The sequence below is a fragment of the Camelus dromedarius genome, chromosome 14, assembly GCF_036321535.1.
Source record: "Camelus dromedarius isolate mCamDro1 chromosome 14, mCamDro1.pat, whole genome shotgun sequence".
In the NCBI taxonomy this organism is placed as follows: Eukaryota; Metazoa; Chordata; class Mammalia; order Artiodactyla; family Camelidae; genus Camelus; species Camelus dromedarius.
The window spans coordinates 53,970,972-54,101,465 of NC_087449.1; the positions used below are offsets into that span (position 1 = coordinate 53,970,972).

The window sequence follows — 130,494 nt, forward strand, 5'->3', positions numbered from 1 at the left end:
AGACTGACTGTGTCCCACATGTTTCTTATGCTCTTTTCTTGTTTTGTTGGTGCATTCTTTTACTCTCTTTGCTTCCATTTGGATTTTTTTCTGTTGACCTATCTTCTGTCTTCTGCTGTGTGGGCTCGGCTATTAAACCCACACAATGAACTCTTAATTTCAGATTTGTGCTTTTATCTTGTTTTTCAAACAGCTTTATTGAGGTATAATTTACAAACTGTAGAATTCACCCATTTTAGGTAAACAAAACTAAATGATTTTTGTTAAATTTATAAAGTCTAGCAGCCATAAGCACATTCTTTTTTTACCCTTTTCCCCTTTACGAATATATTTTGGATGACATTTAAAGTGAACTTTAATTCAAACACAAAGGAAATAGACATCACTAATGTTGCCAATCAACCTATCAATACACTGATTATCCAAAACTTTTAGCCAGGCAGAATTGCTCCCTTGCAATTTTTAAAGATTGAGATATAATTCATATACCATAAAGTCTACCCTTTTAAAGTATACAATTCATGGTTTATAGTATATTCACAAAGTTGTATGATCATCACTAATAGCTAATTCCAGAACATTTTCATCACTCCAAAAAGTAGCCTGTACTCACTAGCAGTCACTCCTCATTCTCTACCCCCAGCTCTTGGCAAATACTAATCTACTGTCTATCTCTATAGATTTGTCTACACTAGCCATTTCATACAAATGGAATCTTTTAATATGTGGCCTTTTGTCTGGCTTCTTTCACTGAGTGTAATGTTTTCAAGGTTCGTGTTGTAGCTTGTATCAGTACTTTTTTTTATAGCCAAATAGTATTTTTACTCTTTGTTTATCCAGTCACTGGATATTTGAGTTGTTTCCATTGTTGGCTTCTGTGAAGGATGATGCCATGAGCATCTATGACGTAGTTTTCAATTCGCCTGGTTATAAGCCTAGGAATAGAATTGCTGGATCATGTGGTAGCACTATGCTTAACTTCCTGAGGAGCTGCCAAACTGTTTTCCAAAGTGGCTGCACTATTTTACATACCCACCAGCAGTGTATGAGAAATTTGCCTAATTTCTCCACATCATGGCAAACAGAATTGTCCTGATTATAGCTATCACGGAAGGTATTTTTTGTGTTTTTTTAACACTTCCCTAATGACTAGTAGTGTTAAGCTTCTCTGTGTTTATTGGCCACATGTGTATCTTCTTTGGAGAAGTGTCTATTTAAATTCTTGCTCATTTTTTACTTTATAATTTGAGTTGTATGAATTATAATGTTCTGGATACTAGACCCTTATCTACAATCCATCTTTAGAACGGAGCCCTCATGCCTGTTTGCGGTTAATTCCCACCCCCACCACCAGTGACAGGCAACCACTAAGCTGAAGCTGCTTTCTGTGTTTCAGGTAAGCCCTGCCTCTAATGAAATTTTGTCTCCTAAGTATTGTGTGATTGTGGGAGATTTCACTCTGCCTTTTGGAAGCTGTGGGTTTAGCTTCTAGCAGGGCATGTAGAGCTCTGGAACTCAGCAAATGTCTTGTGAGAAAACCAGTCACGTATTTAAGGAGCCTCAGGTTTCCAGTGTGCCCTGTCACCAAAAGCCTTGTGATTTGTTTTACCCAGTTGAAAAAGAAAGAAAAAAAAAAAAAGTATGTTTTACTTGGCATGGACCAAACCCAATCCTCAGTTCCAGGCCCAGAATCAGCAAATGCCCCTAGAGGAGAAAATGGCCAGACCATCACTTCACCTCAGAAAGGCTTCCTCTTCTGAAATTCCAATTCGTTTACCCCTTATTACTCCCACAGTTTTCCGATGTTTAAGATTATTCTGGTGTTTTAAACTAGTTCTTCTCAGTACTCGCAGCAGGAGTGTTATATCGCTGTGACCTACTGTATCCTCCCCAGCAGTCCCTATAAGCTTAAGTCGTTACATCTTGTCAGGCAAGTTACCTTCTTTTCCCGCCCCACTCCAGATATAAGTTGGCTGTTTGGGAGGCATAATTCTTCCATATGAATGTTTTAAATCCATTTATCTGGTTCCCAAAAAAACCCTCTTGGGATTTTACTGGGAAAAATGTACTGTATTTATAAACTACTTAAGACAGAAGTGCAATTCTTATGCTTTTAAGCTCTCCATCCATGAGCACAGTACACCTGTCTATTGAGCAGATTTCTGTTAGGCCCATTGATAGTATTTTGTACTTTTCTCCATAAAGGAATTGCACATTCTTTATTAGATTTGATCCTAAATATTTTACAGTCTATCTTTTAAAGCACTTTTTATTTTTTAGAATAGGTAATATACTTATGGTGCAAATTTCTAAATGCTCAAAGTATACATTGACAACTTCCCATCCATTTTTCTCAGTCACCCAGTTTTCTTCCAGAAGAAACCAATGTTACTAATTTATTCATTTTTAATGTGATTAATATTAGTATACAGTAATTATACTGATTTTTGTTTCAATCGTGTATCTGGTAAGCATCTGAATTTTATTTTCTAATAGTAGGGTATTTTAGATTTCTTTTATATAAACGCATCATCTGCAGAAGAGAAGTAATTTGGTCGATTCTTTCCGATTCCTTATTCCTCTTGCTGATTTCACTGCATTGACTTAAGATGCCTCTAATAAAGCAGCTGTGGAAAGTAGCTGAATAATAGCTGTGAATGAAGGCGACCCTGTCTTATTCCTGACTTCAACAAGAGGACTCATGTGAGATTTCCTGTAAGTTCTTGGCAGGTGTCTTTGTTGGGTTAAAAAAAATTAATCTCTGGTCCTATTTTGCTAAGAATGGGTATCGTGGAAGTTTTTATCAAGTTATTTTATGTACCTATTGAGATGATCACAGGGTTTTCTCCTTTAATCTATTAAATGTGCTGAACTGCCCACTTATGAAAAGACAGTAGTCTCAAATAAAAACACTTTTAACACAAGTTGTTATTTATTTTCATGAAAGGAAGAAAGAACCTTTTATGATAGTGAAAATATACTTTATTTTTTTAATACAATAGCTGCCAGCAATATACTGGTTCCAGAAAGAGAAAAGAAAATACAAGCTTTCTATAATAAGCTTTCATTTGTCTTTTCAAGTAATTCTAAAGAAAATACTCCAATTGTGTTCAACATTATGATTTGGGGGGGGTTGAAGTGTTTTTCCATGACAAAAATATAATTTTGACAGCCCCAACCTTGGTAATTTGAAAAGGATGGAATAAAAAAGAACATACAGTAAATCAATAATGAATGAGTCCCTCTCTTTGAATCAAATGCTGATTATAACCAGTGTAAGAAATTGGTTAATCAATAAACTTGATGAAATGTGTATCAAAATGTTCCTGAAAAAATACATTTCTATTTCTTCTCATTTTTACCTTGTAGATACTTTCTAAGTGGGTATTTTTAATGCACAGCAATAAAAGCTATCTACATGCAACTCTGGAGAGAGTCAAAACTCAACAGAAGTAAATATTCCTAAATTCTAGAGTCAAACAACTTAGTGTAAGAATAAATGTCAGAAACCTCTTCATTGTATACAGATTGCTCAGGGATAAGCTGTATAAGCCAAAGATACCAAGAAATAAAGTCTTACATGAATTTTATCACAGAAGTCAACAATCCTGGTAAAAGAAAATAATAGAATTGTATAGAAAATCTGCATCTACATTTTAAAAAATGGAAGTTATATCAACCAAAATAGTAGAGCACTTTCCAACTGCTGAACACAAAAAATTATCAGAATCCCTTGGAAATTAGTAAGATCTTCCAGTCAGACTCTAATCTCCTTGTTTAAGGGGAACAAGAGGGGTTTAAATGAAGGGGGAAATAACTTAGTAGTTGCAGAAATAGTATCAGATGACTTCTATTATGTTAACCCATACATTACATGAACTGCTATGAAAACGTTCATGTCCCAAATCTCCCAAGGTTTTAAGCTATCCTCTGTCCACAAATGCAAGATACGTTAGAAAGCACATTCTAGGATCATCTTTTTACTAGCTTTTGTCCATTTGCCAATCTCATCCCATTTGACTAAACCTCCCTGATAAAGTAATAAGATCTGCCTTTCTACAGAGAAAAATAATCCTGCCTTCATCAAAATTATAACAGAAGGACAGCCTTCCTCAGACATCCAGAGAGGCAGCCAAGTGTAATCACAAGATAAATTTTAAGAAAAGAAAAATCAATATCCAGAGTAAAAAGACTTCAGAATTGAGTTTCAGAATGTATCTTTCTTCTCTCTGTTTTGAGGAATGCAGCTCTTTCCCCATTAGCCTTCTCCTCTGCACCACTTAAGTCTGCCATTCACTTGTAAGAACAGATACCCACCTCCCTTCTCTTGAATCTTTTTCATACTTTAAGCTATGAGGCAAGATTCAGTATCATCACCTGAATGCCAAGTCACCACTGATTTACAAGTCAGTGGGAAGTGAAGATGGCTGGCCATGTACTGGCGCAGGTGTGACATTTTCACCCACAGAAGCTGCTGTCATAGAATTTTTCAATAGATAACCCAACAGTGCTTGTTCTTTGAACCAGATAAAATCATCCAATATTTAATTACAAAAAGGTGGGCACTCAAACTTTTGATCAGCAGGAAGGAGTTCTAAGAAAAGTAAGACAAAGAAATCTCCCTGAGCCAAATGGATACAATATGGAGCTTTCCCTATCTTTCTATACCAAGCTAATTAGTGATGGGCTTCAAAATGCAGAATGCTTTTAAAAATCAGACTGCTTCCATAAAGTCAGTGCTTAGTAAATGTTAGCATATCAAGAGGAAGAAAATATTGCCATTTTAAAGCAATATACTTAAAATTTCCAAAAACAGCCTATGAGAAATAGCATTTCGTAAACAAGTTAGGTATAAAAAATTACAAAAACATTATTATAGTCACAACCAGTCTTTGGAGTAGTACTTAAAAAGTTGCTGGGTGTTGTTTTGTTTTTTTTTAATGAATAAATACATAGCAAACTTTGTTTTATTTTTACCAAGTTCATCCTCCCTTGTTACAACACAAATAATTCCTGCTTTAGGACTTCAATTTAAGAAACAAAACAAACATGCAGAGTGCTATTCCTCAATGTAGCTGCAGAAAAATTTAATTGAAGGAAGTGCAGTGATTGAGATTAGGCAAAACTGCAGTAAATATGTAGTCACCTTAACAACTATAATTTAGTCCAAAAGAAGTGAACCATCCTCTACCCAAAGTCTTAACAGTCAGTGGAAGTGGAATGGTAATCTGTGTCTTTTTTCTCATTTTTAATGTAGGATGGATAATTCATTCTTTGGATTATCCACATTAAATACACTTTAGAAACAACATTCTACTTGATATTTTCACAAACCCACGCTACATTCCTTAGGTTAATTTTTACATTACTAATCACTGTACTGCTATAGCTAAATCAACTAATTATCAATTTATGTAGTGTTGCTCAAAAGATCTACAAACAGCAAGACCTATGCTTACCTAAAAAAGGAGTTTTTTAAAATAAAGGAAAAAAGCAATAATGTTCCAAATGAATGGCACTGGGCAAAATACATATAACCAACAATATATTTAGACAGAGAGTGTCAGGTGCCCATTGGTTTCTTTATATGGCTAAAATGCTTGAGGAAGATCTTGAAAATATTCCTCTCTCTAAACTTTTAGCTTCTACATAGTGTCAGGTGTTCTAATTGGTATGAAATATAAATGTTTTTAGGCAAAAGTAAAAAATCCATGTACAAAGTAAAATAGCAAAATCTGTAGTGACTTTCTGTGGAAGGCTGTCTCCTCTGGTGGTAGCGTCCTTTAGTACACATCCAGGATAGACCGAATTGAAGCAGTATTTTGATACAGTAGCAACCCCTTCATATACTCTTACTAAATATTATAAACTTCCAAAAAATACATAAATATTCCTTGTACCATGCATTATGCACCAGTTTGGGCCTGACTGATGAGGTCATGGTTACTGTTTTAACAGTTAAACAACGCACCTCAAAAGTTCTGCCATCTACACACAGTGAATGGATACAGTGGTGAGGGCTCTAGAGAGACGGCAAACTACCTTTAAAGTGAAGAGCTTGTGATGGAGTGACTGCAAATAGAGGAGAGGAGGATACCAGGTTGGGGAGGTAGGCGGGGTAAAAGATTTTTAAAATAATACTGCTTAGGAGTATATATGTAAAGATAGCTACTATATCTCATCTATCCTTTGTCCTAGTCTGGAATAACTGCATGTTCATGCAAAGTAAAATTTCTACTGTATAGGAAGAGGAGCAGTCTGTTAGGGAAAGCATGGTCTTAGTCAGGGGAAGATGTCAAGACATCTCTCTCGGAAGTACTGTTTTATTTGGTAAGTCTTTTGGCGACATCACTATATGCTATTTCAACCTCCTTATCACTGGGGCAGGTATTGGTGAACTCATCCCTACTATAAGCATTAGTTAAGTATCTCCAGATGCCCGTCATTCCTTTTGGAATATCAAAGTTGCGATATTTTTTGGCCACCACCTGAAATACAAAGAGATCAAAAGTTAACATTTATATCCCATGTCTTATAAACCAGACATATCTCTGATTTTAGGGCAAATTAATTCTGTGAATCTCTGAGAACTGCTTCTACTTGAAAATAAGTCTGTCACCTTCATACCAACTAGAGTTTTAAATAATAACTGCAAACGACACCAGAGATTCAGAAGCAGTGACTGCAAATGCCTGCCTTGGCCATCCAGAGAAACAGCCGAGTGTAATCACAAGATAAATACTTTAAAACATACACACTAGTTTAGATCCCTGTTTTCCTTGATCTTGATCTTTGTTGCACAACTATCCTATTCAGCAAAGTGTCTCACACAATAAATGCTCAATAAATACTGTCTGCCTTGAACAGAAAAAGCCAGGTAGGTGATCATAGAACAAAGCTTAATCATATATTGTCAGTGTAGCAACCAATTCAAAGTTACATCTTTAAATTTTTATGCAGTCACAGAAAACAAATTCCTATTTTTCATATGCCTCAATTTTAAGACATAATTTTCCATTTAATTAACCCTACGGTGTTTCACCTATTGTCCTGACAGCATTAAGTTACACTATTTGGGGGATTCTAAATAGTGTGTGTCATATGTCAAAAGATCAACAAAGTTCTGCACACAGAGGAAGGGCTGTCTTAGCAAAGAGGTACTAGGTATCAGAGCAACGTGACCCTGCAGGCCTACCTTGACAATGTGCAGTTTGGGCAGCAGGTTGCAATCAGCTAGTGTCATTTCATTGCCATCCAGAAATTTACGTGTGGAAAACTTAATGTCCTCCATACTATTCTCATCAATTTCATCAGGGAGGGGAGAATTCAGATACTCATCCAGTTTCTGCAGTGTCTTCAAGAGACCCCTCTCCAATGCTGAAAGAAAGAGGGAGGTACTTTAAGAAGGAAAACCACCCAAGCCCAAAGTAGAAACATTATTCTTTCAGTCAATAAGTGTTGTCAAATGCTTAATCGACACTAAGCACTGGAGAACAAAATAGACAAGGTTTCTGCTCTCCTGAAGTTTATTTACATGGGGGAGAGAGATAAGATAAAAGAAATTTATGGATAAAATTATAGATAAATATAAAAACAAGCATAAAAATTTCAGATAATGGTATCTGTAAAAATTTGCTAATAACTAAATGCCCCACATACAAACATATCATGGCACAACACAGCTGATGTTTAAATTGTAAAAATGGATGAGAAAAGGCAAACCTATTATTTCAAATCTAGAGAAGAAAATCTTGCCAAGATAGAGATTCTTGCCCTCAATTTTAAGTCCTGCTCCCATAAAAATATTTGGATTTATATCCATGAAATGTGTTGAGAAACTCCAATCCAAACAATCCAAGCAGGGAAGCCTGAAGTTTTTGCTCTGTCTTATAATACACAATAAGCCAAAAACAGCACTATTTTATAATAACATGAAAAGCAGAGGTCAGGTTAGAGGGTTCAACTTACAACACTGAATTGGAGGCCTCTTTAGCAAAATAGATTAAGATGCTGTGCCTGCTATGATTCAGAGAGAAGCAGGACAGAGACACCCCTGTATATCTGGAAAGTCAAGGTTAGTGATTTAGCGAAGGGCAGGTGGGAACATCATTAGAAAGGAATATGGAATAAAAGGCAGATCTTCTTTCATCATGTCTAATCCTTTGTCTTCTCAATTCACCTTACCCTCCCACTCCCAGAACAGACGAGTTCACACTGATGATTACAGTACTTGGCCATAACAGAAAATTAAGTATCATCAGGTGGCACTCCTTGTTAGTTACGAGTTTGAATAAAGTTGGATCCATTAACAGATTAAGGCAAAAATACACATGCTGCAAATTAGGTATTTCACCAGCAACATAAATGCCCTAACCCAATGCCTCTTCTTCCAAACTGCTCCCACCCACTCATCCCTTGGTCCCTTCGAAGTAGTCCAGACGACAGATGGTAGTCTTAGCTAGGTAGGGGGCCACAGGCATAAAAAGAGTTTTAGATGTTCTTAGTAGATAAAAACTTACAGAGCTTGGAAACCAAACTGAATTATGGAAAAAGGAGGATAGAAGTACTCAACAAAATATAAATTGAGACCCTACTACATGCCAAGTTTTGTTCTAAGCATCGTTAAATTCACTCTCAGAGTTTATATTTTGGGGAATGGAGTAGTACAGAGAAGCTGGTGAACAAGATTCCCAGAGTGAATACTGGTACCACTGCTGAGACATGTGCCTTCCTAGAGGAGAAGCGGATTCAGAGGATGTGGAGATGAGCTCAGTACACGCCTGACTTAGAGATGTCTCTAAGACATCTGAGCAGAGATGTCCAGTAGACAGTTGGGTTCTAGTCTGGAACAGAATGGGCTAGGGCAATATATCTGTAAGTCCTGAGAACATAAATGAACACTGAAGCCATGGGAATGAAGGAGAAGCAGAAGGCCTAGGCTAGAACCCTAAGGAACATCGGTGGTAGTTTCGTACAAGGCTGATAATACATTTTCATTGTTATGTAGCATTTTGTTATATGGTTATATAATAAGTATGCATCCATTCTAACGTTAATGAAGTCTGTGCTATTTCTAGTTTGGGGCTTATGGCTAACGTTTTTGTGCAAATCTCTTGGTGCACATCTATTCATATTCCAATCAAAAATGGAGCTGTGGACAAGATATCATCTCAGACCTGTCAGAATGGTCATTATCAAAAAGATAAGAAATAACAAGTGTTGGCAAGGATGTGGAGAAAAGGAAACCCTTGGGTACTTTTGATGGGAATGTAAATTGGTGCAGCCACTATGGGAAACAGTACGGAGGTTCCTCCAAAAATCAAAAATAAAACTAACCAGCAATTTCACTTCTGGGTATTTATCCAATATGCAAACAACCTAAGTGTCCATGGACAAATGAATGGATAAAGAAAATGTGGTGTGTATATATATATATATATCAATGACATACATATAACGGATTATTATTAAGCCACAAAAAAAGAATGAAGTCTTGCCATTTGCAACAACATGGACAGACCTTGAGGGCATGATGCTAAGTAAAATAAATCAAACAGAGAAAGACAAATACCATATGATCTCACTGATATGGAGACCCTTAAAAAAAAAATCATAATTACAGAGAACAGATTTGTGGTTGCCAGAGGCAGTGGTGGGGAGGGGTAGCAAAAAAGTCAAAGGTACAAAATTGCTGTTATAAAATAATGAGGATGTAATGTACAGCATGGTGGCTACAGTTAATAACACTGTATTGCTTATTTGAAAATTTCCAAGAGTAAATCTTAAAAGTTCTTATCACAAGAAAAAGAATTTGTATTTATGTGTGGTGTTTGATGTTAACTAGATTTATCGTGGTGATCATTTCACGTAAGATACAAATATCAAATCATTATGTTGTACATCTACGTGTACAACATGCAATGTAATGTATGTCAATTATACCTCAAAAAATTTTTTCCGGTTTTTTTAAATGGAGTTGTGGGTTACAGGGTATGCATGTGTTCAGCATTAGTAGAAACTGATCAATTTTCCAAGCTCAACACAACAAACAGCAGTGTATGGGCATTTCAGGTACTTCACATCTTCAGCAATGCTTGGTTTGTTAGTCTCTATTTTTAACCATTCTGGAGATTGACAAATTAGGTTTAACATCTTTTCATACTCATTGACTTTGTCCAATATTGGTGTAGCTTTGCCAACTTTCTTTTGGTTAGTATTTACACTATTTTACTTTCAACTTTCCTGGGCCAGTCTGTCTGTGTGTATTTCATATGTAGGTGCATGTGTATGTATTCCTTCTTGAACATAAGCAACATATTTCTAATCCAGTTTGCAAGTTTTGTTTTTTACTTGGAGTATTTGAATCATTTACATTTAATGTAATTACTACAAACTTTGGTTTAGATCTGCCATCATATGTTTGTTTTCTATTTTCACACCTGTTCTGTGTCCTTCTCTTCTTTCTTGCCTTCTTTTGGATTAAGTTCTGAAAATTTTATTATTCATTTCCCCCTCTGTTGGTATATAATACGTTCTTTTGTAGACTCTGCTAACTTGACTTATTAAAGTTTAACTTTTACCACTTCCAGGATAATGCAAGGACCTTAGAACACTCTAACTCCTGCCTTACATGCTACTATTGTTGTATATCAAGTTGACACATATTTTAAATTCCACAAAACATTACTGTTTTATACAGACAGTATTTATTTCATTTTACAATATATTTATACTACTCTTTGCTTTTCCTTCCTTCCTGCATCTCTGAGTGTTTATCTGAAATCATTTCCCTTCTGCCTGAAAAACTACTTTTAGCATTTTGTTTAGTGTGAGTCTGTTGAGATGAATGTTCAGTTTTTGTTTGAAAATGTCCATTTTGACTTCACTATTAAAATCCATAAATAAAAAACCAATATGTTCATCGTTACATTCTGACAGTATTTTTCAGTTTAAAAAACTTGGTGAATACATGTTAAGAGAACTGATTCTCAGAGCAGCCATGAGACATAGGAAGAGTAGATATTATCCTGTTTCATAGATACTGAAATGAAGGAGAAGTTGCCCTTATTCTCAACATCAAAGAAAGGAGATATGACATCTTGGGATGTGACCTGTTATAACTACTAGAAATTATAAGTTGACTGGTGAATTTTAGAGGCTCACAGAAGAGGCAGTAAGGAAAAGCTGACTGGTTACCAAGTACATGGATCACGGCTATAAATATAAATGGCACATCTTGAGGCAAAAGTGAAATATTTGGATGTGCTTGTTTTTGCTTTTGGAGAGTTTTCCACTGCTTACAGAATTCTAATTCACTTCCTTTTAACTCTTTGATGATCTCACAACAGTATCTTCTGAATTCCACTGTTTTTGTTAAGAATCAGTGCTCAGTCTTTTGCTTTTATCTTGAAGAGATTTCTCTCTGCCACTTTTAAGATTCTATCTCTGGTATTCAGCAATCTAACTATGATGTAAACAGGTATAGTTTTCTTTTATTCGTGCTATGTGGGTTTTGTAATCCTTGAATCAACGGCTTGTTATCTCTCATCAGTTTGGAAAATTCTTGGCAAGTATCTCTAACTCCATTTTCTCCTCTCCTTCTAGGATTCCAGTTACACTTTTTTCATTGTGTTCTACATGTCTTACATTCTTTCCTGTGTGGGTTGGTTTTGTTTATTTGTTTGTTTTTTTGTCCTTTTGTCTCTCTGTGCTTCCATTAGATATTTCCTTCAGCCCTATCTTCAAGTTTACTAATTCTTTCTTATCAATGTCTAATCTGTTAAATTCATCTATTGAATTCATGATTTCAGATGTATTTTTAAGTTCTAGAACTTCCATTTGATTTTTGTTTGTTTGTTTAATGGAGGTACTGGGGATTGAACCCAGGACCTCGTGGACGCTAAGCATGCCAAGCATGCCCTCTACCACTTAGCTGTACCCCCCACCATTTGATTCTTGTTTATAATCCAGTTCTTTACTGTTCTTTGTGTTCAGATCTTAATACAGGCACTTCCTATTATTATCAGATTTTTTAAGCAGGTAGATTTTTAAACTCAGGGCTGGTTTACTAAATCATGAACTTCTTCCTTCAAATTCTTATTATTAAATTAATGCATTATTCTTGCTCCCCAACTGTACTATATGTTCTTTGAGAGTAAAGTCTGTATCCTGCACTCTTCTGCATAGCCCCTAAAATTCACTTTATCTAAGTACATATTGGATACTTGGCCAACATCTGGTCCAGACTGAGAAAAGTTTTGAGTTTCTTAAAAGTATGGAGGGAGTTTACAGGGAAATTAGGTGAAAGTGTAGAATAGACACTTTTTAAAGTCAGATAAGTGAAGATACTTGACTGTTATATCTTTGTGGGAAACTGAGAATAAAGTAGGCACTCCATTTTGCTGTAGAACACATAGCCATTCAAAAAATGTAAAGAAAAATTGGTAGTAATTTTTTTACTTAGGTAAATATCGAACAAATTGGCATGTGTTACAACAAGCGAGAGACAACAAGATTAAGATCAAAGAACTACCTCTTTTATTAATAAAAAGTCACGCTAGCCATAGCCAGGAACAAGTGAGTTTATTTCTTAAAGACAATGGTTAAGAAGCAGGGCAATGGAACCCAGTAAAATGAAGCTGAGGAATTAGGGGAGCTCAGTTGCAACTGGGGGAGTAATAGGGAACTGAGCCATTTAAAAATAAAAGATCAAAAATACAAAGGCAATAAATATAACCTTTTATGAATTACATACAAGCTATTAATAATGCATACAGTAAGCTGAAATGTAAAGTTTATAAATTAAAAAGAAAATGCAATATAAGAAATAGCTAGGTTGGTAAGGAGTCCAGGGCATGATGGAAAACTTTTCATGGTTGCACTTAAAAAGGAAAAAGGAGACAGAATCTCAGGGCTGTAAAAGAACAAACTTTTAAAGATTCAATATGCTTCCTGTCAAAAGCAGTGGATACAGAATAAATACATACTAGATATAAGGTCCTGTTCTTTGATCAGATTACAATGAATAGGGTCATGGCCTCTAAGGAAGATAATACTGCCTGAATTCATACACTGAAATAATGTCTCAAATGGCACTTGAGTGGCATGGCAAGTCTGAGCAAGTTTATGATCTCTGACATGCTCTAAATGAATACTATTCCTGAACTAATTCTCAAATGTATCCAATAGATAAATAAAATACTCCCAATTTACAAGGTTTATAACATACAAAGCTTATGATCCTAGATGTAAGGCATAGACTAAAATTAAGAAGCTAGCAAAACATTACAATTACTGCTCTTTCTATAATTTGGGACTTAGCAAAGCACCTGCAGTGAAGTTGAACATTCTATACTCGACTAGAATATTAGTGATTTTTCATTGTTAAGAATGTCAGAATAAAGAATGCTGAATTCGTTTGATAGAAATTTTAGTCTCAGCATAAGGAATGGACAACAAAATAAAGAAAAATCGAGGTAACAAGAGTGTCATTTAATAAACATAATAAAGTTTTGAAGACAAATCATAACAAAAGAATTTGAAATTGGTAAACATAAAGAAACTGTCAAGATTAACCACTAGAAGGCAGTAGCAGGCCATCAGAAAGTAGCTCCTTGTCTTTTTTTTTTTTTTTTAGCTCTTTGTTTTTTTGTAATTAATAACTAGCACTGTAATTTTCTAATACCTCTGCTGTAGTAATGCTGTATCTCTAAGAAAGTACTTCAAAAGCTCTCCAAAAAAATTACTCAGTGCAATACAGGCCATACAATCAATTTTAAGTTAACTATGAAAGTCAAAAGATTAACACACTTTCACACACACACACACAAACACACACACCCCAGGGTCAGAAGCGTGCAGAAATGAATACTTCCACATCAGTGGGACTATAAACTATCATAGTCTTTTGGAGACTAAAACCTTTTGACCTATTTGAAATCTAGCACAAGGACATTCACTGGCAGCATAGTTTGTCATAATAAAAAAAAAAACAATCTAGATGTCTATCAATAGGGGAATAGCTAACTAAAAATCCATATTATGGAATATTAAGCAGAATTTCTAAAAAATGAGGTAGATCTACATTTTGATATGGAAGGATTTCTACCATACAATATGTGAAAAAGACAACCACAGAATGTGTGTATATATACATACAAATACACATTTAAGTAAAATTTGTGCATAGAGAAAAGAAGGATACATAGTAAGTGTTGGGAACAGGTTACATGCTGTGTTAACTAAGGAGGGACACTGAAAGTTTATTAAATTTATTTCTGCACTATTTTAACTTTTTCAGTAAGCATGCATTACTCTACTGTTTGTATAAATTGAAAGAGTAAATGCAAGGCAGAAAGCATTAAACATAACAAGTCCGTTTCGTTGTAGAAAAACAATATAATTTAGAACAAAGAAAACAAAAATTATGAGCACTTACATGGGTAAAATTGTATTTTAAGCTACTGCTAGTTTTAATAAAACAGTAATCTTACTTGAGCAATTTTTAAAGGCGCGGTAACATGTTAGCGGAAAACAGGGAGAGGTAATAAGTATTTAAAGGTGATTAAATATCCAGTGCAGTTTCTTTGCTTCAATGATGAACAACCATCCTCTGATTCCACATACTTTTCCAAAGAGGGATGGAGAGAGGGAAGCAGGTAGGGAGGGGAAATAAACCTTGAATAAAAAGAAACTAATCAGAACCTAAGATTCCTTGCCTCCATTTAAAAATGGGAATTTGGACATTATGAAATATGCCTCAGAGCATATAAATGGCAGACCTCATTACTCCTAAATTCACTGATCTCTTAAGAATATTATAAATATCAACAGACTAATAAATTATCTATCAGTTACATTTGGGAGCTTGACAAATTCTTTAAATTAATGAAATCACACAACTAAAAAAACTTACAAGATCTGGAAGAGGTCATATCTAATCCATCCCTACAAAAGGAATTACCCATTAATTTCTCTTTTAATGCTTCAAAAGAAAAAAAAACTTACTCCTAGTCACCTTGGACATATTACCAAAGAATTATATATTTTAGCTAGCTAGCTAAATCAATCAATCTATCTATCTATCTATCTATCTACCTATCTATCTATTTCCTTTTATTTATTGTATTCTTTAACTCTGCTTTCTTTACTTTGTACCCCAGTCTAAGCACTGGCCCTTCTGTTTCACTTTCAGTAGTCCAATGCTGTAGCGTCTGTATCTAATCCCTTACTTAGAATTAGGTCTTAAAAGGTCTTAAAATTGTCCAAACATATTGGATTTTGTAAAATATTTAATAGCTTGGTAAAACTAATCAACAAGTTGCTTACTCTGCTTGACCACGTAAAAATGACAAATCCATCTCTGTGTTAAGTTGTTTATTGTTTGGGGGAATGAGGAGGTACATCACCAAGGCTTATTTAAGGCATTTAATTGCACTAAAGAAACAGATAAGAGACCTGCAACAAATACACATAGGGAGACCCATTAAGCCCCAAAGTGATTTGGAATTTTGTTTTCTAAAGTCTCATGGCAGTGACAGGCCACTGTGAGGGAAGGTTGCTTGGCAACTGGAGTTCTTATTTACCAAAAGGTAATTTAATATAAAGACTTCTGCATTACTTAAAGTAATGCACTGTATAATCCATTATGTTGTTTGTTCTTATTGGTTACAGCACTTTAAGAACAGTAAGTGTAGGTGGCTACTTAAGACAGTAACAAATTGATAGGAAAAAATAGAATACAAAGTTATACTTAAATGAGTCACTTTCTTCCCTATTCACTCCATCCCTCAAAGCAATTGCTTTTTTTAAAAAAAGCAAACACATTGTATTTCCCTCTCCTCCCCACCAAGGGTCAAAAGAAATTCAACCACCCTCCAGTTTCTAAAAGCCACACAGAGAAATAAAAACATTATGTCTTTAACTAAGAGAGTTCAAAGAACTATGCAGCAAGAGCATCTGGGGATAAAGAGAACAGTCACCTGCATGAAGGAAGTATAGCATAGAAAAGATACTGTCTGCGGATAGGAGGGGCTCCAATGTAACTGATCACTTCGTGTATAAAATGCTTAGACAGAAACATTAGTCAGAAAAAAAGCCAATTACTAAGGAAAATTACTCCCAAACCAAGGCAGCTATTGAAACACATTTATGTAAGGCAGCCCTGGGCCCTAAGGTTCTTCTCTTTTTTCCCTTCACTATATAAAAGCTATTTCATGCAGTGAATATTATTCCAGAAACCACTGAAATTCAATACTAAATTGTAAAATGGTGCAATTTTAAAATTTAATAATAAAAAATAATAGCCTAAATAGCTTGGAAATCTACCCACTGAAATAATATAAGGAAATCAGCAATTGTTTCAATTTTTTAAAAGACGTTTATTCTTGCTTAACCAACACTGGTATTTTTTCCTTTTGGTATTCTTGCTCATTTGGTGCCATAAGCTCTACCCAAAAGAACCCCACCCAAGCTACCAAATAGTCTAAAACTGTGAATGGATTAAAGTGTCTTTAGAAGTTGCCTCTTTGGTTATTATTGTTACTTTTAATTAAACACTAAGACTCTCTTTATATAGTTTCCCCCAGAAAGAAAAATGCTTAATACCTCAAAGAAAAGAAAAAGGAAAAAGACTGAATGGTGTAGTTAAGATAACGTTCATCAAATGAGGTCCTTTTCAAAGAGGCTTCCCTTCACTATTCGTAAGTTTGGTAAATGAAGTAGTAAGATAGTGTCTGTTAATAATTTAAAGAAGGAAGTTGCATCTGTACTACATAAACAATTCTCACCATGAAAATATAACTTGAAACTAAAATCCTACTTTTAGGATGCAGAGAAATTTGCAAGGCTAGTGAATCTAAATGCTCTCTTAGAGCAACTCCAAAAACTATTTTTTAAGGGTAATTAGCACAAAAATCTCCCAGGCTGATTTTAGGTTGCTGGCACAAAACAATAAACAAAAGATTGATTAATAGTTTAAATTAAGTTGTGTCAGTCTATTCCAAACCACCACAACCACCCAATCTATTGTTTGAGGTACTGTTAATTCTTTGCATAGCTCCCTTCATGGTAACTCCTCAGAAGAATATGAGAACAAATTCACTCAATAAACATTTTATCACACACCCCACTATATGCTAAGCACAGTCCCACTAGCTAGAAACAGGAAAAGGCAATTTAAGGACTTACCCTGGCTTATCAAATCTCTGATCAACTCTGAAAGCCAGTTTTTAATACTTACGGGAATGTATGGACTACAAAAGATTCATGTATAATCACTGTCATAATAGGATTTTTTTGGTCTTTTTGTTTTGTTTTGGGGGGGCAGTTTGGGCGGTAAGTGTGGTTCTACAGCATTAATTCAAGCACTTGGTGTTTTTTTGTTGGTGGTGGTGGTGGGTTTTTGTTTGTTTGTTTGTTTGTTTGTTTGTTTTACCTTCATTAGCCTCTGGCCTTGAATTCTTGATATATGCAGAGAATTTGGCAAAGATGTCCATTCCAGCAGTATTTGATTCTGGGTGTTTTGGTGAAAGCTTTAAGTACCTAAATGAAAAATATAATAATGGATTATAGATCCTCCAAAGATACATTAGCATAAACTCTCCTAATCAAACCATTGTGCTAGCAGTTACTAGGTATCTTTTAAGTTATTACCCTAAGAAATGCCATCATCTGTTTTCTATGATATTTTTAAGATGTGTTTTTTCCTTAGGAAATGAAGTTCCGCACCATTTTGCTCACATATTAATATTCTTGGCAACCAAAGGGCACTTGTACTCCACCTCCATTTCATAAATTAGAATGTTGGGGAAATAGTCTACTTGTTCAGAGACTTGTGCCAAGCCAAAGGGTCTCTTAGAAGCAGAATTCTAGGGCAGAGCTGTCCAAGAGAACTTTCTGTGATGATGGAAATATTCTGTATCTGAATTGTCCAACATGGTAGCTGTTGGTGACTTGTGGCTATCTAATTATGAATTTAAATTAATCACAATAAAGACAAAAATTCACTTCCTCAGTTGTACTAGCCACATTTCAACTGTAGAACTTTCTAAAATAGGAATAATATCAACCAGATAGATCTTTGGCGTGCCATGCACTGAGATAGTCCCATACAGCAGCTCTGCAGAACCTGGCAGTAGGGAAAGAGCCCAGGCTGGTCAAGCATCTTGATCACCCACAGCAGGTAAAGGACAGAAAAGCAGAAGGCTGATCACTCACTTCAATCCTATACTCAGGATTTTCCAAAACCTCCCATATACTAAATATTATTAAGGGTGACACTGAGCAACATAAAATAAGATGTCAGGAACTTTGCTAACAAATCCTCTATTGTGTTGTTACAAAGTCTTTTTACTTTTAGAAGAGACATTCATGACATAAAAGCTTTTTAAAAAAAAAACACACGCACAAATGTGTATTTTATATACTTAAATTTCAAACACATATACTTGATGTTTATCTCTCTCTCAAATTAGGAAAATACATGTGAAAAAGCCTACTTTTCCCTTTAGCAGAGCTTGCATCAGCTTCCGGTAGTCGGGACTAGACTCTTAGCACCATTTCACGGAAGATGCCTCAGCTTAAAGGCCCTGCAAAACTTCACCAGAAAATGGACTTAAGGGCAGTAAGACTATGGAAAAAAATCTTACATGGAACTAGTTATTTATATTTATTCATATATTTTAAGATGCTGTCTTACCATTTTTCTGTAAATTAAAAATAAAAGTGAAGTATTTTTAGAAAAAAATTTAGTTCAGTAGCAAGTTGTAGTTTCAAGTTAATTTTTTATATTCTATACTTTATGTTTACCATTTTAAATTCAAGAAAAGATATATCTTCTAAATTAGACAGTACTATATTGCTAAGGAGAATATATTTATTGAACACCTATATGCTCAAGTTATTTTTCTTTTTAATATCCCTCCATGTTTAAGCTTAAAGGGTTCTCTCTTAAATGAAATTAATCACATAATGAGCTTTTTAAAAGTGAATGAGTATAGTAAATAAATTTCATCTGTGTATGTATATTTATATATGTATATATAATATGTAATTTTTTGCTAATTATAGAAAACTTTACCTTCTCTCTCCCTCTCTCTGTCATTTTTTCCTGCCTGAGTTGAAACAGTTAATTCCAGCTTCAACATCCCTGGATTTTCCTTGACTATGAAAACAACCAGGCTCTAGTTTAAATGTTTCCACCCACTTGTAATACAGTAACTTCATTGATTCATTTCAAAGAAAAAACAGTGCAAGGAGGTACAGAAGTGCCACTTCAATACATCTATAACCTCCTCTAGCCAAGTTTCCAAAATTATTCCTCTTTTCCTCAACCAATATTTATCAGTACCTACTTTTTCTAGTGAAGTAAACTTCATAATTCTCAAACTTACTTACAGGAAGGTAGGCTTGAATTACAGATTATTGATATATTTATTTTTCATGCATATATTCACTTATTCTAATTATTAAGTATCAACTATGTGTCAGGAATTATGTTAAGTATGCTTCTGTGATGAACCCACAGAAGCATACTTACTAGACATCTGTATTAATGAACAAGTAAGAATAAAGGACTTGCAATGAGCATAACCTTTATTCATATGGAAATAGCTGCTATCACAATTCTTTAAAAAAACTCTCTAAAGCAGGTTAAACAGGCCCTACTCTTCTCCAAGACAAACCATTAAATTTGTACTTAGTTTAATGCATACAACATTATAGTTACAAAAGACCATTCATCTCAATGTCTCATTTTGCCTAAAAGGAAATTATATTGCAGGGAGGTTACACACTTGGACCCAAAAATCACTGGACTAGTTAAAAGTATCACCAAACTAAAACTCAGATCTCCTGTCCCCAGGTCAGTGTTATTTTGTTTTTGTTTTATTACAGATCAGGTTCTCTCTAAAAGATAAACCAAATGCTAAACTAGTAGGCCCAAAATCAGTTGTCAACTGTTTTCTACATTCCTCCCAAACACTGGATTTTAGTCATTCACTCATTATTATTAATTTTAGCAAACTGCTTGATAAAACAGTACTTTTCAATTATTATGAACATTCATTTTAACATTTAACAAAAGGAAGGCAAATAAGTAATAAAAGACTATGTGTCAACAACAGAATAGACATGAGCATCCAGGACTTTTCAGATCATCGGGGCTTTCAGATCATTCCTTTACTCTGTATTACATCGCAGACTATTAATGGTAGACTAGCTAAGAATATTTCCATCCTTTTAGGAAACACCTTAGACGTTTTCTCCCTTCTCATGCTAATATAAAAATCAAGTGTGATTATACAGTCTATTACCTTATTCTTGTAAATTCAACTTTGTATTTCTCAGTTTAAAAAAAAGGCTTAATAACACTTTATAGAGCACGTCTCCAAAATTATCTAGCTTTTCTTTATCCTTCTATCCTTTATCAGTAAGGTAGCCCAGTATACAGGCTTGCTTCAGTTAAAAAAAAAAAAATCCAAGTTTCGGTTTTTTTGAAAGCTTTTATTTGGACAAAGTAGTTCCTTCATTCAAGCAAGGGGAACTGAAAAAATATATATATAAATACTTCTCCCCAGAGAAAAGATAATGTTTCTTCTTCAAAACCTACAGTTACCTAGGCCAGAAAAAAGTTCCTTGATCTTAGCTTTTCATTACTCCCTAAATTCTAAATAACTCTAGAATAGGTAGTTATCTATATTTATAGATGTCATGATTAAATCAGAGATGCTCACGTAAAAGGCCCTCTGTTCTCAGTATCATCAAACGCCAAAAAGATATTAGAAATGCTAGATTCTAGTCTACCAGCTGTACAACTCTTCTGCCTTTCTCCTTGTCCTATTTGGAAACAGGAAGGCTTACAGAGTGAGGAGGATCAGCAATAGCTAAGGACCTAAAGACCTCCTTATCCTACAGGGAAAAGGCAGATGGTCCCCAACTGCCCTAGAACAATAGAGGAAAGGAAAAGGAATACATGTGGTGGTCCCAGAAACATTTCTTTCTCCCCTTCATCCTACAGAAACAATTCTGCATGACAGAGTATGCTGTTTGGTCAGCATTTCACATTATGGGTTATGGAGCCCACTAAGGGCAAGGCACTCCTAGTCCAAACATGCTGTTCCAATGCATATAAATAAAAACACACCAGAAGTGAAACCACACCTACTTTTTAAAAAGGATTCACTAAATTAAGTTTAACAACCACCTTCAGTCCCACCTGATCATCACAGTAAAACAATCTACCTTTGCTTTCTCTCCTACCCTTCCTCTAAGCTTGAGCTAGCCTTCAAGTCTGTACTCAACTAAAGCACAACCCCAATTAAAGACTCACATTTTACCTCTTTTATAAAAGTCAAACTCAACTAAATGAGAAATAGAAAGAAGAAAATGGAGGAAATACAGGTTTCTGAAGTCATACAGACCTGTCTTTGAAAGTAACCTGTGCCATTTCTGCCACCATTAACTGTAAAACTTTGGACAAGTTATTTGGATTACTCGTCTTCAGTTTTTTTCATAAAGTCTTTGAGAGGATTAGTTGAGATAATCCCCAGTGCATGGCACATAATTAGCACTTGAATGTTAATTAATAACAGCAGAGGCATTAGTAACATCAAAACTACTCCCTCCCAAGTAAAATGTTAAAACTTTAGAAACTCTCTTCAGAATATAAACAGAACGATCTCCAAGTTTTAAATTAAATTATTTAAACTAAAGGAAAAGACCTCCTATGGTTATAGTATCTCTATAAATATGCCTAAATGAAACGAAAGTAAAATTTCTATTTATAAAAAGCAAAGTGAAAATGTTTATTTTCAAGGTCCAATTCAAAAAGCTAAGATGTCTTACAGAGTTCTAGATACCAAAAAGATGGAATATTTTGATATTAGCTCTACTATTTCTCTTAATGTTTATTCTCTCTGAGAAAAATCAAAAGAAAGAATAATGAAAATTATTTTTGTTGTTGTTGCTGCTGCTCTTGTTAAAGAAGACGACAAGAAGAGAATATGAGAAAATGCCCATTTTATTGAAATGGCATATAATGTTATCAGCATATTGATTTCAAAAACATAAATATCCTCAGAAGGATTTACACAATAAACACTTCAGAAAATGCTTTAAAACAACATACAGTTTCCTTCATAGAGAATGAATGTCATTCAAACTGTTTCTCTATAATTTAACGTTGATACAATGATCTACAGTTATGTAAGAGGAAGATCACTTTCATTAATCAGCATCTGAGGGTAAGTCGGCAAATATAGAACTTTCCTCAGAGCTGACAGCCTTTACGAATAAAAAGGGTAAGATATACATAATTTGTACATGAAAAGAATAAAAAGGGATGCAGTAGGTTCTATGACACAATAATCTCTCAAAAGTTATTTCTAACTAAGTTAAATGCATGTTCATAATAGTTCCTTTCTGATGTGTACAAAGCTCCAATTTCAAAGATTCCAGTTTTGATTTCTTGGTATTCTAACTCTATATATGGTCTGGAGGGAAAAATCAAGATACAGTTTTATTAATGTTGGTCTAGAGAAACTTTACTGGGGATAGAAGGAAGGATAGGACTCCTGGAAAGCAGAGATAAAAGAAGTCTGAGGCTCTTCGACAAGAAGGAAGGCAGAGGATAAGTTTTTAGGATACAGGATTATGAAAATGAAATTTTAAGCTTAGAGTAAGATTGCTAAACAGAGGGCAATTCTGTTTACAACAGAAGGTGGGCTAGTTGTAGACAGAGTGTCATTACTCATGTCTCCTAGCAGCCTTCCTGCCTGCCATCTCCAACCCTGCATGCCACGCTCCAGCCACACCTTCAGGTCCCCCAAAGAAACACTATCCAAAATAATTCTTCTGCCTGGAATGCCTGTCATTCCTTCACTCACCTGCTGGATGTCACTTTTTTTTCTTCAACTAAAGTTTAATTCAAGTGTGATCTCTTCTCCAAAGCCTTTCCTGATTCCACTCATTTTCCCACATCATCACTACCTCCTCATCCATATTTGACTGTGTTTCTTGAGAGCAGGAACTGTCTTGTTAGCTATTGTATCCGTAGGGCTTTGTTGCCCAGTAACTGTTTGCAGAATAAATGAATGAATGAATGCTGAGTAACTAATTATTTTAGAACTTTCTGACCCAATAATCCTATTCTTGGGAAATTTACCTGTATATGGTGGGAAAAAAAACAAGTTAACTAGCAAGAACAGGCCTGAGCCAGAAGAAACATTCCAGTTTTCAGGATAGTGAAACTAGAAAAGTCTAAAAGAAACCAATGATGTTTTGAACCTTTGCCAACGTTACATTATGATACAAAACTTCATAGTTGCAATTTGGGTAACTGTCATTACAGTGCATCTACTCCTCAACTGTACCTCACATTACAGGAAAAAGTTCAGTACTTTGAACTCATTAACCATGTGGCCTAATATGCAGGACCTGGGGCTCTAGAACACCTTAAAAGAAATACATAAATAAAAATGAAATCCCAGCAACGCAGTCTAAAAAATTCATTCTCTTTGGTGGTAGCTTTAGAAAGTTACCTTTAAAATGGCCTGAAAGGAAATCTCCCAGCAACCTGTACCACACCCCTGCTTCGACATTCTAGCTGGGTTCAGTTTGAACCTGTCTTCCCCATCTCTTCTTCTCCCCAAACTTCTCTCTCATTTTGGGACCTCCATCCCTCAAATAACCTGGACTCACATGTCCCAAACCTATTTCCACCAAGTACTCTATAGCTTAATCAGATTCCTGTCTTTCTTAGTGTGACTTACTGGCCTAGCCAGCAGCCAGTTCTGACATTTCTGTAGCATCATAATGAATGAAGAGAAGTCCTAGTCATTCCAACCTAATGCTGTGACAATTTAACTCAAGTACAATCAAGAGAAATGTCCCTAAGGACCAGATAAGACAAAGCTTTAAAGAGATGGCAATATTTCCATGCGTATTTTCTACGATACTCACTTGGGAGGGCATAAGACTTCTTCAAGAAATTCTTCAATCTTATTTACATCCGTTTTGACCTCATTGTTGAACGTTATAAATGGTGGGTGGGTCCCTGGAGCCAAGTTCTGCAGGTCTGCAGGCTTCCTGTTAGGCAAAATAGTGGTCAAAATCAGGTCATTTTTTTTACTCTATCTGAGGAGGCAGCAATATTTTAAATTCTCAGAGTGGTTCTAAATTTTAAAGTATATAAAAGTGAATCAGAAATCGTATTTTTTCCACTCAGTATAACAGCTGCAGTGGTACTCTAATAAGAAGCAAAAGCCTCCACAAAGCACAACATTTATGATAAGAAAATTAAGTTTTTGATTTTAACCAAAGACAAAGTCCTTCATTCTCATTCCAAATTTAACTGAGGTACTTATTAGAAATGGTGGTAGAATGAGGGGAAGAAGAGTTGGGAAAGTCAGTCTCTAGTCTCAAGTCTAACCAGCTCATTGGGTAAAGATGAGCAAAATAGCTTCTCTAAGCTTCTAAGCTTTTCCTTTTTTTTTTTTTTTTTTTTTTTGTAAAATATGGGAGAAGAACAGCTGATTCCTACAGTCCTTTTCATAACAGATTCCAAATTCAGATGCTATCTCATTTTGATTTTCCTGTAAGTTCAGACTTAATAATGAAAAAGCTGACCAGATTTGACTGTCTAATATCAAAATTACTTCAACGTATAAAAGATAGCATAAGCAAAAAGTAAGTGGCAACAGAAAATGGACAAAATATTACAGTAAATAAGAAAGACTTCAAATATGTATTAGGTAAGGATTTTTGTCCAAATTCATTTAAAATGTCATCAAAAAATCAAATAGGTATGGTTCAAAATAAATTGATAAGTCATAGATAAAATAAGTGAACACATGGAAAAATGCCCAAAAATTCCAGTCATCAAAGAAATTCAAAACTAAAAAATAAAGACATTTTCCTCCTACTAATTAGGAAAAACTGAAAATACACAGAACACTGATAAAGATGGTGAAATTGGTATGCTACCCTATTAAAAAACACAATGGTTCACCTAAACCCACCAATGAATCCTAGAATCAATAACATAACCAGATACGGTGCATATCTTAATGATAAAATATGAAGTATACATCAAGAATATGTAGTATTCTTACCAAAAAAGTTGAACCTGAATCTAAAATCAAGCCTCCTAGGGCAGCTGTCTCTCAAAGTGTGACTGAGGAGACCCTTTCACCAGACGGCCCGTGAGGGTAAAACCATACGCATAATATTAAGACATCATTTTCCTTTTTCACTCTTATTCTCTCATGCCTGGATAGTGTTTTCCATAGCCTATTCAGTGTGTGATGTCACAGGGTAATGCATACAGAAGCAGATATGAGAATTTATCTTTTATTAAGGCAGACATTAGAGATGTACAAAAACGTAAAAGAATGCCAGTCATCACTAATTCTGTTTTGAAGAATACACTTATTTTTAATTAAAAGAATTTTTGTGATATCAAGTAATGAGTTCATGATGACTCTATTTAAATCAATTAGTAAATATTTTTAAATTTTTCAGCTTTGCTTTTTAATGTAGTAAAATCAATAGTAACTGAAAGCTCCTTGAGGTCCTCAATAATTTAAGAGTATAAAGGAGTCCTGGGACCAAAAAGTTCATTTACAGGAAACATGAGGAGTTACAGGACAAAGTTAAATGATACCTCAAGGAAGCAATCAGCCAAATCCAGAATTTGGGATCTACAGTTCAACTGATTGGATTTCTACCAGTCAATGGCATGAGGATAAAAAGCCACAAATGGAAGCTGGAAGGGATTGTTGTAGATTAAGAAAAAATTAAGAGACACAACAACCAAATATGAATAGAATTTGTTTGGATCCTGAGTTGAACAAACCAGCCAAAGATTTTAGAGATAACTGGAGAAACTGGATTACACACTGGGTACTAGAGGTTATAAAGACATTATGGTTAGGTAAGAAAATTTCCATATTGTTTGGAGATGTACAGTGAAGTAAGCAGGGGTAAAATGACAGATTCCCAGGATTTGCTTTAAAACATTTCAGGAAAGAAGAAGGAGAAGAAGACAACGACAACGACGATGATGACGGCAAAGACAAAGAAGAAAGGGGACAAAGCAAATGGGGGCAAAATCTTGATAAGGAAACTGAAGTTACCAAGTTTATTCTATTTTTGTATGTTTGAAAACCTTCATAATTAAAAAGATGAACTTAAAAAACTTTAAAAAGCAATAATAACTTATTGCTTCAAAGAACTTCTCCCCCTCCTACTACTGCCCTTCCTTCCGTCCCTCCTTACCACAAATGCACATAATTTGAATAAAATAAAGGATATCTTAAAGTGTATCATGAAGGTGAAATACTTTGTCATTAAAATGAATTTTTAAATAGAGTGTACCCTAAAATCTAAATTCAGCCCAGCTTATCAATTTCCCCTGGTCTTACATCCATTCTCTCTCTCTCCCTTTCTTCCCTCCTCCTCCTCCCACTCGCTGCCTCACATACATCCCCTTCTCTCCCTTAATTTAGGTTCAGAGAGTGCCTCATCTTTCTATTACTACATTCCACTCAATACACAAAGACATTAATTATCCAAATAGTCCAAATTTTCTATCCAAGTTTTAGAGCCTACCTCCTTCCCCAAGCAAAGAAAAATAAGACTATCTATTAACTTCTACAATAACCTAAGCTCCAAAAGAGAACTTTTAAAAGTCAAAATCTGATTTGATTTTCAACTCTGATTCTTTTACTGAGCATTCTTTGGTCAGACAAGGTAAAGTTGAACACAAAATGATTGGAATACATGAAACCTGAGTAAGTCTTCCAGATTCACATTTATTTCAATAGTGAGGTATGCCTATAAGGTTCCAGTACATTTTATAAGTACTCAGTTTCAAATCAGAACTAATCCTGTTCTATTTTTAATTTCACTGGTTTCTTTTGGTTATTCCTTTTTACTCAGCATCCTCTCCACCTGTTCTTTGATCACTAAAGGGTCCTCCACGTCCAAGACCGTAGTCATCTTTCATCTTCAAGTCACCCACTCATATTCTCACTCAGACTCACATTTGTTCCCACTTATATTTTTTTCCTCTCAATTCAGGAAGACCTTGTACATAATCAAGAATCTAGAAACCCTAACAGTTTAGGGTTTATACATTTATTTTCAAATCCTTTTAATCAAAGTACCATCAGTTACAATGTGTCAATTTCTGGTGTACAGCACAATGTCCCCACTCATGCATATACATACATATATTCATTTTCATATTTTTTTATTAAAGGTTATTACAAGATATTGAACACAGTTCCCTGTGTGATACAGTAGAAACTTTTTAAAATCTGTTTTTATATAGTGGCTAATATTTGTAAATCTCAAACTCCCAAATTTATCCCTTCCCACCCCTTTTCCCCGATAAGATTGTTTACTATGTCTGCAAGTCTGTTTCTGTTTTGTAGATGAGTTCATAATGTCCTTTTTTTCTTTTTTTAGATTTCACACGTGAGTGATCTCATATGGTATTTTTCTTTCTATTTCTGGCTTACTTCACTTAGAATAACGATCTCTAGATCCATCCATGTTGCTGCAAAGGGCATTGTTTTATTTTTTATGGCTGAGTAGTATTCCATTGTATAAATAAACCACATCTTCTTTATCCAGTCATCTGTCAATGGACATTTAGGCTGTTTCCATGACTTGGCTATTGTAAATAGTGCTGCTATGCACTTTGGGGTGCTGGTGTCTTTTTGAATTAGGGCTCCTTCTGGTTATCTGCCCAGGAGTGGGATTACTGGGTCATATGGTAAGTCTATTCCTAGTCTTTTGAGGAATCTCCATACTGTTTGCCACAATGGCTGCACCAAACTGCATTTCCACCAGCAGTGTAGGAGGGTTCCCTTTTCTCCACACCCTCTCCAGCATTTATCATTTGTTGACTTTTGAATAATGGCCATTCTGACTGGTGTGAGGTGATACTTCATGGTAGCTTTGATTTACATTTCTCTGATAATTAGCAATTTGGAGCCTTTTTTCATGTACCTATTGGCCATTTGTATGCCTTCACTGGAGAATTGCTTGTTTAGGTCTTCTGCCCATTTTTGGATTGGGTTGTTTGGCTTTTTGTTATTAAGTTGTATGAGCTGTTTATATATTCTGGAAATTAAGCCTTTCGCAGTCACATTATTTGCAAATATTTTCTCCCATTCCGTATGTTGTTATTTTATTTTGTTTATGGTTTATTTTGCTGTTAAAAGCTTATAAGTTTAATTAGGTCCCATTTGTTTATTTTTGCTCTGATTTCTATTGCCTGGGTAGACTGACATAGGAGAACACTGCTAAGATTGATGTCAGAGAATGTTTTGCCTATGTTTTCTTCTAGGAGATTTACTGTGTCTTGTCTTATAGTTAAGTCTTTAAGCCACTTTGAGTTTGTTTTTGTGTATAGAGTGAGAGTGTTCTAACTTCACTGATTTACATTCTGCTAGCCAGTTTTCCCAACACTACTTGCTAAAAAGACTGTCTTTTCTCCATTGTATATTCTTGCCTCCTTTGTCAAAGATTAATTGACCATAGGTCTGTGGGTTTATTTCTGGGCTCTCTATTCTGTTCCATTGATCCACATGTCTGTTTTTATGCTAATACCACAGTTCTGTTAAATCCTAACATTTTAAAGTTAAAAAGGTAACACAAAGGTAAGAAAGAACAACAGAATCTCACAGCAAGTAGGGCTAATAAAATTGTAGAAAATACACAAGAAAAAGAGAACACACTACATCTCCCATTAATACTAGTGATGAATAAGAATGTTCTTTAATCTTGTCATATACAAATTATGATCACCTGGAAAAGACTTCTCTTATTCCAAAGTTAAAAAACATATCCAGCAACATTTTTATGATTAACAAACAGTCCATTAATGCCTAAGTATAAGGCATTAATGAATAGGGTAGAGTTAGGTAAAGGAGAAGAAAGAGATCAATGCTTTAAAATAACCCACAGGGGGAGGGTGGCAAAATAAATAGCTATTAATTCTATAATAAATTATGACAGCTTTTAAGTTCTCCAAACAAAAATATTTGTGAGAGCAGGAATAAAGTTAGCATGGCAAAGAAGAAAGAACCAAAGACTGAATAAAAAGAACCTGGTTAAAGTCCCAGATTGAATAGTTCTGCCATTCACCAGATATAAGACTAAGTAAATCACAACCTCTGTGGGTCTGGATTTCCTCATCCGTACTATGAATATAAAACTTGCTTTGCTGGTAAAGACTAAATCAAATAATGGGTGTGAAAGTGAACTAAAATTTATGCAAGCAATGAAATTGACAGTTTTAAACTCTATGATGGTTCAAAACTGGTTATCTAGCATTAACTGGTAATAAGAAATCTGTTAATATAGAGGCGTTTAAGTAAAGTGAAACCAGGCATATGCTTACCAATTTTCCCCTTAATATTAATGACTAGTGAATAGTCCATCTTGTTTCTGCTAAAGGCTTATTTATAGATTTAAAAATTTTTTAAAGGTGATGAAACTATTCTCCAGGATTAACTGTTGAGATGAAGGACAATCATGTTAGGTCCTTACTTCAAACAAAACTAGATTTGAGAAGAAACTTTAATGCTTCTAAACAGATTAGCAGACTACAAATAAACGGAGAAGTTGTAAGCACTGAAGTGACTCACTTAGAAGCTATTATCAAGTCAGCAACCAGATAGAATCAAAGATTCTTCAACTTCAAGTCCTCACCTGGCACTCTAAGGTCTCAGGTGTTTTGATGGCCCCACAAAGGCTCATTTTTACAGATGCTTCACAGAACCTTAATATTTCAGGAACTGCAGTATCAGAGAAATGAAACTGACAGACAAATGACTAAAAATTTCAGGACATCTTTGGCTTATTTCATAAAAGGCTTCAATAAACATTCAATAGTTCGTTTAAACTCATTCAAATATTTATCTTAAGTGATATCTAGAAAAAGCAAAGGGCATAGAATTCATGCTTTGAGCTGAGAGCATGACTGTTCTTCAATGTTTTGTTTTGTTTTGTTTTTACCATCACTTACCAGAGTAGACTTTTTTTTTCATATAGTAGTCTTTTATTTAGACAAAAAAAAATTATTCTGTTATCTCCCATTTTGTTTCTAGATGAAGAAAAGGAAATGAATAAAGAGAAACAAACTAAAACAAGAAACAGAAAGAGTGAAAGAAAGGAATGAAAAGGAGGCGCCTTACAGAGGAGCTAATACTTTAAGCAACTTAAGTAGCTTAACTTCAATTAAAATTTAATTCAGTACAAACAACTGGAGGCCCTCTGGCTGGTGGCTCAGTTCCAGCTGCTTGGTATGAAATGAGTACAGCACAGCCACTGGAGCTGGTTCTTAAAAATGACCTATCTGTAACTAGTTGACTTAGTCTCATTCAGTGGGAGAAAAAAAATACTAAGTATGTAGAACCTGTCCTTTAACTGAATTTCCTTTTAAAGGTGCTGATTTTCAAAGCATAAAATTAATCCACACAAACCAAGAGAATGCTGGAAACTATGTGGCAAATGAGCCAAAAAAAGGTTAACACCACAAATTTTTTGTTTCAGAACACTTTACTCCTATTAATTATTCTTCACTAGGTTTGCTATGTTCTAATACTAAAGTCACTAACTGAATGATTGACACATGGACAACAAAGACACTAAGATCCCAGTTACTAGGCATTTGTCTATGTGTCCCAGTTCAACCAGTTAAAGGATTTTATTTATTTTGATTAAATGCGGTATACTGCTAATCTACCTACTATAATGTAAATTTATGATGCAATCATTTTAAAACAAAATAGCACCTATGAAAATGTTTCAAATACAGCTTCTATAATTCTTAACAGATTTTATTAACAGTGTATAAGCAGTTTATAAATTTATATAGATAATAGGTTTAGGAAAACATTCACTAACAATCCATTTTTCTAATTCAGCTCTTAGTAGCCTCAACAGGATTTTTTACCTTTGAAAACATCTTGAAAAAGAACATAAAGACATGTGACAGCTAAGTTCTCCCTCTCTGCTTTTGTCTCTGTCTCTCTCTGTCACACACACACACACACAGTATGCATGTGATTCAGAATATATTCATGAGACACATATCTTGAATCGCAGGATTGTTCTAACAGGGACTTTATGTAGGTCAGGTCAACTTTACCAACGGGAAGAATGGAGTCCGTACTTTCCTGACTAACCAGTAGCAGGAAATGAATGATTTCTCTAAAAAGTCTATCTGTTCCACTCCATTTAGTCTCTCTGTATGTTTTATTCATGCTGCTGTTTACTGAAGATGTATACATGGAACTCAAAGTGATCTCTCAACTTGCTGAAGACTATTTTCAGAAGCGGGGAGCCACAGAGACATGATAACGAAAGAATCTATTTAGAAATCAGGTTTTGTTCTGAGTTTATGACTCTTTTTAAGCTATATGGAACTATCAGTTATATAGTTCCATTGAAACATTTTAAACTATTACAAAATTATTAAAGTTTAAACTAACATAATAATCTTTCAAAATTTTATGCCATTATTATGGCAATTTACGCATGGGTCTGACTCACACAGTATGTGACAAATGCTATGTTGACATCTGAAGCAGAAGGAAATCATTGGTGATGACACAAAGGATGAGACAGTTTCAATGTTTAAGGTGGGAATGGGAAAATGAAAACATGCCTTTCCCAGACTCTTAAAGTGGTCTTCTCCGATTTCTTTATTTTTCTCAGAGAATACCATAGAGGAGGAATTTCATTCATCACTGGTAATACAGAAGATATCACTGCTTTTACAATAAAAAGATAATTTCTTAAAGTTATCATTTCTACTCTCATTTCTCAAAACCAGAAAAGTTTATCCATAACAACTATGTGACAAAACATGACCACACTGAGCTATATCCAAGTCAGTGTCTGTGTGTCTGTCTGTTTCTCTTTCTCTCTCATATTACTAATTTCATGCTTTCATCTTTCTCTTCCCTCAACCTCTCTCTTCGGCTTATCTATGCTCTAATGATGCTGGTCTCTGATTTAGGAACTTCTGAGCATAATGAAGATTGTGGAAGTCTTCAAGTAAACACCTTGATCACCACCACAAACCTGTCAGCCAGAAAGGCCCTATAAAACAAGCGTAATAAAATAATGAATTCTATTCAAGAACAGGTCTGAAAATGGTTTGATAAAGAGTAGTAAAAAGTACCCCGAACCATGTTTAGCACATAGTGGACACTGAAGAATGTTAGTTTATTTTTCCTTTCTTTCTTCCTGAATTTAAAAGTAAGGTAACTGACCTCCAAGAAAATGAGGCAGCTTGCCTAAGGCTCTGGGGAAATCAAGGACAAGGCTCTCTCCGCACAGAACCGGGTCTCTACCCTTACCACCTTCTACTATGCCCTGGTTGCTCCCAACTTGATGACATGTGGTAACATCTTGAAATGTGCCCTGCATTTTAATATTTTCACTTATATCTACCTGAATCTTTTGTTCAAATGGCAGTTGATATAAACCTAAATTCCTTCTGAAGCCTGAGAACTTTTTTTTTAATCTAAAAGTTCTATAATATAATTGCAGCATAAACAGAAAATTAGGTTTAGAAATTAATCCCACAAAAGCATTAAGGCAGCACTGGCAGGCAAGCAATGGGAGGTTCTTCCAAACCTCACAGCGGCACGTGAATACCACCAGCACGGTCATTAGCACCTACTGAGATTCAGAGAGAACGTGTCACAGCGCCAGAACTAGAAACTGGTTTGTTCTCATGGATGAAATATCACGTAACAATCATTTTTCTCAGAGCACAGAGTGGGTTTCTAAATAGCTCTCCGTTGAATTCTATTGCTCTCCACCAGTTTGTTCTGGGATCAGTACTTTACACCAAGGAATTAGGCAATTATCAGGAAAAGCAGAACAATAAGCACTATAGGCATTTTCTCCCCTACAGCTTTCTAAAAACAGTCATATTTCAAAGTTTTAAAGTTAAGACTATATTATAAAAGGTACTTTTTACTACAGGATGTCTTATTCCTCTTTGAGAACTTTTTAATTTATATTGGTATTTCAGACAGTGTTCGGTCACTCTTTTGGGATACCTTCTCTTTGAAATCTTACTTAAGACTATATATAAGTGTGTAAACTCATAGAAAAGGTCTGGAAGGATGATAAAGACCAAACCAAAATTCAGTTATCCCTGTGAAGGGGAAGCTGATGACCAAGGGTTGGGGATGGAGGAGACTCATTATCACGTACTACTTAATACACTTTGAATTGCCCTTAAGAAGAGTTTTTTTAGATGTACTTTAGCATCCTAAAGAAAGCTAAAGAATATAGACTCCTCCATTAAGTGCTCTCTGCTGACTTCACAAAGTCCTAGGAAATAAACATACACCTTTTTGAGTGATAATATTTTCTAATTAGGAGGCCCTGAATCTTTCATCTTACTTTCCTTATGTCATTTTTTACATGTGGGATACATTACTCTTAAACATATATAAATCCTAAAAAACAAACAAACAAAAAACCATATACAAATCCTCAAAGATCAATGAACTTCCAGGAATAATGCCTTTAAAAGTATGTAAATGAAAAGTGAAACAGATGACTTAGAAAGAGTCATAAATAGTTCATATCCTTTTCTGAACCAGATTTCCACCATTTATGGTGCTATTACTGGTATGTACCACAATCAAGCACTGTATTGAGCTGTTCAAAGAAGGCTTTTTCAAAGCATGGCAGTCAACTCACTTGCTCCAAGCCAAAAATGGGATAGGAGAAATCCGTATTTTAAGACACAGTAAGGGTGTGTGCCTGGCAGCAGGTTTATTTTTAGCAGTTATGTTGGGAAACTCCCTTTGTGAATTCAAGTAGGAAAAAAACAGTAACAGAAGGGCAACTACAGGAATTATTTCATTCTTACAATAGCTTTGTCCAATATCCACTAGATATGTCTTTGAAAGAGCCTCTAGTTTTAATTCTTACAATCTCCAAAGGCTTTCCTCTACATTCATAGATATAACTAAAGGAGTTCCTGGAAGATTTCACGGCTTATTTTTATCAGTTTATTTAATCAATAAATAAATTTTAAGTATGCAAAATCTCAAATAAGTGCAGTAAGCAAAAAATAACTTTAAGAAACTGACAGGGGTCCCAGAGAATGCTAACTGAGAACTGGGAATAGGACTACAACTCTCCGATAATTCTCACTTTGTGATGCCCGAGAGATAACATACATGAAATGAATTCTGCCATCCATCAAGTGATAGCCTATCAATATTTTTCTTGGAAACTGTTCATGACTGATATGCTTAAAAAATTAGCAGCAAACCATGTTGTGGCATTTGTGTCAAGAGGAATACATTTCTGCTGTTGAATCCTAGATTTTCTGTTGGTATAAATGTTCTTAACCACTTGGTTTAAATTTTTTTTTTTTTTTAAGTATGAATGTCCTTTGCCTCAGACTGATTTGCTATGGAAGAACAGAAGTTCCTGAGTGAAAAAGCTTACCACCTGTCAGGGCCCTTAGCCCTCTCCACCTCGGTCTATGGAGAGAAAAAAGTTAGAAACAACTGTTCAACTAGCAAGAACAATCACGGGGCTATAGATAATTGTTCTTATTCTATAATTATATTTAACCAAATATGGTTAAAATCATATTATAGAAAATTCCTATTATTCCCTGAAAGTAGATTAAATCAAAATAGACCATAGTAACATCCAGCTTCCTAAAATCCCATTGTTGACTTTAAAGATACAGATTATACAGGTCACAAGTTTATTAGCACATTTGAGAAGGCATTTGCTTAGAAAGTTCTTCACAGCTCCATTTTTATCCTGGAAAGTCAAAGATTTCACTGCATCCGCAATAAAACTTAGCTCCTGGTGCTGCTCTTGAAATATAAGGTGAACATACAATAAGTTCTTAAAAAGACTGAGTATGCAATGTTAGTATGCAACATACTAACATTGTAAATTATCCATAATACTTAATATGAGTTAAACGTGTACATAAATCAGCTGAACTTTAATACAGTATATTTTGTTTAGTGAACATATGCAAGCAAAGTGAGAGAATCAAACTGAAAACAGTAAAGTACACACTCAGTTTAAGTTGATCATCAACTGCCACCAAGTCTTACCTTTTCAGGTCAACAGTTGTGACACTAAACACAACTCCTTTAAGCCAAAGAATCATGAAGAGCCTCTGGGAAAAGGGACAGTTTCCTATGCTTTCACCATCACTGCCAGCCTGGGAAACAGAAATAAACATTTAAAAACAAGGTCAAAGTGATGATAATACTCAAAACTTATTTCTGAATGTTAATTAAGGATACTAGAAGACAGGAAAAGTTGCATTATGGAAGGAAGGGTGGAAATTCAGGTGTTTATTATTTGACTTGGATTTGCCTCTCTCTTTTCTTAAAAATGCCCAGACTAATATAGCACTGACCAAGAGAACTTTTTGCAATGATAGAAATTATATTACACTGTCCAACATGGTAGTCACTTGTGATATATGAGTACATTAAATATGGCTAGTTTGACAGAATTGAATTTTTAATTTTACTTACTTTTAATTAATTCAAATTTAAATAGCCACATATGGCTAATGGCTACCAAATTGGACAGCATAGGTCTAATCAATCCTTACGGGGTACATATATTCTTGCCTTGGGGCAAAGACAAAGTCTATCATAGGTTTTATGAAATGTAAGTCATTTCTTTTTCTATAAGACAGTATTCTTTATAAGGCAACATAAAAAGGAAAACTTGTGCCTGTCTCTGAGGAATAAAGTAATCACCAACATCCCTTGCATTTAAAAATGATTCATTATAAAAATCCCATATCCTGTGTTTACACATTGTTCAGAGCAGCAAAATAACAAAAGATATCTTTATAATAAATCATTTGTAATCCTACTTAATGAATGGAGCCGTTGGCTTCCCTGAGTTCAATGATGAAGTAGAATTTTCCTAAAAAATCAGAGTGGGGCAAATCTTTAATTCCATCATATGTGTCCCAAGTTTAAAAAGCAGGGAGGGGGGAAGCAGGAAATGAGAAAAAGAGCCAGCACACTGGAAGAGAACATTCTGACACTTATTAGCAGCCAACACAGTCCTCTTCATCATGAAGTTTATGGACAGGGCCAGAAAGTAACTTTAAGCAAGTTATTCAAAGACGCTGGTAAAAGAACTATTTATTATAACTCTCAAAAACTTCAGAAGCCATTTCAGTAAAATATTACATTAGTAGAGTCATTAATTCCTAAAGTAAAGTCATTAACTCCTAAACTAATGAGAAAATGGAGGGGAGTTTCTAAAAAAGCAAAAGCAGTTACCTGACTAAACATAATGTAACCAACAAAATACATGGGCATATAAGATGTCAGGACCCTACTCTAATCAGACAGCATGGGATAGTTACAACTGAGCTTGGTTCAAAAAAAATTTTTTTATTCTTTATCAGTAACAAAACATACACAGAACTGTAGCCAGAGTGAACTATATTAATTTCTAATACTGCAACTTGTATAAAATTTTACTTCCTAAAGAAGTTTCACTTCTTAAACTTTGGTGTGATAAAGATTAACCCCCCCAAAAACATTCAAAATTAAGACTTCTTTCTGGGCCTTACATCCAGTGATTCTGATTCAGAAGAATTCCTGGGGTGTAGCCCAGGAATCCTTACTTTGTTATAGGCACGCAAGGAGACCACTAAGTGAGGCATCTGATGAACACACTGAGAAATTCTGACGTGGAAAAGTTAGGACGATATTTCTTCTTCAGAACACTGGTCAGTTTATAGTACCAAGTCATCCTACTATGTAATATGTATAACAAATTGGTAACCCAAATTTGCTTTTTTGAAGATGCTGACCACCTAACCACGTATGGAACACTGATAACACACAAGTGAGTTTATACAGATAAGAAGTTAACATACGACCTTTCTATATAGCTTGATGATTCATATTTTCACACAAAGCTGCGGCTTTAGATAACTAAATTTGTTTTTTTTTTTTTTTGCACTTTTCCCCTCCCTGCTTTAACATGCTTCACAGCAGAAGTATAAATACAAGAAAAAGTACAACAAATTTGAGCCTTACTGAAAAAGCAGCAAAGTCTGGTAGACAAAGAACAAGTATGACTCAAGGTCTTCATCCTATTCCATTTATTTAATCTATAAAGTTAACTATAATTTCCCAAGCTCCCTGTCATGGCAGTGTTAAAATAAACAAATTGGCAAAGAAGATGGTAAATAGAGATGTTCTATGTAAGCACTTGGAAGCACATTCAACTAAAGGCAAGCTGGAGATAAACAGTGACTAGCTACAGATCAAAGCCCTGCACTGTCATTTCCTACAACGGTCTGCAGAGCTTATCGCAGAGTACAGACTGAAGATCTTGGTATATGGAGTATGGCAGAAGAATCTTCCTCATGAAAACCTGGTTAGATTGCAAATGCCCCTTTGCTTTCACCTCCTTTGTCTATAATTTCCTACCAACTTTCCAATTTATTTCTTTGAGGTATAGCAGAAGCTTGTTACACATCTCACACTCATCAAACTACTTTTCCTTATGCACAAATAAAAGCATGTGTACTCTTTAAGATAAATCTGGAAAACTGCCTTTTTATTAACTGTTCTCCCAAAACTCATGACAATTCAAATAAGAAATACTGCCATGAATATCTTTTCCCAAAGTTATAACAGGACTAGAAAACTCAGAACTACTAGCCAGATGATGTTTTCATAAAGTATAGTCAAGCTGTGGAAAAATTCAGATTTCCAGCAGTCATAAATCAAAAGCATCCTCCTTTAATCCAAATTGTACTAATAAAATTCCATTTCAACAAAGTTAAAGGATCAAAGTTACTCTCTTCAGTATGAACTACACTGAATAAAACCTATTTGTACAACTGACTGAGGAGGGTATTACGGTATAATGAAAAGCATACTGAGAATCAGGGTAACTTATTCTACACCCAGCTTTGTATTAATGGTAAAAAATTAACACATAGGTCTCTAACAATGGCATCCAAAAAAGATTTGCTTTTTAAAAATTGCTTCTAACAGTAATATATACACTATTTTTTAAATGAAAACTGACAACACTACAGAAAGAGTTCCCTTACCCTTGAATCATTCACTACTTATTCTTCCAGATTTTTATTTTCTATGTACACACTACTTTTTTTAAACCTGTGATCATGTTTTACAATGTATCTATTTTTTTCCCAAATTAATGTAATCAACTTTTTAGGGGCTGTAATGCTCCCACCAGGATGGTATCTGAGAGGGCCAAAGAGGGAGCCAGGGCTTTCAACCCTGCCAGCCAGTAATGAGAAACCTTCCTTCTCCTTGGGGGTGGGGAGGTGGGGAATGTCAGAGGAGGAGGTCTAGTACAGAGTAGTCTGGACTTTCACCATCAACCAGCAATAATGAGGTCCCCTCAACTGGGGTGTCAGTGGAGACCACATAAGGAGCTGGAATGCTCACCTCTGCCCACCAGTAATGAGGAGCCTTCCCACCTTGGGTATCAATGGAGGCCAAGAAGGGCACCTGGACTTCTATCTCCACCCAGCTGTTACAAGGTGGTATAGCCACCCTTCTCCCCTCCCACTCTCCTCCAGAGCAGTGTCAGAGAAGTCTTATTTGAGTGTCAGAGAAGTTTAAACATGTTTAAACAAGATCCAGAGTCTCATAACATAATAAGAAAATGTTCAGGTTTCAACTGAAAATCACTTGTCATACCAAGAAGGGTAACAAACTGAATGAAAAAAAAAGCAATCAATAGATGTCAACATCAAAATGACAGAAATTTTAGAATTATCTGACAAACATTTTAAAGCAGCCATGACAAAAATGCTTCAATGAGCAACTATGAACAGTTTGAAACAAAAGAAAAAATAGAAAGCCTCAACAAAGAAATACAAGATGTGAAGAAGGACCAGAAATTTTAAGGACTGAAAAATACAATAACTGAAATAAAAATCTCAGAGGATGGGTTCAACAGGCATGGAGGGGACAGAGGAAAGAAATCAGTGAACTGAAAAATAGAACAATAAAAATTACCCAATCTGAACAACAGAATAAAGGTAGACTGAAAATTTAATACTTCTTACATATTTTCAGATTTAAATGTCATCCAATGGTCATTTTTGAAGGCTTCATTGTATGCAATTGACCCAACAATTTCACACCTAGAAATTCATTCTGTAGAAATACTTAATATAGATATCCAAAGATACAAGTAAGACAGAGGAACAATGAAGCACTGTTTATGACAGCAAAACACCAGAGACCACCCAATGCCCATCAGTAAAGGACTTGTTACATGATCACACACCATCAGAGGGTAGAAGTTGGGACTAACCCATTTGGCCTTTGCTGGCATGGGTGGGGCAGAGTCATAGATTTTTCCTGTGGTGCTTGGAATAGAGCAGCTATTGTGTGGAAGTTTGGTCTTACTTAGGCTGCCCCCTTCCTGGTTCTTCGGATAGAGAGAGCAGACTTTTGTTGGAGTTTTTGTTTGTTTGTTTTTTCACTTTTTCTTTTTTCATTTCTGGGTCTGCAACTGTTGGTATTTCCAGGTTGTTTGCTTCTATAGCTCCAACTCTGAGGATATATGAGGCAAAAAACCAGGAAACTCACCACCACCATCCATCCACTCCATCTTCCCAAAAATGTAAGTTTCTCGGGAGTACTAAACTTAAAAAGCAATATTAAAAATATATAAAAGGTGGCATTATACATAACAATGGAATTTATTTGACAATAAAAAGCAATGAAGTACTGATACATGCTGTATCTTGGATGAACTTTGAAAAATTATGCTAAATGAAAGAGGCCAGTCACAAAAGACCACATTATTATATAGTTCTATTTACACGAACTGTCCAAAATAGGCAAATCCACAGACACAGGAAGTAGATTAGCAGTTGCCTAGGGTTTGGGGGTGGGGGAGGTGGAGAAGGGGAGGAGGGTTGGAGAATGACTGCTAATGGGTACAAGGTTTCTTTCTGGGGTGATAAAAATGCTCTAAAATTAGACTGTGGTAATGGCTGCATAACTTTGTGAATATACCAAAAAAAAAAAAAAAAACACTGAATTGTACGCTTTAAATGGGTGAATTATATAATATATGAATTATATCTCAATAAACCTGTTTTTAAAATATATAGACACAGATTACAAGTATAAATATACACATACTGGACAAAATTTTAATTTGAGATATATAAATAAATGAAATATAAAATTTTATATTACATGTCTGTAATGTTTTCTTAAAACTTAGAAACCCAAATAAATAATCAAAGCAAAAACTTGAACAGTACCACTGACCCAGAAATAACCACCAATTTCAGATAAATAATGAGTCTTAGCATTCATTTAGGTTTTGCTCTTATAAAAGGGGTAGTTTTATTTAACCTGCTATCTAGGGTTCTTCTCATAAGTTCTCTATTCCTCACCCTCCTCTGCCCAGCCCTCCACCCCACCCCCAACGCCGGACTTCTGTTGTAATTCTTGAATTGCCTAATACCAGTATTTGATCAGAAACTGCTGGATTAACTCCTATATTGCAGAAGTGGGGTCAGTGACAGATGCCATAAATATTTTAATGTTTTACTAACTCAAGGTTAAGGAACTGTTCACTTAGAAAACCCAGTTTAATCAGTTTTTAGAATAGTAAGATTTTAAAAACACCCTAGAAAGAGAGCTTAAACTTGGTTCCCCTCTCTGTTTCTTTGTGTTTATGGGTCTGGGGTGAGGGGTGATGATCACTAGGGGAAGAGAAAGAGATGCTGGGCCCTGAGGGTAAGAATGGGCTCCTGATCACTGATTTAATTTCCTTGACACGTTTTCTGGGGAATATATGAGAACAATGTGTTGCCATAAGAATGAAGTCAAAAATTTTTAAGACCTCCCTTACCTTTAGTGTGGATTCTATCTAAATTAGTTGTCTGAATACACAAAATGGCCTCCTTTGATTAAGATTAATTTAAAAGTCACAAAACAATACAATAAATGGGCAAAGTTCACCTGGCTTCTATTATCTATTTCTTCAGAGTCTTTGCTAAACACATGTTGGAACCAAGGTTTAGAATCTAGAGGTTTAATAAGCTGTTATCCTTCTACAGTGTCTACAGAGTATGAAGGTTTAGAATTAACAAGGTTTAGAGAATCAGACATACGTGAATCTGAATCCTGACTACTTATTAGCTGTGTGATCTTCAGTAAATTACTTAACATCTGTGAAACTTGACTTCCTACACCTTAATATTATAAGGATCAAATCAGTTAGGATAAACACAGTTCCTGTCAAATGTTAAGAGTTTAGTAACTGTTACCTGACTTGAAAGACACTTCATGCACAGAACTCAAGGCCTAACAACAGCTTCTTCAGTTAATCTAGCACTTCGTCATCAGAATCCCTAGACTGTATCATTCTTTCAGAAAATAAGAGACTGGACAGAATCTAAGTATCTTCCACACTAAGTTCTTCCAAATGACATATATTATGCCCTAATACTTTAAGAACTATGGTCTATATGAAGTTTAAATAGTCCACTAAATGTAGTAAAGCAAAGATATCTTTTATTTAAGAAGATGTCAAAAATCTCTGGCCATGCAAAGAATGTATCACCGTTTCCTGGTCATAACCATATCATAGGACTAACACTGAATAAAGTCAAAGGATATATAATGGAAGAATTACCACATCCCAAGCTCTGCCTATGTAAATAAAACACAGCCAGCCAATGACAGGACATTGAAAAGACCTCAGTTGCTACCATTTACTTGTTCAGTATTACCAACTCATGAAGTCCACTCTCCAGAGCCTGTGCAACTTAGAGAAGAGCTGATTAGCTTGAAATTACATGAGGATTAGATGAAACTCCAGGGGTAGGCTGTAGAGTTCACGTGAAATATTTACCTTATTGAAGATGAACTCTATACTCTCCCAAAACAAGCTCTACACATGTGTTAATCTAGTTAATCTTTTATCCTCTCACTCAGCAGAGGATGGTGGTTAAGAGCTAGATTCCCAGATGACTCCAGCACTTACTAGCTGTGTGACTTAACCTGTCTGCACCTGTTTTTGCCTTCTGTAAAATGGGGACAATAATGTGACCTGTTTCACTGGATTGTTGGGAAGAACTGAATGAATTAATACATTAAAGGACTTAGGACAGCACAATGCTCTAAAACTAGAGAACGGAAAGGGAATTGTTCACTGTATAACCTTTCATACTTTTGGTATTTGTCCTGTGCACATGAATCTTTCATTTAACAAAAAAAAGCAAGCAATTAAAAATCTTCCCACACCAACATATGAGAATTAAGGAAAACACAAGTTATAGAATGAATGGGGAAAAGCTCCAAAAATGAAAGACATCTACATTGAAGCAAGACTCTCAAAATCTTAGGATACATAAAAATCCATAAGGAAGTGGGTTTAAAACACAGATTACCAGGTCTTACCTCCAGACACTGATTCAGTAAGTCTGTGGTGGTGTCCAGCAATCTGCAATTTTTAACAAGCACTTCATACAATTCTAATTCTGATGCATTTGGTGGGCGGACTATATTTTGGTAAACACTGACATGGAGGGAAAATATGCCAAAAAAAATTTTTAAAGACTAGAAAGAAGTTTACTTCATGGTTAAACTTTGAATTCCTCATGATGCCCTTTGGACTCTGCTCTTTGTAGGCCAGTAACCTAGTCACCATTTGTTAGGGTCAGATTTGATAAATAACAGCCTCCTCCTACACTTTAAAGGAATGCCATGCTATCTTGACTCAAACTTGGCAAAAGCCAAGTTACTCAAATCAAACTAGCCTAAAGCCCCTTAAAACCTAGACACTCAAAATCAAGAACATTCTTATTCCACACAAACTAAGAAGCAGAAGTAAGTGCCTTTTCGTGCAAAACAGCACAATATTAATGTCGCTAACAGCTTATCTTAAGACTAAATATAATGTCAAAAACAATTATGGTGACCCAGAGTCCTTTATAGATCAAGTCCTTTTTGCTGTGGGATGGTTACATCTGGTTTAGAAGAACAGTTACATATTTTAATTAGTACATTATACTACTAAATGATTCGACCTGTCAGGAGAAAAAAAGAAAAGATTCTGCTGTGATTTAGGGATGAGGACCAATATCTGACTTGCAAAATTGGCTGGATTTTCAACTTAGAAGCTATATAACCATGAGTAAATCACTTAAACTTTTTGGGATATACCTTGTGTAACATTACTGTTATCAACTTCTGTAAATCAGTCTCCACCATAACCCCAGTCTCCCCCTTCCAGAATAGAGTTACAAAGAAAGGTTATCAGTACAGAAAAAAAGCTTAAGTCAAATCTGTCTGATTAATCATTTTTCTCAAAAAATTTAGTTAGGTCTCTAATCACCTTGGGATAGAGCTAACAAACCACAGAAGCCACTATAGCATAATCTGACAGTTGCCTGCTCAAGATCCATTCTCCCACTTTTTTGCTGATAGAACTTATAATTTTGATCAGGAATCCATTCCTCCCTCCCCCAAGTGACATGGGAGATGATAACCCAATCCCCATTCTAGGGGTAAATCCTGACTGATTCTAAGCCAATCATGGTAATTCCAATCTTCTGGTCAACGACTGACTTAGTGTAATCATGTGACCCAGTTCTAGTCAACAAGATAGTCCCTGAGAAAAGTTTCTCACTCTTAAGACAAAGACACCAGAAGAGGAAACCCTTAGATGTGAAACCTGTGGCCGCTGTGGCCAACTTTACAGTAGCCCAAGGCTGCAACCAACACCAAAAAGGACAGAGCCAAGAGAATCACAAAGGGAGCCAGTTCTCCTACCAGACTTCTTTCATTAGATACATTGCCTGAGTGGTTAAAGACACTTTGGGGTGAAGTTTTCTGTTATTAACAGTCGTAAGTATCCAAATCAATATGGCCATTTGCCCCCAATTCAGACTAGCAGGAAGAATGAAAATATTTTGAGTGTGGCAAGGAATGAAAAAACAAAATTCTCAATGTAAGTTAAAGGAGACATAATAGCCATTCCAGGGCTCTGCCTTATTTACAATTAATCTATTTTCCATAGGCTGCCATTTAGACTTTGCTCAGGAATTTCTGTAGTCTGTGTAGCATTTGACACTGAAGTTCAAGCTGTGGGCTCTCTTTCCTCATTCACAGAACATCTCATACACTTCCTTGCCTATATTTATTTATTCAACATTCAATACATATTTACTGAGAAGCTACTATCTCCCAAGTGCTGAGACTTGGCACTGGAGAAACAATTGTGAATGAGAAAGATAAGACCTGACCTCATGAAACTTTAATTTTTGTGGAAGAAACAGATAATACATTTATCAAGTTAAAAAGTGTAAACTGCAATAAGTGCCTAAAGGGAAACAAAGCACTACGAGAGAGGACAAGGAGCATCTACTTTAGATAAGATGGTAATAAAAGATCTCTGAGACCTAAAGAATGAGAAGTCAGCCTTGCAGGGCCTGGATGACTAGATTGCTGTGAATACAAGAGAAAGTGGTATTGGCAAGGGCCAGATCATGAAAGACTTTCTAAACCAAATTAAGGAGTTTACACTTCCAAACGGAACAATTTATTCCTTTGTTTAACAAGTGTTTACCAAGTAGCTACTGTGTAGAAAGAAATCATTTAACACAATGGTTAACAGCAAGGACTCTGAAAGCAGAGTGCCTGGTTTGATATGTGAGTTCTACTTAACTACCTGCATGTTGTTGGGCACTTACTTAACCTCCTGGGACTCAGTTTCCTTGTACATAAAATGGGAATAATACCTACTTCATAGGGTTATAATGAGATTAAATGAGTTAATATATGAAAGTCTTAAAATATTGCCCAGCGTGTAGTAAGTGCTTGGTAACAAAGCATGTGCCAAATAGAGAACACATTCCTGACTTCATGGAGCCTGTGTGTGTGTGTGTGTGTGTGTGTGTGTGTGTGTGTGTGTGTTGGAATTGGGGAGGCAGGGGGAGAAGTCAGAGAAGGGGGTAATGGGATATCACTGAAGGGTTTTGGTGTATATGAGGGTATAATAGGGCAAAATCCAATCTCCAATTTAAGACAAAGAATAACACTTGCTACCACATGGAAAACAGGTTGGGGGCATGGAACTGATGAAGAATGGAAACTGAGAATTACTACAGTAGTCCCAGTGGAATGTGGCTTGGATTAGGTGGAGGCAATGAAGATGGAAAGAAATGCATGGATTAAGTTGAATTGGTGAGGCTACAATCCTAAAGACTTGTGGATGGTTTGCATGTGGGAAGTGAGGAAAGAAAAAAATGAAAAAATACCTCTTAGATTTATGGTTTGAGCAAATGAGTAGAGGAAAGCCTCAAGATGGACGTGAGGGTGTGCCTGCATATACTTCACTGAAGGACAGAAAGAGAAATCCCTTCAAGATATAACCACAGAGATATAATCCTGGCTTGAAAATGTTCCTCCAGTGTTGAAGTGTACAAACCAAAATTGACATTGTTTATATCTCAGGACAAATGTGCGAAAAGGTAGAAAGAGGGTTATTAACTATTACTCTGTACTGTTTTGTTTTTCTTCTTTTTTTTCAGGTTTAAGAAAATATTAAAAAGAAAATGTTCCAAATGTTTATACATGATAATCTTATTCCTGTCCCTAATCATTGCCAAAATATTAAGCTATTTAAATATAACAGAATTTCTCTTGAATTCTTCATATTGCTTGAAAAAAAAATGCTGAATGCGAAGTAGTCACTCAAACACTACTACCTGAAACAACGTAGGGAATTAATGACAGCTGAGAAAGATTCTACTGAGTACTATTTTTGTTCTGTTACATATTTGAAGCATATGCTGAAAATGAAAACACAGGCTCTAATCCATACTAAAGCCAAATCTGAAATGTCTCAGCCAGCACCATTTGTTACAACTAAGTGTCAGATATACAATAACCAGACTTTCCAGCTAAGCACAATGGAACAAGCTCTGCTAGAATGTTTACATTCATTCATCAAAAGCCTAAAATAGGAAGAACAAAACTATCATCTCTTCAGAATGAATTACAACCAATATAACTAAAAATACTGAATGACAAGAAAGAAAGAAAAAAAAGATAGCCAAAGGTATAACCCTTTTTCCTGTCTGGATCAATATTGAATCTACTCCCTATAAGGATCAACTACAATAAATGAAAATGTTGCCAAAATTGCATGCAAACAAGTTAACAGCTACTGTTTAATTTAGTAGCTGATTTCTCACTCAACGTGCACTATATGAAAGTGCCACACATATATATATATATGTATGTATGTATATATATATATATATAAAAATCCTCACAATAACTATATGAAGTTAGGTATTGTTTTCCTCATGAGGCAGGAGGGAAGTGGGCAGGGCACAGCCATTCAAGGAATGATGCAGCAATTCACACCAAAATGGTGGAAGATTCAACTCTCAGTAGGCCTTGAGGCGCAATATGGCGGGGGATTTGACTTCTAGCAGACTTTGAGCTTCATTATACGCTCACTGTAATATATTAGCATGGTAAATAACATTCCCCCAGGCGCCATGAGTTTCAAGGCTGATCATAAAAGGTCAAAGAGTGGGCAGTGACCCAATTCCTGGGAATCCCAGCCCCTTTCCCAGGATAGTTGGAATGGTCCTTCTAGTTGTTAGCATATGAAGCTACCAAGCCCATAAAAACTGGCAGCACCGGGCCTCGTGGCCTCCTCTCTTGCTCCCACATCTGCAGAGACAGCCCCCACTCTGTCTATGGAGTGTGCATCTACTTTTACTTTAACCAACCCCAACACCTCATGGCCTTTCTCTCACCTTCTGAAACAGCCTACACTCTGTAGTATGTATCTGTCTAAATAAATCTACCTTTACTCAACTGTGGCTCACTCTTGAATTCTTTCCTGTGCAAAGCCAAGGACCCACACTTGGTGGGGCATGTCCCAGGGACTTAGCCGAGACCTAGGACACGGCCCTCCTCTGGCCCCACATTCGTTTTCCCTGTATCACTCGTATTTCAGATAAGGAAACTGAGATTTAGAGAAACTAAAGTAATTTGCCATATATCTACAACTGAAGAATGGCAGAACTGAAGTTTGAACTCTATTAACTTATTAACCACTTTTATAGTTTCTTACACCAAGATAAGAAGGAAATGCTGGAATCTCACCTGCTTAGTCTCATGATTTGTATGGTACAACCACCATCTCACTCATATACACATTACTATCAAGTAAGATAAACTACCTGAACTACAACCATCACAATGCAATCCACAAATGTTTAAAATTTAAAATTTTCCAGCAGCCATATTTTAAGGAAAAGAAGTGAAATTAATTTAAATATTTTATTCAATAATCTAATAATATTATCATTTCAACATGTAATCAACATGAAAAGTTACTACATTCTTTTCTTTGTACTAAATCTTTGAAATCTGGTATAGATTTTATACTTAAGAGTACATCTCAATTCAAATAAGCATTCAATAGCTACATATGGCTAGTACCTATCATGCTGGACACCACATGGCTAGAGAAAAAACCTCTGAACAACCAACAGTAATGTATATCAATAAGACCATGTACTAAAAGGTCATGTATCTGACTCATCAACTCAACACTCAAGCTCTCAGAAACTATTTATTCTTATTTCAAAAATATTTTAACAAGTTTGTTTATCTGGCTTACCAAACCACAAAAGATTACAATAGAAAATTAAAGGAAATGAGCTGCATTAATAGAGCTAAGTTGGCAAAGGAAGAAATAGAAAACACACACACAAACACATACACCCATTCACTGGAGTGCACGTGCACACACACACACGATTCAAAAAGATAACAGCTGAGGCCATTTAGCAGAAAGGCAAAAATAGTCCTACATACCTCAATAGTTCCCAAGTCCATTGCTACATTACTAAATTTGTATTCAGAATGTGGACATTGACAGTTAAATTCAGCATTTTAAAAAGTCAAGATAGCATTAATATATTTTAGAAATATTTTCATTTAAAACCAATTAGGGAACTCTCTGTACTACTTTGCAATTTTTCTATAAATCTAAAACTATTCCAAAATTATAAAGTTAATTTTGAAAAGTCAATTTGAAGCTTTTAGCACGGCCAAGTAATTTACAAAAGAGCAACCCTTTGCACCCGTAACAATGATAACATCTAGACAAAAACAAGACTACACAGGAGAATTAACAAAAGCAAGGAGAGAAGTTGACACTTGGAAAGGAAATACACTGGACAAGTTCCCCCAATTTTTATCTTTTAACCTTGTGCCATGCTGGGCAGCTAAAGTTCCACTGGACAATTCACAGTCCTGCTGGCTTGAAGAACCAAAGGACAGAGTTCAAAGCAACAATTACCACCAGAAAATGTTACGGAATACCACAAAAACAGAGAGAACAAGACAGGGGGAGCCCTAAAATCTGCATAAAACTCTATCTAGATCCCTGATCCCTGGCGTAAACATGTGTAGGGCAGACTCCAAGGAGGCCAGCTAAAATAACTGAATTGAAATTTGAGTTGTCACCCACCACAGGAGAGACAGTTTTTCAGTTTTAGTTCAGCTGAGTAAAAACAAAAGAAAGAAAAAAAAAAAAGAAAGAAACAAATAAACAAAATCAATACTCTTCAGAAGAACGTAACAAAATCCAAAGTTTCTACAACTTGTTATTTGCAGTATCCAGAATACAATTTAAAATCATTCTCCATAGGAAGAAACAGGAACACATTATCCAATCTCAAAAGAAAAATAAGGAGACACAACCTAAACTGACCCAGATGCTGCAATTCACAGACAAGGATTTTTTAAAGCAGTTACTATAACCATGCTCAAGGACATAAAGAAAAATATCTTCTGATAAAGGAAGGTAGGAAATCTTAGTAATGTAAGAGAGAGACCACAATTCTAGAAATAAAAAAATATAACAGCTGAAAATTTTTAAAATCACAAGATGGGCTTTCTTTCTACTGAATAGAGAAAAGAGTCTATGAATGTAAAGACAGATGCAAGAAATTACTCAATCAGAAGAATTTTTTTTTTAAAGTGGAAAAAAAATCAACAGAGCCTTAAAAGCCAATGAGAAAATATAAAATATCTACTTTTTAAAAAATTTTTAATTTGTTTTTAATTTTTTGTGGGGGAAGGTAATTAGGTTTACCTATTTATTCTTAGAGGAGGTGTTGGGGATTGAACCCAGGACTTTGTGTATGTTAAGCATGCACTCTACCACTTGAGTTATACCCTCCCCCTTAAAAGGTTTACATTTTTAACTAGAGTCTCAGAAGGAGAGGAGAGAATAAGGCAAAAAAATTTCAAATGACAACAGCTTTTCCCAAATTAAGACAAATTTATAAATTCAATTTTCATTTACATCAAGCAGTAGTAATATAAAGAAAGACACACCTAGGTATATCATAATTAAAATGCTAAAAAGAAAAGAAAAAAAGAAACTCTTAAAAGTAACTAGAAAAAAAAACACACAGTATACACAGGAACAATGATTTGAATGGCTGCTAAATTCTCATCAGAAATAATGGAGGCCAGAAAACATGGAACAACATTTCAAAGTACTAAAATAACAACAACAAAAATAGCAAAAATTATCCCCAAAATCTTACATCCAGCAAAAAAATCTTTAAAGAATGGAAGTGAAATAAAGACATTTTTAGATAAAACTATGTAGAATTTGAATGTTTGACACTTAAATGAATTAATTTCAGGAACACGGAAAACTAATTAGTATTTACTATTAAGGTATAACTGATTCTTAAAAAGAAACATATGTCCTTTACAATTAGTTTTTCCTCACTTTGGTCACACACAAAAAAATGTATCTCAAACTTTTTCATTGGTTAAGCCTCATTCTTTTAACATCTTCTAACCAAAGATAAATCCACTATCTACCACAGTGTTCCCCTGCTTATCAGTTGAAGACAAACATGTCAGAGGGGTGAGTGAAATTCTTGCGCAAGTCAAAATCAAGCAGTCCACTTCCCCTGAGGGCAATTTAAAAATACACATGCTGTAGTATAAACTAAATTCAGAAAGAGGCCTCAGAGAGAAAAAAAATACTTCAGGAAATACTTCTCTCCAATTTGTGCTTGTGGCAACTATCTAAGTTTAGTAGGTAAGAGGTATTTCTTTTCATCAACAAGTTCCCAGACCAAGCAATTTTAACTAGAAATTCCATCAAGAGTAGCAGAGTCAAAAATTTCTCCCTTTGTAAGGAATCTAAATTCTCCAGAAAGTTTTTTCTTAAGGGAAAATAAAGAATCCAGAGGATAAAAGAGATATGAGAGGGACTTTAAAAACAATTACATGACATGGTTGTGCATAGGGAACTGGCTATAAAGATACACATTACAGTTGTTTTTTCTTAAGTTTTTTTTTTTTTTGCAGATTTTTTAAAATTGAAGTATAGTTGAGTTACAATATTATGTGGGTTCAGGTATACAGCAAAGTGATTCAGTTAAATGTATTTTTCAGATTGTTTCCCATTATAGATTATTATAAATATTTAATATAGTTCCCTGTGCTATATAGTAAATCCTTGTTGCTTATCTATTTTATGTATAGTCGTTTGTATCTGTTAATCCCAATTTACCCCTCTCTCCCTTTCCCCTTTGGTAAATATAAACTTGTTTTCTATGTCTGTGAATCCGTTTCTGCTTTGTACGTAGATTCATTTGTAGTATTTTTTAGATTCTACATATAAGTGATATCATATATAACATTGGTCTCTGTACATATTATCATATAATATTCTCTGATTTATTCACTTAGCATGATATTTTCTAGGTCCATCCTTGTTGCTGCACATGGCAATATTTCATTCCTTTTTGTGACTGAGTAATACTGCATTGCATATACACACATCACATGTTCTTAAACCAGTCATCTGTTGAGGGGCACTTGGGCTGTTTCCATGTCTTGGCTATTATAAAAAGTGCTCCTAGGAATATAGGGGTGCATGTATCTTTTCAAATTAAGAGTTTTCAACATTTCCAGATATATGCCCAGGAGTAGGATTGCTGGATCATATAGTAGCTCAGTTTTTAGTTTTTTAAGGAACCTCCATACTGTTTTCCATAGTGGCTGCATCAATTTACATTCCCACCAACAGTATAATAGGGTTCCCTTTTCTCAGCTCCTCTCCAGCACTTATTTGTAGACTTTTGATGACAGCCATTCTGACTAATGTGAGGTGATACCTCATCGTGGTTTTAATTTGCATTTCTGTAATATTTAGCGATGCTGAACATCTTTTCATGTGCCCATTACAATATTGTTTAATAGCTACGTTATGAACCTCTAAATGGCTAAGAACAGAGGATGAATAATGATGACAATGAGCAATGTAAAACTGCAGACATAAAAGTACTACAGAATATTTTAAATAAAATATTAGCACTCAAACATATGAATGAATGAACCCTTCTCTGAAAGTTAATTTTGGATTATCTATGTTCAAATTTCTCATTAAAATATATTACAAAATGAGTTTCTTTTAAAATTATATACTTAACAACATATTGCAGCTGTGGAAAGCTAATGTTCAGAATTCCTATCTCCTTGGCTGGCCTACTATAAATTTCAAATATCTAAACAGCACAAGATAGCAAGTTTATTACTGAAATTATTTACTTACCATTTCAATGCACAGGTGCCTTAAATACGACAAAGGTACATTCTAACTTAGAATAATTCTATATCTATTTTATTTTAGACACAACAAAATATTCCCTTTATTTTTCAGGTATTTCAGTGGAAAATATAATATACTCTTTCTGGTCAAAGAATTTACTCTTGAAATATTTTTCATTTCTCTGGCAAACTGCCCCAATTATCACTGAGAATTTTTATTGGCTCCATTTATATTTGTTTTCTAATAAACTGCTTCTAATTATGAAAATTTGACTATCTGAATCTGACTTTGAAATCTCGGGTCTCAATTTTCTGTCCGGGCCTAAGCACCCAAGACTAAGGCTACTTTGGGTACATAAAATAAATCTTGACTAGATTAGACAGCACTTCTAAGAAACACACTCACTTTACAGATGAGAACAACAACGTGAACCTGATCTTCCAGTTATATAATTTGAAGATTTTAAACCTCTAAACCAATCTGTTATTAAGTTTAGATGCATGGCTATCTATCTAGTGAGTACCTTAGTCATAAAACTAAAATTACAAGTCTCAAGTTCAATAAATGAACACTATTTTTATTTGTGGTATTCTACTATGAGGTAATATAGAACAAAACACCAGAAACAGATTTAGTACTCTTACATGCTTCTATCCCCAGACTATGCATACCAATTTGCCCCCAAACATTAATAGACATCTACTGAATTAATGAGTTATCTCCTATATACCAAGATCTGTGTTAGGACTGAGATAGAAAAGATGAAAAATACAGCCCCTGAACCGTGATCTCCGGAAATTCACATTCTAGCCCAAAACAACAAAATGATGAAAAATGATTCAGATGAGTGGCAGGATATTCAAATGCACAAAGTGCTCTGGACACATAGTAGGAAGAATTAACTTTGCTGAGGGAACAACAAGGTCAGAGATGGATTTAGAGGACATTTGAATTGAACTTTGGAGGGCATTTGGTTTCATGGACCAAAACCCTTGAAATATGTTAAGATAAACCTTTTACAGAGTTAGTTGTAACCTAAAATATTTCTAATAAAGATATTCCATAAAGGTGTATCATTCATCTCTTCAGCAGCATAGTACATTGCTAAACACCTGAATGTTTTGGCTCTGTAAAGGGGCACAAGAGCTGAAAACAGTTATTGTGAGTAAGAATGTTTTTGGGGGGCTTTCAAAAGTTCTTATTTGAGAATGACCTGTGCTTAGGCCAGAAACAGGAGATTTATTCCTCCATTCTGTTCCACTACAATATCTACAATAATCAACCAACCAGAAGAATCCAATTACCACTTGGCAACACTGGCATCTGACTTAATGGTTAAATGCCAAATAAACCAAAAAAATACTAATTAAAACAAATGTTTCTTTTTTTATTTTATTTTTTTAGGAGGGCAGATAATTAGGTTTGTTTATTTTTAATGAAGGTACTGGGGATTGAACCCAGGACATCATGCATGCTAGGCACGCACTCCATCACTGAGCCCTTCCCCCAAAACAAGACCACAAGAGTCTAGCCTCTCAGTAAAAATGTGTGAAAAAGACTTAAGGGTAAACCAACTTTAAAAAAAAAAATGACAGGAAAACTACAACAGGATCAAGAAACTGAAGAAATGAACATATTTATTACATCCCATCAAAAAGAGGCATAATCAACTATCCCTTATCCACAAAGCAGAATTTTCTTTTATTTGGGTGTTTGTTTAAAGAAAGATTCTTTATTAAAAAAAATCTTAAGGAATGGAACGCAGACCATAGGATTAATCTGTTTGGTAGCCTTTTAAGTGAGCCAAAGTTTAAAAAAAAAAAAAAAGACTAAACCAAAAAACCGAGATCTAAAAGCACTGGCTGATCTCATTAGCTCAGCTTAAGAAACTTTATAGATGTGACTTCACTCCTGGATTACACGTCTATATTTAGTTTATACCTAATATGGATAAAGTCCTGAACTAACAGCCATTTCCTCTCTCCACAAAAAGAAACTTCCTTGCTTTTTTTATATCAACAATGCAAAGATCAGTGTAGGCTCTCTGAAGGAAGAGGTTTAAAAGGGGGAAAAAAAAAAAACAGAGAAAAACATTAACAATTTAGTATGTGATTTTTGTTAAACTTGAGATTGCTTTGACATTTCCAAATTAGAAACAATCCTAAAATCAAATATGTGATGTTCAAGTCAAGCTCCTTAACAAGTTTATACATAAACCCTTAAAGTACTTTTAAAAATACTAATTAACCAGGCCCCCAAAATGCAAAGAGGTGAGGTCATGGAAAATTTACAGTTTCCTTTCAAATTTAACCAAGAGAACTGGAAGCACCAAACTCATCTAGGTTCACTGGTTGTCAGTGTGTTTCAGAAATATCCCTAACATTCTCAGAATTCTTTCTTTTTATTTTTCAGTGTGACTGGAAACAAATAGTGAAAACAAAACTCTGTTAAGTAAAAATTCAAGTTTCAAATAGAGAAAAAGAATATAAACAAATAAAAGAGCTCTTACTGGTTAAGAGTCAGTCTCACTGAATCACAAAGACCCTGGTACAAATCCCAGTACTGCTACTTACCAGCCTGCGACCAAACACAAGAAATGATCTAAACTTCATGTGTGAAAGAGCATTGATGGTACCTATTCCAGAGTTTATATGAAGATTAAATTACCAAACATAAGTAAAAGGCTTGGTACACTATGCAGGAACCATAGTAAGCACTCAAGATAATTGTATCAATTCTCTTATGACTCTTATTCTGACTTTAACAGGAAAACAAAAACCTACTGTTCATTTTCATGTATCAGTGGACTCTATCTCATATAGGAATAAATTATGTAGTTTCAAGGAGCTTATAACATTATAAAATGAAGGATTTTAAAGTCACTTTATGATCCTTACTTTATCTCTCAATTACAGCCTTATCAAAATTTACCATAAAAATCAAGGAATAGTGAAATGTAGTAGCACAGGGTGCTAAGCGAAATATATATATGCCAAGATGCACAACTCAGAAGTACTTCTAAAGAACCACTAGATCCTATGTTTTAGATTATCCCTCTTTACTTCTTTTGTCCTCTCACTAAAAGAATAAAAGAAAAAGAAGAGGAAGAAGAAATGCAAAACAAGAAAAACACCAAAAGCAAGAAAAACACACTTACTAATTAATAATGGACTCTCAGCTTAAGCTACAAGTCCAGAAAGAGCTGCTGAGGCAGATGTTCTAAAATGGCAGAGTCCAATCTGACTGTCCTTTAGTTACATAATAGTTAAGTGTCAACAGCATCACGGTTCACTGAAGTTAATTCAGAATAGCTCAGGTCTAATCTTGGACTTTTTTTGTACCAACCTGCTCTTCTGATAAAGAATGGAAAGTTCCCCACCTATTTGTAACGGCAGCCTGGCAGATGCTTTTCTTAGTAATGTTCTGAGCGTTGAAATCATATATTCTGAACATATAAACTAACCATGAGCCAATGCTGAGTCTTAACTCAGCATTCCCAAAGGCTCATGGAATAATAAGAAGCAAACAATGCTTACTGTGTCAGACACTAAGTGCTTTTCTTATATTAACTCTTTTAATCTTCACAAAAACCCAAGAGGTAGATACAGTTACCCCAATGGAGATATCAAGGCAGAAAGGTAGAACTAGGATTAATAGTCTACGTGGCTCCAGACCTCATGCTCTTAACCACTGCACCACCACAGCATAACACAAAGACCCAGTCCTCCAAATGACACCTCAGTTGACTACCTGAAATATTAATTCTAATTAATTCTAATTCTCTTCCCCACTCAACTCTGAAATAGTCTGTTCCAGCGACTCCATAGGGAGTACAAACGATACTTCAAGCCAACAATCATCCCCTGGCTCTGACTTTGGATCTCGAATCTCAAATATTACAAAGGATAGAAAAAAACCTCTACAAGCATCACTGAGGCAACACTATCATCTAAGAGCACAGGGGTCCCTGCTGAGTCATCAGGACAATGACTGTGACTCTTCATCCCAGTGGCTGTCAAACCACATACTCAGGGCCAGAACGCAGTTGCGGACTCTCCCTTCGGTCTTTTTTATTTTGCAAGGAAAAAAAGTGATTTTGAGACACTAAATTAAAACTACAAATATGAACTGAGTCCAGTGATTTACATCACACTCTAGCCTATTTCTCTGGCTTCTCTATATGAAGATCTCTGTGAATTTAATAGGCATCTCCTGTTTCCCAATCACGTGATCTTTTATTTCTTCTTTTCCCCCTCAGGCTCCTCTGGAATCAGTCCTGTTCAAGGCAAGGGGAAAAAAAGCTTCTGTATATTTCTTCAACAAATATTTTCTTAGAGAACGATCAAATGAGTTAATACATGTACTGCAGTGCCTGGCACATACAAAGTACCCCATAAATATTTATATTAGTCCAATTAAGTATGAAATATTTTTCTATATTTCTATCTCATACATTTGGAAAATGCAACAGAAAAATAAGGCAGTGAGATCAAGCATCTATTCTAAACATACACAAAACAGACCTTTGCACTGAAAAAGGCCTTCCAGTCAGTAAATTATGACTCTCATGGGAAATAGTTCCCTCTAAGATGATGGTATCCATCAAGTATTCTTTCCTACATTATAGTCCTTACAACTAATACTTAAAAAAAAAAAAAAAAGCCTTCCTTTGATATGTATCTCCTTCTAGCTACCAATCCATCTCTTCTACCCCGTCGTTTCTCGTTAGGGTTGGCTTTACATATTGACTCCACTCTCCTATTTCTAAATTCACTCTTTTTTTAAAAAATATATATTTTATATATATATATATATATTTTTTTTTTTTTTTTTGGTTTGGTTTCTAGTTTGGGGGGGGAGGTAACTAGGCTTATTTATTCACTCAGTTATTTTAAGAAGGCTAAGCAGGCATTCTACTACTGAGCTCTACCCTCCCCTTCTATTCACTCTTCCATCCATTCTATTATGGCTTCCCCAGCACCACTCCACCAAATCGGTTACTACTAAGCTTACCAACGACTTCCAGGCTGAAAATCATCTTACTTGACACAACTGGTCACTTCCTCTTTAAAAACTTCTCCAGCTTCTTTGGTAACTTGCTCTCACAGTTTTCCTCTTCCCAATACTGCTCTACTGCAACTCCTCCTTGCTCTGCTTTTCCAGATTCTCTATTATGCAACCCCTTAGTGTTATGAGTTTCTCAAACTTGACTCTGAGCATTTTCTTTACTCCTCACTCATCCACAGAATGATCTCACACACTTTAAATACCACATAAACAAAGTATCTGTACAGACACACACACACAAAACAAGTCCCAAATATCCCTACCCTGCCTAGATTTCTTTCTGAGCATTAAGTCTATACATCCAACTTTCTAGTAGACGTCTCCACTTGACATCTCAGTTATCTCAAACTCAGCCAAGTTGAAAACTGAACATTGTCTGTTTCGCCTCCATCTCAGTAAAAGGCACCTGTATCCACCAGTCATTCTAATAAGATACCCAAGTCATTTCTCACGCTTCTCTGTCACAGAAATCCTTCAATATCTTCCCATGGACCTCACTTCCAAAATTTGTCTCAAATCCATTCTCTTCTCTCCATCACCATCTTAATCCAAGCCATCACCATCATCTTTCTCCATCACAACAGCGTACAGGTAGTGCTTCTTATTTCCACTCTTGCCTCTCTTCGATTGGTTTTCCACAGAATGGCCAGACTCATCGTAAAATGCAAATCAAATCATGACACTCCCTTTGAGAACTGCCTTTTTACTAAGGATAAAGCTCACATGACACACAAGGACCTCTATGATATGGCCTATCTATTCTTCACTCTACACATCACCCTTGTTCTCTCTGTTCCAGCCGCGCTCTCAATTTATGAATACTTCCAGCCTTTACATATGCCATTTCCTCCAGCCTGGAATGTCCTTCATCTCATTCTTCTCCTAATTACTATTCATCCTACAAGTCATTTTCTCAGAGAAGCCCCTAATGAGATTGCATCTAAATTGGGTTTCCTGACATTCTTTCTCAAGTCCCCCTGGCTCTTGTTCTTGTCCTTAATGTAATTATATGTTGTCTATACTTGTGTATTTCTTTAACACAAGCCTCTCTCACTAGACAATAGATTCCACGAGGTCTTAAAATATTCAAATTTAAAATGTCAAAAACTGAACTCCTGCTCTTTTCATCAGAACTAAGCCCTTTTCACAGACTTCCCCACCTCAGTTAATGGCACCTTCATCATTCTAGTTGTTTAGAAGAAAAATCTCAGAATCATCTTTGACTTCTCTTTCTCTCATAATCCACATTCAATTCATCAGGAAATCCTGTGATCCCTATCTTAGAAATATAACCAGAATTACACTACTTCTCACCTTAGTCCAAGCCACCATCATTTCTTGTCTGAATTACTAAAAAGCCTCCTATTTAGTCTCCCTACTTCTGCCCTTGCCTCCCTATATGTTATTTTCTGCAAGGCTACAGATTTAACAGAATGTCCTGTTAAATCAAAAATAGCACCCAATTATGTATAATCAAACTGTAACAATTGTACCTAATAAAACTGAAAAATGAAAAAAAAAAGCACCCAATTATTCTCTTTACTCCTTATCCTATTTCATTTTTCTTCATAGCACTTGTCACTAGTAGACATACGTTTATCGTTTGCCTCCCCCAACTGAATATGAACACCATACTGTTATCTGATGTATCCAAGTCCCTAGAACAGTGTCTCAATATTTGTTAAATGACTGGATGAAAAAACAAATGTTATTCTGGCAGGCAGAAATTGGAGGTTGGGGGAGAGGCTAGAGAAGCCAACGACATTCCAAATGAAAAAAACACAAGCAAATATCTTCCATGGAGGCAGAGAAGTACAGAGTATGTTGAAGACCAATCCAGTTAGAATATGAAGTATATTTGCAGCTGCAGTGGAGGCTAAGACTGAAAGCACAAGTTGGGACCATGAACTGAAAGACTATGAATGCTAGATCATGGAGTCTGTATCTAACTCAATAAGCAACTAGAGAAAGTAAGCTCCATTTAAGATTTATGGCAAGAAGTATCAGTTTTATTTTAGACAAAATTATAGAATATAACACACAACTAATTATTGAGGGAAAGGATAGAAGTTTCTTCATGATAATATACCATGCCTGGTAGATTCAGTAATATTAACTACCTTTCATTTGTTAGAATACAACATAAACACTTCACTCTTAAGTCAGTTATCGCATTTAGGCTGCCACATAAATCATTTCTTAAGGTCTTAATTCAACTAGATCTTAAAAAACACGTGAGACAAAAATTCACTGTATTATAGGAAAAAGTCATTATCAACCATGGCTCATTTACTGAGTCTCTGTCCATTAAGCTGTTCTGTGAGCTCCTCTAAGACAAGGGAACCTGTTCTTATTTCTTTATCTCTCTAGTACTTACTGCAAGGAAAGTATTCAATGTTTGCTTCTATTATACTGTGCTCGACTGTTCCTAGACAAAGATTACATCATATATCCTTCAACTATAAAATGGGTATACTTCATCTACTAAATATTGAAGGGGGAAATTAATATTAAAAAATAATTTTACTTTTCATAACAGGTTTCTCCTAAAGAGCACAAAAGGAGGGTCTACCTTTAAACCATTTAATCAATGTCTATACTATAAGCAATTCTGTATGTTGGCAGATTTCACAACATAAAAGCTTGCCTTCTTCCACCAAAGATCAGACTGGGTTAATGTCCTTTTAGTGCCATTGGGAAGATAAATCCAGATATAATATGAGTTTCTCTGATAAAACCTAAATAAATTTTCTTTAAATCAATTCATTTAATTCAATACATGTTACATATTAGATTGGGCTTCATTTTTCATTCTTCCAAGTATTTTGCAAACATGAAGAATATTAAAACATTATACATAAACTCTCATCAATAATTCATGAAGTTTATGAATAAGACTAGGAATAGGACATATAAAAAATAGCAACAGCAGCCATTTCAAGGAGGGGATATAAGTAATTTTTATTTTATTGTGATTTTCTAAGTTTTCTAAGTTGTCTATAGTAAACAAGTGTTGCTTTTATAATTGGGAAAAAAATATTTTTAAAGCATAATACATACAAATGAATATACTGAGAAGCAGAAAGAAAATGACATTACTTTTCAAATTTAGGACCAATATTTAAACTAAAATAGACTAAGGTTAGATACTACTTACGCTAAGTCATTTTTTAAAGTATATTTGCAATCAAAGGTCCTGCCGACAATTACAAAGTGTAAGTAAAGTCTATGTTATTGATGGCTAGCAAAAGTTTTTACTTGATTTAATGAAGAATCAACAAGCCCTCAATATATTTAAGCCAAAATTTTAGATTCCTGTATTAGCTAAAATATTCTGTAACCTAGAAGATCAAATAATATAAAACTTCACACTCTTCATAAGTTTATGTCTTTGCAAATTTTTCAGTTAAGTCTTCAGCATAGGAATATTCGAGGCCAAAATTTCACTTAAGTCTAACCACCTTCTTTTTCTCTCAATTAGTCTCTATAGTCCCATCTCACAGCTACCACTTCTTCATTCTATGAAGCACAACAGCCTCATTTGGTTGTCTTTAGCTTTTAATGAACTTTTCACTCTAGGAATCTACCACCTGATCCCCACCTCCTCACTAAAGCAGCTGGTTGGTTGTACATTTGGATAGCTCAGCTGGTAGAGCAGGAAACTACAGAGGTAATAAAGCAACTGGTTGTTAGCTGTGGAAAACATGCATAGAACTTACACATTTTTAAGTTCTTAATTACCTCTTCTTTCATCTAATTATTTGTTTTCGTATTCTCCAATGTTTGTTCAGATTCTGTTTTTTTTTCTCTCACACATACAGATAAATAGCTATGCTGCATGGTGGTAAAATTCAATACTTAAATTATTACAGATGACTGACATTTTTACAATTCTATCATAATGAAAACTTAGTCCTTTTCATAAAAATGAATTATTTCACATGTAAAGTTGGAAGTAATAATTTTATTACCAAAAGAAGAAAAAAGGTTGTTATACTTCTTGCTTAGACTCACACTGTATTTCAGCTTTAAGTAAAACAAACAAAAAAATCTATAGAACAAAATATATGCTCTGAGGTCAATACCTGGCCTTGGTTTTAATATTGTTGCTTCTTCAAAATGTTTAAAATATAAAATACTCCCAGTTCATCTTTGGCACACATTAAGTTGTTACTTTCACAAATTGAGACTAATACAGTCTCCTGGTTTTATATTTTAAATAAAGGAAAACAACAGAAACCAAATAAGGCTAATTGATATTCCTTATACCATTTCTTGGTACTGAGCACTGAGAGATAGTCAAGTCTCCAAAACGACAAAAGGATTAAAACTTCCAAGAGAATTCACTAACTGATGCCCTGAATTAAATTTAGATTTCTGTTAAATCATACTTGGACAGTTTATAATCATGACCTTAATGTTATTTTCCCTCAGAAAATCCCTTTCCATTTTCTGCAAGAACCTCTACAATGGTCAAATGCATCCTAACTGACACTCCTCCTTGAGCAAAATCTTAACTCATGTCTTAATCACACTTCCTATTTTGGCTAACAAATTTCCCTTTTATGGACTCCATTCAGGAGACATTAGAACACTGAGACTCCACAGCACCAATGAAACAGGAAGTGGGAAAGTCTTGCTCACCATCCCTTTACTGGCTTCTAGGCATCTCTGTAAGCATCCTTCCAAACCAACTGTGACTTTTAGTGACAGCCAAGTCCTCCACATTGCCTCTTTCCTATTATTCATACTGTTAGGCTTTTCATGTGTTCAATCCCCTTGTCTTAGACTCCTCCTGTCTCTTTCTCATTTTGTGTCCCTTCTTCTCAGAATTTTACATTCAAAATTATCACCTTGGTCTTTGCCAGGAGCAGCACTGTTAAGTTTTCAGGAACAGCTCAAACAAAACATAACAAGAATAGATTGCTCATTAACTTCACATTTTTACATTCATTTGCATCTCCTGAATTTTCCCCTTTGGAAACCTCAGATGAATGTCAAAGCAATTACATCCAAGGTAGCAATGTCTTGATCTGGAGTTAGTTTTTGTTCAATTAGTAGAACAAAGTTCTCAGCATCATTTCCTGTAGAAAACGTATTTCATTTGTCTGTGTTTAAAAGAAAAGAAAGAAGAAAGTTGAAGCCTGCCAGCCGTTCAAACAAAACACGAAGAACTTCCACTTTATACTGGCAAAACAGCTGAGAGTTTGCCCATCTGTACAATCCATTTGCACCTTCCCAAATTCCTCTGGGAAGCTATTGAATAGACAGCAATCCAAAAAACAAGGAAGTGTTGGGAGACCAAACAAGACTAAAAGTTAGGTTTTAAAAGTCTCATTCTCATCTTTTAAATAACTTGTCTCACTGTCACTACGGGTTGGAATTATTGCTGGGCTCCTTCTTCCAAAAGTATCAATCTATCTACTGTTTCCTGCATAATGAGTTTACAAATGATGTCAAAACTTACATTCCCATTCTTGGCTATTCCCAATCTACTTATTCCACCCACTTTTTCAAGATCAAGCTAAAGCTTACTTCCATCTTTCCCCATATCTCCTGGCCAAACTTAATGTGAACCACACTTGACTCCTTAAATACCTACCATCTTGTATTGTTTTCTTTCCAGTAAAGTTTCTAAACCTAAAGATAGAAAATTTTTAATAATTTCTTATATCTCCCATAGTACCTAACTTTATCAGGCACTTAGTTCATGCCAATAAATGCTTTAAGTCACAAGAAATCAGATGGAAGTGACTTTAATGATCATCTAGCCCAAACCTTTCTTCTATACCTTACTTATAAGAATTATTCTTGACAATCAGAATGCCACCATTTATTTTTTTAGAACAATGGTTCCTAACCCTTGGGTTAGGAATCCCCAGGGGGGGAAAAAAACTCATATAGATTTTTAACATAATTCTTCATGAAGGATTTACAGGATCCCCTGAATCCTATTAATGAAGTCCACATTTAAGAATATACTATCATCAACAATAAAAATAGGTGCCTGTGTGCCAAGCACTATTCCTAATGCTTCACTTAGGGTGGTATATGGCTAGATCACATTTGCCAGCACTCCTTGCAATTAAATGAAACAAGATGATTAAGTTCCCCCCAGCAGAATATGAAAGGAAGTGACAGGTAGAACTTCTGGGCAGTGGCCCTTAAGAGAGATAATCCTCCTCCATACTCTTCATCTCCCATTGCTGCAACCAGGACTTCTTAGCCACCAGCGTTGCCAACTCAGAGGAGGACAATACTCTGGGGCATGACGGAAAAACAAGGTAGAAAGAGCCTTGGTCCGTAAATGACTCTAAGGAGTAAAGTCACCAACATCGAGAACACCCTCCCTGGATTGCTAGTTGAGAAAGGAAATAAACTTCCATCTTGTTTGAACCATTGTTTGGGGCAGATTATTTACTACAGAAGCTTAGACTTCCCTAATTAATACACACAGATCACCAGTTAATCCCCTCAGCAATGCTATAAAATTGTTACAATTATTATCCTGATATTAGAGCTCAAGAAACTGAGGTACTCTGCAGCAACATGGATGCTCCTGGAGAATGCCATTCTAAGTGAAGTAAGCCAGAAAGAGAAAGAAAAATACCATATGAGATCGCTCATATGTGGAATCTAAAAAACAAAAACAAAAACAAACAAACAAACAAAAACAAAGCGTAAATAAAGGACAGAAATAGACTCACAGAGAATACAGACTTGTGGTTACCAGGGGGGTGGAGGGTGGGAAGGGATAGACTGGGATTTCAAAATTTTAGAATAGACTACACTGTATAGCACAGGGAAATATACACAAAATGTTATGATAACTCACAGAGAAAAAAATGTGACAATGAGTGTGTATATGTCCATGAATAACTGAAAAATTGTGCTGAACACTGGAATTTGACACAACATTGTAAAATGATTATAAATCAATAAAAAATGTTAAAAAAAAAAAAAAAAGAAACTGAGGTACTGAGAACTTAAGAAACGTGCCTGACACACAACTAGAAGCCAGATTCAAGCCAAGAAGCCTGGCTCCAGGGTCCATGCACATTAGAAACTCTGCCAAATATCTCAAAAGAAACAGTTATTCTTATGTGTTAAATCACTCTGTATCAGATTAACTTTTTATACCATTCCAACTCCAGCAGTTTAATGACAACTGCCAACAGTGAGCGTCCCAATTCAAAATGGCACAACAACTTTAAATTCCAGCCAATAAAACTAAACTCAGCAAAGGAACTCCTCCTAAACCAAGATCAGAAATACCATCACATCATACCAAAGATTCTAGTGGAGGGTGGGGAGGCAGTATCATCAGTAAGAGTTAGGCTTATACAAGCAAAAGAAAAGTCCAAAAATTCAGTCTCTTCTCAACTTCTCTCATTTTGTCACTCAACACTTAATATTTACTTTTACCCAATACAGAAATCTTGATTTCCAAAGAAGAAATATTTGTGGAAAATATGATAGATATATATGAAAAGACTAGAAGTACCAAATAATGGAGAGGAAAAAAAGACTGATAAAACCACATGGAGTTTTGGAGGCAGGAGGCTAGGCAAAGTTGAACAAATGAAGGACCAAGGTTTGAGACTCAAGACCATCAGGATCTAAATAAGTAGCTCCCAGTTCCAAAGCATGGCAGACACATATAATGACACTAAAATGCTCAGAAAGAAGGAACCAATCTCATTTCAACTATTTGGTACCCTCTTATGTTCCAGACACTCAGAACAATATACAGATCTTACCCTCAAGGAACTTCCTGCCTATCTAGTAGGGGAGATGCACGTACAAATACGTACATATAAAATGACACACAACTAGCATTTACTTACTGTGTAGTAGACACTGTTCTAAGCTTATTACACACCACATGTATTAACTAACTTAATCCCATGAGGTTGGCCTAGTAAAATCCCATCTATGCAGATGAGGCACAGAAAGGTTTAAGTAATATGTCTTGGGACACACAATCAGTAAGTGGACAAATTGGATTAGAAACCCAGGCAGCAGATAAGAGACCTTATAACCTTGTTAAAAGGTTTGAACTTTACCCTATTTAATGGTGGTCCCCAAGTTGGGCAGGTGTATCAAAATATATACCACCTACCAGGCCCCTCAGGGTGGGGGAATAGGGCACCCTCACTCTTGACGGTGACTGCCTTTGTAAGCCTCTTTTACTATTGGGAGGGTGCCCTATTCAGTAGATGTTGAGGTAAACAAAAATGGAGAACTGCTACTATACAGGTGATGAGGAGTCTCTGGGCTCATGGGCAGATGACTCCAAAAACAATACTCGCAAGGAAGGAAAAGCAGCTATGAGCTATGAGTCCAGTCACACTCGTTGGGAAGGTCCTAGTCTATTTCTCTTATATTTCATGCTACCTAAACAGGTAGCACATTTACATTCATGTCCTTTAAGTGTAGGTAATAGTTTTCTGCTACAAATTCAGTTACCTCTTGGCAGAATAATTAACAGTATTTAATACACCACACTGGACAACCACAGCCTCTGCCCCTTCACTGCTTTCAAAATAATTATATTTACAAGGGTATTTTTCCCCATTTGCATTTCCCACACATAGTTTTTGGAAATCAAGAATACTCTTTACTTGGGGGGAGGGTATAGCTCAAGTGGTAGAGCACATGCTTAGCATGCACGAGGTCATCGGTTCAATCTCCAGTACCTCGTCCAAACAAACCTAACAACCTCCCCCTCATAAAACAAACAAAAAGGAATACTCTTTACCACAATTTACTTGGCCCCCTTATTCCCCTTTGAAACAGCCATCCTGATTTATAACACTATAAAGTTTTGCCTATGCTGAACCACAGGGCAGCAGAAAAGATTTCATCTCTTACTTCACAAAGAAGGAAAACAAGTCTGAGAGAAAGAAAAGAACTTGCCCAGGGTAAACGAGCCAGTGAGTACAGAACTGTGACTTGAACCAGGTTCTCTGTCACCAAGCCTAGTGACAAAGGCTTACAACTAGTGGCAAACAGGATGCCTTTAGGTGGTTCACAAACATTTTTTAATAGTTATGCACGTAAGAAATATAGTCACCATACCTCATCCACAGTTTCACGGCTATTATTGCTTAGGGTGATGTGTTTATTATTTTTTTTAAATGGGTTGAATTTAGTAAATAATAATAATACCAATCCAAGGGGGGGAAGGTATAGCTTAGTGGTAGAGTGCGTGCCTAGCATGTGTGAGGTCCTGGGCTCAATCCCCAGTACCACCACTAAAAAAATAAATAAGTAAACCTAATCACCTCCCCCCACTCCTGAGAAACAAACAAAAAAAATTAAACAATAAATAAAACTAGTAAAGTGAAATTAAAATTTAAAAAATATATTAAGATACCAATCCAACACATGTATAGAAAACAGAGAAGGGGTATGCAAGTGACTCAAGTTTGGGAAACAATGAACCACACCCCTCTCCTTCTAACTGAAGAGTTAAATTAATAGCAGGGCATTAAGCATTGATCTGTTCCTCTCTAATTCATGCACTTCATTTCTTTTTCTTATCTTATTGTATTGGCTAGACCTCCAGTACAATGCTGAAGAGAAACCATTCCTCTGGTATCCGTATCTGACTCAATTTAATGATACTTCTAAAGTTTCACCATTAAGTAACATTTCTTAAGTTTTTAGCAGATACACTATTTTTGAATTTATGAAAATTCCTTCCTGTTCCTGGCTCCAGTGAAATTATTTGAACAACTGACCTCTGACCCACCCTTCTCCCTTCTTCATGCTACCTTCCATGCCTCTTCCTTTCTCTTATTTCAGGTTCCTTCCTACATTCTCTGCATCTCAAAGTCCTCTATCTGTCACTCGAAGTAATTGAGATTGAAGATATTCTGGAGGTTCTATACCTGTCTGCTGTTTCAGTTCCCTGAACCAAAATGTTTCTAAAACTGATAACTGAAAGAAAAGCCTAAAACATTGTTTCCAACACTTGCAGATCATTTATTTCTTATTTTCATGTCTCAGACACACTCTTCAATGTCTTCTGTTCTTTGAAAACTCAGGAAAAAAAGAACAAAATTGTTCTGGAATTCTGTTCTTTCCAATTCAGAGCCTAGTTCTGAATAAGCCTGCTTAAGTAAATGACTAAGAAAGGAAATCTCAAGGATTTTAAGGAAGTTTTGAGGAAGCCAGCTGGATCCAGGTGTTCATAACTTCTACTCTCTCCTTTGCTCACATGAAAATTTTTAAATAAAAAAGATAAGGGTTAGGGATAGTACTTGTCAGCAAACATGGCAGTTCCAAGATATAAAAACTGAAGAGACCAGAAAGGAAAATCAACCCTTTTAAAGCCACGCAAGTTAGGAATTCTTTTCCCTCGTCAGTTTTTCTTTCAAAACAAAGGGCACACACACTCTTCCCACAGGCAGCAGCACGAAGGGGAGCAGCCAAAATGTTGCATCATACAGAACACTCCGCGCTTGAGAAACAAGAAAACCAGATGGTGGTAAAGTATCTAAGACAGGAAAATCCAAGGTGGGAATCTCGGTCTTTTCTGGAGGCCCTGGAAGTTCTGCTCTTTTTATAAATACTTATCTGATGGAACCGAACATTAAAGTTACAGTTTCCTAACAGCCGGGAGTGAAATGCTCTTTCCGAGACCGTTCAAAGAAGTTGTTCATCAACTGAAGACTGGCTCGAGGCTTCGCCTCCCGGGCCGGGGGTGGGCTCGGAGAGCGGAGGAGTGGGGTACGGTGGGGTCGGGGTTCGGGCGCCCGGGCGGTGGTGGTGGGAGGCGGGTGACAGGACTCACCCCCGCCCTGGTCCTGGCGGCTCGTGGCCTCCGGGGCCTGGGCGGGGTGGGCAGCCGGTCCCACCCAGACGCGGGACGACCGTATGGCGTCCGCGGAGCCCGCGCGGCTAGAGGCGGTGCCCTCGCCCCGCATTGCTGGCTTTCTGGGGTCCTGGTCCCACCCCGACCCCCTCGACCGGCCTCGGTGGCGGGAAGGCGCGGGTGGGCCCAGGACAATGGGCCGGGGGCGCGGGAGCTGCGCTTCCCTCCCTCCCGGGTGCGGGGCGCCGCGCGGGGGCGCTGCGGGGGCGCCGGGGCTGACGAGCGCCCAGGGACGCCGCCCCCTGCGGCCCGACGGGCGCCCGGGGCTCCGCGGGGCCCGACGGCGGCGAGCGCTCACCTTGACGAAAAGCTCGATGATGGGCTCTTTGTCCTCCTCCTTCAACCCGTTCAGCGGCATTGACAGCGCCATGGCCAGCTCGGCGGGGCTCCGCGGACGGCGGCAGCGGCAGCAGCTGCTCCTGCTCTGGGGTTGTTCTGGCTGCGGACTCCCGCCTCGCTGCGCCTCCCAGGACGGTCCCGGAGACTAACTCGCCTCAGCCTGACACCTCAGAATCTGCTCCTCAGCACCGCCCCACGCCCCGCGCGCGACTCCGAGGCGGCAGCAGCCCGAACCGCTTCAAGTCGCGGGGCGGGGCTCTAGGGGCGGGGCTTCGTATTGGGGCGGGACCAAGGCCCGGCGTCTCCGGACTCTCCAGAGGAAAGGGCGTGGCCTCGGGCGGGTGAGGTGGAAGGACCGCTCCGGCGCCCGGAGGCAGCTAAGGTGGCTTGACCTAGGCTCGGGGCGTGGCCTTTGTTGGGACCCGACGAAGCCCAGGCTCCAGCAGGCGATGGGCGGGACCCCCCAGCCACGCCTCCCGTGGGGGCAGGAGGAAGGGAAACTCCCCCGGGGGCCAGCGCCTGACACCGCCTCCCGCCGAAGCGCGGGCGCGTCCTCCCAGCTGCCGCTGGCGCCAGGCCAGGTGACCTCAGCCTTAGGCCGGCCGGGGGAGGCAAGAAGGCGCCTCCTGCCCTCTCCCCAGCTGCAGCCCCGAGGACTCATCGCCCTTTCCCGCAGCGGTCGCCTCCCCATTTCCCTCTTGTTAGACGGAGCTCTCTTTTCCCTTTTCGGAAAGTTTTCATCCCCTTAGAAACACCTTTTTTTCCCTCTCGTCTGACTTCGTTTTTCCCTTTGACTCTTCCCGGCAGTTCTGTCTTGGGAGCCAGCGTATTAACAAATATTTGTGAAAGCCTAGTGTGCTCCAGGCAGCCAGTGATAAACAGCACGGACGGGATCCCTCTCCTCCAAGAGCCTGCAGTCTTGAACTGCAGCCCCTGTGCCTGAGGGCTAAGAAGGATTCCCAAGCCGTTGTGCATGCGGTTCCCCTTTCCTGGAGTGATTTCTTTCCCCGTTCATCTGGTAAACTTGAGTGTGCGTCAGAACCACCTGCTACACCCAGACATGCTTTACCCAATTCTCTGATTCTCCTCCTGTCAGGTAGGGAGAAATTCACATTTTAACAAGCACCAGGACATTTTTGCTGTACGTGGTCCTCAAACTGAAAATCTGTGCTGGGTTTTAAGCCCCTGAGGACAGAGGCTGGGATACTTTGCGCGAAGCAGGAGGTAAGCACGTGGTCTGGATTTGCCCCTGTTGGATGCCTGGGGCAAATATCACCCCCTGGCAACAGTTACTTGTTCCCTCTTCTGACTTTTGGTAGTACATGACTCAGCTACTCCTCACTTCCCAGGTTAAGGTGAATGCTGAGTCCGGAGAGGGCCAGACATGGATTCGTCTCTCCACATCCTCAGTACATAGCACATTACAGAATGTTCGGACAAATTGAATGTATGCATGAAAATACAGTGAAACCAGCAGCTTCTTCCTCTCCCAGCCATAGCAAGTTGCTCAAATATTCTTGGAAGGACTCTGTTTTTAAAAAAAAAAAAAAAAAAAAAAAAGCATGCCCCAGAGGCTAGGAGCACATGCTCTGGAGTCAGAGTAAGTCCTGAAACTCCAAGATCCTGAAACCCTTAAGCCTCAGTTTCATTTTCGAGATGGAGGTGGGGCTGTTACTGGTCCTAGCCTTACCACTCATCCTGCTCAGTGATGGCTTTTATCATTGCATTGGGCCTTGTGCTGTGCCTTCCACCCCTGGAGGCTAGGATGGCATCATATTCAGCTCTTCCCAAGACCAGCTTGTTTGGTGAAGAGAAGTAAACTCCAAGAGGCTGTCCCCCAGGTAGGGACTTGAACCAAAACCAAACTGAAGTGTCTGGCTGGACTCTGAACTAAACCTAGTGTTAGTTTTTCACAGAATTGGGAAATGGAACCAAAGTTCCCTTCCAGCCTTTCGCTGCCTGAAAAGGAAACAAAATAGTGATCCAACTTAAAACAGATCCAAGTCTAAAATGATCAAATGGAACCTCAAAGATGGCCCCAAACTGGCCCTGAGGCAAAAGACTATTTCAAGGCAGTCTTGTTTTCAGAGGTTTACAAATTCAGTTTAAATCAGTGAATATTACCTGTGGTGAGTGACTGTTGACAGTTCTATCCTGGCCTCACAGCACAAGAATTTAGACATGACCAATGCCTGGAAGGATGAGCAGACCAGGGTGTTTTAGGTCTTATTGACTCAAATCTTAACTGAGAGGAAACCAGAGACATTCTCGTCCACAGAGCCTTGAGGTGGTGGTGATCGCCAAGGCTCAGATCCAGAGTCTGTGCTTAGAAACCTGATCACAGTTACTCATATCTACGTTTCCCAGTTTCCACCCCCCATGCGGCTCCCATGGTTGGGCAGAGCCAGTCTAGGGAGGGAGAGAGAGAGAGAAAAGCAGGATGTTTATGTGAGGAAGGGTCCATAGCTTATGGCATCCAAGTCTCATGTTCCAGCTTTGAAATGCTTGCATATTTTGCATTCTATATTCATGTTTGTTTTCATAACACACACACACAAATCTTGAAGACTGATGGAGATATGTTCTTCCTCCTCCACCCCCACCCTCTTCTGACCTCATCTCTTACTTCTCTCCCCTTTGCTCTCCACCCTAGCCACACCTGCCTCCTTGCTATTCCTTGAATGTGCCAAATGCACGCTTGCCTCAGGGTCTTTGCACTTGCTCGTCTCTGTCTGTGGAATATTCTTCCCCTAGAATTCCTGCAGTTCCCATTCCCTTGCCTCCTTCAGGTTTTCACTCAAATCCCACCTTCTCCGAGAATTCTCCCCCAATACCTTCCTTACTCAACATTGCAAGCAGTTGGAGCCCATTCTATCCACTTTTTTTTTCACTCTGTTACACTTACCACCCTCTGACATCTATTTTATTTCTTTATTTGCATATTGTCTGTCTCCCCAAACTGGAACGCAAACTCCATGAGGACAGAGATTTTTGCTTGATTTTGTTTATGGCTAATGCTCCCAGCTCATAGAACAGCTCATGGTACACAGTAAAAACTCACAGAATGGGTGAATGCGCTGTGTTTAAGCTATGGTTTCCTGTACCCATGACATCCCCTTTGGAGGGTCTTGCTCGCCCTGTCTGAGAAGTCAGGTGTTTTGTGTTTGTTTATGATTGCCACTTCACAAGAAATCAAGTTTTGCAAAGGACAAAATGGCACCTCCAGAAAGCCTCCCCTGATGATGCACTTCTGTCCTCTCACTCATAATTCTGTGCTGCTGCTGGCTGACTGCCTCAGCCCTGCTTTCTGCAACTTAGGCAGGAGAATGAAGTTCTCTGTACGTGGACGCTGGGCCAGACTCCCTGAGTTCCAGTTCTGCCACTGTCATTTACTAGCTCAGAATAACTTATTTAACCTCACTATGTTACCCTTTCTCCTCTGTAAAATGGCCCTAAAAATAGTACCTAAAAATAGTTATGATCGTTAATAAGTAATAGGATCATTGATAAGTAAATCCACGTTAAATGCTTGGAATGGTGCCTGGCACGTGGTGGGTGCTCTACAAAGACTAGCTGTTGGCATGAACCCATTTGTCCATAATCTCAACCATTGAGCTCCCACGCTACATGCCAGACACCTAGCTGGGTGTTTCTATATCCAATCACATTTACTTCTTGTGGTGTTTCAGATGAATAGTTTTCAATGTCCCGTTTAACAAGGAAACTGGGAATGGAGGAGATAAACACAAGTCATTTAACTGGGAAGGTGGCGGAGCTGAGCTTCAAATCCACAACTGTCTCTCCACTACACTGTACACTAAGTGGGTGTGGGAAAAGGTAAGCTCCTACCCATCCTTCCAGACCCAACTCAAATATCCCCCTACTCAAAGGAGCTTCCTTGTGTCAATGCTTCGTTGGCCTGGAGTCTGCCTCACCCATCAGAGAGGTCAGGTGGTTTTGCGGTTACCAATCTGAGCTTCCTAGCCAACTGCCTGATTTCGAATCCCAGTTGGGCAAGTTTGTTAACTCAAGCAAGTTTCCTCATTACTACAGTCAACTATAATAGAACCTAACTCATGAAGTCACTATAAGGATTAGATGAGATCATCCACGTAAAGCATTTAAGAAGTATTTAATAAATGTTAGCTGTTATTGCTATTTATAACAATGTCTTCTTCCTTGGTATACCGTGAGATTCTTGGAGCCCGAGGAACCCTGTCATATCCGTCTTTATTTGAGTAAATTGTTTAATTTCCCGGCTGTGATCCTCTCTAGACCTCAATTTCCTCTTATAAAATGATGATAATTACAATACCTACCTCATGGGGTTGTTATGGAGATTAGGCAGGTAAATAAATGTAAAGCATTTAGTGCACTGCCTGGCATATATTAAGTGCTCAATAAACATTACAGGCATACCTTGGAGATATTGTGGGTTCACTTCCATACCACCGAAATAAAGCAAATACCTCAATAAAGCAAGTCACACAAATTTTTTGTTTTCCCAGTGCATATGAAAGTTATGTTTCCACTATACTGTAGTCTATTAAGTGTGCAATAACATTATGCCTGAAAAAACAATGTACATACCTTAATTTTAAAATAATGCTATTGGTGCACAAGACCTGGGTTTCAAATACTGGTTCTTTATTAGCTAAGTGACAATAAGCAATACAGCAAGTTAGTCTCTAAGCCTCAGTTTCTTCATCTATAAGACAGAGATGATGATAATAATGCTAATTTCACAGGGTAATTGTAATGATTAGATGAGATAATACATGTAAAGTACTTAGCAGAGTACTTGGCACATTATGGATATGAGGTATATTTTTTTAAAATAAAAATAATGCTGTTGGGGAAATGGTGCCAACAGACTTGCTCAACACAGGGTTGCCAAAAACCTTCAATCAGTAAAAAATTCAATATCTGCAAAGCACAATAAAGTGAAGTACAATAAATCAGATATGAATGTAGTTACTATTTGTGCTCTTCTATGCCTAACTCGGTGCCTGGAACATAAGATAATAATAATCTTGATAAGATTGAGTGAAAGAATAAATAAAACAAATTCCAAACATTGCCTTTTAGCTTCTCATCTCCTAAGTTTCGTATCATTGTTTCTTTCAGTGTGCCTATAATGGGTGCTTAATTCATTTTTATTGATGTCAGTCCACCCAGTTATGAAAAATCCCAACGCAGCTTTGAGCATCTAATCTAGCCCCATGATAAGAATTAGGTCCTAGAAAATCCTGCTAAGTGTGACTTAGCCATAATTTTGGCTAAAGTGTAACCTGCGTGCTGTGTCCACAGAAGCACCAACTTTCCAGCCTCGCTGTAGCTATGGGCTCCCCTGGAGGAAGCAAAGTCACTTAACAAACACAGGAGCTGGAGACACATTTCAGCTTTTCTGGGCTCTAGGAAGACTTCCCATGAGTGGGTCTGAGGACTGAGGTGTTCTTCATGGCCACAAGCTCCAGTAGATGGGCCTTCATTGAAAGGAGGACAATCCAAGTACCATTTGTAACAAGGATACAGCAGAGAAACTGAGGCTCAGAGAAATCAAGCGGTTTGCCTAGGGTCACACAGCTGGTAAGTGGCAGAGCCAATAATCAAACCCTGATCTCTTTGTCCTTGTTGTCCAGGCTCTGGCCAGCCATCTGTTCATAATGCCGGCCTCAAAGAGTTCTTATGAGCATTAAAAAAAGATGGTATGTAAATTTTGGGCACCGTATAGGCATCCAAAAATTGTCAGCTTCTGCACAAACCCCTCTCCAACTCCTTTTCTCTTTGTTTCACCGTCATTGTAAGATTAAAAGCTTTTGCATAACAGGCCTTGGTTTAGTTCACATTCCAACTCTGCCACTCACTAGCTTAGACAAATCATTTCACCTTACCAAACCTCAGTTTCTTCTGTCAAATATGGGAATAATGTCTATAACAGAGGCTTATGTTGAGTCAGAGAGAAAAGGGGAAGTTTACACAGATGTGAGAGGTCATCATTCACATCAAAAAAAGTTTATTAACTCAGCATGCATGAGTACAGGATCTCCTGGGCTGATTGTCTTCAGCATTAGTTCCCAAGAAAAATAACCAGAAAACAGTTACCAACAATAAGCGATCTAATGAAAGTGATGATAAAAAGTTAATTTTTTTTTTTTAGAAAGCAGTGCCTTTGTATATTCAAAGCCCCACCAGCTGAAACTGTAATCGAAGAAAATGTCTCATTTATTAAAAGCATCCCGAAATATAAAAATATCTGGGAAATAGGAAAATATTTCAATAATATGTGAAATTCCATTTGAAAAAAGTATCAATGCTTTTGAGAAACATGTATGTGAGACAATATACATATTCACAAAAAAACTTTGAAAATGCTTGGATAAATGGAGAAACATATCTTGAATAGAGAGATTTAAAATCATCGTGATATTAGGTATTCCTATATTAACTTAAAATGTAGTGTGATCCTTGACTATCATCTTTGTATGCCTGTATGTCACATGCACATATCTGTAATCATCTTTTCATAACTATATGTCACAGATGCATTTTTCTCTGGAAGGATACACAAAAAATTGGACACAAGTGTTTACCTCCAGAGAGGAAAACTGGGTCACTGAGGACAGAGGTATACATTTGTTTACTAGATACTGTCTTTTTCATAAGTAAAAAATTTTTTTCCTTTGTGTATGTATTACCCATCCAAAACTTGGCTTAAAAAGAGGGAAAAAAACAGTTGAAAGAGCATTCTGAGTGCAATTAAGCCTAAACTTGTGGACAGTCACCTGTCCAGTTCTGCAGTAGGGAGCTATGTGACCGGGGGCAGGGCTCACCCTCCCCACCTTCTTGGTTTTCTGCCCCATCATACAGCTGGGTGGGAGCAGAACTAAGAACCCATGTCTCCTCGCTTTGCATCTGCCTCCTTCCCACCGCATCCAGCTGCTTGAGGACGGTGACCGGCCTCTGTGCCTGGTGCATGTGCATGACCACACACACACACACACACACACACACACACTCACACACAGAGTAGTGAAACCATTTGGGTGAAAAGCAGATCTGCTCCCCTGGGAGCAGAAACCCTACCCTCAGCCCCCTTCTGCCCTGCTCGCTTGGAGACTGTCTCATCTTGGGAAAGTTACAGGTTTCATTTTGTCACTTGGAAGCTGCTGCAGCCAGGAAGGGAACCCGAGTTGACTTGGAGCCAGAGCCTTAATTGGATTGGATGGATCCCTGTGGTGGCCATTAGCCTCTTGCCGCAGCTTGGCCGAGGGGAAAGAATGCCTCCCCCACCCCAGTCCCCACTCACGTACACCTAGCCCAGATCCTCAATGGCCTACCACCCAAGTAAGGTACCCAGTTATGTTTCCAATTATTCCTATTCTTCCTTCCATGAACAGCTTTTCACTGTGTCCAGACACTAGCATATAATGTGAGTATTGTGAGTAGTCTCATTCGGTCTCTTTATTTACTCATGCCACAAATGTTTATTGAGGGCCTCCTGTGTGCCAGGCACTCTTCCAGGCCCAGGACAGACTTCTTGGCTTTCACCAAGATTACATTCTATCTCGGAAGACAGATAATTAACCAATATCCAGGCCAATATGCCTATGTCAGGAGGTAAGAAGAGTTATGAAGAAGAATAAAGCAGAAGGAAGGGATGGAGAGAGATGTTGTGGGTAGGCAGTAGGAATGACCTCTTTGATAAGATGACATTTAAGTAAATATCTGAAGGCAGTGAGGGCTGTATCTGGACAAACAGTCCTCTAGGCTGGGAGAACAGCCAGTGCAAAGGCACGGAGGCAAGAATTTCCCAGGTGTGCTGAGGAACACTAAATAGATAAGAAACAAAAGGTCTGGCAGTTTGGTGACTTGTTTGCTGAGACCTCCTGCCAATTCAGTGGCTCTTGTTCACTTCTTTGCCTAATGCACACTGAAGAGTAGCAGAGGGCTTAGAAAAACTTTTTTAAGCTGAATAACAAAAATCATCCCATGATGATAAATAACCTATCCCCAAAAGAAAAAGATGATATCCATGCTATACTACCTATAAAGGCAAGAGAATTTTATATATTAATAATAATAATATTATATTAATATACAGAAAATATATTTTATAATATATGCTTATATATGTATATAAAACCACTAATCATTAAAAGAAAGAACTAATGTTCATTGGCCAAATACTGTGCTTGTAACATTGTACATTGAGCTTCCATATTGAAGGGAACTAAGGCTCAGGGAAGATACGTGACTTAAGGTCACACAGCCAGGGTTTAAACTTAGGTCCAGTTGTATGCTTGCCACCCTCTCTAGATCATAAGCATTGTGAGGGCAGGTCCATGTCTATCTTCTTTACCTTTATATGACCAGCACAGGGCACAGGGCCTGGCCCAAAGCTGATGCTCAAAAAATGTTGACTAAACAATCGAAGGTCTCTATCTTCAAAGCCAGTTCTAATTCTAATACAGCACTTTGCTTCCCTATAAAATATGATCCACCCAATCACTGGAATATTCTGCATCTGTTAAAAATTATTCAAATAAAACATAGTTCATCTGTATAATGGAATAATACACAGTCACTTAAAATGATGTTGAAGGTTGCTGAGAATGGAGCTGCTGATAGGGGTAGGAACAAGTGGAGTTAGCCACCAGGATGATGGCATTCTGTGCATGGTGGCCCCAGTTCAGTGCCACTCACCACTCCCTTGGCCCACATCCCCACTCCTAGCTCCACTCCAGCTCCAACTTCCTAGCCAAGCCTGATTTAACAGCCTAGAGGCTCAGAAATAATAATAATAATGACCACCATCATCACTATTATTAGAAGTGCATTGAGCACTTATTATGTGCCTGACTGAACACACTGCATGCAGTCTTAGTCAATACCTACATCCAAGTCAAGTATTATTGCATGCCATTTTGCAGAGAAGGAAACTGAGGCTTAGAGAAATTCAATCACTTGCCCAACTCAAATAGCCGATAAGTAAGAGGCAGAGCTGGGATTTGAACCCAAGTCTATTCTGATTCCAGACAGTGCACTGTATGTCACTGCCCTCTCCCGTCGCCCTGTGGGCCGTGCCCTGTGTTCAGCAGTCTTCCCCTAGATGCCTGCTCTGCCCTTTGCCCCTTGACCTAAGACGATGGATATGACTTCAACCTAGAGAATGAGCTCTCACCATCAGAGCTGGTGGCCCTGACTCAGAGGAAATGCCTGTTTCCTACTCCCTAAAGGTGCAGGGACAGCCAGCTGTTGCCCCAGGAGAATGCCAGGGGTGGGCCATCCACCTCCCGGCTGCTTCCCTCAGACATCAGACCAAAAGCTGACAATCCTTTCCAGCCATAAAGTTTGATTTGAATAGAACATTTCTTCTCCATCCTTGGGCATTCACAGTTCATTTATTTGGTACTCTGAAGCCTGAACAATCAGTTCTTTAGATCACAGCTAGGTAGAAGAGGGGGCGTTAAACTATTTGAAATTCAAGCAGGCAACTGTATTTTTTCAAAGCTGAGAAGTGTCCTTCATGCTTCAAAAGAATAAACAAGTCCCCAGCTCTGAGCTGTGCCGAGTTTCAGCTGCCAGAGGAGATCCACAGGCAGGAAAAGGGAAGAGCACAGCTCCGTGTTTCACCAGCCACATCCCATGTCCCACCGTCCACCTCCCTCCCTCGCTCGTTGGTGGCTTGGTGATACTTGGAGGCATAGGCGTGGTGAGTTGGTTGGTTGGTTTCCCATATAAAACAGTTGCTAATGTCAAATAGAGCTATCCTTCCTATTGCGATGTCTGTATTTTGACCAGGACTGCCAATCTTTGTGTGGACACTGTGGACACACAGGAGACAGTCCCTAACAGAAGGACAACAGCCTTTCCTGAGCTGACCCCAGACATGGCCAAGGTCCTGAAGGTTGAGCTCAACACTTATTTTCTTTTCTCATCTGGTTTGCCTCATTACCTGGTTTTCAGGTAAGTCTCTAAAAGGAGTCCTTTCTTCCCTTGTACCTGCCCAAACCCTTCCACTGTTGGAGCCACTCTGCCAAGGCAGGGACTAGAGTCCCTGGATTCAGCCAGCGGGGCTTCCAAGTCAGGTAAGCATGTCCAAGCCCCACATGGTCCTGATATAGTGTGGTAAGAGAGGCCGCAGCCCAGTTCCACGGGGGAGGATGGCAGAGATAAAGAAGGTGAAAGGGGACTGGGCACCTCTTCCTGCTGATCAGAAATAAACACTACAAGATCAGCAGGAACAGGATATTTACATGACCCTTAATGTGCCCCAACAGATTGCTTTTTCCTGGCCAGTGGGAAAATTGTGACTTACATAGTGGAGAAACCAGACCACCTCTTAACAGGGTGATCAAAATGAACATCCAGGCAGATAGACGTCAGGGGCTTCTGGCAGTGATACCCTGAGAAGCACACAGTGTCACTCATAATATTCCAGCTGAGAATGCATAACTCCAATTCAGTCAGGAGGAGCCATCAGACACACCTAGATCGAGCACCAGAATATAAAATAAGTGCTCTGTATTCTTCAAAATTTCATTGCCACGAAGGCAAAGAAAGGCAGGGTGCTGTTTCAGATTAGAGGAGAGTAAAAAGATAGGACAGCCAAATACGGCACAGGACCTCGGCCTGGAGCTTGTACTAGAGGAAAAAGAAGACTATGAAGACCGTTACCATGTCAATTGACAGACTTGCAATATGATCAGTAATTAAAGTATCATATCAGACTGAATATATGTATGTATATGCATGGCTGGGATATTGTGCTGTACGCCAGAAATTGACACACTGTAATTGACTGTACTTCAATAAAAAAAATAAAAAATAATAAAAATAAATAAAGTATCATATCGATGTTAAATTTCCTGAAATTTCATTTCATAATTGTGGTTATGTAAGGGAATATCCTTGGTTCTTTGGAAATACTGAAGTGTTAAGGGGTACACTTAAGGAGTGTGATATCTTCAATCCATTCTCAAATGGTTCAGAAATCATAATATGTATCCTAGAATTATATGTGTATATCCATATCTCTATCTATCTATCTATCTATCCATCTATCTATCTATGGAGAGAGAAAATAAACTTGGCAAAATACAAAAAAAAAATTGTGATTCTAGGTGAAAAATATTTAATAGCTTTTGTATTATCCTTGCAGCTTCTCTGTTAATTTGAAATTATTTTTTAAAACATCATGGGGTTCCAGAGGGAGGAAAAGCTGAATCTCTGACATCCAGGGACTTTTCTTCTCCTTCCTCTTAGAGTGACTGAAGTGGCAAAACTCATTCTATGACTTCTCTCTTTTGAAGGACTTTTTTGTGGGTTGGTTCATTTCCCTTTTGGCAATGGCCAGGAAGACACTTGAGCCCTCTTATTTTTATTTATTTATTAATTTATTTTTGAGTAGACTGCTAGGGATTGAACCCAGGACTTCGTGCATGCTAGGCATACACTCTACCATTGAGCTACACCCTCATTATCACTGGGGCCACCCCCAAGCCTGGCTGTAAGGGCTGGGCCAGCCAGGAAACAGGGCGGCACTGGCTCACCCCCTGGCCTTTCCAGGGATTCTGAGCCTCTGGGACCCTCATTGGAGAGTGAGGAGGAAGACAGGCTGTTATGCCCTTTCCGAAAAGCCTCGCATGATTCCTCCCTCTTCAGTCTGGTCCAGCACCCCACCCCCCATTGTCTGGAATGGGCCAGGAATCAGCAGAACCGGAACCAGGAACCACCTTTTTAATTTCCTGCCTGTCAGAGGCACTCAGAAGATATTGTCAAGTGCTCCCCACTGAATTTGTGACATAAATGACTGCTGTCTTTTCTGAAGAGGCAATGTGTGTAGTGGTTAAGGATCCCAACGCTCAATTCAGACTGCCTAGACCTGACACTGCTGGCAAGTGACTTGCTGGTCACTTCACCTGCAGCAAGCCTTTTTGCCTCCATGAGCCTCAGTTTTCCTCCTCTGTCAAATGGGGACAACATGCGACCTCATAGGCTCCTTGAAACTACTGAATGGGATAGGTACCTCATGTAAAGAGTCGGCCAGTGCTAAACACTCAATAAATGTTCATTGTTAGTATTATTATAAACCACAGGTCCTGCCCTCCCAGAGTTTGACAGTTGGCCAAGAAAAGCATGAATTTGAGAAGCAATATCAGAGAAGCCTGATAACTACTGGGTTAGGGGAAGCAGACATAATTTCTATCTGCTATGAAAGCACAGAGTAGGGGCATCTCTCAGGATAGGGTGGAGGACAGTCAAGGAAGTTTTTTCCAGAGGCAACAGCATTTAACACCAATATAAACTGAGCAGCTGCTCTGTGCCAGACACTGTTCCAGTCCCTGTGAACACCACAAAATAGAGTCTCTGTTCTCATAGAACTTCCATTCCAGTGGGGAGGCAGACTCTCTCACAAACTGACAAATAAATGCATAATATGTCAGGTGGTGATGTGCTACGATGAAAAAAATGAAATAGGTTAAGGGGACAGAAAGTTTACCCATCTATGAAGTGGGTACACTACAGAAACCTAACTCAAACTCTAGTGACAAGGATTAAGTGAATATTGCATAGAAAGTTTTTAGTAGCCCAATGTCTGATAAGAAGTGTTAGATACTGTACAGCTTTGCAGATACTCAAGAATTGTTTATTGATCTGCATGGATTATTTCATTTATCTAACAAGAATTTTTTGAGAATGTTTTAATATGTCCCAGGCCCTGAGTGAACATCAGGACATCACCCAGCCACAGTGTTCAAGCAGCATCTTACAGTCTAGTGGGGGAGACAGATAAGCAGGCTATCCCAAATATCATGTGATAAGAACCAAGAGTTAGCCAGTGTTCACAATGTACCAGGCACTATTTTCAGCATTTTATCTGCATTAAGTCATATAATCTTTACAACAACTCTGAGCTCAGCACTGTTTCACAAATGAAGAAACTGAGGGTCAGAGAGATTAAGTACTTAGCTCAGAACTACCCAGTCAGTGTAAAAGTGGCATAGCTAGAATTCTGCACTAGGGAATCCCAGTGTGTTATGGAAGCCCAGAGAGGGCCCCTGACAGGATGGATCAAGGAGGGCTTCCTGGAGGAGGTCCCACCTAAGATGAGTTTGCATGTTCAGTAGATATTAGCTGGACAGATGGACCGCTCAGGTGAAGGGAAGAGCTTGTGCCTGGGCCTGAGGTGAGAGAAGATAGGCCCTTTTGGCACCTGGCCATCAGCCCGATATCGGAGAGCAGAGAGGATGAAGCTGAACAGAAGGACAGGGCCTGTTGAGGGGGGCCTTGTACCACCCTAGGAAATGTGGCCTTTCTCTCAGGTGTGGAGGTGCAGTGAGGAGCCCTCCAGGTTGAGAAGGGGAAGAAACCTCATTAATGCAAACACTTTGTAGAGAAGGAATACAAAGTGGGGCAGGCAGTGGGGCATCTTCCCAGTTCTGCTTCCTGAGCTGCCTGGCACCCACTTCTGTGGAATCAGCCATTTGGCTGGGAGACAAGGCAAGTCTGCCTTCCAGTCGGACCCAAGGTCTCTCCAAAAGGGATGTCTCTTGAAAAGCCATAACAGTGAAGGGGAGGGGGGGTCCCAGAGATGGATCCCAAGAATGGCAACCATGGGACCCAGTGGGAATTTGGGACTTGGATCTGGTTCTTCTTGACTTGAAAAAAAAAAAAAAACCACAAAACTTTGTTGAGAGGTTATGCAAGCATATGGTAAGATAAATAAATCATAATTCAAGCAGTCCCAGGGAGCCTGCAGCATGAAGGCAAGCCCTCCTTCCTCAGTCTCTCATCTCCCCTCCCCCAGGCTTCATACAGCATTTTCCTGGGTTGCCTTCCAAAGACAGTCTATGCACATGTGCATAGACTTATGTAGATACACTCCATTGAGGAATTTTAATAATGAATTTTAATGTTCTTTGGGGGCAGTGGGTGGGGGGAGTCCATTAAAAAGTAAAATATGTTCGTTGTATTGAAGATTGGGAGGGGGGAAAAAGCATAAAAAAACAGAACAAAGCACTAAGCTGCAAAGGCAATCACTGCTAACATTTCCAACCCAGGATATAAGAAAAACAAATAACCTCTGAATGACATAGTAAAAAGCTGCTTTGTATTCTTTGCCAGGTTCCATCTGCCTCCTCCTAATGGCATGATATTTGAAATAACGAAAATTATTCCTATTTCAAAAGAGAGAATGGAAACGTGCAGAACTCAGGTCCTAGGAAGGAATATCTCCCACCTCCAGGTTCCCTTTCATATCCGTTCCCCCACCTTCTCTCAGGTCTCAGGAGAGGGCCAACTCCTTGCCCACCAGAGATTAAACTCAGCTTCCCAAGCCTTTGTCTGCCAGATGCAGGTCCCCCTGCTGCGGCCGCCACCAGATGCAGTGACTAATGGAATGACATACTGGCCTGATGGAACCTCCCCCACCCCCTACCCAGCTGCTGCTCTCCCCCTGCTGGGATGGGGACCCGGTGAGGGAGCTACAGGGCAGGTTGAAAGCACAGGCTCTGGGGTCAGACTGCCTGGATTTGTAGCCCAGGTCAGCCCTTGCCAGCTGTGTGACCTTAGGCAAATTACTTAATGGCTCAGTGTCTCACTTTCCCCATCTGTAGAATAGGGTAGCAACAATACTTCCCCATAGAGCTGTCATGAGGATTAAATGCCCAGGAAGTATGGAGACACAGTAAGCTCTCAGCAATGTTAGCTGTTATTCTGGTCCTCTCTGCCTGGAGGTGAGGTGGGGAGGAGCGAGTTCTGTGCTCTGAGGGCCCTGTCTCACATTCCCTCATCCTGCCCGCAGGCTACTCTGCCCACAAGCCCCAGCTTCCCCAAGGCCCACAGATCTTCCCTCACTGCTGTCCCCTCTGACCCTCTTCCTAGGCTTTCCCAACTGAGGAAATTTTTCCCATATTTCAGGATTCAGAGGCAAAGCCTCCAGGGATCCTCCCAGAAACGCACCTCCGCCCTCAGTCCAAATAAACCTCTCCCTCTGCTGGGTCTGGCACCACCGGACACTGGATGAACATGCTGTATTGAAATTATTTGTGTAACCCAGGGGTCTCTCAGGTCCTCCAGCTAACAAGAGTCACTGGTCCTTCAAAGTTGCATCCACAAGCCCCTTATGCCTTCCCAACAGAGTTCTCTCCTAGCCAGTCCCCCTATTCTGGGAAACCTTGCCCCAATTTCAGTTTCAAGAGGTGGAGCCAGAGGCCAATCCAATCAGCTCCTGGCATTGTCTTGGTACTGTTATTGGTCCAGGGATGACCACATGACACAGCGTGCCCAATCAGACTGAAAGGAAGGCTTTAACTGTCTGGTTTTGGGACACTGCCTCTTTGCTGGGGAGGAGTGAGGATGCGTGATGCCCCAGGTGTTGCTGGCAGCCACCTTGACACCAAGAGTGTAGCTACCCTTGGATTGAAGCCAGTGTGCAGAGCAGGAGACAGAAAGCTTCTAGCTCCTTATGTCATCACTGAACCACTGAATCAATCAGTCCTGAGGCCATGAAAGCCCAGGGAGTTTCTGTTGGTGAAATAATAAATTCCCTTAATGTTTAAGCCAATTGAGTCAGGTGTTCGCATTTTCACTGATCATAACACAAGAGCTCACATTTAATTTACTGAGCACTTACTTTGTGCCAGGCTCTGTTCTGAGAGCTTCACGTGCATAAATCCATTAAACACTCACAACTACCTTAATAGGTAGATGTGATCTGTGTCATAGTTAATAGTGCATTTTCTGGAGTGAGACCTGGGTTTTCAAATCTCTGCTACTTATTGTATAAACTTAATCATCTGCTTAACCTTCTTTTGCCTCATTTTTCTCATCTGAAAATGTAACCTATTTCATAGGATTGCAGTAAGGATTTAAGTAGGATAGTCCACATAAGATATACATATATCAGTGCCTAGCACATAGTAGGTGCTGAAAAAAATTAGTCTTTATGTTATTATTCTCACTTTATAGACAAAATCAAGGCTCAGAGAGTCTGGGACAGGCCCTAAGGCTGCACATGCAGGTAAGTGTGTCAAACCTGCATAATCTAGCCCCGAAGTCTGCAGTCTTAACCACATGGCTCGAAGCCCCGGTACTGGCCTGGTGAGAAGCCCAGATGTGCAGGTTACTTGCAGCCTGTCTCACCAGCCTTATGGGGCCCTGTCTACTGACTGCTCAGTCTCCAGACACCTTTAGTGTCCCGTGTGTGCTTTCCACACCCCCAGTCCCACTCCTGGAACACCACCCCATCCTTCCCACCCTCACAATTTACAACTGCCGCAAGTTTGGGATGTGGCAGGTGGTCAGGGAAGTTTGGTGGTGACAGTGAATGGAGCCACCACAAAGCAAATGAAGTTTGAATATTAAATAATATCCTTCTTCTTAAAAGTTCAGCAAACGTTTCCACCCAGGAACTTCCAGACTCTAGACTTCTTTTGCTTCTTTCTTCCAGCTGCACTTCCCTGCTCTCATCCCCTCTTTCTCTTTTCAAGTCTCAAGTCTCCCCTTATCTCCCGACCCAAGGCCTCCCTCCACTCTCCAGGCCTACAGGCTGTGGCCAGTGACAGGGCGGTGCCTTTCATGCCCAAGGTGGCCATTACCGTTTTTGGCCGTGCAAAGACTCTCATCTACCTGGAGAAGTGCCGTAGGCAGGTTTTAATCGAACACATGTTTCCTCCCCCAGTAGTCTGGGGGCATCTTGAGGCTCTGGGTTGAAGGGATGCAGGCCTTCGACTCCAGGGCCCAGCCTCATTCCAGTGAGGGTCCGAGAAAGCAAGGATGAATTTAATGCCCTCCTTGCCCTTCCCTGTTGGCTGCTCGCCCCACCTCCCAGTGAGTCAGCACTGAAGCCAGGCCTCTCAGCCTTTCCTGTTCTCTCCTTGAGCTCGGAAGAACAGCCAGATGCGGGCTGCACAGGGCCGTTTCTGGACTTGGCAGAGTGGCAGGTGTTGGCAAGCTGTCCCCCAGAGCCTGAGACCATTGCTCAGTTCCCCACACCCCACGGCCAGCCCCCGCCTCTCACCCTAAGGATGGGGGAAGCCTATCCCAGGGGACGCCTAATGGACACCATGCACTTCAGCTCCTGAACAGAGGGGACAGGGGACAGAGGGGTCAGAGAAGGTCAGAAGCCAAACCTGGGCCAGAGGGCCTGGGTATGAATCCCAGGCACATCACTCCAACTCTCGCGTCAAACACCTCATCTGTAGAAAACACTGCCTCCAAGACTGCAAAGAGTGAACACATGTATCTGAAAAGAAAGACCCCGGAAGCGCGCCTGGCATGCAAAAAGCACCAAGTCAGTGTTTGTTTCCTGAAAAACATAAATTCAGTAAACATTTAGTGAGGGCCTGCCGAGTGACAGGTCCAGGCAGGTGCCGGGGACACAGCAGTGAGCAGAGCAAGAACAAGAAGCACACAGCTGCTCCCTGGAAGAAAGGACATCTGGCCTCACCCCCAGAGGGACTGATTCAGTAGGGTGGGTCGGTGCCCAGGAACCTATCGGTAAATCGCTCGGATAGTCAAGTCTCAACTTCACCGAATAGATGGGGAAACTGAGGCTTGGGGAGGGGCAGGTCGTTGCCCAAGGTCTTACAGCTGGAGAATAACACCAACAAGCGCTGAAACTTGTGGCACATCTTTAATGTGTCAGACACGCCAGACACATAGTTGTTTTATTATGGTTTTGCCATTGTCCCCAATTCACAAGTGAGGATCTGAGCACAGAGAGGTTGAGTAACTTGCTCAAGGTTACACTGCTAGGAAATGGGAGAGCCAAGACTGTGTCCCAGACAGCCTGGCCAAGCAAACAGCAGAATGAGACCAATAATCAACAGTCTTTTACTGAGTACCCACAACACATCCTGTAAAACACATCATCTTCTTTCATCCTCACACCACCAGATCAAGTAGGTAACATTACTGTTCCCTTTTCACAGATGAAGAAACTGAGGCCCGAGGAGATTATGTGATATGCCTAAGTTCTCACATCTAGGGAGTGGCAGAGCTGGGGTTTCTAGAAACTAGGCCATCTGGCCACCCCAGTCCTCTGAATTCCCAGCAGCTTTCTCTGGCCTGGCTGGAGCCCGTGCTGTCCCCCTCCATCCCTTCTGGGCCTGGAGGAATGCGTGCGGAGAATGCAGAAGCCATTGAACCACAGTCTGGACAAATGAGCATTATGAGCAGAGTCCTTCTGCCAAGCAGAGAGAGCCCTAAAATACAGCCAGAGCCAAGTGGACGCTGTCCTAGACCAGCCACAGCCACACTCCCCTCCCTCCAGCCTGACCCTGAGGTCCAGGATTCTCTGGGAAGACTGGACTCTACCAGGCTCAGAACACACCGTGGTCACAGCAGTGCTCAGCTCTGCTGGATCCTCCACACATATTATGTGAAGGTTGAACTTCACAACACTCTTAGGAAGAAGGTTCTAGTATTGTCCCGATTTTCCGAGGGGCAGGACAGCCCCTCTGGAGACAGGCTGTGTGAGTCCCAACCCCAGCTCTGCCACTTCCTAGTCATGGTGGTTTAGGCAACACTGACCCACCCTGGGCCTCTGTTTCCCATCACTAATAGTAGTACCGACACCTCACAGGGTGGACAAAAGAACCAGAGGTGCTAGGACATGTGAAGCACTTAGAACAATGCCCAGCACGTAATAAGCACTGTGTGTTTGCCATTTTAAGGGAACTGAGGCTCAAAGAAGTTCTGTGACTTGCCCTGTCTTACATGAGTGCCAAGGGGAAGAGCCAGGACTTGAACTCAAGTCTGTTCAGCTTCAAAGCAGCCCTCTCATCGCACATGGCAGCATTAGCACAGAGGTGGGACTGGGCCAATGGCTGCCTAATAGTAGTGGCAGAGTTAGGGCCCCATCCCCACTGTGCCAATACCCAGCCAGGGCCTGCCTGTCTGATGGCAACTCAGATCATTCTGCAAGCATTTTCTGAGCACCTACTATGTGCCAGGCCAGGTACTGGGCCCTGAGAAAAGAAAGAGAAATCACAGTTCTTGCCCTCAAGAAGCTCAACAATCTAATAGAGGAGATGCAAGTACAGACAAATCACCAAGATCCAGCCGAGTAACTGGCATTTGAACTGGACCTTCAAGAGCTGAGCAAGTACAAAAGGGGAAGAGTGAGTTCACCTCAGACAGAAAGCCCAGCAGGAGTCACAGGGTACGAGGGAGGGCCCCTGGATTGGTTAGATCTCTGGGTTGTAAGACACAGAACGCACAATCCCAAGAGGCTTAAATGAAAAGGAAATTTGACACCCTGACAAAAAATTCATTTTATCTGCTTCAGGTAGAGCTGGATCTAGGGGGTTCAAATTATACCACAAAGACTTAGTCTCCATCTTTCTGCTTCTCCCTCTTTTGACTTCACTCTGAAGCAGTCCTTTTCCAAATGGAGGCAGCTTGAGACTGACATCCTCCCAATTCCAAGCCCAGTGGAAGGAAAGATTAATTTCCCCAAATGTTTAAACACAGCTTCTGGGACTGAATCTCCCTGGACTGGTTTGGGTCAAATGACTGTGCCTGAACCAATCACTGTATGGGGTGGGGTGAATTACTCTGAATGGTCAGGTTGAGGTTACATGTCTTTCCCTAGGCATGAGCCCCACCCAAACCACATGGACTGACTGTGAGGGAGGGATGGCTTCCCAAGAATAAAGAGATTTAGAGATAATAAGGAAAAGGAATGGATGCTGAGTGGACAAAGATGACAGTCTGGACCTTAAGGTCATGGTCCTTTGGGCAGTGGGGAGACAGTGAGGGCTTTAACTTGGGAACTGAGCAGCTCAGATTAGATTTGGATGCCAGGAGTAGAGAATAGGGAACTAATAGGGACACAGATATTTGTAGGAAGATGCAGTCCCTTTGAGAGATCCTGGAGGCCTGGGGCAGAAGGAGGGGGAGATGCAAAAGATGCCTGGCTGGGATGCCAGTTGTTACTGGAAGGGCTGTTTCAAGGACCAAGACCACGTCACCCTTTTGCTATGGGCCTGCAGATGCCAGCCAGAGCGTGGGCTGAGGGCCCAGCCTCCCTTTCCCCCGAAACCCATGACTAACTCTTTCCCTCCATCTGCTCCCACACTTACCGGTCCCCCCACCCCCGGGCCCTAGGGAACCTGATCTCTGTGGCCCTGGTTGCAGAGTGGTCACCTCAACATCAGGCGGTGGTGGTGGCAGAGGCTGAGCTCTTTCCCCTCTCCCAGCCTTAGCCACCCCTTCTTTAGTCTCTGACCTCCTACTCCATGCCTCGGGGGCCTGGGACATCACCCCTCGGGCTCCAGGCAGGCCAGCTCCTCTCCCTGGTGAAAGGGGCCATTGTGAGATCGGCCTGGGAGCTGGCAGGCGCTGGGCTGGCACACGTGGCTCTCCCTGAGGCCCTGGGTCCAGCCATTCCTGTCTCTGGCTGCTTGGGCCTGCCCAGAGAGGAGGGAGGAGGTGTGAGGCAGCTCCAGGCGTGAGACGTGGGCTGCTAGGTGGTCTGCTGGGCCTGCTACAGCTGGGTCCTGAGGATATGCTGCCGTCTGATTTCCACCTGCCTCAGGGCTGAGGGAGGAGGCTGGCGGGCAGAGCACACTGCTGAAACCTTCAGAAACTTGGAGCAGGATGGACTTGCCAGTTGGACCCTGGCAGATCTGGGACCTTCACCAAACTGTAAGGCATGGTGCACTAGAAAATTCCAGAACCCAGTTCCCCAGAAGCTCAGGCAAACCTGTGGGGCACCGAGGCCATCGAGGAAAGTTTATGAGGTTTGAGGGTGGGTGGTGAGGAAGGGAGGAGCCTAGGACTTGCCGTTTCCCCACAGACTTCCAGAGAACTTCCAGGCAGAGCCTGTGATCACGATGTCACAATACTTAGTTACTATTTATTGAGCGCTTACTAAGTGTTGGGCATAGTGCCAAAGACTTAACATACATTGTCTCATTTAGTCCTGATAACAACCATATAAGGTCAGTATTATCTCCCTGTGGGATGTTGTGTACAGTTGCCCAGGTTATTCACTGCACAGGAGGACCCAGCCAAAGGAGGTGTGTGAAGGCTAAAATCCACCCAGTGTTTTACTCACCTGCAGGTCTGTATTTTGAAAAGATTCTTTTCTCCATATATTGCAGCAAGGGAAGGTAGGTTCTGAGGAGATTAAATGATTTGTTCAAGACTTCATAACTAGTAAGTGACAGATCCAGGATTTATGCTTAGGCTGGTCTGACTCCCAAACCTCTCCAGTGACCATGGTGCTGTCTGTGTTTGGTCCCAGTCACTTGCACGCCTCTCTACCTTCCCCTTTCCTCAGGACCCAGCTGCTCAGAGGCAGCAGTATGGTGGGAGGCAGGACACCTGGGCTGGGAGGCAGGAGACCTGGGTTGCAGTCCTGGCTCTACCTCTTGTTCACATTTCCTCTCCATACCTCACGCTTCTCATCTGTAATGTGGGTATGTCAATTAGAGCTCTGTAGAAGCAAGCAACAGAAAGTAACTGTGGCTTACTTAAACAATAACAAAAGGAATGCCCTGGAAGGATCTGGGACTGCCCATAGAATGGGGGAGGAGCTTGGAAAGGCCTTAGAAAGGCCAGAAACCAAGGCCACTCCAGGGATCCAGCAGCAGGGACCAATGGACAGTACCTTTGAGCTTGTTTCCTAAATAATAAACCAGGCCCTGTTATGGGAAGAAGGGGGCCTGGTCATGGCAGCCCAGAGCAACTCACGAGCACGTCAGAGAGGAGGATGGCCTGCTTGTAGGCATGTCCTGAATCAGGTGAGTTCTGGTGGGGAAGCTCTTTGCAGGCTGTAAATTAGTAGGAGACACACAGGAGCATCGCGGTTCCCTCCCTCCCATCGGGATGAGGGAGTAGTGTCAGCTTCTGGTCCTGGCTTTGCTGCTGACTGGGTGTGTGCCCCTGGGCAAGTCACTTTTCCTCCTGGATCAGAGTTTCTTTATCTATAGAAAGAAGGTGATCATCTTGCAGGGCAGCTTTTAGCTCACTAAGGTGTTAGTAACCCACCCCAGAGGGATTTTAGATATTAAAAGAAATTCCTGGGGGCAATAGCTCAACTTGAAGGAATGAATCATGAATGGTGGAATTTCAGGCATCCGTGAAGATGATATTGGGTGGGGTTTGGTGGGGTCCCACCAAGTGGAAAAACACACACTTCCCCCAAGGGACCAGGCAGGGAGAGGGGCAGCGTGAGCACAGAGCCCTGACTTCATGCCTCCAGAGCTTCTGCCTCAAGAGGACAGAGATTAGTCACAGTTGAAACTTCATTTACTGGAGGGCTTCTAGGCAGAGGAAGCACAGCTACCTGACAGGAGACAGGGGGCCTCCAGACCAGACATCAAGTGCCTTTGTTGAAGGGACACACAGATTTGTGGCAGCAGACTGACGCACCATGTGAAAAGGACATCATTTCTCTCTGGGCCTCAGTTTCCACCTCTGCCAAATGGGGATAAGGCCTGCCAACCTCATGGGCATGGGGGCTTTCTGAGGATTAAAAAGGACAACACACATGGAAGAAAACCTGAGGAAGCGTCGGGCCCAGGTGCTGGATAAGGACTAGAATGGGAGACTCCTGGGGCCAGGCCTGCATCTGCCTTGTTTGCTGCTGCATGCTCAGTGCAGCATGGGCCCCAGCACATACTAGGTGCTCAAAAATGACCTGTTCTATATTAACGGCTAACATGTCATATGTACTTATGTCCAACCACTGTTCTGAGGTTTTCCAGGTACACATTCTTTTAATCTTTATAATAAGATGGGTACTGTTATTATCATTCCCATTTAGAGATAAGGAAGCTGATGTCCAGAGAGATTAAGTCCCCTGCCACGCCCATACAGGTAGTGAGGGGTCATGTTGGGCTTTGAACCCAGATAGTCAGGCTCTAGGGTCTGTTTCCTTAAGCATACCTGTCTGAATGGGTTACTAAATGAGTGAATGAAGGAATAAATGAATGTGGATATTTATGAGTGAGGTTTGGGGTTCAGATTCCTCCAATATTTGCTTTGGGAACATGAGCGGAAGCTTCTAGCAAAAATTCCTCTTTTTTTTTTTATCAGCCTATCAGCATGTTCTGGTAGGCTGATGTACAGAAAACAGTTGGCAAAGGCAACTGTATGTCCAAAACTGGTCTCGTCACCTTCCTCCAAACCTGCTCATCCTCTCCCTCTCCTCTTAGTTTCGGCTCCTGCTGCCACGGAGGACAGGAAAGCTGCCCGAGATGGAAACTTCTGAGGCATCATCGACACCTTTCCTTCTCTCACCTGGCCAGTCACTGAGCCAGCTCCTCAAGGTCACAGCAGAAACTGTATCTCACACCCAGTTTATCCAGATGTCACCCTTGTCATTCTCCAAGTATAACAGCTTGCTGAGGGCCCCCTGTGCTTCAAGACTTCACAAGAGATTTGCTCTCTTATCCCATCCCACTGTGATGGGATTCATGGCTTGTCTCCTGTTCCACGTAAACTATTGCTACAAAATTAATCAACCAAGAAACTTAGTAGCTTAAAGCAGTAGCATTTTACTGCTATTTCCCAGGGATCTATGGGTTGACTGGGCTCATCTCAGCTGAGTTCTCTCTCAGGGTTTTTCATGTGATTGCGATCAGATGGTGAATGGAGTTGGAATGATCTAGAGGCTTCTTCACTCACATGTCTGGCAGTTGACGCTAGTTGTCAGCTGGGATGTTAGCTGGGACTGTTGGCCAGGACACTTACATGTGGCCTCTCAGTGTGCCCTGAGCACAGCATGGCAGCTGGATTCCAAGAATAAGCACGTGTTCCTCAAAATAGGAAATGGAACCTACCAGTCTCTTAAGATTTGGGTCACTTCCACTGCATTCTATTGGTCAAGCAGTCACAAAATCCAGATTCAAGGGGAGGGCACATAAAACCCCGCATTTCAATGGGAGGAGTATAAAGCACTTGGGGGCTGTGTGTTAGAACCACCACACCTCCCAATCCTTCGGGGGACTCTCAGAAAGGGGGTCTATTTCTCCTAGTCAGCCTCTCCAACTCCTCCTTCTGCTGAATTCTTGATCTCCTCCAGCTCTCAACTCCCTTGGAGGCCCTTTCCACTCCACTGGCAGCCCAAAGGCTGAACATAGCACCCCCCCATTCGCCCTTTTAAAAACTTTCCCCAAGGTCATGTGTCAAGATACTGTAGACACCTACATCACGGGTGATGGGCTAGAGGAGCTGCACTGCAACGCATCTGTGTACAGATGACTTTAAACATCAGAGCTCTCTGTACTCAAGTGTCCTTCAGCCATCATGGCCCCTGGTCCTCCCTCCTGCCTTGGCTCCATCATCCCACCAGATTGCCAGACCCTCTCTCACCTTCAACCCACTCTCATCTCCTCTTTCATCTCCCCCTCCCAAGTCCCCTTCCTTTATTACCCTGAACAAGGAGGTTCTCTGCCCCTTTCCTTCCCAGGGCATCCCAGCTGCATTGAGGGGCCCCTCTTCCCACAATGACAATGTCTTTTCAGCCAAGAGAACTGCTGGAAACAGGTGGTTCCCTCCCCTAAGAGGAATTCAGTTGCCAGAACATTTCCCCTTCTCCACTCTTGGGGTTGGAGGGACCCTGAGATATCCTCTAGCTCAAAGTCTTCCAGACCATGTTCCTGGGAGCAGTTTTACTTCTTATGCAGGTCATAGATGTCCTGTAGAGAGAGTGCGATCAAATGTTTTTGGGAAATATACTGCGTTAAAGCGAAGCAGACCTCCCCTGACAGCAGCCCCATCAGACACCATCCTGCCGTCAAGGGAAGACTCTGATCGCGCCTGTGCAACACTGTGCCACTAACCACACGTGTCTACTGAGCACTGGAAACGGGGCTGGTGAGAAAGTGAATTTTAAATCCTCGCTCATTTAAATTAATTTAATTCAGATAATGACATGTGGTTGATTATTTGATTTAAGTAATCGATCTAGTCACACAGTCACCGTACTGGAGAACACACCCCCAGAGCCTTTCATATCGAACAAGTTTATTTTCCCAACATGTCTGGCCAGAGATTCAATCTCTTTTTGTGTATGGTGTGCTGTTGACCCTGCTTTGTAGTTTGGGAAATTCTCTTCCAGTCCAATCCCTCAGATGGGGAAATTGATCCCAGAGAGGGGAAAGGACTTTCCCAGGGTCACATAGCAAGTCAGATGCCCCGCTGAGGCTTGAACTCAGGCCTCTTCTCTCTCCTGGTCCAGTTCTGCCTCTCAGGTCTTTTGACCGCTTTAACTAAGGGCTGACACCAAGAGGAAGGACTGACACTGAGTTTGTTTGGGGTCCAGTTCTGTGGCAGGAGCTCACCCACACATGACTCCTTTCATCCTCTCAGTAACCCGGTGAGATGGGCATTCATAGCTCCAGGACACACACAGGAAAACTGAAGCTCAAAGAGGGGAAGAGACTTGCACAGAGCAATACATATAGCCATTGCTTGAAATGAGCAGAGCTGTGTCCAAAACATGCAAAAGGCAGGAAAAAGGTGGGGAAAACTCCAGGAAGAAGAAGAATAAGCCTCTGTAAACAATGAACAAAGAACTAGGGTGAGGGTTGGAGCATAGGGAACTGGTCTGGGCCCACAGGAAAGTCAGGATAAGAGGAGAAAACACTTGCAAAAGCCAAAGCTAAACAATGACCCCAGCCATCACTGTCCAGGGATGGGCGGGCCTCTGATCCTCGGACAGCCACCCTATTGGTTGGCTAGCAACCAGCAGTGGGCCTGGCATGAATGCTGTGGCCAACAGGGCTCTCCAACTTGCCCTGACAAGTTGGTGAGTGAGAGAACCAATCAGATCCCTCATATATGGGGTTTGGCTTTACAAGGTGTAAAAATTGTTTATAGCAGCCAAAGAAGCAGAATGACGGAACAGGTGGTTGCCTTAATGTAAACTTGTGTAAATGCTGCAGCCACAGACGTGAGCAGGTGAGCAATGGCTAGTTCAAAAGAAGGGATGACTTAAGATCCCTTAGTCAATAATGAGTAATAAGAGACAATGGATGACTTTGTGCTGTATGGGTAGTGAGAGCACCGTCATGGGAGATATTCAAGACTTCTTGTCTGAGGGATGGGGGCGGCGAAGGGATTAGATCAGCTGACTGGACTGGGGAGGCATCACTTCATCCCCTCCACATTGCTCTTTGAGAAGGCACCATGCCCCCATCCTCAGGGTCTGCTCCCATGACCCTAGGCCATGGCAGGGGGCCCCTGGACCGGGGCGGCTCCCCACGCAGCTGGCCAATCAGGTTCACACTCTTAGAATATGAAATTGGAACCTAGACACTGGCCTTTGTTGGGTATTTGAACTAAGAGGACCTGTAAAGCTGGGGCTGAGGCAGCCAGGAGTCCTGAGAAAGCTAGAGATCAGAGAAGGGGAGAGAAAAGCGGGCGTACAGGCGAGATGATTAGAGGCGGTGGGGGTAATGTCATTTTTTATTTTCTGGATTTGTTCCTGGTCCCTTGGAGCCGCAGCTGCTTCTCCTGCCTTTGCTCTTACACAAGGATCCTGCCAGTAAACCTCCCAGCCTCCCACTCCCCATTTATGCTTAAGTAGGTTGAAGGGGTTCTGTCCTTGTAACTAAAGTGAGGGATGTGTGTGTGTCTGGGTGTTGGGGAAAACGTAGTAACTATTGTGTCTGTGAGAGCCTGTGTGCCTTGTGAGGGTGTATTTTTGATTGTGGACAAGCCACTTTTCCCTGACTCTGGGTGGTCGGTGGACTTCCCACGTGTGACATCAGCGTTTCTCTTCTGACAGCCAGCTTCTTGTTGCAGTGCTAAGTGCCTCGAAGAAACCGCATTCATTCAAGGAATCAGTCATTCATTCTACAGATGTTCGTTGAAGGCCTACTATGTGCCAAGCATTGTTCTAGGCACTAGGGAATAAGGCAGTGAATAAAACAGATAAAAACAAACTAATCTTTTATGCAAGATTGGCCTCAGATTTCCCATCTGGAAAGTGGAGCTTTGGACCAAAAGCCCCTTGAGGTTCCCCTGGACTGCAAGCATCCGTGGTTTGCTGTACTATCTTGGGAGCATTTGCTACCCATAAAACCTGAATCTGTACCTCAGGCTCCTGCAGGGGCCCGGGGGAGAGACCTGGAACCTGAGAGGCAGGCGAGGTGGGTTGGAGGTGGCTCCTGGGCTTGTGTTGCAGGCTGGGCTGGGCTTGGCCTGCCAGCTGGCCTGGCTCCAGCCCCGTTTCTGGCCACTGGGCTTCCCCAGCAGCTGGCCTTCACCTGTCACTGCTTAACAATCCCTATTTGGCCTGGGGGCTGCCCCACCCACCCTCTGACTCACCCAGCTGGCCTCCCCCATGCCTCACCTTTGACATTTGTGTGTAGTGGGATCCTGGAATTTCAGGCAGGATTCAAATACCAGGGCCACCACTTTCTGCCTATGTGATCTCAGGCAAGCTTCTTATTCTCTCTGTGCCTCTGTGCCCGCCTCTGTAAAGTGGGTAAAATAATTACACCTGACTTCGTAGGGTGGGGTAATAGATGGCTGGCACATAAAGCATTCGTGGAGCAGTGGGACCTGCTGAAGGAAGGTCCTGGTTTCCACAACAGGCGCCTCAATTTTCTCCTCTGTAGAATGAGGATAATAAAGATGCTGGAAGGAAAACAAGCAAAGGGAATCACCTCTGTGTTTTAGGGCTCAGCTCCGCCGCTGACCCGCCAGATGACCTTGAACAAGAATCTTCTCCTCTGAGGCAGATCCCTTCTTCCTCATGAACCAGACCCTTCTCTCAGCACCCGGCCTCCAGGAGGGCCTCTCCTGGGAGGTGGCTCCTGAGGGGTCTGAGCCACACAGGCTGCAGGGTGAGGGCTCTGTTCCTGAACCCAGTGATTGGTTTAGGCAATTCTGGCCAATGAGAAGTGTGTGGGGGGGGTCCTGCTGGGAGCCTCGGGGAGGGTCTCCTCCCTCTTCAAAGGGGTGTCAAGGGAAGAGAGGTCTCCCTCTTTGCCTTCAGATGCCATTGTTGGCTTCTGGCCCCTGAAGCCATTGCCGCCATCTTGGGGGCTGTAAGGGAGGGATGAGCCAAGATGTGGAGGATGGAGCCCACGATGAGGGAAAGAGTCTGGGTCCTGGAGGCCTGTGGGGACCCTGGATAACAAGCTGGGACTTGCCAAACCTAGAACATTGGGGGTTTTGTCAAGTAAATATATTTATGGTTGAAGCCACTTTCAACTGGCTTCTCTGTTATTGAAGCTGACAGGAATCTAACTGATAGATTCTCCTCAGCTTCAGTTTTCTCATCTATAAAACGGAGATGCTCATTCCTGTTGCAGGAAAATGAGACATGAGAAGATGATCACATCCCGGGTCTCAGGCGAGTCCCTGGGACGCGCTCTCCATGTGAGGGGTCTTGGCTTTGCACAGGAAAGAATTCAAGAGCGAGCCATGGTAAAGTGAAAACAGATTTACTCAGCTGCACACTCCTTAGACAGAGCGCAGGCCATCTCAGAAGACAAGCAAGGTGGCCCCGGGAGATGCGATTCTCTCGGAAAGTGAGAGCAGCCCTAGGAGGCACACATCTCAGAAGCAGAAGGTGGTCTGTGTCAGAAGGGAGCATGGCCCCTGGGCGTGGGGTCATCTGGGAAAGTGAGAGAAGCCCCAGGGGGCCAAGGCGTTTCACCTTTATGGGCTCGGTAATTTCATATGCTCAGGGGTGGGAGGATGATTCCAATTATTTTGGGGAAGGGGCAGGGATTTCCAGGAATTGGGTCCCCTTGCCCACATTTTGGCCTTTTATGGTCAGCCTGGGAACTGTCATGACGCCTGTGGTTGTGTCATTTCGAATGCTTACATTACAGTGAGACTGCAGTGAGGCTCACGGTGTACTGGAAGTCAAGTCTTCTGCCATCTTGGGCCTAGTTTGTTCTAACCAGCTTATGTCATGTCCTCAACAGTTATATCATTCTGTAATGGTTGTGCCCTGCTCATGTCCCTGCTGTCTCCCTCCTACCTCGCAGATTTACCGTGAACGTTATAGGTGAGAATATGTGTGGAAAGTCCAGTGGCCTCTATGTGACAAAGGGCTCCCTCTGGTCTTTCTCTGCCTGGCCCGGGACAAAGGGCCCCTCAGGAACGTGGCTGACTCACTTCCTGCTGCTGCTCTGGCCCCAGCTCCCTGCCATGCGTCCCAGGCTTCACTGGGTGTCCCAGTGGGCCCAGCGCACAGACAGCCAGTGCCAGTATCAACCCCAGCCACACAGTGAGTTGAAGTGAGCCAAGGAACCAGGGCTTATTCTCCTTGCAGGCGAGTAGTGGCCACGGGCTTGGGCTCAGAGTCACAGCTCTGCCACAGCCTGGGTGTGTGTCATCATGCAGCTCTGTTCATGCCTCTGTGCCTCACTGCAAACTGGGAATAACAATGGCACCTGCTTCCCAGACATGAGTAAATGAGCAAATGTGGTCAGGTGCTTGGCACCAGCAGGAACTCAAAAATGGCAGCTCCCTTAGTCCTTGACTCCCCAGTTTGGTCCATGACAGCCCTCCGGTCCTTCAAAACCTGTGACCTTGGGGATCATCTTGTCTAGCTTTTTTTTTTTTTTTAATAGTGCAACTTCTTCAGATTAAATCTTATGTGAAAGAATGTATATCATGGGAATGTTCATTTGTAATAGATGCAAACAACCCAAATGCCCATCAACAAGTCAATGGATAATGGGAGGAGGGTATAGCTCAGTAGTAGAGTGTGTGCTTAGCATGCACAAGGTCCTGGGTTCAATCCCCAGTGCCTCCATTAAAAATAAATAAATAAATAAATAAATATAATTACCCCCCTCCAAAAAACCTTTTTTTTAATTAAAAAAAGTTGATGGATAAACGAATTGTGGTGCGTCTATACAACAGAATACCCCTCAGCATTAAAAGGGGACAAATTACTGAAACTTGTGCCAACATAGGTGAATCTCAAAATAATTATTCTGAGTGAAAGAAGCCAGACCAAAAAAAAAAAAAAAAAAAAAAGGAGTACATACTGTGTGGTTCCATTTATATAAAGTTGTAGATAATGCCAACCAGTTTGTGGTGACAAAAAGCAGATTAGTTGTTCCTGGATAATGAGGGGACCTGAAAGGGAGCACGAGGAAACTTCTGATGGTGAGGGGTGCGCTCGCTCACTTGACTGCAGATGGGTTCACAAGCGCATATATATATATATAAGTCAAAACTTAGCAAACTGTACACTTTAAATATGCCAGTTTATTGTGCTCCAGTTTTGCCTCAGTAAAGCCTTAAAAACAAAACAGAACAATCTCACATGGGAGCCCAACGTGTAAAAGTTAACAGTGAAGGACAGAGCAGCTCTGGGAGGTGGGGGTAAGGGTCGGGGTCCCAGCTCGCGCCCTTGGCCTCTTCCCGCCACCAGGGACCCACCACTGCTCTCCACCTGGAGCTACAAATCCACTTGGTCTCCGCTGAGCACGTTTTGGAGAACCGCAGATGCTTCTGGGGGAGGGGAAGGGCCCTGTGTAAAGTCATAGAGGTGGGGTGGAGTGGAGCTAGGGGCAGAAGGCGGCATTCCTCCCCGTGTGGCCAGAACCCTTTCCAACAGGCACTGGGGGTTCATCAAGGGCCCCAAGGACAGCCCAGCAGTAAACGGGTCTGAGGTTCACTGTGCTCAGCCCTCCACTGGGCTCCGAGGGGAGCACAGAAGTAAGCGGGCCCCAGGCTCTCATCCTTTAGGACCTCTCAGTCTAGCCGGGAGCAAGAAAGACCTGGAATTCAGCAAGAATCAGAGAGACAAAAATTATAAAGATGGCTTGAGCGTGGAACCACTGGGCTGTTACCCACAAGCCACGAGGGCCGGGTGTGTGGAGGAAGCTGCTTCCCCAGCAGCCCAGGGGGAGGAGTGAGCAGCACGTTGAGACAGTGCAGCGCTTAACCTCAGGAGGAGACAAGCCCCAGAACTGCAGTGCGCTGGTACCTTTAGCTGGTGTTCCTATTTTGCAGAGGAGACACTGAGGCCCGGAGAAGGGAGAAGACTAAACCAGAACCAGAACCTGGGAGTCCTGCCTCCAAATCCCAGGTGCCTCCAAAGCTGCCCCTCAGGAGGCCTGGGTGGTTGGTCATCACTGCTGGAGTCTGCTGTTCCTCTTTGTAGGACAGGCTCTGGGTAGACTGGGCCTTGGGCCACGTCCTGGACAGTGAGACTAGGGCAGGGCAAGGCTGGAGGCTGGGAGGAGAGTATTCCAGCCAACCCATGCGGGGCTCTCTCTGGCTGCCGCTGGGTCAGGCGATGACAGGCTTCCTCCCCACTGAGCCCTCTGGAATGCTTGGAACTCACTGGTGACAGTCCAGAGTTTCTCTTCCCCAGGACAGTCCTGGGGTGGAGGGAAGTTCTAGATAAGAACTCAGGGCTTTGGTCTTTCCTCTTGCCCTGCCCCTTCCTTTCCAGGGACCTCTTGTACGCCAAGAATGGAAGCAACCACTCTGGGACACTTGGCCCACCCGGTCTGCCTGCCGACTTCCTGCCCCAGCTCCTGCTCTGGGGTTAAGAAAAACAACACTGTTCCATTTAGACAGCTCTTTGCAGCACATAAGGGACACTCGCTTACCTGCCCCCACTACAGATGTTTTTCCCTAGGCCTCACAATTCAGGTGAGAATCATTATCCCCATTTTAAGGATAAGGAAATGGAGACTCAGATGAGACATTCGCCCTGGCCACAGAACTAGTAAGTGTTCAGAGTTTGTTCCGGAACCCAAGCCTCTGGATGCCTAGTTTGGCCCCACCCCATTCCCGCCCTGTGTTCCTGTTAATACCAAGAGGGAGTGTTGTGTGATGGAAAACACAGGCAGTTCTGAGACATTCCAGCTGGGTTTGCATCCCAGCTCCATTGCTTAATTTTGCTTCCTTTTCCTTGGACAGTTACTTCACTCCTCTGCGTTTCACTGTCCTTATCTGTATAAGGGGGTAACAATAGTAACTGTTCATCAGGGTCGACGTGAGAATGAAGCAAAACGATCACACATGAAGCGCTTGGCCCCCAGCGAGTGGAAAGGGCTCAGTCAACAGCAGTGGTCATTTTATCACAGGCCCTGGGGCGAGACCTTGTCTGTCCTGCAGGTGTGCCTGGTCCTGTTCCTCACTGGCTTCTGGAAGGATCAAATGAGATGGCAGATGGCGAAGGGCATGGACCTATGCATTGATCTCTGCTAAGATACCAGTGACCACACACGGCCCAGATTGTCTGAGTGAGGCAACTACTTTCATGTCTCCTCTGGAGAGAAGTGAACTAAAAAAATCCTGAAGCATGCTCAGACATGTTAGTCCAATCTTCTACTTCCATAAGGGAGGGCACTGAGGCCCAGAGAGGAGCAGGGACCTGCTCAAGGTCACACAGCAGGGAGGGTGGAGGTGGCCATCTGACTGATTCCTCTGACCCTCTCCTCCTCAAAGGAGGGACTTGGAAATTGTTGCCAATGTTTAAGGGCAGGTTCAGGATGGAAAAGTCATGTCTTCGCAGGAGCAGCCGGTGGAAGAATGAATGTAGTGGGTTATGAACTGACAGAGTGGTGTCACGGCCAACGATTTTCCACGGCCATCTTCACCGGTGGTCATGGAACCGTGGTATATACTTTGTGGTAGGATAAGGACTCTCTCCCGAGCCTGGGTCCAGCTCCCACCACTGCACTTAAGAGGGACACAGACAAGGCAGCTCTGGAGAATGAGAAGAGGAAGACGAAGGCGCTTCCCATGAGGCACTGGGGGTACTAACTGGGGCTCTTTGGTTTGCATGGATCAGAGAACTCAGCTCAAACTGGCTTCAACAAGAGGAGTGAAGCAGCTCACCACATATCTAAACTTTCAGAGATGGGGCCTCAGGTGTGAGCTTGATCCAGCAGCTCAAGTGATAGCACTACAGTGGTGGGTTAAAACTAGCTGGCAAATTCTTTGACACTCCCTTCAGAGAAGCCCAATTACCACACCCCACCCCCCTCCAGGGTGTGGGCTGGGCTTAATGACTCACTTCCCCCGAAGATAGAAAACATTGGCGATGACAGCATGCAACTTCAGAGATTAGGTTCTAGCAGCAAAGTTTGCCCCTCCTCCCCCCAGGGGAAGCTGTCTGCCATGCAGAGTCCCAATGGGTGAAGAACTGAGGCCTCCTCCCAACCATTGTGCAAGTGTGCCATCTAAGAAGCGGATCCTCCAGCTCCAGTCAAGTCTTCAGATGAGTGCAGCCCTAGCCAACACCTCCCTATAAACTCCTGAGAGACCTGAGCCAGAACCACCCATCAAGGCCTCTCCAATCCTCAACTGTGTGAAATGATAAATGTTTACTGTTTTTAAGCTGTTAAGTTTAGGGTGATTTATTACACAATAGTAGCTAATAAAACGACAGACTGGGTTCTATTTCTCCATGAAGTCTCTGGGCTCTGCCTTCCTCTGCATATTTGCTTCCTCCTCAGAAGAAATCCTCTTTTGCCATAAGAGCTGCTGCACTTCTAGCTCTCACGTCCCCTCAACACACTCTCCAGGAAACAGTATCCTTCACAGTACTTCTGCAGAAGGAAAAATTGGCTTCTCCTGCTGAAAGCCTGCTGACTTCTGACAAATCACTGGCTCTGGCTGAGGCAGTGTCTGTTTTTGTGACTGAGGATTTGGAAATGATGCATTGCTCGGTTCTAATCCATCGGAGCCCACCCTGGAGCTGGAGGTGCCACCCCCGACCCCGGTCAATTACATGGGATTTCAGTAGAGCCAAATACAGCTCTGATGGTGTGAGAGATGGGGAACAGATGCTAGGAAGCCACATAATAGCCATGACGGTAGTGGTGGTGGGATGCTCAGGAACAGGAAATTCAGGGATGACAGGGCTTAGAGGTTAAGGTGTGAGCTCTGCAATCAGATAGGATCCAAATCTGGGTTCTATACTCACCAGCTTATGTGACCTTTCTGTGCCTTGGTTCCTTCACCTCTAAAATGGGGTTAGATGCCCAGGACTGAAGGTGGAAAAATGAAATGAGGTGCAGTAAAGGCTCAATAAATGTCTTAATCTTCATTTAAAACAGTCACTGGGCACCTACTGTTGCTTGATTGTCTCTTTCTCAGGCTAGACAGAGAGGTACCCAGAGGAGGCAACTATGGTCATGCCTTTGTTGTGGGCACCCCAGTGCTGGGCACACAGTAGGCACAAAAGGCTGCTGAGCCGAATCATTTGAAAAAGGGAATAAATGTTCTTTGTGGCTCCAAGGGACAGGGCTAAGACCAAAGCCTGTGTGTGGAAGTTTTAGGAATCAGGATTCAATTTGCTCTAAAAGAAAACTTTCAGATAATAGTAGAGCGATTCACAGGTCCAAAAGAAAATGAAAGAAATATTCATAGAAGACTTAACTATATTCCAGGCACAGGGACTAAGGCTGTTTCAGATCCTGTTTAACCCTCACAAACTTAGGAGATATATACTATAATCTACCCATTTCACAGGTGAGCAAACTGATGCAGAGGACAACTGAGTTTGTCCATTTACTTAACTCATTTTGCCAGATGAGTCTTTCCTGTGTTAGGCCCCGTGGGTTTGCCCATAAACAGACACAGGTTTGAGTCAGCTGAATAAGGAGCAAAGCCGGGACATTAGAACCCAGCTGGGTTTATCTTCAGAGCCTGAGTGCATGACTATTACATAGATTCCTTCCAGAACAGGATCTTCATAAAGTAGTGAGTTTCCTATCACCAAAGGCATGCAAGTGAGAACTGGAGATAGCTAGGGGCTGGCTCTGAAGGAATTCCAACTTGGGATGGATGGGGTGGGGCCAGTGAGCTGCAAGGGCCTTGTGGCTGTTCCTCAGGCTCTGGAAACCTCCCAGAGCCTCTGACCACTCGGTCGGGCCTCTCCTTGCCAGGAAAAAAGATAGGGATGGAGGGAAAGGGAAAGAGAAAGAAAAAGGGTTAGCGGGAGGGGCAGACTGACTTCCAGGGCGTCAGCTTCCTCTGCAGGCAGCCAGGGCCAGGGCGCCACCTAGTGGAATAAAGTGAGAAGCGGCTGAAACAGGAGGGAGTGAGACAAAATGGAGCTGAGAGCGTCGTGTCTTCCTTCTTCAACGTTCCAGACCCTTCTGTGCATAACATTGCACATAACGTAAGATATATATACATTATAATATGGAGTGTTAAGACTTTCTTCCCCCACATTTTGACCTCTCTTGAATCATTGTGTACAATGAACGGGATGATAGTTTAACAGACGGTGGGTTGTGTAACCTCCAATTGCCAGCATCCAAGATTTGATGAAATGTGGTCCTAACTCCTATTGATGAAGCGCTCACAATGCGCCAGGCACGAGCTAAGCCCTTTACATGCATCATCTTATTGAATCCATGCCCATTTTACAGAAGAGGAAACTGGCTGGAGGTGGGCCATGATGGAGGAGGAGGATGTGGAGCTCACCTCCTCCCACACAAACTCATCAAAAATACGTCTGTATGTGCAAAAATTTTCACAGAAACACAATTGGAAACAGGCTGAGGGAGCTGAAGTCACTTGCCTAGCCTCACAGTATGTCTGTGACAGCTGAGATGCTGCTGCAGAACATTGTTCCTGACCACTGCTACCCTGCACAGCTCCCCTCCTTTTATGCCCCCAGTCATACGGTTTTAATCACTCTTTGATTGCCCCTCTGCTCCCACCCCCTCCCCTGCCATATACCATGAGCTCCACTGGAGCAGGGACTGACTTTTGTTCATCTCATTTAATCCTCCTCAAAACCCTATGAGGTGGGTGCCATTATTACCATTTTACCTCTAGAGCCGAGAGTTTAATAGAAGCATCTAACTTTTTTTTTAATGACTAGATAATATATAAAAAGAAGAACTGTGTTTTGATGTTGGCATGGGGTAATTCACTCTTTTATCTAGTTTCCAAATTTCCTGGTTGTAGAAAACATTAAAAATGTATTCTGCAATTTTAGTTCATGATATGCCCAATGGAAAAAAAGAGTATTAAACATTATATACATGGTTTGATCCTGATTGTAGCTACATAAGTATTTATACATATATGGCGGGGGGACCTGGTTTGTTCCATTAGAGGAGGGGAGCTCAGTGTGTGTTGGGTGGAGTTAGGTAGAGTACTTGACAGGAAGGTAGGTGTCTTTGGTTGTATCTGTATGATGCGATTGCCAATTTTTTTTCCAAATTCTCTAAAAGTGAGTGTGTATTTTCTTTTATAATTTGAAACCATTGTCTTAAACACATTTATGAGTCCAAAAAGGACTTGGACATTAGGAGACAAGAAAGGATATCCCAGGTAGAGAACAGCAAGAGAAAAGCACAGGAACGGAAGTGGGAAATCGCAGGGTACCAGCCCTGGGGGCTGTTCAGCACATCTTGGCTGGCTGGGTGGGTCCTGCTGGTCGGGGCGGGCTTCTCCCTCGGGGCAGGGCCCAAGACTCATCAGGCTTACCACGCTTCTCTACTCTTGTTGGCTATGTAAACCGAAGCCTCCATGCTTAAAATGCTAGAAGGGTCCCTACCCAGTCATGTGCTAGGGAGGTTCTTGAAAGAACATGTGTGGGACTCTGGGGTTCACAAAGGCCATTCTTGCACATCCTTTCCTATTTAGGGCTTTTCCCTCCACATCTCCAGTTCACTGAAAGCTACTACCCCTGCTTCAGATGCACCTGGCTACTCTCAGTCTGTTCCCTTTCACTACAACAGAACTGAAGCTGGGTGCCTTCAACAGCCCCCATGCCCCCTCGCCAAGGTAGTGATGAGGCAGGAAGGCACCTGGGGAGCCGTGGCTTCACCTCGGGGCAGTCAGCTCCCCTCTTTAGACTTTACATGTCGACGACAAAGCCTAGGCTGGATGGGAGGTTTTCACATGGGTTTTGGTTGTGGATCCTTTTATCAAACAGGATCCAACAGGGAAGCCCAGAGCTTTAAAAAAAAAAAAAAAAGGCAGAACAAAGTCCTTGCGAAGCTCATCCATATCATCTCTCAGTCCCTCAACAAAGATACATACTCTAGTAGGCCCCGTCCTACAGAAAGTCTGAATCATAACTATTCCCACTTAGGGCTCTGCAGGGTAGTTTAAAAACTGGTGGACCAGATGGTCTATAAGGTAGTAGCTTTTCGTTGTGTTGACTATCAATCACATAGAGTACATTTTACATTGCAGCCCAGTACACAAACACACATGCCCACACAAGCACACACACACACACTCACACACTTCATGAAATAATACTTAACCTACTCTATGCGATTTGCATAGAAATTTACTCATTCATTTTTTTCTTTTAATGCTGGTTGTGACCCATTCAATTTTATAATTCACTACTGAGTCTCAATCAGTAGTCTGTAAAACACTTCCTAAGGTAGTTTACAACTGCCCTGTCTAGTGAGAGGTACCCGTGGCCCACTCCTGGGAATCAGCACATCAGCTCCTCCTCCCGTGCTACACCTGAACTAAGAGGGCATGTTGGCAAAAACTCCTTATGATGTGAAAGCCAACCAACTTACTACACACTGACAGATGTGGAAGGTTTTTTGCAAAGAGCTTTGGAAAAAAACCTGTATTTCAGATCTTATCCTTTCCTTTGAAAACAGATTTGCATGAAAGACCAATTAGGAGTACAACAATAATTGAGTTCCTAAGAGCCAAAAGGCAATGTTTGAGCTAAAGTGGGTCTTTCAAATGAAAAATATCACAAATAAGCTTTCAAAAGGTAAGTCTTCAGAAGGGATATGAGCAGAGTTAGGTCCTCAAAATTAATATTAATGCCTTGCAATTTTCAGCTTCTCGACTTGGATTTTTCAGGGTGGTAAGCTGCATCCTTAATTCCAATGCTCTTCTAAGAACCACACATATTTGGCCATTGTTTCTACATTCATCATCTTATGTGATTGTTGTAATACCAGAGAGGTATATTGAGAAAAATAGGGTTATTTATCAGATGGTAGGAGGGACGATATTAACAAGACCTGCATCTACCTTAAGTAAGTCACACTCTCCCTGATACTCCTTACAAAATGGGAACAATTTTTTTTGGCCACAGTGCCCCAGCCCCAACCTCCACAATGGGTATCAAAGTTCTACAGAGCACTTTACAGCACATGAAAGGATGTTCAACATCATTAGCCATCAGGGAAATAAATATCAAACCACAATGAGATGTAAGTTCACACCCATTAGGATGGTTATTATCAAAATGACAGATGACAAGTACTGGCAAGGAGGTGGAGAAATTATAATCCTCCTATACTTCTAGTAAGAATGTTAAAATGGTATAGATGCTTTGGAAAATAGTCCAGCAGTTTCTTAAAAAGTTGAGGTACTGTATGACCCAGCAATCCCACTCCTACGTACATATACCCAAAAGAATGTATGTCCACACAAAAACTTCTATGCAAATGTTTATAGCAGCTTTATTCATAATAGCTGGAAAGTAAAAACAGCTCAAATGTCCAACTGATGAATGGATAAACAAAATGTGGTATATCGATATAAGGGAACACTACTAAGCAATTAAAAAAAAAGTACCATGGATTAACCTTAAACACATTACGTTAAATGACAGAAGCCAGACGCAAAAGGCCACATATTATATGATTCCAATGAAACGTCCAGAATAGACAAATCTATAGAAATAAAGTAGCTGCCAGGAGCTGGGGCCGAGGGGACTGTCAGGAGACTGGGAAATGACTGACGTTTTTTAGGGTGATGAAAAATGTTCTGGAATAGGTAGCGGTGATGTATATACCACTGAACTGCACACTTTAAAATGGTGAATTTTAAAAGATTAAAGAAAATAATTTTTAAAAAGGAAAGAAATAAAATGGTGAATTTAATTTTTTTTAAAAAAGGAAAAATTACATTGAATAGGGCTATGATCGATGAAGGTCTTACTGACATCCAAATGAACATTTGCCATGATTAGTAGAATGAATGCATACTACGTTAGCTAAGAAAGCAGAACTTCTCTTTGTACTATCATTGCTTTGTATGTATTAACACATTTAAATCTTCAAACACAACTCTGAGGTGGATTCTGCCACTTTTTAACTCAGAAGAGGAAATGGCAGCACTCAGAGGTCAAGTAACTTGATAAAGGTTGCACCCTAGAAAGTTCCAGTAGAAATCCTGGTCTACCAGACTCCATGTCTGTCCACTCCAAACTGTTGTCTGCATGTTTCTATCCCCAGTAGGCAAATACTAGAGGGCAGCAATCACCATGTCTTAATTTTCTCTACCTCAAGCTCTAGCAGTGCCGGTCAGTCAAGCTTATTTATTCATCTGTTCATCAAGCATTTCTGCTTCTACAATGTACCAGGCGCTGAGGACATAGTCATGAACAAGACCAAGTTCCTAGGGATCCAAAAAATACATCATTTCAGGTAGTAATAATTGCTATAGATGAAAGGGAGGAGAGGAAGTTAGGGAAGCCTGTCTGAAGAAAACCGAGTAACAGGCCAGACTGGGAGGCGGTGCCTTCTAGGATGAGGGAACAGTGGAAATCAAGACCCTGAGAGAGATCAACTTTGACTGGTTCAAGGAAGAGCAGGGAGGCAGGTGTGGTTTGAGCAGACTGAGGAGTGGAGACGAAGGTATAGATGCTAGTGGGTCTTGTAGGCCACAGGAAATGTGGGTTTTACCAAGGAAGGGCAGTCTGAGGGTTTTGAGCAGTACTATGATCTGACTCAGGCTGCCAGGAACAGAATGGCCTTGTGTGCATGAGTGTTAAGAGGGTGGACAATACTGCCACTGACAGTATCAACTCAATTTTGAGTAAATGAGGGACAGGTACTGAAATGAGACAGGGATAAGATCAAACGACATGTTCAGTTTGGTATGCCTTCTAGGCATCCAAATGAAGTTAACTAGGTAGCTGGATAGGAGTCAATGTCAGGAGAAAGGTTAGACTGCAAAGAACTTGACATTCAACAAAAAGATGATAGTCAAAGTTAAAGGACTAGGGATTAAATGTAGGGAAAGCCACCAAGGACAAAGACAAATTCCATCACTTCCCACTTGAAAGGATCCACCAGAGATAAAAGAAACAGCAAGTGAAGTAGGAGGAACTAGTGTTGCACCTAGAAGGGAAATCAGTGTTGCCTCCCTGAACCTAAGAGAAAGAAGTGTTTTAACAAAGGAGTGACCGATTGAGTCAAATCCTGCCAAGAGGGCTAGTAAAGGATAGAGAACTGATTATTCATTTTTGGTAAAGTGTAGGGTACTGCTACCCTTGACAAGCAGTTCAGTCAAGTGGAGGAATGAAAGCATACTGAATAAACGGTACGTGAACAATGGATTGAATGAATGAATGCATAAATGGCTAGACAGACAGAAGTACCCCCGTGAGATTCATTGGTCTGTTCGCACTGGAAAGCTTAAGTCAGCAGCAACCATCTTCCGCCTAAGTTTTCCTGAAATTGAGATATGTAGGCATTGTCTTTCTCTTTTTGCTTCAACTACCAGAAATTATAATCAAATTAGCTGCTCATGTGTCAACCTGCTAAGTAAGCTTAGATTCACTTGTCAAAAATTCCTTTCCTTCTTTTATTCGAATGCTGTTTTACGATACAATGTTATCAGTTCCCAAGATTCCTCAAATTATATTTTCCTGCTAAATCTTAAATACAACAAAGGCCTGTGGAGAGCCAAACATCACTCACACACACACACCCGATCAAGGGAGGATGCTCTAGTCATTCGTAGCCTAACATCACACACACACACACACACACACACACACACACACACACACACACACACACACACTCATGATCAAGGGAGGATGCTCTAGTCATTTCATAGCCTTCATTCACTTTCTGGAATGTGCCAGGCTCCTTCTGCCTAGGGGTATACACAGATACTGTTTGCTCTGCCTGAAACTCAACTCTTCCCCTGTGCCTGGCTGACTTGTCCTGTCCATTATATAGTTCCAATCTCACCTCACTTTCCCTTCATAGCACTTATCACATTATTAACATAAAGATGGCAAGACAATCTCATCACCTTGTATTTCCCTTGCCCAACCCTCACGCTGCCAAAGGTGCCAAGGGGTTAAACATATAGGCACTGTAAGATTTCTAAGGTAAGTTTCCTGCATTATTGAGATGGGTAAGTAAAAGTGAGTGGCCAATATTTTTAAATTTAGAAATTTATTCTGTTTAATCCACAAGCTTTATATAGCTTTAGTTTAAAAAAAAAAAAAAAACAAAAAACAAAAACAAAACAGTGAAAACAAGACACTATTTCAAAGTCTGGGCCCTTCCAGCCTTCCAAATACAAGAGCTCTGAAAGCTGTATATACCAATTGGAAGAACAAGACAAAATTATGAATGGAGCCATGACATTTCATTAAACAAAATTTTATATAACTGAAGGATCCTTCCTGGGACTAGTTAATTGCCTTAAACAAAAAAACACAACAGAATAGAATGAAATTCCAGTGTTCCAAATCAACTTGTTACACATCAATATAAACCCACAGTGTCCTGGCAAACAACATGCTTTCATTTTCTGTCTCATCCTAGAGCTCGAATCCTGATTCATTTCAGCAGAGACTCCACAGGCAACAGGAAAGATTGTGGCATTAAAATATTCATTTATACTTTTGTGGTAGTTCAACAGTGGTCTTATTTCTGGGCAAGCTTGCAAACCATACAAGGATGGAAGCATCATAACTTAAACGGGTGCTAAGACTCAAATGAGGAAAAAAAAAAACAAAAGACAGAAATAAAGAAAAGGTAAAAAGAAGAAAAACCTCTGGGAATAGCCAGGGGCATTTAAAGGAACCATATGAATGCCAACAGTATTTAAACCCCCTTTTTTAAAAAGGAGATTTTTTTTTTGGCTTAAAATAGTTCACGCTAAATGAATTTATGTCAGCTGTCAATGAAAGAATGTCACTAATACACTGTGGACACCTTTTGCAATGTAAATCCATGCCCTTTTTTTACATGGTGAACTTCAACCTAGCAATTATTACAACAAATGTTATAGTCTAAAGCTCAAACACATTTTAGCAATTTTGAAATTGAATTGCGTACAAACCAAATAAAATTTACATCATAACAAACATTTCCACCTAGGACTGTGGGGACACTTGAGCCTTCCGCATTGATCTCAGGGCCTTCTCACGCAGATGCTTTTCTAAGTCATCAAGGTTATCTTCAGCCTCACTTTCAGTCTCCTGAAAAAACCAGAAAGGTCATGTCATTAAGTCTTAAAAGACACTGGTGGAAGATGCCGAGCACACAGGAGAATCAAACTGTCATGATGGCCGCATAATTCTAATGAATACACTAAAACCATAAAATCATATACTTCAAATGGGTGAATTATATGGTATGTTGAATTACATCTCAAAGTTCTCTTAAAAAAAATACATTAAGCTTTTTAAATGACGTTCATATTCTTATCTTTAGCCTTAGCAAACCCCTGCTCTTGGTAGGTGGTCATGGAGAAGCAGATCAGAAGGGAGTTATCAGCTGAGAATCCAATTATTAAAAGAAAAAACTATTTAGCTACTTCTCAAAAGCAAACAGCTTAGCTATCTGCACATGCTGTAAGCCAGCGTCCATAAATACCTTCTTGGGCTCTGGCTCTGCCTCCGGCTCCTCCTGTGCCGACACAGTGGTAGGAGCAGTGGCGGCCGCGGGGGCCATGGCGGCTGCAGCCACCGCAGCCACAGCTTTCTCCTTCTTGTGTTTTTTGTGCTTCTTGTGCTTCTTATCCTTTTTGTGTTTCTTGTCCTTCTTTTTCTTCTTTTTCTTTCCACCTCCTTCTGGGTCTGAATTCTAGAAATTCAGGAAAACAAAAGCAATAAAATCAACCTGACTAAAATCCTATCCAGCTAAACATTTTATTTCCTCAAGGGAATAACCAAATGGACCAATCTTAGGATTTCCCACAGATTTGGGGAGGAAAAGAGCCCAATCACCACCAAGACAACTATTCCTAAACACAGGAACCATCACTGATAGCAAAGATTTCAAGAGCTAAATGGACCTTGAAGGTCAATGATTATTTGGAATTTCCTCAACTGGGGAGAAGGTATAGCTCAGTGGTAGAGTGCATGCCTAGCATGCATGAGGCCCTGGGTTCAATCCTCAGTACCTCCATTAAAAAAATAAATAAATCTAATTACCTCCCCTCCCCCCACCAAAATAAATTAAAACAAAACAAGAAAAAAAAAACTAACTTCACATTAAACCAAGGTTTCTCAACCACAAGTCAGGTATCCAAGACTGGCGTGAGTCAGGGTCTACCTCCAGACACAAACACAAGCAGCATGCACAGCAGAAAGAAAAGTCTCTGAGCTCACCTATGCCTGAGCTGAATTCTAGTCTCCAAACCTATTCAACTATCTGACCTCAGACAAATTGCTTGACTTGCTCTGAGGCCTTTTAATCAACCCAAAATGGGTATAATAATCCCCAAAGCTGTTATGAAAATTAAATGGGAATATCTGTAAATCACCCACAATACCAGCCTAACATGCAGGCTTTTTAATAGTCAATATTCTAAATACAAGCTTGTGTGAATGTCGTGTCTGTAGAATGCAGGTGGTTTGTTCTTCACTGTATAAATTCAATTCATGGAAAGTGTAGGCATCACTATAACCCAATCTTGTCTTTGATTTTTAAATTTCACATTTCTAAGCAATTGGTTAAAACTTCTCAATCCATACAGTTAGTCTGCACAATTCAATCCTATTAAGATGGATATCTAATCACTAATTTCAAACATTATAGGAACCTACCATGATTAATGTCTCACAGAAGGGGGGAAAACAGTTTAAACTTGACAATGTAAAAACAAGAGTTTTATTCTTATTTATGTAGCTAGCCAAAGACAGGACTATATGGGCCAATAAAGCACTTTCCATTCCATCTAATATTTCACAAGTTGCAAGGTTCACTTTTTATTTTAGAAATTATGTATATCCACTATAGGAAAAAGAGCATTAAAATGTAAAGAAGAAAAATTAAGATCACTCATCATTCTCCTTCTGACATATAACCACTGTCAACATTTTGATCTCTTCCTTGTGATGTATCTTTCCTTTATAAAAATGGAATCATATTAATAGACATGATCTAAGATTGAAACTTTAATTGATTGTGCGATCACAACTATCCCAAAACCTGTCAAACACTAGAGAAAACAGGAAAAATGCTTTAAGCTATTTTTCCCCTTAGGTAATAGGATCAAGGGTAATTTTTAATTTTTGTAGATTTTCTATACAGTCCAATCTTCACTACCAAGATGATAGAATTTAATAGTGTTAGACATATCACAAATTAGTAGATATCTAGAATATTAAACACAGACTATGATGAAACCACCATCACTTAACTTGTACCTCCTTTTGAAGTCCATCTGAACCACAGAAAATAATGCTCCACTTCCAAGTGACCCACACCCAATTATAAAGGATGTCCAAACCAGGGCAGACGTACCCTTGCCGGCGATGGGCTTGGTGTTGGGCTTTTAGCCTTTTTGACCGGTACCGCTGGTGACCAGTTGGTAGAGGGTGACTGAGACTGGAGAGGGGATGGAGGTGCTGGGGCTTTTTTAGCTGCTGGCTCAGGAGATCCTGAGACAGATCGGGAAGATGAGACCCTCCTTACTGATTGAGGGCTTGGTGAGGCAGCTCTAGAAACAGAAGAAAAAAATAAAACATTTAATATCCGAAAATCTCATATTTCTTATGAGAAAACAACCAAATACCACTATACAACCAGATCACACACTTTAAACAGTCTCCTGGAGAGTAGTTCAAGCCCCAGAATCCTCTATCCGTTCTGCTAATGATTCTTCCTGTATGAAATTAATAATGCTTGCTCCTTATATTTAAGACTGCCTTTATCAGTCTTACATAGACATGCAAGAAATAGTCTATGTATATATACTTCATAACTAGGTTTGGGAGCACATCCCTTGGTTCTTACAGGTATTAATAAACCTGATACTCATAAGAGCCAAGTAAACTTCTATGATACTTAGCTTATGCTATGAACTACCCTGGAAACAGAAAAATATCTATGAATAGTAACTAGAATTGCCTTAAAAATTTGTATTTTACAGCTATTTTCTGTGATTTTGGCGGCGGAGGAGGGGGAAGCTTCCAAACATAAAGAGCTATGCGAGTTAGTGTTCCTAACCGAAAAGCATAAAGTATTTTTACTTTTTTGTCTTTTTGGGTTCCGGAGTCCTGGAGACTCTCCTAATGGGCCTAGAACTTGGAGATGGGGACTTCCTTCTTTGGGGTGATGACGATGCTCCTCTTCGGACAGGTGGAGGACTTGAGGAGGTCTGAGGCGCTCGAGGCCGTGGTGAGGGCGAATGGCGTTTGTTTGGTTGTGGCGACCGGGCCTCCCGGGTAGACCGGCTCGGGGAAGACCCCTTCCTATGCTTTGAAGACAATGAAGGTGAACGTCTCTTGGTGACTGGGGAGCTCCTTTGTTTGGGAGGTGGTGAGTGGGAAACCCGACGCTTTGGTGGTGGAGATGGTGATGCCCTTCGTTTAGGAGGAGGAGGAGGGGGTGAAGCCGTTCTTCTCTTTGGAGGCGGAGAAGGAGAGTATCTCCTCTGTATTGGAGGAGAGTATCTTCTTGGGGAAGGTGAGCGCCGACGAGGGGGAGGTGAAGGAGTCCTAGGAAAAATACATCAGTAAGCTGAAAAGTCTAAGAGACTAAAAACAATAGAATGCAAAGAAACCTACACACTTATGGCACCAGACAAAGAGAATATCTCTAAATGGAAATGCTATGCCTTTATCCTCATTGAAAGTAAAAAATCACTTAGTAAATTCCTGTTTCTCCTAGAATGAATACAAATAGAACATTCTGGTTAATGGAGAAACTTACACTTTTCAGACTAAATTCAAGTCTGCCAAGACACTTAGTACATACAATCCACAAAGAGTCAATTTAATGCTTTTTGAGAAGAGAATCTTGCACTGCTCTAAAGAAACTATGACTCTCCATTACCACCATGTAGTAACTAGATAACTGCATTAGCAAGACTCTACTGACCGTATTCAAACTTGAACTCAGGAAGTCTGTGCTTTAAAGAGCTCTATGTGGTACCCTCTCTAAACTGCTGTTTGGACTCACAGGTACTAGCTTTAAAAGGTATCTCTAACCTTCTGCCACCAAGAGACTTGCATTTTGTCAAAAGACGTTTTCAGTGGAAGTCTACTGGCAGGCAGAATGCACCCCTGTGAAAGTCCAACCTGGCCTTCCTCTTAATGCTTAATTCCTATGTAACTTGCCTCTCAGGAATTAAACCTGAGTATCACATTCAGTTCCAAATGCTTAAATTTTCTCCTGAAATATTCAGACTTTGAGTTCAAAATATTTTCATGCCTAAAATTAGCTTTGCAATAGGCCATACACTCGGCAACACTGTAGAGTGCAGTTCCATTTTGCTCTTGGCCAATTATTTAATAACTCTGAACAGCCATTTCCTCCCCTGAAAAATGTGAATACCATCTACCAAGCAAGATCATCCTGAGGATGAGATGAAGCATATAAAGCTCTTAACCCTTTACCTGGCAGATAAGAGGCATTCAGCAGCGCTAATAGCCACTTGGTAATGTGTTTGAGCAATGCTCTTCAAAATTTTTTCCCCTTTCATTTTGAAATCATTGAGATTTACAGAAGAGCTATAAAAATAGTGGAGACTTGCCACTTAGTATCTCATTAACAGAAAATTCATTAAAACTATCAAATTAACCTTAGTGCTACCTTGGTGTTAACTATAATACTAATAACCACCCCGGTTTTCCACTAATGTCCTTTTTCTGTTTCAGGTTCCAAAACCCAGCATCCTGTGTTGCATTTAGTTGTGCATCCTTAGTTTCTGCCAGTGTATAACTGTTCCTCAGTCTCTCTCATGATTAACATTTTACGAAGAGTACTGGCAAGTTACTTTGTAGAATGACTTAATTATCCACAGGTTACCAACTGTGGATCAAAAATATCTGAAGAGGAAAAAAATTCAGAAAGTTCCAAAAAGTAAAACTTGAATTTGCCACACACTAATAACTATAAAGCATATACACTGTATTTAAAGCTATTTTACAAAGTATTCACATTGTATGAGGTATCATATAAAGAACCTAGAAACTGGGGAGAGGGGGGGTCTGTAACCAAAATCCCTTGGATAGAAGGGTGACTGTATTTCCTAATAATTAGACTGAGGTTCTATATAACTGGGGAGGATACTATAGAGATATCCAGGAATTACATGATGCCAATATGTATTACTGGGAATGTTGACTTTGATTCCTTGTTAAGAATACCCCATTGTAAAGTTAGTAATTTCCCCTCTGTAATCACTCGTGATTTTGCCTTTTAACTTATTTAACATTTTTTTGATATGTGGTTCACATACCATAAAATTCATCCATTTGCAGTGTACATTTCAAACATTTTAGTTTACAGTTGACCTTTGAACACAGGTTTGAACTGCGTGGGTCCACTTCTACGTGGATTTTTTTTTATACATAGTGTAATAGTACACAATCCACTGTTGGTTGAATCCACAGATATGGAGGGTCAACTGTAAAGTTATACTTGGGTTTACACTGCCCAGAGGGTCCATACCCCTACCCGCCCCTACATTGTTCAAGGGTCAACTGTATTCACAACTGCGCAACCATCATCATTCCCCATTCCCATCCCACCCTGGCACATCTAATCTAACTTTCTACCTCTATAGATGTGGGTGCTCTGGACTCTTCGTATAAGTGGAATTGTACAGTATGTGGATGGCATTTTGTGAACAGTGGAGCAATGCCACTGGAATAAGATATTTCAATCACAAAGACTCAAAGCTGCTCTCACCAGCTCCCAATAATTAGCACACATGAGAAGGTACCTTCGTCGCGGTGGTGGTGTGGGCGACCTGCGGCGTCGAGGAGGAGGAGCAGGAGAAGGAGAACGCCGCCTTCTGGCGGGTGGCGGGGAGGGGCTTCTCCTCCGTCTACCACTAAACCAAAGAAGAATTACAGTTGATTCCAATTCAGCAGCATTTATAATTAAGTGGCTGAAATGATTTAGTTTCAATCATTGTTAACTCAAAGCGCAGCAACTGTTACCCTATATCTCAATGCAACGTTTTTCAAACTACAGTGTATTTAAGACCCTGATGAGGACCAAGATTTGGGGGGGGGGGAGAAGAGAAAAAGAAAAGAAAAAGAATGTTTCCTTGTGGTGGTAAGGGTAAATTTTGTGATATTTTTGTTTCTAAATATGCTGTCTAGGTCATGACATAAAACATTCTTAACATGATGCAGGGTGAAAAAAAGTTTGAAAACACTGCCTTAGAGTGTTGCTTAACTGGAATGCACATCAGACACAGCTGGGGAGCTCATGTGACCTTTGTTTACCAGGTCTGGGCTACAGTTTAGCCAGTATATATTAAAAAGGTTCTCCAGGTAATTTTGATTGCTTGTTAGGAACAACTGCTTTAAAGCCAGAAAAATTCAAAGTTCTAATGTAGAAATTTAAAATTTTAATAGTCACCAGTGATTTAAGACCCCAAATCTGGGTGTCACTGCTCAAAGTTCTTGACTTTTTTTGGGGGGGGAGGAGGGGAATATATCCTTATAGTTTAAGAGTTGCATAGTACTAACTAAAAACACTATCCAAGGACAAAGGACCAAACCTGTGTGAGCACTAAAGCCATCACTGGGAGCAATGTGGTTAAAATATAGATAAGAATCACAGAACTTAATTCTGAGCTCTGTTACACACTTAACCAACATGAAAAGCACACCTGGAAAAATACAATTCTATCAATTGGACTAACATAGTAGTCTCCTAGTGGATAAAGTAAATTCAAGCCAGTTTGCCACCTACTGGCTAAGTCTGTGTATACAAGTAGTCAAATAATGTACAACTGACTCTTAAAACAATGTGGGGGCCTAGGGGCATTGAACTTGTGCAGCTGAAAATCTGTATATAACTTTACATTTGACCCTCTGTATCTGGACTCCACATTTCCAGATTCAACTAAACAAGGATCGTGTAGTATGTATTTAATGAAAGAAAAATAAGAAATCTGTGTGTAAGTGGACATGCACAGTTCAAATACATATTGTTCAAGGGTCAACTGTAATTAGTTCTGAATTTCTTGCCCAGTACAGGATTGATGCTTCCTGTGAATCTGGAAATATATTCTAAAGTTTACTAGTCTTGGTTCCTCATTAAAATCAAGGAGAATTTTATTAACAGAACAATGAAAATTGTGAAACTCAGTATGAAATTTAATTTTCAATTTAAATATGCTTATTATGCCTTGTGGGGACCAGGACTTCACTTTGAACAGATTTAAAATATAAACCACAAGAGGCAATATATCAAGACAGATAATTTGACACACATTGTAAAATGACTATAACTCAATAAAAAAAAGTTTAAAAAAAAAAGACAGATAAGCTTCAGACAAAATGTAGACATCAAGCTATTAATTAAAAAAAATAAAAGGAAAAGCCACCTTACTAGCAGGGTTAATCTGACAATTATGGGACCTAGAGAAACAGTATGGACTACAGCATTGTTTCAACAGGCAATGAAGATTTCAAATGAGTAAAGACATTTGGGTTTTGACTCAAAAAGAAGAAAAACAAAGGTTTACACTTACAAACTTTGAGGATGTGATACAAAGAACACCCAATGTATTTTCAGTAAGTATAACAGCATAAGAGGCTATTATTATGTGGCTTCTCTAAAAATACTCTCATTAAAAAAATGGACTCAAATCTATTATGATATACACTAATGACATTTATTCTGTGTCTCAGTTTCATTTGTAAATGACTTATCATAAGTAACTAAAAGGCCCCTTTCAGTGATGACCTTCAATGTCCTGTGCTTCCATATGAGAAAATAACCAAACAGAATAAATAAAACCATAACCTAACTAGCATAACTTACAGAACTACAAGAAAATTTTGATAATCACTTAAAACTGGAATCTCTATTATCTGAAGGCTACAGTTTCTTACTTGAGCTGATAAGGCACACATTTCAGAGGTTAAAAAAAAAAAGGAAAAGAGAAAACAGAAAGGAAAAGAAAAGAAAAAAAAAAGAAGCAAGCTAGACATTTTATAGTTACTCTGAATACAAATGCCAACCCAAGCCTTTAACTGTGTGTAGAAACTGCTGAGTAGAGAAGTCTCCCCCACCCAAGTTGTGAGAACCAGTTTCAGTAAGCCTCAGAAAATGAAGGAGCCCTCAGTCCTCAAGTATGTAGGAACAGACAAGTCTTAGCAGAATGAGGAGCTTGCTATCTCTGCAGTGACCTCTTCAGAGCAACCTCACTTCGTTAGCCATGCTGGTAACAAAGACAAGAAGTTACAGATACAACTACCTTTTTATACTAAGTATGACAAACAACCTTTTATCTATTAAGGAAGAAGTGTTCCATACCCAAAGACAAGTATTTAGAAGCACAGTAGATGTTGTGTTTTTCAATCTTTAAACATTATATATGAAATATTCAAAGCCAGGCTGTATTGCTTCTTAAAAATACAGTAAATAATGAAATGTGATTCCAAGCAATTCTTTCTCCAACTCTTAATTCCTAGATACCTGATGGCAACCTCTAAAGTCACTAACCATAATGGGGGGGAGCTTTATCACTAAGATTTTGTAAAGCGATTTTTTAGTTGCTGTACTAATAGTTTTACAGAAGCCAGGGATAATTATAGTCGGGAACAGAATACCTTTGCATTTAAATTTTTAAAAGGTTTTTTATTTCTTTTTGTCAAGTTAGTTACTTCCACAGCACAAACACACTGTTTTTCTCCATCACATAAAGGTCGCTGACCGGTTCCAAAGAACCTTTCCAAGAAAACACTCTCATTAGTGAGACTACCTAAAACAACACAGATTTAAAAACTGAGCTATAAGGAGGACAATGTGAAAGTTTCAGGAAGGATAAATGCTTAGAAACTTGGTGGCAGCTAAGACCCCAAAAAGCAGAGGACTAGCAAAAAACAGTATAATGTTATGGTGAAATGGTTGGTATAATGTCAATGGCACAGATCTAAGATCTGGCTTTGTCACTTTGTAACCCTAAGAAACTCACTTCACTACCTCTGGGCCTTCTCATTTATGATATGCCTGAAATTAGAGATTTCTATGTACCATCTCACTCTAAAATGTTATGGCTTTATGGTTACAAGGATACTGCTGATCAAAAAGGATTCATAAGATATGCAAAATACCTTTCTACTATAGGAAACACTGAACAGAGTCAAAGCCCTAGAGTCATTTGAAATCTTTAAAAAGTCTCTCCCAAGTTCTTCTTGCTTTCCCTAAAGCCACCACAAAGTCCCTCCCCACTAAATCTAAGGAACCATTATTAAACTATCTCTTGGAAAATATCCAGATACCGTAACTACACAAAATCTAAATTCAAAGGATGCTCTAAAATGAACACTGTGTACACTTTCATCATTAATTCAATGTGTAAAGAAATACAATCAAACCAAAACAACTGAGGAACTTCACAGCCATACCCACTGTATACCCAGAAATGGGATAAGGTTACCTAAACAGTAAATTAAGTCACTAAAACTTTTGACATGTAACCCTAATTTAAAAATAGTGGCTAACCAACCTTTTATTCATTGGCGATTGCCATCGCTTTCCCATCTGCATCCTGAGAGCAGTGGAGAAAAACAAATGTCAAGAATTCCATTCATCAAATTAATTACTTTAATGGAGTTAAGTATCACTAATGGAGATTTTTTTTTTAGATGTTCAAAGATGGTCAGGAGTGAATGCTATGATTTAACTGGTCTATTCTAGTCATGCACCCATATGACAAGCTGGTACAAAAAAAAGTTCACATTAAATAGTGAAGAAAGAAAACCAAATACCCCAAAATCTGACCATCTCCTACAGTGAGTCCCTGAAATGAAGGAGTTAACCAAATTCTAAAGTAAGCTCACAGCCCATTCCTTACGTTACGAAGTTCTATCACAACCACAGAACACCAATAAAGACATTACCGAGGGGAAGTCTCTTTCTGGCGTTTTCGAGGTGATGGAGAGGCACTCCGGGAAGGGGAATGTCTCCGCCGCCTGCCTACCTCACCATTCTTCACATGGGACCTTTTGGGTCGCTCATCTTCTGAGGAAGAGGAGGAGCCAGAATCTATAATTACACAGTAAACAAAAACTTACATTAGGTCTGTGCTTAAAAGAGTCTGTGCTCTGAATCTTGGAAGATGGAGTGTCCATATTAGCAAATCAAGTCCACTAATGTAAGCAAGCACATATACAAGTCATCAGCTCTGAACAAAGGCAATATCAATATATGTCCAATGACTTGAAAGCCAAGTATACATAAATATACATTATATAATTAAGCTATACAAATCATCTGCACTGCACAATCCATCAAGTCATAAGTGTCCCTTAAGAATCTAGTGACTTTCAAAACAAAGAAAAATAATCTTGTGACTTTCCAAATAACTAGGTAAAGCTTAAAAAGCATCTCAAGCAATTACTTAATTCTTGTTACTCTACGCACCTTTTAAGGCTACTGAAACTCTTATTAGGGTCTGAATAATTTACTTCCATATTTGTATCATTTATCAAACAAAATGTACATGACATTTCCTATAGTCCTGGAAGCAACCCAAGACTGCAAAGAGAAAAACTTCAATTGTTTGCACACAGTCTCCTTAACTTAAAATATTAAGTCCCAAGTATAAAAAAAAATCTAAAACTTTTATGCATTTTCAAACATTTCCACAATTAATGTCACCTTAAAAAAAAAAAAAAGAGTTGAAAAAGCTGCATAGCTTTTAATAGACTTAATGCCACTGTGGGATGCTTTGGTTTCCATTTTATAAATGAAAAGCAAAGGCAGTGCCTAGATTCAGTCACAAGTACCAACTGAGCTAATAAAATCGGAACACTTGGTTTAAAAATCAGTTTCTGTGCACATAATTTTTAATTCAGAAATTAAATTTAATTCCACTTCTATTAGTTTACAGATATACTTGCATAAGTACACATACACACAAAGTAGAAACAACCTACAATATCCAAATAGGCGAGTGGCTCAACAGATTATAGTACAGTGTTACAATAAAAAGTGCTGCAGTAGTAAACAAATGAGGCAGATCCTGAAGAACTAGCAGGTTGTATTAGTTAGAAAGACAGGCAATATAATCTGCAGCTTGAGCCTCTATGGATTTTGTTTTGTTTTTTAAACCACAGATACTTATATACACACAGAAAATTTCTGAATAAAACCTCTGGGGAGTAAGATGTGGGGCAGTGGAGAAACATACTTTTCCAATTTTTACTCCTGTTTTGTCTTACTGTTGTACTTTAAAGATCGATTACTTCTATAGCAATTTAAAAGGAAAATTAAGTTTTAAGAAAGTACTTAAAAGCAAAACCCCCAAACTAACACTTCCCTTCCTCTAACATATTTCTACGAAGGAACAAAAATAATTCTAAGTACACTCACTGATATTTATACCTTAAGTATTTTTATTAGGATATGCAGATAGGAAAAATGTAACCAGTGTCCATACCAGAGGAAGACTGCTGGTTCTGTCGTCTGTACTGGCGTCTCTGCTGCACAGAATCTGCCGCAGCCATTTTGCCACCTTTATCTTCTTCTGAAAGATGGATGCATTTAGAAAGTGCTTCTTTAGTTACGCGTACAGAAAATGTAACATACTTGAATTGGGAGATGGCCTCCTAAACCTGTCTGGTTAGGTAAAGCAATACAGCTACTATGGTTTTTTTGGTTTCTGTTTTTGTTTTAAATAAAGGAGCTTAAAATGCCAATTTAAATGCTAATTCAGACTATCTTCACCAAATGTAATAAAAATAAACTTATTTAGCCATCTGCGACAGTTCAGGCTGGTGCCAAGCACTTTGTAAGCACAATTTCATTTAATCACCAAAGACCTAAAGGATGGTACTGTTATCTGCATTTCAGGGATGAAAAAAGAAAAAAATAAGGCTCAGAAAAATTAATTAAAACAAAGACCAGTTAAGGATTGGAGCTGCAGATTCTAACAGGTTGGTCTGACTTCAAAGTCCTAGCCATATTCTATAATTAATCTTTAACCAGAAGGGAATGACCAAATGTGCAGCAAATCTAATTCAGCTTAAAAAAACAAAACAACAAATAAAAAACACACAAAAAACTTACCTGATTCAGATAACTCTACTTTTCTAGGCTTGGGTGCTGGTGAAGGGGACTCTCTTTTCTCAGTACCTTTATGTTTTGTCACTAAAACGAGTAAGAGGGAAAAAAAAAAAAAACATTTACGTATATAAAAGAAAGCTACACAACATATATTCTTTTTTTATTTTCCCAGCACCAAAGAACTCATTTTTATTCAATGTGTTACTAAAGACCTTTAGTCAAAAAGACCAAAGCCCATGTCATCATCAGACCCCCCTTGGATTCTTCTTTCTTTGCTTCCACTTTCTTCTCCTCAGCTGGGGCAGCAGTGGCAGAGGGGACAGGTCCACCAGCCCCTGCGATGCAGATGAGGCTCCTGATGTTGACACTGGCCAGAGCCTTTGCAAACAAGCCTGGCCAGCAAAGTTCAACAAGATATATTCTTAATAGTACAAAAAGAAGTGACACTATTCTCATAAATAACTTATCGACAATTAAAAAGTTCCTTGTTATATAAGACCTTGTTGTCATTTCCTCTTCGAAGTGGAAGCAAGGATTTGTAAATGTTTGGTGAACAGCCTCAGGAAGTTCTATAACGATTTTTTAATTTTCAAATCTTGAGATTCTCCTGAGAAACAACAGTTAAGAGAAATCGGGAGCTGCTGTTTCTGTGTAGAACAATCTTTACGCTATGTGTAACACCCAGCTCATTAAAGTAAACCTCTGCGTGCTCCCCTACAACCTAAAACACACACAACTCAATTACAGAGACTTCATCAACATAAGAGCTTTTAAGCACCCACTAGAGGTAGGTTTAGAAAATATAGATGATAAATGATTAAGACATAAAATCTGATGAAACTTTCACAACTTTTCTAATATCTGGTTGAGAAAAGGAACAAATTAGTCACCCAAGAGATTAAAGCCTCTTTATGTAGAGCATAACCTTCCCAATACATAAGGGACTTAAAACTACCTGTGAAAAAGTAGACGTTCACAATGGCAAAAATATCAAATATTTAGGCTGGAGGATTCTCTCCAAAGCTTTATTAAAAAAAAAAAGAAAAGAAACCCCAACCAAAGTCACATAGATAATTTAAGTGAACTAGGATTTGAATCCAAGACTCTATTTCTATGGCATAGGATTTAATTTCTAACAATTACTGCCTATTTACACTATTCATCCATTTCTTCAATTAAAATCAAAAGTATATACAGATATAATCATTAATCTTACCCTAGATTAACCTGAAACATCATTTGATAACATCCCTCTAATAACTAAACTTGAAGACAAGTTATGTTCTTACGATATGATCCCCTCAGGATCCTTACACTTGTTTTAATTAAAGCAATGACCATGGAATGTTTAGCCTAGAATTTAGATACATTTCCTTTGACACACACTTGTGTCCAGAATTCTGTAAAGGCTTATTTTAAATGGCAGTAATTTAGCAATCTAATCATCTCTGCTGAAGTAATCCAACAGATAAATTTACCAGTATACTTTAAAAATTAACAGCATTTTATTAATAATTCTACATAATAAGCCTTTAGGACAAATTACTGGATTGAGTAAAGAATCCAGTGGTCTTAATTAGTTATCATGAAATATAGCAGCAAGATTGAGTTTAAAACTTGTATTTTAACAAATTCAAAGAAATGAAATAGAAATTCCTTTGAATTTTTAAAGATTTGAAGCTGTTTTTTGGGTCGATATTCTCATTTTTAAGTGTCTAATGTTCAATTCTTGAAGATACTATAGACATCCAGTTATCTATAAACCCACACGTCCAAGAACCACCTTAGAGAACTGGGAGAGTGTTTGGAAGAATGTATTTCCAAACACTCGAGAATGTGTTTGGAAGCTGGTTGTTTGGATGTTAGAATGCATTTTCCCTTAAACATTAAAAATATGGTTATATTTGCTATATAGTTGGCAAATGCCTACTTAGTAAATAATACAACTGAACTATAACATTACATCCCCACTCTTCCACAGAAACACCTATTTGGAGTTTTCTCCAGATTTAATCTCTCAACAATGCCTTTGCTAAAATAGTCTTTAATTGTTGTTTATATAACCATATGATTAGGTAAGTATCATTATAAACCAACTCTGGTTTAATAGATTGAATCACAGCACCAGTAACATAAATGTTTCCTCAATGTTTGCATGTCTACATACGATTTTAAACAGTTTTTTTTAAAAAAGATTTTTATGTCAATGTTTTATTTTTAGTATTCAAAGGGCAGAATCATTCCAGCATGAAGAAATCTCCCAAGTCAACTGGAAAACCAGAATTTTAAAATTTACCTCAATAGCCCTATTAATCATTAATCTTGCAGACTTGCTTAAAAGATCACTTGTAAAGATAAGTCACTTTATGACTAGAATTAGTAAAATAATCATTGTCTATAGAGCACAATTTATACAACTACATTGATCTAAACTCAAAATTATTACCATCACCATAGGTATAGATCCTCTGTAAACACACTTCATTAAATATTCCACTGATCTCAAAGCATTCTTTACGTACTAAGATAATGCCAATTCAACTATGACATGCCATCGATTATAAAACGCTTCCTGAAGATCCTTTCAAGATGAGAACATTTACTGTACTCCTAATAATTTACCTCTAAATTCTCTGAAATACTTTTCCTGTCTCCCTCCCACTCCATATGCCCACTATCAACAGCAGTATCTTAAAGCCCTAACTGGTGACAACATGAAATACAAAAGTAAAATTTATCACATTTCAATGGTATCACTGCTCTTATTAGCAATAGAGACTACAAAAAAGGAATTTCTGAAACCATACTACCAGATACAGAAGCTAAAGGATTTTACCCTGCTTTCTATCACCCTCCTCTAGCAATCAAGACAGGCATTTGGGGGCAGGAAAGCTGGGCTAAGCCTACATTTTTCAACTGGGAATGAGAACCCAAATTCTAGTCTTGGCTGGTTGACCTTGACCAAATCACTTAACCTGAGAACCTGTTTCTTGATGACAATCTGAAGTCTTTCCAAGCTCTGAAATTTCATCACAGAGGCTGGGATCATTTTACTATAAAAAGCTATTTCCAAGTAGTTAGAATCAATACTCAGCTTCAGTGAATAAAAGGTAGCCTCTCAGTACACTGCCCACAGTCTATCTCTTCGGTTGGGTTTTGTTTGAACACGGAAGATCTGTCCCATAATTCACAGGAATGTAACTAATCTTTTGTCTTTCACTGTGACTTCTCTCCTATGTACATATCCACTATGACTTGTTTCCAAAAAGGCAGCAGCCCAGTCCCCTTGAAAATATATCAAAAACAAGAGGCTGGCACCTGTGGAGACTCTTACAAAGGTAACAAGTAATACTTAATAATCAACCTATTAAACAAGGATTCAGTTTTGTGCAGTACTTTTATTACCCTTTGGCAATATGATGTAAATAGAAAAACCATAATTTGCTATGTTTTTGCAATGTAACAGGTGGGAACATTCATAATATTTTTTTTTTACTAGAGAACTTTCTGACTCCAGACAAAGAAAAGAAATACTTAGAAGTGCATAAACTTCACAGTAAAGAAAAAATTGGTCAGGACAAGAGGCATCAGATTTGGACAAAGTGACTATTAACTATTTTGAACAAAAATATGAGACACGGTATTACGAAAATAAGCAATCCTAAGTCACCCCCTCCCATACTTAAGCCTGAATCTGAAGATCTAAAAAGGTTTCTCTGTATTTATCCAGCTGCCTAAGTCTGCAGGGCCAATGCAACAAAAATGGCCACATAAAATTTAATGTTATCAGCAAATTAATCCGTTAAAATTCAGAAAACCTATACATTACTCTTTACAAATTACCATTATCCCCACTCTTCCTTTCACTCTGATAGCTTGTCTATACCTCACAGTAATAGAGTTCATTCAAAAAAGCAAAATTTGCCTTTCTGATATTACCACATTGCAGGATTCTGGGGAAAGAGGTGGGGGTGGGGTGAACATAAAGAAAGAAGCAGGGTGCTGATTAGAAATACTGCTCTGTCGGGGGAGGGTATAGTTTAGTGGTAGTGTGTCTGTTTAGTATGTACAAGGTCCTGGGTTCAATTCCCAGTACCTCCTATAAACAAACAAACAAATCTAATTACTCCCCTTTAAAGAAAAAAAATACTGCTCTCAACTTCATAAAAACATATAGTCAAGATTTTGCCCATCCCCATTTTCTTCATTTATAACCTGAAAATTTTAATACGATCAGAGCAACCCCAGAATATAACCCACATATTGCTCCTTAAATCCCAATTACTGTTAATAGTCCTTTTAAGATCTCCCCCTCCCCTACTACTTACCCATCATCAGGCTGTGTTTATCATTCCAACCCTAAGCACTGGAGGCCCAATTCAAATGCATACCATAGTTTTTCTCCATGGGTATTTAATGCTAAAGAAATAAACCCCATGGATCGCAACCTTCACTCAAACTAACTAAACATTCTACTTGCCTGGCAAGATCACAGATCATAAATTCCTCAGAAATCAATCTGCAGAATAAAACAAGGACAACACTCAGAAGAACTCTGCCTAGAGCCTAAATTGAAAAAACAAATCACCCTTTAGGAGGACACTATGTCCCTCCCTAGGGAGTACAATGTGGCCAAGAAAGAATTAAAACAGAATATGAAGTCCTTAAATAAGATATCAAACAAAAAAAAATCTTCAGGGTTAAAAAAAAAAAAGTTAACTGGTCTCATAGTAACAAAATGATCCCTTACCATGACAACAGACCTTGTTAAATTACCCCAACTAAAACAGCCCACGGTGTACATTTCTCCACCCACTCAATGCCAGAGGGCACTGCTAAAAACAAAACACTTTTACATGTAAACTCCATTTCAACAAACCGTGAAGGTAAAGCAGGAAAGAAAAGGTGAACCTCTAAGCGTATTTACCAAAAACCCCATGGCATACAAGTATTATCCAGTTACTTCACACTTTGAAGAACAGGGAATTGCAACAACTGACAAGGTATTTTGTAGCCAAATGAAAAAAGAAGGAATATACAGTTTTTATGAATTTGATTTTTACCTTTACCTGAAGTTCTCCCTGGAGAAACAGAAACACGACTTTTCCTTGTACGGTTAGACTGCTGGGGTGTTGGGGAATGACGAGTTTTTGGCGGTGGAGTTGCTGGAGGTGATGGCCTATGCCTTCGCCTCGGAGGACTTGCTGAAGGAGATAACCTACGAGTTTTTCGAGGGGGGCTGGATGTCCTCTTTGGAGGCTTCTTTGGCGGTGACCGGGAACGAGATGAAGATGAAGACGAGCTACTCCCAGACAAGGATGCTGATGAACGTCGCCTTCTGTGAAATAAAGTATTCATACTCATTAACTGCATACTTACAGATAATGACCTTACAGGCATGTACAGTTTATACAAAAATACAGCTATTTTTATCCAACTTTTGAGTTTATGTAGCTAAGCATATAAGTGATCTTTTTTTAAATAAAAAATGGGAAACAAAACCAAAACCTAGAACAGGAAACAGCTAGCTCTGAGACCAACTATAAATAACTTATTCTGATAACTGCTTCTGTTTGTCTTTCCAGTTATAAAATAAGTTGAGTGCTGTAATACAATACTAAACCAGTTTCTTCCTTCCTCAGGAATGAGTGTTTTGGAGTTTGCATACAAAATTTGACCAGCGAAGTATTCTCCATTTAGTAACACAACGTCAAGCAACCTCTGGGCTGCATTTAAAAAAAAGATGTGCAAGATTAGGAATTCATTTAGCTACATAAACTTAGAAGCAGGGGCCTCTCGAATTCTGCGGCAAAATTTTTGTGGTAAGTTCTGTTGCAATTATGTGTACCTGCAGAATTCACCTTTGGCGGAAGAATTCCTGAGAACCTGAAAAAAAGAAACCCTACCTTAAGTGTGAGATAAAAACTGGCTGAAAGGGAATCTTACACAATCTGCAAATTATTTTGACTGCTAAATGGCTCAGCAAGCAATTAAAACATGCTGTTTGCAAAACTCCAATATAAGAAATAGCTGTTTCCATTAATATCGTACTAGAAAGCACCAGTATTACTTCTTTCCTAAGGAGAAAAGATCAGTTTTGGAAAAACTGTGATGCCTAAACAGACATTTACATCTTTAGTCACTTATCGGTAGTACCATTATTTCTACAATTTTTAGTACTTCTTATAAAAAAATGATTCAATATATCCTGACAACCCCTCCCCAAAGAAAAGTATTACTTTCAAAAAAAAAAAAAAAGGGACTCTGAAAAACCTCAGAATGCAGTAACAACAACAAAAATTATGGAACTTATTTTTCCCCTTTTATTTCTAAGTTGACTCAGTGCCCTGAAAAAAACCTTACAGACTCAAATACAAAATATTCTGTCCTTAATGTAATCTGAAGAGCAATCATCAGTTCCTTCCAAACACAGGTGAAATGCGTCATCAAGAAGGTACAAAACTCTACTACCGATGAACCATGCTTCTACTTTGGGGAGATGTAGCAACAATCTTTTTAAGTGATTGGATGATCCAAACATTTTACCTTATACTAATTTAAAAGTAATTTTAAAAAAGAACACCTTTATGCCTAGTCTCTTCAAATATAGACACCAAACTGCTAATAATGGTTATATCTATGGAGTGGGATTGTGGGTAATTTTCAATTCACATTGTTTGAATTGTTTATAGTAAGTACTCATTAGTTCTTTAATATGAAAAAATATTCTAAAAGGTATGATGCAAATAGATTACTTCATTACTGGTAAAGCAGTTTACTGACTCTCAGTCATCTATATTCAAAAGCTAGGTGGTAACTGAAAGCCAAGGAGGGAAGGTGGCCAATTCCTTTACTTGACAGGATTTCTTGGTATGGTCCAAAAGGGTAAAGTTAACAAGAATCACCAATAAGATGGTGAATTTCTTATTTTTTATTTTCTAACACTGGAATAGCATTTATTATTGCACAAATAACAGTGTTACACCTCAAATGAGGTGGCTCTTTACATTATCTACCATTACTTGTGAGTTTTTATCCAGGAGGACACTAATTCAAAGATTAGCCTGAAGCAAACACATGGTGCACTTTCATACACCTGACACTTCCAAATTAAAAAAAAAAAAAAAGAAAACCTCTCACCGTCTCACTGGAGATCTACTCCTTCTATGCCTTGGTGGAGGAGGCATTCGTCTTGGCGGAGTTCTTCTTCGAGGAGATGGCCGCCTTCTTGGGCTTGGCCTCCTTCTAGGTGAATACGATCTGAGAACAGAATTAGAAGCTGAATACATCATGAGGAAGGAATGAATTCCTTGACACAGTTTTTTCAACGGCCACATTAAGAAATGGATTTCAAGGGATACAACTTTCTGTTTGTGTAGAGATTTTTATGGTAGAGAGAAAGTGTCCTCAAATTCTCTCTGGAAGTCCAAAGTACATTTGTACTGTTTTCTACTGCTTTTAAGTAATTTACCTAATCCTACCAAGGAAAGTAGCACATAAAATTAGGATCTACGCAGATATTAAAGAAACTACTCACCTTGATCGGGATCTATGACGCCGTCTAGGTCGAGTATGAGAAGGAGAACGAGAACGTGTCCGGGATCTTGACTTGGAACGTGACCGAGATCTTGGCCTGGTCTTCTCCTTTTCCTTTTCCTTTTTGGAATTTTTCTCTGGAGAAGGTTCTTTAGGCTCTGGTACAGGTTCAGGCTTGGGAACTTTCAGGATGTCACTGTGGGAAAAATAAAAAGCTTATTTTGTCTCCTCTTCTACTGAGATTCCTAAGTCATAGTACAATGAAATAATAAAAGTTATTTCTCTCTTTCAAGTTTTCAAAATCCATGAAGACTTCTAAAAAGTACATGTAAACTCCATTTCAACAAACGCCAAGAATATAAAGCAGGAAAAATGTGAGCCTCTAAGTATATTTTGTGTATCAATGAAAAACCAGTGAACAACTAACAATAACAAAATACAATTTTGAAGTGCAAAGCTGTCCACAGTATTGCGGAAAAGAGCAAGTTACAGTATACAAAAAACCTGAAACACGACAACCAGCAGATAGCAGTGGTCACCTTTGGGGCATATACTTACAATTTCCTATACAATTTGATTTTTTTCCCAACAATCTAATTTTATAATTTAAAAAATATCTAAAAGGAAAACAATCAAGTAAGTTTGTTTTTAACTCAGATGTATCGTATTTACGTTTAACAGCCTAAAACCGTGATATTTATAAGTGAATTTTCGTGTACTTGCCTAGTAGAAGTGGCCTCTTGTACTGATGGTTCTTTTACTTTCACTGATGGTTCTGGGAGCTCTGGAGTTTTTTCCTTTTTCTCTGGAGCAGGGGAT

The 130,494-nt window shown here is 39.5% G+C and overlaps 2 protein-coding genes across 16 annotated transcripts in view; both read right to left on the reverse strand.

The window, feature by feature from the left end:
• Positions 1-2,959: 2,959 nt before the first annotated feature.
• Positions 2,960-68,234, reverse strand: CLIC4 (chloride intracellular channel 4). The gene is made up of 6 exons (XM_031464384.2): positions 67,947-68,234; positions 35,133-35,242; positions 23,959-24,084; positions 17,435-17,541; positions 7,196-7,377; positions 2,960-6,488 (listed from the first exon to the last, which is right to left on the reverse strand). The coding sequence occupies exons 1-6, from the start codon at positions 68,016-68,018 to the stop codon at positions 6,324-6,326; spliced, it is 762 nt and encodes a 253-aa protein (XP_031320244.1). The 5' UTR covers positions 68,019-68,234; the 3' UTR covers positions 2,960-6,323.
• A 40,842-nt stretch (positions 68,235-109,076) lies between these two features.
• The window catches only part of SRRM1 (serine and arginine repetitive matrix 1), a 29,286-nt gene continuing 7,868 nt past the window's right edge, over positions 109,077-130,494 (reverse strand). For 4 of the 15 annotated variants that reach the window (XM_031464378.2, XM_031464370.2, XM_031464383.2 and 1 more), the window contains 13 exons: positions 130,399-130,494; positions 129,677-129,871; positions 129,280-129,399; positions 127,203-127,477; positions 122,143-122,223; positions 121,514-121,600; positions 119,973-120,117; positions 119,579-119,620; positions 115,829-115,939; positions 113,130-113,597; positions 112,402-112,597; positions 110,527-110,736; positions 109,077-110,129 (listed from right to left, as the gene is read on the reverse strand). The exon at positions 130,399-130,494 is cut by the window's right edge. In XM_031464378.2, the coding sequence (XP_031320238.2) occupies positions 110,025-110,129; positions 110,527-110,736; positions 112,402-112,597; positions 113,130-113,597; positions 115,829-115,939; positions 119,579-119,620; positions 119,973-120,117; positions 121,514-121,600; positions 122,143-122,223; positions 127,203-127,477; positions 129,280-129,399; positions 129,677-129,871; positions 130,399-130,494 (2,131 nt within the window). In that variant the 3' untranslated portion in view covers positions 109,077-110,024. The remainder of the gene's footprint in view (positions 110,130-110,526; positions 110,737-112,401; positions 112,598-113,129; positions 113,598-115,828; positions 115,940-119,578; positions 119,621-119,972; positions 120,118-121,513; positions 121,601-122,142; positions 122,224-127,202; positions 127,478-129,279; positions 129,400-129,676; positions 129,872-130,398) is intronic. The other 11 variants (XM_031464380.2, XM_031464372.2, XM_031464379.2 and 8 more) reach the window with 7 other exon arrangements.

Excerpts from the sequence above, each read along its gene's own strand:
- CLIC4 (XM_031464384.2), bottom strand. The coding sequence starts at position 68,018 with ATGGCGCTGTCAATGCCGCTGAACGGGTTGAAGGAGGAGGACAAAGAG. Across the intron at positions 35,243-67,946 it reads TCATCGAGCTTTTCGTCAAG|GCTGGCAGTGATGGTGAAAG; the intron begins GTGAGCGCTCGC and ends TCTGTTTCCCAG. Across the intron at positions 6,489-7,195 it reads CCAAACTGCACATTGTCAAG|GTGGTGGCCAAAAAATATCG; the intron begins GTAGGCCTGCAG and ends TTTGTATTTCAG.